Source organism: Medicago truncatula, chromosome 4 (assembly GCF_003473485.1).
Source record: "Medicago truncatula cultivar Jemalong A17 chromosome 4, MtrunA17r5.0-ANR, whole genome shotgun sequence".
Classification (NCBI taxonomy): Eukaryota; Viridiplantae; Streptophyta; class Magnoliopsida; order Fabales; family Fabaceae; genus Medicago; species Medicago truncatula.
In genome coordinates, this window is record NC_053045.1 from 49,430,370 (window position 1) to 49,571,110 (window position 140,741).

Consider the following 140,741-nt stretch of genomic DNA (forward strand, 5'->3'; position numbering starts at 1 on the left):
AGGCATTTGTACTTTGTCGTTTATGCTATTAACATGGATGTTGTGAGCCTGTTCACAGATTCATCCTTTTTGTTTTTAGCGAATTTGCATTATTTCGATGTACTCTATCAATTTGAATGAATGAATATCTTTTATTTTATCAAAAAAAATGAATAAAAGATTATTGAATCATTTTCTTATATTTATCGGTTTGATTTGAATTAAATTTCGTAAAAAAGTATTCTTTTCGGTCTTATTTATAAGAGACGTTTGTATCAACAAAAATTGATGTGCCTGGTTCAAAATTAAATCAAATACATAGACTTTTGTTGACTAAAAGATATCTTATAAATAGGACTGAATGAAGTATTTTTTTTTTTTTTTTTGTATAAAAGGACCGAATGAAGTATTTTAAAAGCCGAACCAAACAAATCCCATTCTCCATGCACCATGCTTGTGAGCTATGAAGCCCACATAGTACAAGTGCGGATACGATACAAATACAAGGATACACTATTTTAAAATTTAGGATACAGTTAAATATGTTAACAAAATCCTTATAATAAAACTAGGGAAATGCTTTTTCTCGCGGGTAGGGTTGGGAATAGGCCAGGCCAGGCTTTGATAGGCCTGAGCCTGGCCTACGAAAATTTTTGCAGGCCTGAGCCTGGCCTATGGCCTTTCATAGGCCTATTTTTTTAACCTGACCTATTTAAAAGTCTAGCCTGGCCTGAAAGCCTATTTACAGGCCTACTTACTATTAAAGTCATTAAACATTTCATTTTATCTACTTTTAAATAGGCTTAATAGGCCTCAAATCCTATTTCAGTGTAAGACTTGTCTATCACTACTATAAGGCCTTAAAAGCCTATTTAACTATAAAGCTTTAAAGCATATTTAAAAAGTCCACTATGAAGTCTAACATGCATACACAGGCCGGCCTATTAGGCTTCATAGGCTTTTTTGATAGCCTAAGCCTGACCTATTTACTTAAATAGACTTTTTAAAAAGCCTAAGCCTAACCTTTTTAATAAACAGGCCAGGCCAGGCCAGACTTAAACAGGCCAGGCCATAGGCCCCTGTAGGCCGGCCTGGCCTATTCCCAACCCTACTCGCGGGAGAATATCAAGCGAATAGAGCACGACAATAGCTGATTAGTTTTGATTGGAGGTTTATTTCTTAATTTCCTTTTATTTTCCCAACAAACACCTCCTTGTATTCCGTCAAACATCAAATTGTGATTGATTAGTTTTGGTTCGGGAAGCTTTCACTATATTTTATTTCACACTATATAGCATCGCTCATAAAACTAATTTGCATGTGACATACTTTGAAAGAAATGTTCATTGACACTCTTCATTAAATATAATTATAAAAATCACAATTAAAGAAAAAGTCATAATCTCCTTACATTCATCCAAAATTCAATATGTAAAGTATATTCTTAGAGCATTTCAACCAAATTCAACAAAATTCTTATAACAGATACACATGTTTAAATTGAATCATATATATTTCAAGTAAATTCTTATAAAATTGTCTTATTTTTTTACCCTTCATTTTTTATAGGATATATAAAGTATCTTATAACCATCATTATGTATATATAAAGTATCCTATAAACAAAATATCTTATAAGATATTTTTAAAAAAATTAAAAAAGTTAATTATGATACTTCATAGGTACATATCTACATAATATCGATATCGAATACACATCTGATACATGCACGTCTCCATCGTTGGAGTATCAGGACTTCATAACCTATCTGTAAAGTGAAATTATTGTCACGTGGATATTGTGGTGATGTGTGCGTGTATTAGTGCCCAATTAGTTTCCATCACTTATATTTAAACACCTTTAAATTTTGATCAAATTTGCACATGTTAAGAAATTTAAAATTGTAAATTTGTCTTAAAACTTATGCATTTTATATAAAATATATAACTTAACAAATAATTTATATTTTTTAGTAACTTTTATTTGTTTTAACATGAACAATATACAATATTACACATTTAATTTTACACACTCATTCTTTTTATTTATTTATTTATTTATTTTTATTACACGAGCAATATATTAGCTTCGCGTATTGTGTTTAATAATATACCCCTCGTGTTCCATCACCCTATTATTTTAGTCCTCCATGATAGAATGATGATATCAGAAAATCGAAAACAAATCTCTTTGGTACTGCATTCTGGCGACAAAAAATATTTATAAGATACTCCCAAGTTTTCTTAGGGGAAGATATTCAGTTTTGTTTTAATATACTATTTTATTACTGTCGTTTTAAAAAATGTATATTTTGTTATATTAAATTTATCTAGCAGCGTGTCAAGATGCTCTGCTCATTGAAATTGTCCTCCGTTTGGCATAGAATCTCTCTTCTTAAGAGATAAATTTGGAACTTAATTTTGACTCTCTCTTTTTCTTTTTGCCTCGTTACATCGTAACACTACCAAAAAAAATTATCTAACGTGTGTCCTCGTATACTTAACTTAGTAGTTGACATTAACAATGTATAATAAAATTTATCTAGTGTAATATAATAATAATAAGCATACCTAGATGTGAACTATTAATACTAAATAAAGAAGCAATTGAATTCAATTTTTTTTTAACTCCGTCGATGACATATTGTTAAGAATAATCTGAGTTTGATTTTTAGTTGAAATAATTTTTGATCAAATTTTACTTTTCAACCGAACACTGGATTAACAAAGATATTTTTTGTGAGAAATGTTAACACTAAAAAAATTACTAATATAAGTATTTTGAAATCAACTCAATCAAACAACAAAAGCTCCAAAGCTAGAAGTTACTATCAAGTGAAGCTAAATTGGAAAGGAGTAGTATCAATTATCAAACTAGGAGATGGCAGGAACAGCAACATTGAGTCTTCCTATCATAGACCTCTCCTCACCTGATCGAATTTCCACAGCCAAATCCATCCATCAGGTTTTCTATACTGCTATTAATAATTAATTAGTTCAACACATCCATGCATATACTGTGTTTCAATATTGATAATAATAACTAAGAAAAATTTATAGGCATGCGTTGAGTATGGTTTTTTTTACCTTGTGAACCACGGTGTGGACGAGGATTTTATCAAACAAGCATTCGATCAGAGTGCAAACTTCTTCTCACTTCCAATTGAAGACAAAATTAAATTGAACCGCAAGGAGTATAGAGGTTATACTCCTCTCTATGCTGAGAAACTTGACCCTTCTTCACTATCCAAAGGTAATTGGAGACACTTATTTGAGTTGTCGGACACCGGACACATGTACAAGGGGTGTCTAAGGTGTATTGAAACAAAGCAAAAACAAATAATTTTTTTTAGGACATTTATCTAAATTCCAGAGGTGTTTGTGCTTTAGTGTCTAAATTTGTTGAATTTTCTGAAAGATAGAAAATTTTAATTTGATAACTTGTATTGTATTATAAGCAGGTGATCCAAAAGAGAGCTATTACATTGGCCCTTTAACAGATACCACAAGTGTTCGTCTGAATCAATGGCCTTCTAATGGTATGAATTTCCTTTGGGTTGTGCACATTCTTCATTAGGAATAATGAAAATTAATTTTGTGTTCTGGTTTTATTTTTTTACATGAGATTAATTACTTGAGGTGTTTTTTCTTTCTTTCCGGCAATGACACTTCAGAATTACTCCCAAATTGGAGACCCACAATGGAATCCTTATTTTGGAAAATACTGTAAGTTTTATCAACTTTCAAATAATGTACTTTTCTGCATGTTACTAAGGCCCTGTCTACTCATAGTATATGTTTGACTATACCAAGAACTTTGCTCTTTTTTTTTCCTCTTTGCGAGTGTATTGCTTGTGTCAGTTTGAGCATTCAAATTTACATTCTTTTCTTTTTTCTATTGTTAAAAAACAGTTTTGAATTTAAATATTCTTCTCATGTTCCACAGGTCAGCTGGCAAAGAGTTGTTGTCTTTAATCGCCCTGTCTTTGAATCTTGATGAAAATTATTTTGAGAAGATCAGTGCCTTAAATAAACCAGAAGCTTTTCTTCGCCTTTTGCGCTATCCAGGTTTATTAGTATTTATTTTATTTTCTGAACCTTCTTAATTAAGCACATAGCCTAATCGGTAATACCAATTTTGTTTGCCTTTTACTGTTGATAACGTGTTTGTAAATTACATTAGGTGAATTGGGACCTAATGAAGAGATATGTGGTGCCTCTGCTCATTCAGATTATGGCATGATCACTCTCCTATTAACCAACGGTGTTCCAGGACTGCAGGTTCTCATATTGAACCTTAACTCCTGTTTAAAGTTAGTATTCACATAATTTTGTTTTGAAGACGCGTATTATTCACATTATTAATGACTTAAGAATTTATATTTAAAGATCTGCAAGGAGAAGTTGAAGCAGCCTCAGGTATGGGAGGATGTTTCTCATGTAGAAGGGTAAGTTCATGTAGAAGAACTTTGTAAATAATATGTTACCACCACGTTTAAGTCTATATGCTTTTCCTTTCCCTTCTAGTGTTAGGTGTTTTATGTTTGAATATGCAGGGCCATAATTGTGAACATTGGGGACATGATGGAGAGATGGACAAATTGTTTATACCGGTAAATTCCATCATCTAGCAACTTATAATACATTTCTTTTATCAACTGTTTATATCATATCATTCTTAGTTTCTGCTATTACTCTTGCAGGTCAACACTTCACAGGGTGATGCCAACAGGAAAAGAACGCTACTCTGTAACTATTACTAACCACTTCTTTCTAGCCATGACATTACACATTTCGCTTCTTTGTTTTCATTTTGTTGGCATGTTTTCATATACTTTTCCAGCGAAATATGAGTGGTAATTTTGTACTTTTGCAGGTGGCATTCTTCATGGATCCACCCTCAGATTGTGTTGTGGAATGCTTTGAAAGTTGCTGCAGTGAATCATCTCCCCCCAGGTATAGAAAAGTTTTATCGAATTTTATTTTAGTTCAATTTTGACTGTGTTAAAAGCAAAATGGACTTGATATATTTTCAAAATCCTGTGTCTCTCAACAAACAAAATCTTTCACTTCTTTTGTGAAACGTTAAAAGTTCATAATCTATTCGTTTTTTAGTACACATTCGATTTCCAAATTCCGTAGCCTATGTGAATTTGGGGATTAGTTGCACTGACTTCTGCTAGCTTAACAATGCCAGCATGTAACAAGAAATGAACATTCGCGTGCCAAAAACATGCTTCTAATAGTTGATATGTGCAGTCTCGTTGTTTGACCACTTCGGCATCTCACACTGGTTGTACAACTCGCCAACTTAGACTCACATTGATCACATAGGCTACGAGCAATTGGTATTTGTGTGACTAAAATAACACAAAAAGATCAAAAGTGTAATTAAACCTTGTTATAAAGCGAGGGGCCCTTTCCTTATATAAGAAACGTTAACTAATGACATGGCATTTTCTTTTGCTTTTGCCCAAAAACAAAAAAAACTGATGACATGGGAAGATGCCATAGGGACATAGATAACCTTAAAAGTTACTTTTATTGCAATCTGAGTCTCCAATAGCCCCGAAGACGAAAAGCTGAAGCAAAAACATTGTTTTATTTTATTTTGGTCAAGTAACCTAGTGGCTAGAATTCACCTTTTTCAAGGTAAATAAGTGGGGTGTCCAGGTTCGAACCCCGGCCCCTGCATATAATAATGCATGTCCCTGCCAACTGAGCTATGCTCACGGGGACATTTTATTAGCATTGTTGGAGAACTTTTTTTTTTTTTTTTGACAAATCATTGTTGGAGAACTTAGTTAGCAAGGAATGACCAGCATTCGGTATCAAAAGTTAATCTTTAAGAAAAGTTGGGGGCAACAATCTTTAGTTAAATTTAGAAAAGTTCATCTTTATCTTTGTTTTTTGGCACAATAAATCTTAAACTTTACGTAGGCTACAAATAAATCTTAGTATTTTTAGTTTGTACACTTAAGAGGTTATAAGCTTTTGCAATGTTCTCTTGCAGATTCCCTCCAATACGTAGTGGGGACTACTTGAATCAGCGGTTCAAGCTCACATATGATTCAGAAAGAGAGCTCAAGTGCTCCTTCCAGTCAAAGAGCTGAAGTTTGTGCAAACATTCATTTGGTTTCAACCAAATTTAAATACATGTTGCATTTTAATAAAGTTTTCAAAATCTGGTCTATGACTATTGGTTGTTGTCATATCATATCAAGAATTTATTATGATATTGTTGTTGTTTTTATAATAGTTGGACCCGATGGATAAATAGCTTATTTAAGTACTTATGCATTAAGTGTTTATTTCTAAAGAGTTTACATCACATATGCTTAAACTTAATAAATTATGTGTGTTTGGATTATATGTGGAAAGATACTCATACAAAGTTAAAGTGTGTCGATGTATTTGATGTTAAATTCATACCTAAAAACACAAACTCGGACGAGTATATGAGTTAACATTCTGAGTTTGAAAACAATCATCTGAATCTTAAATCTCTTTATTGTCATAAGTCGTAACAAACATAATACAAGTGTCCTAGTACACCAAAAAATGTTACATTGTTTAAGAATTAAGATGAAATGCAGTTTATAAGCAATAGTCATCGACTAACTATTGAGATGCCTCTTCTTCAAAAAACTATTGAGATGCCTTTTACAATTGACAAAATTGTAAGTGCTTCTACATTAGACTCAAAGTGGACAATACATTGGAAATGTGATGCCGTGGACTTGGGTCAGATCATTGGCGCGTCACTAAACTTAGGGGGGACTGAGTTGAAAGTATAATTTAGTGAAGAAAAGTAAATTTTTAAATGCACAACATATACAAGATATTTAAGAAATTATAAGATATATTCAAAATTAATATATGTTTTAAATTATAAAATATTTCAAGAACATAAGAAAGTTGAGTACCTTAAGGTTTGCCAGAGAATGATAAAACTAAAGCGATTTTCAAATAGCAGAGAAAAATAATATGAAACAATGAGAATGCAAATATAGGAAGATGAAATCACGACTAATGAATCGTTTGTTAGTGATTGTTAGCGGTTCCTCACTTTCTGATTTGCTGTTAAGGATAGAGAAATTAAGCTCATAAACTTAAGGTCCATTATATTGAATCTAACAAAAGGGTCATTATACAATATCATATGAAGTTCACAAAAAATAAATATATATCAAAAAGTATAATTGCATATTAGCGTTTTTTTTTTTTAAAAGCTCGGGGGACCGTGGCCTATGTTGGTCCCCCTTCTAGCTTCATCCCTAGCATCATGTGGAGGTTGAACTTATGTCACTCTCTGGTAGAATCGTTAGCTCCTTAACTCTATGTCTTTGACCGGATGCCACATATTATTCTAAATACAGCAAAAAGTTGCATATTATTTGAGAATCGAGACTAAATATAGTTTACAAATAGTGCTCCTCTATCGCTGAGACGTCTTTTATAAATGACGAAGCCTTAACATACAATATTGCTCTTGAGGTTGGAACTTGGAACAATAACATAGTAAGTAGTAGTGGGAGGTGGGGAGTCACAATCGAATATCTCGAGATTTGCCTCTATATTTCTATATTTATATCAATGAGTCAACAAAATTAAACCTCCATAGTTAAAGATTTACTATCAACAGAAGCTGAACTGGAATTAGTATCAGATAAGGGAAAGAAATGGCCATGACGGCAAAATTGAGTCTTCCTATCATAGACCTCTCCTCACCTGATCGTCTATCCACAGCCAATTCCATCCGTCAGGTTTTTCTCTACTAATTGTTTATACTATTACTAGTATTAATTAGTTCAACACTAGAGAACTCTCGATGCAAATATTAATAATAATTAAAATTTATAGGCATGCGTTGAGTATGGTTTCTTTTACCTTGTGAACCATGGTGTGAATGAGGATTTTATGAAGCAAGTGTTTGAGCACAGTGCAAAGTTCTTCTCACTTCCTCTCCAACACAAAATGAACTTGATCCTAGTCCACTTTCCAAAGGTATATTCTTATTTTTAGATATTTATTTTAGTTCATAAATTATAGACGTTAAATTAATATTCATAACCATTTTCTAAATACATGACCAATTTTTCTTATAACATTAGAGATTTATATGTTTGGATACTCCACTTCTATTATTATAGAGAAATGATATTTGTACAACTATTATGTGACAACTTTTGGAAAATTTTATCTCTTATACTCACATGAGATTTCTATTCTCTCTCTTCCTTTTTCTCTCTCCATTGTTTTTGACCAATAAGAAGAGAGAAAAACAAAGTTGTCACCAAAATTATCATCAATTAGATATACAAATATCACTATTCATTATTATACTAGTAGTTTTTAAGAGCAAGATCTAATAATATCCAAATTATACTATCCTCTGCTCTTTTTGGACACATCTGCACCTCTATTTTTATCTCTGCGGTTCTTGTGGAGAGGATTGACCAATTGATATTGCTTTCTACCTAATTATTTGTCTTTTTTGATGAAAGAGAGCTCAGTATTTTGTATTTTTCCACTTTATTATTATTATTATACTTGAAATTCTCCAAAATGCAAAAATAAAAGTTAAGTTGATAACGTTTCTTTGTTTGAGAGTTTGGAAAGAATGGGAAAGAACGATTTTGGAGGGTTAAAAATATAGAGAAAAATGGTAAAATCTTTTATATTTTTTAAACGAGTAATTTTTTAAAGAATGATAGATTAATGTTTATGATTAATATATTTTTAATTTTAAGAATATTATAACTTCGTAGATTAAATTTGAAGAATTCATGTAAATCATCTTTCAATACAATTTTTTGGTTCCCCAAATTATGAGACTTTTGTCCTATGAAGAAAAATGAACCCCAAAAGTCTTTCCCTCTTAATGTCATCTATTTCTTCCACTTTCTCTTTCCTTTATATCCAAACTCCTCCCCCCTTCCTCTCTAAACTCGAAAACCAAGCCTTAGGAAAATAGACGCATTATAGACAATAATATTGTTTTAAAAATATTATTATATTTACTATGTATTTAAATGAAAGTGTTTGTTAAATAGAGATGATCAATCTCATAATTGATTCCATCTTGAGAGACTATAATGACCCAAGATAGGTCCAAGAGAATATAATAGCCAAGCTAAATAAAGATTATGATGAGTTAATTGCATATATTTTAGAGATTAGTCATCATGTTCTAGAAGAATCTAGAGATATCATTTGTGATGAGTCATTAGAATGTCAATGCTATAAATAGTGGGTTGGTCATTGTAATCCTTATCAAATGAATGAATGAAAAAAATATTTCATTTGTTTCAAAATGAGTGTCATTTTAGCTAACAAAAATTGTTTCAAAATAAATCTCACTTTCAGTTTTCAATACAATAATAACTTTTTCTTTTCAATTGTACTCTTCAATTAATATTATATACACTACTCCCAAAATATTATTTATTCTTCAATAAAAAACAAACAAATAGTTGATTAGGATAATTTGGTGAAATAACATTTCTATTTCTTTTAATTAATACATTTTTTAATATGTGTGTAAAAACCTTAAACGATATTCATTTTAAAATGGAAGGAGTAGTTTGTTAGAATAATATAGTCGTATTTTTTAGTCCCTTTTAAAAATAATTTTCCTCCATTAATGAACAACCTCAAAACTTGTTCATAGCAAAGACTCAACCACAAAGCTAAAGTTGTTGTGTAAACTATCTACAAAAGTGATATAGAGCGAGACTTGTATTATTCTAACAAACTCAGAGTCTTGAATTTGTCACTAATTTCACACAAAAAAAACTGTTTAATTTTCTAAAAGATATAAATCCTTTGATCAGTCCTTCTAATTAAGCAGATGATCCAAAAGAGAGCTACTAGGTACATTGGTCCTTTAACAGATAAAACTAGTGTTCGTCTGAATCAATGGCCTTGTGATGGTATACATTTTCTTTGTCCTCATTTTTTCTTTTCATGCAATGACACTCTAGAATTACTGCCAAATTGGATACCCACAATGGAATCTTTTATTTTGGAAAATACTGTAAGGTTTATTACCCTTCAAATTAATGTCTTGTTAATTATCTGCCTCAGGTCAGCTGGCAAAGAGTTGCTTTCTCTAATTGCCTTGTCTTTGAGTCTAAGATGAAAATCACTTTGAGAAGATAGGTGCCTTAAGCATACCAAAAGTTTTTCTTCGCCTTTTGCACTATCCAGGTTTATTAATTAGCATTTTATTTTTTTTAAAATGGTACACAAAACTTAAATGACTATTATTTTGAGACGGAGAGAGAGTATATTAATCTAAAGTTTTTTCTGCCGTACTTTATTAGTAGAGTCAAGTTTTTTTACCATTTTTTTTTTTTAAAGAAAACCAACTAATATAATCTATGTAACCTTTTATAATGTGAATTATATCAGGTGAATTGGGATCTCGTGAAGAGAAATATGGTGCCTCTCCTCATACAGATTATGGCATGATCACTCTCCTATTGACCAACGGTGTTCCAGGACTGCAGGTTCTCATCTTCTCTTTAGTATTACTTTTTGTTCTAGAGCTCCTCATATATATCATATCATATGAGAAAGGAAATGGAGTTTCTTCTTCTATGGCCCTGTATTAGGATTCACTAATTCAGACTACATAGGAGAATTGGATTTGAAACAAAGGAAATAGTAAAAATAAACATAAAAGAACACAATTTCAGGATTAGATACTCGTGTGCCGTATTTTCTTGCACCCTGATTTTGTAAGGGTTGAGTCTAACTCGACACAAATTTTAAATTGGTACGAAAGTGAAGGGTTGAATTAAGTTCAAACCAAATTCTAAGACTCACCTAGGTTATAAATCTCATGGCTTAACCTTTCCTTACAATTTTGGAGTGAATCTTCTCCCCCAAGGTAGAGTAAAAGTATTATCCAATTAGTTTGTTTAACTAGTCGACTAAAATAATAAGAGTCTAACATGTGTCTAAGCACACACAAAAAATATACACGGAGCTCAACTTTGAGAGCGTTAAGAGAATAATATACGGAAAATGCTATTTCTCTAAAAAAATAGCATCAAAAATTATTCAAGACACACAGTTGATAAGTTTTAATTGCATGATTTATTTGTTCATTTCATATGTTATTTTTCTAAAGATATAGCATTGCTCATAATATACTAGCAAGTAGCAATACTTTTTTTTTTAGAGAAGCAAGTAGCAATACTTGTATGGTCACAAATACAAATGTTTTGAATTTAGTCACACTCATAAAACCATGAAAAGTAAAGATAAAATAATTGACTTTTATTAGTATTGTTGATATTTCCTCTTCTACTTTTATTTATTAGCGAGTGTGCATAAATCCAAAACATTTTTTTTCTGTGGCCTGGGTATAGAAGTGTTGCTCTTGATAGTTTTATCTTTATCTTTATTGAAAGTTACTTATAAATAAATCTTATTTACATGAAAATATTTTGTCAAATGTTTTATGCAGGTTCCCTTCTATACGTAGTGGGGACTACTTGAATGAAGGGTATAAACTTATATACGGTTCTGAAAGAGATCTTAACTAATGCTTCATTCAGTCAAAGAAATTAGCTACACTTCCCTGGGCACAAAATTATCATGTTTTAGATAAGTTTTAGAGTGTGTTTGGATGGGGGATTGTTTTGAGAGAAAATAATGTTTTTGAGGGAATTCAACCACTTTAAGGTGAATTCTATTGTTTAAATTCACCTCAAAATAATTGAATTCCTTCAAAACATTACATTCCCTCAAAATATTCCTCCATCCAAACACACTCTTAAGATATTTGCAATATATATTTTATCTGTCGACGTTAAGTTTTGTGAAATTATTTGCAAGATCTTATGAAAACGGCTTACGTTTTCTATTTTCAGTTTCAAAAAATATGTTCATTTTAATTTGCTAACATGATCGAAGATCGATGCGAGTCTCTTGAGTTGAATCGTTGTAAACGATGAGAAATGAAATGTTGCTTAGAATGTATTTCAGAAAATAATATATAAACTATTCTTTTAACATTTTCATTGTTCCATGAAATATAGATAATTGTTCACTTTGAGAGTCTCTTATTCCCTTGTTAACAAATATTCAGATATCAAGATCAAGTAAAACTGTAAAAACTTGAATATACAGTAACTAAAAGCTATGTAAACCACAAGTTAATCTATAAGAAAAGGTGGGGATATTAATCTTTGGTCCTTTACTTTGGACTAAACAACATGAGTTTAAAATAACAACAATAACCAAGTCTAATTTTATTAAATGGAATCAGCTACATTGATCGAATAGGTCATAATGTTATATCATAAATTATATATTTGGATCAAACTCGTTAATCTGAGTTTAGAAATTAAAAAAAAAAAACATTTTTATCCCGTAAAGACATCTGAGACATGTAAAAGATTACGATGATATTTGATGTGTTTGGATTATTGTTTTAAATCACAATATCTATTTTCTTCTCATTTGGTGTTTTTGAGTTTAAGCATTAATTAAGCTCTCTATATATATTATATATATTTCTTATTCTTATTGAAAGCTACGTATAAATCTTATTTTTACACATCAGATGTTGCAAGCTTTTGTCAATATTTTCTGCAGATTCCCCTCAAATACATAGTGGGGACTACTTGAATGAACGGTTCAAGCTCACATATGATTCTGAGAGGAATCTTAAATGCTGCATGTAGTAAAAAAAAACTAAAGTTTGTACGTCCCTATGTATATGGCTAATTCTTGTTTGTGTAACACAGATACGTCGATCTATGGATAAACAATTTACTTTGGATAAACAATTTAATATTATGAAATATAAGTGTTTATTTATAAGGAGGTTCGACTTCACTTGGTTTACTTTACTTTATTTATTATTATTCATTTACGAAAGAAATAAGCATAATAATAAATAAGGGTGTAAAATTAAACTTTCAATTAAAATTAGAGGTAATAACGAGTCATTGACATTGCCGAGTATAAGCTCTTATTCTCTTTTCTTTACTTTATTTATTTATAATATAGGTGCAATCAGTGGCGTTGCCGGGACCCAGGGTCAGGAGGTTCAAAATTTTAAACTTTAATTTATAATAAATATAATAATATATATCTAAAAAATTACATTGTATTCAATTTACAATGTACTCAAAAAACTTCATCCATTCTTTACAAATGTCCCTTACGCGGTGCCATCTTCTGAAATCGTTGAATAATCAACTCATCATCAATTTTGTCCGCCACATCTCTCTCAATATAAGTCACGAGACAATCATTCATCCAATCATCTCCCATTCGATTACGCAATCTAGACTTCACAATCTTCATAGCAGAAAAGGCTCGTTCAACGGTTGATGTGGCAACGGGCAAAATCATTGCTAACTTCAAAAGTCCATAGACTAAAGGATAATCAATATGTTTTTTGAGTGCAACCATTTTTTTTTTGAAAGATCACTTATTCCTTTCAAAGATGCAAATTCAACACTCCTACGCATATCAAAGATGTAAGTGTCAAGTTGACTATCAAGCAACACCAATGAAGTTGGAGAAAATTCAATTGGATAAAACTTTGCAAATTCAATCAACTTTGCTTTGTCAAATTTAGAGAACGAGTTGTTTGGGCACATACTCTCCATACAAATGAGCAACCGACTATTTGTCTCATTAAAACGATCATTAAGTTCTTGAAGTTGCATGTCCACAACCGTATAAAATAATTCAATGCGGTAATGATTCCCTATTGTGATAGATTCAGCGTTACCTCCACGTATTGACTTTCCACGGAAGAATATATCATCCATGCTTGGAATGTTAATGTCATGCTTATTGCCAAATAAAATTACCTCCTCCAATAAAGGTTCCCATCCATCATCTCTTAGAGCTTGTAATCGCTCCTTTGTGATGCTAATTAGGTTCATAGCATTGACGATGTCTTGATCTTTCCTTTGCAATGCTTGTGACAATTCATTTGAAAAACCTAAGACCTTTTTCATTAAATGCAATGTGAGTGCAAAATCAAAAGTATTCATGAGAATTAAAAGACCTTTTGCTTCACCTCTTCCATCTTTAATTGATACATCATCTCTCAACATTTCAAGAACATCAGTTATAGAACTATACATCAATATCAAGTTCACCAAACACAATAACAAACTTTAAGATTCAATGAGTATGAAATAAAAAACAACATTCTTTCACATTTTCATCTAGTGCTACCACTCCTTTCTTACCATCCATCCCCATTAGAGTAAAACAATGTCACACAGAAGCTCACTCACTATTATAATGAAACATGATAAATTAGTAGGATTCAAACAAAGTAGAATAACATGATTCAAACAAATTAGTAGGATTCATATTAGTTTCTTGGTTTAAAAATCAAAACAGAAGCTCATTCACCATGATTCAAACAAAGCAACATGGAAATGAAACACACAAGTTGAACAAATAGAATAACATGATAAATTAGTAGGATTCATATGTTTTTTTGCATTTTGAACAAATTGAACAGATACTAAAAAATCTGAAGCGAACCATTTACAACAAAAAAACCATGAGTGTTAAATTGCCACTTTAAAACAATTCTCCAATCAATTTCACAACACAGACATATCATTAGGACCCTCAATTGCATATTCAATCAACCAATTTATCACAATTGAAGTCATCTAAAAAAAAAATCCAAATTTCAAAACCCTAAACCAAAGATTTTTAATTGATTACCTTGGTGGTAGATTCAATGTCTTTGAAAGCTTTTGAATGTCCCTTTGCGGTTGCACGACGGCGGAGGACGGCAAAATAAGGTGGAGACGGTGGTGATTTATTGCAACTGATTTTTGAGATGGAGAGAGAACTAAAACGTGATTGTAGATGGTAGTTGAAAGGTCGCGAGAGTGAAGATAGAATGGGTTGGGTGGTGGCGCGGTGGAGTTTGGTGGTGGTTCTGCCGCCGGTGTGGTGGAAGTGGAGGAAGAAGGGTTTTCTAAGTTAAGAGAAGATAGTTTAGAGAGAAGTTAAAATGTGTAAATGAGTGAGTGATGGTGGTTTGGGTCAGCTGGTGCAAAGAAAAAATATGAGGAGGTTCAAAGTGCTAAAAACATAGGGATATATGTGAAAAAATTTAATTTTGAGGGTTGGCAAGTGCATCCCCTCAGCACTATGTGCCTCCGCCACTGGGTGCAATAGTTGAAGATTGCAAAAGACTAACATCAAGTATCATTACTTTAAATTTTTTAAATATTTACCGTGTTGCGAATCAAGCGGCTCATTTCTTAGCTAAATTGGTTATTATGTCTCTTGTGAATTTGTTTGTGTTGATGAAACCCCTCCTTATATTTATGTTATTGTGTCTTTTAAATTTATCGTCATATTTCATTAAATAAATGTAGTCATTTTAAAAAATAAATCATCCCAAAATTTGGTAGCTTAACCGCACAAAATGTTAGAAGAGGTGTATCACATGAACTTTCCAGAAGGTCAGTTGTTTGACCAGCTACCATAGAAAATAAATAAATTTAAAACAAAAAAAAAAATCGCATAGTCATTATTCGATTGTATGTATTTAGATATATTTAACATTTACTCCATCCGTTTCTTTTTAAGTGTCATTTTAAGGTTAATTTTTTGTTCTTATTTAACTGCATTTTGGTATTTTAATGGTACGATTTGTCAATTACTCATATTTTTTTCTTTGTTTGGTTACTCTTATCTTTTTTAATAAAATTAATTAATGTTATATATTTGAAAAACTAAAGTTTTTTTTTTTAAACTAAGTTTTTTTTTTAAAACAAAATTTGTTTCTTGTTATCTTCAGATTTAAACAAATGTAAAGAGATAAATATTGTACACGTACCATTGTTGCTCTTTTCTGTATGCTCTACTAAGTTATCTTCATCCAGTGTGGATCTAGCATTGGTTAAAGCCATAGTTGAAGCCTTAATTTTGATTAAATAAGTTTGAGGACAGATAATTTTTTTCTTAGCTTTTTATTAATGTGAAGTTGGAATAATTTTTATATTGACTTAAATTAATTAAAGAGTTGTGCACAATATTTCGAAAATTGACAATTGTTTGTTATGAGAAGGAGTGTGTAAAAAAAATTGTTGGAGAAAAAGATAGTAAGTAACAAATGTTTGTTACGATCTAAAAAAAAAATGTTTGTTATGAAAAAATATAACATATTAAATTTATTAGAAAGATAAAGTGTGTGCCAAAATATATAAATATATTGGTGGATTAAATTGAGGGTATAATAGGAAGAAAATGTGCAAAAATACACTTTGCTATTTTTCGTGGAAATTTTTTAAAATGACACTTAAAAAGGAATCGAGGGAGTTGTATTTTTATATAAATTTGAAAAAATGCATCACTATAGTAAATAACATTCGCAAACTCAGAGTCAACAATAAGTACTTCATTGGACACATCTTAAATATATTCGGTACCACTGATTTCATGGATAGCTTTGCTCTTTTATTTTTATTTTTATTCATAAACACATTGAACTTTGGTTGGATATTGATACTCCGTGACAAAATTCATTCAAAATTTAACCTTTTTTTTTTTTTTTTGGTCAGGCAAAATTTAACTTTATTTTAAAATAATTAAAACAGAAAATATGACATGACATTAAATAATTAAATGATAGATATGTATCTAATTAAACTCAAAGTACTATTGTGTTCAATTCTTTTTTAACAATGGATGGCTTTGCTTTTAAATCTTCTTAGTAGGGCTTTGAAAATAAATACTGTAATTGGAGAAATGGTGGTAAAAACGACCTTTGGAGTGGGATAACTAATAATAAGGTGGATAAGCATTCACAATCCTCTTTTGTACCAAAAAAGATAGAGATGCTATTTTGCACAAGAATATACTCAACCTTCAGGTTTGGAAGTATATACCCACGTGAATTATCCCTGCTAAATATGTTCCTAATTTCAGAATTAAGTTTAGACCATCATTTGGGATGCCTTATCAACCAAGGCTTTAGTTTTTCACTAGGCTACTCTTGGTGTTTAGGAAATGATATTTAGTGTGTGTTTTTTTTTTTTAATGGATAAAACAGATTTCTAATGAACGAGAAAGAAGAAATAGAAGAATAAAGAGAAAGTTGTTAAATAATTTTTACAATTAATAAATTCCCAAGACAAATGTTTAATCCAAAAATATCCATATATATATATATATATATATCTACATTTTTTCATTGCAATTCTGAATATTATCTTTCTCACTTTCGAAGAAAAGTAGTACGTAATTGTTTCATCAAGTTGATGATGATAAGTACTGTATCGAAAGCAACCCAATCACTTGCATGAAGAAAAAAAAGCAACCCAATCACTATACTCAACTTCTAATCCTCCGCCACGTCAACAATCAGAAACAAATCTACGGTCAAAAAGAAACGATCACGTATCATAAAAAAAACACCGCGTAGCATCTTATCTTTACCTCTCTTTATCCACGACAAGATAGATAAATGGATAGTGTTGTGTTGTTGGTCTTTCTCTCTTTCTCTTTCTCTCTGCAGCAAAACCCGAGGGAGACCAAACCAAACATAATAATAAACTCAAATAAACCAAAAAAAACAAAAACCTTAAAACCTTCAATTTCATTTCATGTCTCGGATCCTGTGATTCGGATCTTCAAAACCCGATAATTCACCTCTCTCCTTCGATCCGGTTCAGAAATCATGACCCGTCGTTGTTCTCATTGCAGCCACAATGGGCACAACTCAAGAACCTGTCCAAATCGTGGTGTGAAGCTGTTTGGAGTAAGATTAACCGATGGGATCCGGAAAAGTGCTAGTATGGGTAATCTTAGCCACTATAGCGGGTCCGGGTCTGGACTTTTGAATACCGGGTCAAATACTCCTGGTTCACCTGGTGAAAACCCTGATCATGGTGCTGATGGCTATGGTTCTGAGGATTTTGTTCCTGGTTCTTCTTCTACTTCCCGTGAAAGAAAAAAGGGTTTGTTTCTTAAAACCTTTTTCTTTTTAACTCTTTTGCTTGCATGTGAATTTTTGGAATTTAATTTTGTTCTGTTTTTTTTTTTTGAGCTAGATGAATTCAACTATATTGGATTAATTATGTGATCTTGTTTTGGATTGGTTTGTATTTACGATTATGACAAAAAAATATTTATATTTTTGATTTTTGGTTGGTGTAATTGTAGGAGTAACTAGACAAGAAAGGTACTGATACGTGTTAACTTTATTAGTGATTGTCTCTTTTGAGAGAATTATTGGAATGTTTCATGAATTTTGTATCTGAATTTTGGTCTAAGAAATGGATAGATACAAGTCTTAGGCCATGTGGTTCAAAAACAATGTTTCTCATGTGCTTCAAAATTACTCATATTTACTTATTTAGTGTCTATTGGGTTGGTGTCTGTTTAACTTGGATGTGTTGTGTATTCTAGTCTCTAATTATGGGGGATGTGGTCCATTAATATGCATATATTACACTGTTTCAGCTATCTAAACTAGGCTTTATATTTTACATTAAAAAAAAAAATAAACGCGTTGAAAAAAGTCTATGATGATAGATTAAATACCAGGCTGTGGCAGGTGTTTAACAAACCTTGTCTAGCTTGTTTCACCCCTAATGATCTGCAAGCAATAGCAGAATATGCTCTTTCTAGCTATATAGTTCGGCTCTAATGAGCTTTCACTTAAAGACGAATAATTCAGGAGAACCTGAGTTCGAATCATGACTAAAACAATCTTTGGCCAAGCTTTATTTTCGTCTAGGTCGAACTCTGGATTACCAGAGGCCCTTTCCCCTAGGAAGTAGGAACCGAAGGGTCAAGACAGAGAAAAAAATGGTCTTTTTGATGATGATTTCTTAAGTTTTATCAGATTACACACAACCCTGAATAGGGTCACATTTCTTAAACGACAACATGGCTAGCTTATTTCCTCCCCTAAATCTAATACTATGTGCAAGGTTTGGCTTCCGATCCATCCCAAGAGTGAGTAGGGCCTAGATCAAACTTTAGATAGACCTTTTTGCTTCAAATGAGATTTGTGGCTATTTTTGCCAGCATTTAAAGCTTTATTTTTTAAACATTCAAATAGTCAATGTTAGGTATAATTTTTTGGGGGCCTAAAGCCTTTGACTCATTTAACTAGGTTTCAGACCAGTACTGTTTAGCTGAATTTGAATTTTATCTATTTGAAGTTCATATTACAGTCAGCTTCAACGGGGATCACGGAAAATTCTTGTGTTGTTTTTGTCAGCTTTTGATTTTTAATATATTTTTTTCAGGCACTCCATGGACTGAGGAGGAACATAGAATGTTTTTACTTGGATTGAACAAGCTGGGCAAAGGTGATTGGCGTGGAATTGCCAGGAACTATGTTATATCAAGGACACCTACTCAAGTGGCCAGTCACGCTCAAAAATATTTCATCAGGCAAAGCAATGTGTCTAGGCGAAAGAGACGGTCCAGCCTGTTTGATATTGTTGCAGATGATGTTTGTCCCCTTATTTCCAAATTCTATTTGCATAAAATGTGTTTCCTTTACATTATGTTGCATATAATGAAATTGATGCCACATAACCTGTTCATTACCATTTGATAAGATTATCCAAATGTGTTTCTTTCTTTAACGATATTGTTTGACCTTTTATGGATACTTTGAAAATTAAGTCAGTGAGTCTCATGTACACGACACTGTTTTCCATTTGGGAAAATTGTCCATTTCCTGGACATTTTGGATGTTGATGACCTCTCTGTGTATTAATAATGTTCGGGTTAGATATTTATAGAACCATGGCTCTAGGGTATTTAGCAATGTTTTAATAGCCGGACTGAACCAACCAACCGGTTGTGCTGAGAGGGAACCAACTAGTTCCCTGGTTGGTTTGAATCCAATTATATAGCTGGCTGGTTGAACCGCAGTTCAACTGTGGCTGGTTCAACCGTTTTTTTTTTAATACTTTTTCTTAAAAAACTTTTTTTATTTGTCATTTAGTTCATTGAACCATGACCTGTATTTCTCACCAATTTGATGTCGGTACTGATTTTTAAAATATTGGTATTTAGTTTGGAGGAAAAACATTGCATTTTCTGATGTGGTTCTCTTTTGAAATTTATATAAGCATTATGTAACCTCACTTTTCCTTTTCCTTCTGAACCTTCTAATTTTTCTGGATTTCTTGTATTTTTGTTTTGATTTTGCAGGCACCTGATACTTCAATGGTACCGCAAGACTTCTTGTCAGCTAATCAACTACAAACTGAAACAGAAGGCAATAACCCTTTGCCTGCTCCTCCTCCGCTCGATGAAGAATGTGAATCGATGGATTCTACAAACTCAAACGATGGAGAGTCTGCCTCTGCCCCATTAAAGCCCGACAGCAATGCACAAGCGTCGGCTTACCCAGTAGTATATCCGGCATATTATTCTCCATTCTTCCCTTTTCCTCTTCCCTATTGGTCTGGATACAGTCCTGAGCCGGCTCCTAAGAAAGAAACACATGAAGTGGTGAAGCCAACCCCAGTACATTCCAAGAGCCCAATCAATGTCGATGAACTCGTTGGCATGTCAAAACTGAGTTTAGGTGAAACTATTGGTGATGCTGGCCCCTCGACTCTGTCTCGTAAACTACTCGAAGAAGGTCCGTCTAGACAGTCTGCTTTTCATACAACTCCAGCTTGTGGGACTGTTCTGTGAGCATTATTATCATGATGTGGTCTTGTGTAATTCATCAAATATACTTGGTTTGGGATAACCTTAATAATTTTTTACTTGCCCTTCCAGAATGGTTAACCTAGTTTGTTTGTTTGTTCGCTTGTAGGCAGTAGCATCTAGTATTTACTTGGGTTTAATTAAAACTTGATGTTTGTTTAGTAGTTTTCAACTTTGCATTTCTCAGGGTTATGTGAAGCTTGATTGTGCAGTTTGACAATCTACCAAGTTGTGCTTCCAATTTGAGTGTTGTCAAAAAGTTAGGACTATTACTTTTCCTACCCTATCATTTTCTCACATTCTCACATGTCCTATTTTTCTTTTCTTTCAAAAATACTCCTTGTTCGGATTATATAATCTGAAAATAACTATCAATCTATATGTGTTGCCCAGTATTTAAAAGAAAGAGAGGTGTGTATTATTTCATTGACATAATTATAAATGACAAAAACATAAAATAAATATAATTATAAACAAAATTAATGGAACAAAGATGATACAAATTTTTATTTTATTATAAGTTAAATTATAAGGTTTGTTTCCTTTTTAGGGTGAAAGAGATCTTGGTGGTCAACCTTACACCCAAGCAGACCAACCTCGCATCCAGATAGGCCGCACTTCTTTGCAGTGTGGCACCATCCCCATTGATCATTCCTACAATCATTGGATTTTCAAAGTAGCCTTTTGTATGAAAGACCAATGAAGGAAAAACATTGTTGTAGAAGAATGGAGGTGGTGTTAAAGAGTATTTATAAGGGAAATTTGTGAATAATGAGTAGCATAGAGTGTAGCGATTCTTAATTATGGGTCAAAAAACGTGTTCAAAGAGTTTTACTGGCCATTAAAGCCCGTAAAATCCTTTGAAAAACATGTTCCATGAGTTACTCTTGCTGAGCAAGTAACCGTCCAACACTTTGAGTTGATTCAGACTCTACAATCCAAAATGTTTCAGATTATAGAATCTGAAATGCTTCAATAATGAGTTAAAACGAGTGAAACTTCGTACTTTGTAGGGTGAGGGATATTTCGAGTTATACAATCCGAAAACCTTATGCACATATTTCTATGTGGTCCACATTGCACCAACAGTTTTTGTGATCCATGACGGCCTAAGACTTCTATAAATTAGTCTGCCTGTTTTCTAGATTTTAGAATCTGAAAATAAGGCGTCGAGAAGATTGTAGTGTTGAAAATAAAATCACATAAAAGATGAAGATATGCATACACAAATGAGAATATGAAACTTATATTCTCGATAAGTGTTTTAATCATGGAGGAGGAAGAAAGAGACAAGACCGTTCCTAGAGTTTTACAGACCTTAGGCATAATATGAAAAAGGCCCCCTTATATGATATATCATAAATTTTTTTAGTTCATTGTTGTGATTTTATGTCTTCATTTTAATTTTTTCCCGCTTTTTACCAACAAAAAAGAACAAAAAAAAAAAAGATGAGTAGGCCATATCATCCTAAATGCGTCTCATATCGGTTTCATGATCGTGAACATGTCTCGCATGATTTTCCATTATCAAATTCAATTTTGTAATCATTTTAATAATTCAAGAAAGTTGACATTACTATTATGATATAATTTAATTTTTTGGAACCTTTGAAAAAGACCATTAAGATTAATTTCTCTAATAGGCAGATTTTCAACTAAAATATAATTTGTTTAGTTATAAAATTGTCTCAATTTCTTGGATAATAAATATTACCAATATTTTTAATATTAGTGAGACACATTATTAGGTAAAAAGGTCCCAAAAAATATCACCAATTTCTTCGAGAATAATTGTTTTGGCAGATTATTAAGAAGAAAAAAAAACATTAAAGGGAGGGTGTATATATAATTTTTTTATATACAGGGGTGTATATAGTAAATAACGAAAAAAAAGGGCCTAAAACTTGAACAAGCTTCAGTCCAGCCTTTCATCATTACAATGTTTGGGCCTTTCAGTGAATATTTCTATACACATCCCGCAAAAACCAAATATTTCTATATACACCCCCACCTTAAAAAAAAATTAGGGCCCCTACCGGCATGGGCCCTAGGCCGTCACACCCCTGGCCTAAGCCTAGGGCCAGCCTTGAGAGATAGCATGTTTGATCATCCAATAAAGTGGAGAGCATCGCTATCAATTTGAAACCTATATTTCAAACGTAGAAGGATAACTATTACAATATTTACTAATTACTCCCTTCACAAAAAACATAATCTGGTAAGTAAAAGTTTTTTGGAATTGAATAAGTTATCAGAAAACTTAAGTTTTATTGAATTTTTTTTAAAGAATCCGGTTAAATTGTAGATTTCTTCAAAGCTCCAAGGACAAAAACATATCACAAATATAAACATTTAGATATTAGGTTCATGTCAATTAATTAAATATTTATTTAGTTATCTAATTAGAAATCTAAATAGTCTATGTACCCAAAAAAAATATAAATAGTTTTATTACGTAATTTTACGCTAATCAATTACGACTTCTGATTAATACAAATATTATAAGGGTTAAATATATTTTTAATCCTTACATTTTGCGCCCCTTTGAAGAATAGTCCCTACATTTTATTAAATATTTCTAAAATCCTCATATTTTATCTCCCTTATCAAAATTAGTCACTGTTGTTAATTCTCTAACGAAATGCTGATATGACAGTTAATGGATTCAAAAATGTAAGGACTATTCTTCAAAGTCAAGCAAAATGCAGGACCAAAAAAAATATATTTAACCCTAATGCAGGATGTAAAATATTTCGAGATAAAAAATATTCCAAAAGAGTAATATATGATAACCTAATATATATTATCTTTTTATTTGATTATTTCTTAAAATAGACCTTAAATACAAAATATGTGTGTATCAATTTTAATTTCAAATAGAAATTAAATTGTAGTATGTCAATATGGATATTTGAAAATTATGTCGAATCAAAAAAATTAATTACGTTCACATCACCCAAACAAGACATATTTTCAATACAATCTTTATCACATTCAAATAATTACCATAAATATTTCTTTCTTTCTTTTGAGAGTACGTTCAAATAATTAGCATAAATATTTATTTCTTTCCTCTGAGAGAAAGAAATATTTCTTTCTTTCTTTTGAGAGCACATTCAAATAATTAGCATAAATATTTCTTTCTTTCTTTTGAGAGCACATTCAAATCATTAGCATAAATATTTAGTTATTTCTAAATATAAGTGTTTTATTTTTTTGACAAATTCTAATATAAGTGTATTTTTTTAAGGAATCTAATATAAGTGTTATTATCATCATAAATATAATTCTAATAAATCCTTATCTTAATATTATGGTTTTCAAATCACAAACAAATGTGATATCAAACATTTTTTTGAGATGTTATCAAACATATATAGCCAATATATATTCAGGAAGATCCGTGTGTATCCTAATATTATTGTGCGTCGGATATGAGTTTAACTCAATTGATATTGATAATGCATAACATATGCGAGATCAAGGTTCAAGCTACGGCCACAAAAAAAAGTTTTTTTGGTAAATTAGAGATCATAAATATGTATAAAGTCATCTTATATCCAATTAGAAATTTAAATAGTCAGCTTTATTATTTAATTTGATCACTAATCAATTAAAATTTTGATTGATTAATTAATAGTAAACACAATTACGATAAAGATTTTAACTTATTTAATGATAAAGGATGTGAGCTTAACTCAGTTGATATTGATAAATGACCTATCCGAAACAAACTTAAAATTTAAAGGACCTATCTGAAACTTTAGAAACTTAAATGATCTATCTGAAATAAACATAAAACTTAAAGGACTCGGGAAGGTATTTGATCTATAATTAAATAATTTGGTTTAATTTTCTATTAAATAATTATTTGTCAAATTTTACTTACGTTTTTTTTGTGGAACTTGAGATTTCTAAAATTCATTTCACTTGAACCGAATAGTTAACACAAGAAAAATCAATAAAATTCAAGTTAATTGAAGACCAAACTTACACGGTAACAAATCAAAGTTTGAATATTACCACTTAGAAATGAATGGATCAACTTAATGTTTGATTAAGACATCTGAGATGAAGGACATTCAAGAAGAAGAAATAAAATTTAAAAGGGCAAAAAATGAAAAGAGTAGATGAGGCCACGAGGGTAGATATTTTAAGCTTCTAGATGATTGCTCAGCTAATTCTCGTTGGAACAGTAATTAATAACTACGATAACATAAAAAGAAAAGTTAAATTTCATCAAAATAAATAAATAAAGAAAAACAGCATGGTCCGTTTGGATATTGTAATGTAAAAACAAAATTCAAAGATCGACTTTGAAAGTCGCATCTATCTATCCACTTTTATTTTTTCAACATAATCTCAATCATTTTTATACTCCTATTTGTTTTCCCCAAAAAGAAAAACACTATATAAAGCGAGTACATTAGTCGCAAATTTCTGGCGTCATTACATTTGTCTACTCGTGCAAAGAATAAGCAAATCTCGTAGTTCTCATTACTTCTTATTCTCAAACACCACTTTTCTTTCTTCTTTCTTTCTTCTTATTCAAAACAGAATAGAACTGTTACGTTTTGAAGAACAATGGAAGGTGAAGATCACTTAGCTTTCGAAAGGAACAAAGCTGAATTCGATGTGGACGCAATGAAAATCGTTTGGGCAGGTTCCGCTCATGCTCTTGAAGTTTCTGATCGAATGTCTCGCCTCGTTGCCAGTGATCCGGTTTTTTTTCTTCCTCAACTCTTCAATTTCGTCCTTCTCTTAGCTTCTTGTGTCTTCATATTTTTAACAATAACAATTCTTATTCATTCATTTTACGGATCCTAGAGCTTCTGATTTATTTTATTACATTTTTATTTTTATTTGTGAAAGTATTTAATTTAATTCATATACACTGTGTCGGTATTAAGATCATTTTAATCATAATTCATAACTACTTCTAAATTCACATTTGATTCATCGTTACACTTATAACCGACAGTGTATCAAAATTGAATAAACAACTTATTTGTAGCTTATAGCGCAAACACTTATCATGATTGTAGAATCTTACATAATCTATTTCCATAGCAATTGTTTTTGCGTATGCTATAAGTTGTTTTCATAAGCTTTCTGGAAGAACTTATGAAAATAAGATGATAAAAGCTTATGAAAAGTGTTATAAGCTGTATTTGTAAGTTCTCACAAAACTTAAGCCATTAGATACACTCAAATAAGTTAATCCAAACAGGCCCTTAGAATGAAATTGGCATTGCTCTGCTGCTGTGATGTGTTAATGATAGTAAAATTGATTGAAACAGGCACTTATCATACTAAAACTGATTGATGTGTTAATGTTTACTGTATAACTTGTTCCTAGCTTCATGTACTTGCTCTTTTGTGCGAGTTTGTAATACAGTGGTGATTTTTTAATTTTAATAAGTGTCTGAAATTTTTGATTGTCATGTGTAGGCATTTAGAAAGGATCATAGACCCATGCTTGGTAGGAAAGAGTTATTTAAGAGCACTTTGAAGAAAGCAGCTTATGCATGGAAAAGGATTATTGAGCTTCGTCTTACTGGTAGGTTCTATTCTTTCTCTAGTTTGCATTTGGTATCTTGTTTGTTTCTTCAATGAGTGGTCGCCTAATGATGTTTTTCAACGATATTTATCATACAGAGGAGGAAGCTTCTATGCTTAGATCCTTTGTGGATGAGCCTGCTTTTACCGATCTTCATTGGGTACAACTCAATTTCTTTTCCTGCTGGCATTCCTATATTTAAGATCATACTTATTTGTAAAGAGATATCTCATATCGATCTAGTGTGTAAATTCTTTTTCAGGGAATGTTTATTCCTGCTATCAAAGGACAAGGAACCGAGGAACAGCAGCAAAAGTGGCTGCCTTTGGCACAAAGGATGCAAATAATTGGTTGCTATGCCCAAACCGAACTTGGTCATGGATCTAATGTTCAAGGGCTAGAAACAACGGCAACATTTGATCCCAAAACAGACGAGTTTGTCATTCATAGCCCCACATTGACTTCCAGCAAAGTGAGTAAAATCGGAGATGGCTTATGACAGCCTCTTTACTTGTCTTTTGAGACGCATTTTCATGATGTGAAGACCTAGAATCTTAATCTTAAGATGTTGATGTTTCATTCATAAGCACATTCGGGGGGAAGCAGCTTGCGCTTGCACCCCCTTTTCCACTATTTATTGTGTATACTTGTTTTAAATAGTATTTGATGAACATCATATTTTTATTCATTTTAAAGAACATTTAATGTCACTCTTTTGATGTTGATTTAAACAGTGGTGGCCTGGTGGATTGGGTAAAGTGTCAACACATGCTGTTGTTTATGCCCGACTAATTACTGATGGTCGAGATCATGGAGTGCATGGTAATTACATACCTTAATCATCCAAATTTGTGTTTTAATATTCAGATTTCAATTAGTTAACAATCTGTCCAATTGGATCATTGGAAGGCTTCATTGTCCAGCTGCGGAGTCTCGATGATCACTTACCTCTTCCTGGCATAACTGTTGGCGATATTGGAATGAAATTTGGAAATGGAGCATATAACACTATGGACAATGGGGTTCTGAGGTTTGAACATGTACGGATTCCAAGGGATCAAATGTTAATGAGGTTAGTTTTTCTTACTCATATATACCTCTCTTCCCTCTACTGGAGCAAACCTATAATCGTAGTTGGGGGTTTCAGGGTATTTGATTCATACATGATCTGCATTGACTGTCTAGTTCCTTTCATTCATAAAAAATAATAACAACATTGGATTTTAAATAAGGGGAAGTGGATTGGTAAAGGTCATTTGTCTTAATAATTCAGGTAAACTCAAAGAGGTTTATCTATGACAATTTGACAAGATAAGCATATCATAAACTGACTTTGTTTTAACGCATTTTAAATTGTCATTGTGCTTATCCGTTCGTGTCAATATATACAGAGTATGACAGTTTTTCTTTAATCCTACCAGGGTTTCACAGGTTACTAGGGAAGGAAAATATGTACAATCCAATGTTCCGAGACAATTAGTTTACGGTACTATGGTATATGTGAGACAAACAATTGTCTCTGATGCGTCGACTGCTATGTCGAGAGCTGTTTGCATTGCTGCAAGATACAGTGCTGTTCGAAGACAGTTTGGGGGAAATAATGGAAGTCTTGAATCACAGGTGATTTGTACAGGCCCTTTGTTGATACACATTATTAGTGCTGCTGGACAGTCTTATTTTATCAAAACAGATGCTCCTGGGTTTTTCTTTAAATTAAAAAGAATGTAAAATGCAATAAAAAGGTGATTAAGCTTATATATTGGAGAAAATCTTTTCTTTTTCCTTTTTAAATTTTGATGATTTTTTGAAATAATTAAGGTGATTATTTATAATAAAAAAACTGAACCAAAATGAATTTTAGTACAGAAATTTAATCTATGCAATATATGTTGTTTGTAATGTGAAGGTGGACATATTTCATACTCTTCTTTGACATGAAACTTATGTTATTGAGTTGTGTATCTAAATATATTTACCTATCAAACTAACAATTTGTGTGTTTGGGTTTGCAACATTGTCTGCGTAAAAGTTTAAGAGCAATGAGATGCTAGGTCGATACATGTTTTTTCTTACCATTGATTTTTTTTCAGCTATATCTTTTTTATCTATTCTATATTTTATGCCTCAGTCTCTGCTCTATATTTTTTTATCTCTTTCAGGTGATAGATTATAAAACACAACAAGCTAGGCTCTTCCCTTTGCTAGCCTCTGCTTATGCTTTCAGATTTGTTGGGGAGTGGTTGAAATGGCTTTACACGGATGTGATGAAAAGATTGCAAGCCAATGATTTTTCAACATTGCCCGAGGCCCATGCATGCACTGCTGGGTTGAAGTCCTTGACCACCTCAGCAACTTCTGTACGTGATTACTGATTCTAATGTCCATTTCTCCACCTCTTAATTTTTGTTGCTAAATTAAGTGATTATTTAGCTCCATTTTATAGAATGTAAAATATGGTTTACTTTTGTTCATTGGGGGAATTATATCGCTGTATATCTTTTTAGCATTTCCTCCCTTAAGCTCCTCTTTACATGTTGAACTTCATTTTCCGACTTTTGTTTAACTGCTTGGGTTTTGTTTTGTTGTTTGAAATATGCTGATAGTGGTGTGAGGGTGTTGATGGCTGTGAGATCAAGCATCAGGGATAAAACTACTAAATGAATTTGTGTGTGGTTTTTTACTATGGTTCTTCATGCATGTTAATTCTGTATCTCGTTTATTGTCAGGGATAAGTTAAATTTTTAAAGCCAAATGCAAAGCATTTGTGGTCAATGTATTTTGCTCACTCAATTATAAATCAGAGTTATCTTACGTTTCATGCATTAGAATCTTACTTTTTCTACATGCATTACATTAAAATCCATTAGCATTCATTCATCTCATCTGTTTGTATGTTGGATTTCAGACTTTATTGGTAGTATTCTCCTCATATAATGGTCTGAGTGTCTCTAATGTTATCATTGTACTTATTTTTATTACCATTTAAAAGTCCTAATACATGGTGTTCCCTTCACAAGATATTTAAATTCTTTGAAGTTCAAATTAAGTTAAATTCCCTTTATTTTTCAGGATGGAATTGAAGAATGCCGCAAACTATGTGGTGGACATGGTTACCTTTGTAGCAGTGGTCTCCCCGAGTTATTTGCAGTCTATGTTCCTACCTGCACATATGAAGGAGACAACATTGTGCTGCTGTTACAGGTTTATATATCTTGAATATACTACCCCTGTCTCTAAATATATGACTCTCTTGAGTTTTTTCTTTGTCCCTTTTTATTAGATCCCTTTCAAATGTTCTAGTGTATTAATTATTTCTTCACCAATATACCCTTAATTGTGTTACATCTTTTGCTATGCTCCGTAATAAATATCTGTATGCAAACATTAACTGATTCTCTCTCCTAGAGGGTAAACTTGTTAAAACAATACAAATTATCAATAAGTTTAATACAACAACCACCTTTCTTAATTTCCGTAATTTACTCAAGGGGGTCTTATAATTAGAGACGGAGGTTGTACTTTATTGCATCCCATTGTGCGTTATTTCTTGTTTGCAGTATAGCTGCTTGCTTGTTTTGGAGTAAGATCTTTTTTTTTTTTTTTTTTTTTTTATATATTGAATTCCGATAAAATTACTTGCTGATTTTGTTTGTAGTTTACGAGTTCAGGGCTGTTTATAGTATTTATAATGGAAGGAAGTTCCAAATGGATAGAAATAAGTAAAATAATCATCATTAGTTATTCTTGCCTACTCTTATGTGACTGTATCTTCACTCTTCATGCTTTAAACAATTATTCCCATGTAATCTTTCTAGGTTTCTGTGTTTCGTATGCCCTGGTGCAGTTGGATTTGTGAGATTTATTGTATAACTACCGCAAATCAGATGTATTTTTAATTGAGAGTGGTGTAGAGTTGTTTGATAACTTCCAGAAAATTCCTTGTAGGTTGCAAGGCATCTCATGAAGGTTATTTCTCGGTTGGGATCTGGAAAAAAGCCTGTTGGTACAACAGCTTATATGGGACGAGTGGAACAACTGTTGGAAGCCCGGTCTGATGTTCAGAAAGGTACACATATTTGATTGAGAATATAAAAATTCTGACTTGAATCTAACTATTTTCAGTCTATTGAGATAGTATTGCTAACTATACCTCTCTCATTTTGGAGTTATAATTTGTTAGAATATATTAAATGTTATGGTAGCGTATGTATATATATGGTAGAATCGTTAAGGAGCATGTTAGGAACTAATTTGGGATTGTGTGTCTGTTTAATTAGAATCATAACAGGTTAACAATTACTAACACCAATATAGTACATTTGAGACCATGTGTAGACTGTCCAGACTCTATCTTATCCCTAATCATATTCTTAGAATTTGTAAGTTGATTATAGTCCATTTGATTGCTTGCAGCGGAGGATTGGTTGAATCCTAATACAGTGCTGAGAGCATTTGAAGCTAGGGCTGCTAGGATGTCGGTTGCCTGTGCTAAAAATCTTACCAAGTTTTCCAATCCTGAAGAGGGTAAATGATTCCAGCCCTGCTCTATGTCACAGGCTATTTCCTCGTTTCTCTTATACCCTTTGGTAGTTGCGGGGATATAAAACTCTCGAGTGCATATTTCTATGTTGCAACTAATGCAGCATGATCAGATATGATAATTGTAAATGCTAACAATTTTATGATCGCAGGTTTCCAAGAACTCTTAGCTGATCTAGTTGATGCAGCCCGCGCTCATTGCCAGTTGATCGTTGTTTCCAAGTGAGATTCTTCCTATTTATACACGATGTCTATAGTTTATCTGTAGTGTGGTGAATTCTCCTTTGGATGAAGAGACTTTTACCGAAAGGATCTCAAACAATACCCTGATCAATTGTTTGTTTAAGAATTCTCTATGTGATGCTTGGATGGATATTCAACATTTATGTCACCAACCTTGTGCTTTTTTTTTTTCCTTCCTTTTTCAGATTTATAGAGAAGTTGCAGCAAGATATACCTGGAAAGGGAGTGAAACGGCAATTAGAAATTCTGTGTAACATTTATGCTTTGTTTCATCTTCATAAGCATTTGGGTGATTTTCTTTCAACTGGCTGCATCACTCCCAAACAGGGTTCACTTGCCAATGACCAGCTCAGGTCCTTGTATTCACAGGTTTGTCCTAAATGAACTGCAACTCACTGGCCGCATCTAGTGTAGGATTTTACCATATGAAACTTACTGATAATATTTTTGTATAGGTTCGCCCTAATGCAATTGCGCTTGTTGATGCATTTAACTACACCGATCACTACCTCAGTTCAGTTCTTGGTCGATATGATGGAAATGTGTATCCAAAGCTATATGAGGAGGCATGGAAGGATCCATTGAATGATTCAGTTGTGCCAGATGGCTTTCAAGAGTATATTCGACCAATGTTAAAGCAGCAACTTCGTAATGCTAGACTTTAAATAAATTTATAATTGGACCGTCGACCTGGAGGAAGTTATGTACGAGAAGTTATGTACACTTTCAATAAAGAAGAGTAATGAAGTTTTATGGAAGGGAAAATAAAATTATTTTTATTACATACAGGTAGAAGTTCCCAAGCAAGTTCGTTTGCTTGATAGCTCTGGTTGACTACTCACGGCAAGAGCTTGCAATTTGGTGCATGTCGAGCATCTTATATCACAGTATTCTTTAGTGGAGGATAATTTCATAGGCAAAAGCCAAAGATGACTTTCGATTATATAGAGTTGTCTTATGCAGGACTTATTTAATGTTGCTTTTTTATCTTCTTACTCTTCTCTTATCCTACCCTAAATGCTAGAATGTATTGCAAAAATTTACGTGTATTCCTTGTCATTTGGTTTAGTGAAATCTGAAGAGTTATAATAATTGGAAATATTGAATCAACTCGTTTATATTAGTCATTAGCTCTCTTTTTGAAGAAGTATCGGACAATAACTTACTAATCGATGGATAGATGATATGGGTTTTTTTTTTTTTTTTTTGAAGTAATGATATAGGGTATTTAAATAACGCATAAATGATGCAGCCAAAAAAAAAAGGCATAAATGGTCCTTTAAATCAGCTGTCCTTTAAATTTAAATTTGAGGTTTCTAATAGATTTGTCATCTAAGTTATTTTAGTCAAAAATAAGTCCTTTAAGTTTGTAAACGTTTTCAATTTGGTCTTTATGTTAACCAAACATTACAAAAACGATTAAGTGTCAAAAGGATTAAATCAAAAATGTTTACAAACTTAAAAGACTTATGTGTGACTAAAATGACTTAAATGACTAATCTGTTAAAAACCTCAATCTTAAATAATTTTTGTGTTGACAAAAATAACTTAAAAGACTAATTTGTTAGAAACCTCAAACTTAAAGGACCCAATGTAATTTAAGAGAACCTAAATAAAAAGGGTAACTTTTATAGAAAAACATGTTTGGACCTATTTACAATTAAGTCTTTGCAAACTGAAAATAAAAATTCATTACTTCTAATTTCTTTTTTTCAGGAGTAGAATTATTATGAAAGTAATGTTTATGATAGTTATGAATCTTTATGATAGGGAGTTTATTATAGCCATCCACTCCACGTTTGGTTTGAGCAAAACTGAAAAAATGAATGTTCTATATTAATTTTTGGAACTAAAGGAAAGGAATGTTCTAAGTTCTAAGAGTGAGTAATAGTATAGTAGAAGAATATGAGATGCAAATGATGTGGGTTATGGTCACAGAGAAACCTGCTTCACCCATTATTATATTCAAGTGGCTTACAACATCAATTTATAATAATGTAAAATTGGGTGCTACATCGTTTGATATTGTAATGTATGTTTGATATCTCTAAATTTTCATAGTTTGATAGTGCATGCTTGGTATTATCGTAAATTCGTCAAAATCATTTTAATTTATTTTTCCAAACTCAACATAATTTTAGCGTATCTATTGATAGCAAATATTTAGTTACTTATACAAAGAGGTCAAAAAATTTACATTTATTTTTATTGCGGAAGTGTGTGAAAATATTACTTTTTGCATAAGAAGACACTCCCTGAAAAGGACGTCACGGCGGCCAAAATTTTGTGGTGCACATTAATAATTTAATTATGCCCACCTACTTATACATATATTTTTTTTTGAAGGGTCCTACTTATATTTTTATTATGTATTAGTATTATATACATATATATTGTACATCTTTTTGGGAATGTTATATTATTTTATATATTTTATACATACTAAAATATCTTGGCTTGTAAAACCAAGCAAAACATGTGAAATTGAAAACATACACGATACAGATTACAGAGTGTAATAATGCTAGAGGTCATTTTTTATTTTGTTCTATTCTCAACTTTCAGTCATGATTAATTAAGGATAAATCCATATACAGATGCGGACATAGTGACACCTAATCTTTCACGTAATGATCAATTATGGTATGATGATGATACAAAAAGAGGAGCCACTTGTGGTATAATTGAGGGCCACCTATGATTGATTAAAAAATGCCACTAACTAATCACCTTGTTTATTATTGAGCATGAAATGACGTACTGCCAAGAAATGAATGAAAAGAAAAGAGACCATAGAGATATATTAACAAATAGAAGTTAAAAATAATTGATAGTACGGTACTTACAGTTATGGATTTAATAATACAATGTGACTTGATTAGTTTTTGACAAAAAGTCATAACTTGGTTTGAAATTATAGCCATATAAAACAAAAATCAGTATATGCTAACACGGTTGATCAATACATAATCAAATCTTTTAAATATATGATAAACGATTAATAGACATAAAATTTGTTATTGTGTTATAAAGATCATTTAACCGTCCTCATAAGCTTAACTCAGTTGGTAGAGACAATGCATAATATATGCAAGGTTCAAGGTTCAAACTCCGACCACAAAAAAAATAAAGATCAATAGGTCAAGGTATATTCTAAAATTTTCAATTTCAAAAGAAACTTGAAACTTACTACTATTACCAACAAAGTTGAAAGATGGTGCATCATAAATATATCACATCTCTAACTTCCGAGTAGTGATAATACCCTACATTCGAACAAAGAAACAAAATTAGATGCCTTTGTTTTATATAGATACTTGAAAGAAAAAAACAATTTATTCATATGGTCATTATTCATGGAGCCAAAACCTAAAGAGGAAGAGAGAGAGGAATATTATGGCAAGTGCAAACAAAGCAACTATTTCTCTTTTAAGTTGGACCCATATCTTTAATATGAGAAAGAATTATAAGTAGCTCACACCTCAACCTACCTCTATTTCAAAGCTTACTCACCACATTTTCTCTAAACTCGCTTTCTCTTCCCCAATGGACAGGGAAGACTCTGTCCTTATACACAATAGTCTTTGTCCTCAACCAACCACTTCCTTGTCTTCCTACATTATTGCCTCAACCTCTTCTAATTCATCCTCCTCCTTAGAAGAAGAAGAAGAAGAAGAAGAAGCTACTAACACTAAATGCAAAGAAAAGAAAAAGAAGAAAGTGGGAATGGTGAATAAAGTGAATGATAGGAAGAATAATCCAACGTATAGAGGAGTAAGAATGCGTCAATGGGGCAAATGGGTATCAGAGATTAGAGAGCCAAGAAAAAAATCAAGAATTTGGCTCGGAACTTTTCCAACTCCTGATATGGCTGCTAGAGCTCATGATGTGGCTGCTCTTACTATCAAAGGCTCTTCGGCTTACCTCAATTTTCCCGAATTAGCTGCCGTGCTGCCACGTGCAGCTAGTGCCTCTCCTAAAGACATCCAAGTTGCGGCTGCTAAAGCAGCCGCAACTGTTTATAACCATGCAATCACCGATCAGATTGAGTTAGAAGCTGAAGCCGAGCCGAGCCAAGCTGTTTCTTCTTCGTCGTCGTCTTCTTCTTCTTCTTCTTCGAGTCACAATGAAGGATCATCATTGAAGGGTGAGGATGACATGTTTTTGAACCTACCTGATCTCACACTTGATTTAAGACATAGTGGTGATGATGGGTTTTATTATTCCTCATCAGCTTGGCTTGTAAATGGAGCTCAACATATCGACTCGAGTTTTCGGCTTGAAGACCCTATTCTATGGGACTCTTATCAAGTCACATAATTTATCATACATCCAACTTCCCTTTGTATGCTTATGTTGGTCTTCAATACTACTTTTTCTTTTGTTCCTTTCTCTTTTGGGTTTTTTTTTTTTCTACTTGCTAGAATGTTGAAGTTCTACACTATGCTTGTGGTTTGAAAACACAAAAGCATGTGGGTGATTTCGTGGTGGAAACTCGCGATGAGGCTGAAGTTACAAATTGGAGCTTCTGATTTTTCGTGATGAAAAGTGCATTGGAGCGTGAGCATGAATTGACCATCAAGATATTCCAAATAATATGATCCGTGGAAGAATGACATAGTTCATGGAGTGCCACTTCACTTCAAACAAGTTTTATGTCAAATCAAAATATTTCTACGTGCACATACAAAGACTAACCTATTGAGAAATCGTTCAACACTAAAAATCTCTTTCAATGGAGATTGGTCTATTCGCAAACATAGTAATCGAAACATAGACCTCACATTTAAAGAAATCGAGCTCATTTCACTCATATTATCTCGTGGTACATCAACTAAAGATTTAATTATTGTAATTTGTAAATATTAGATCCTCTTTCTGCTCCAAATTGTGTTTTCTCTCTCTTTCAAATAAGGTAATAAATTTGCTCGTATATGTTTCACTTCCTCACATTTGCTTGTATATGTACGGGGAAGTGTTGAATAAAATTCAGCTGGTTTTATAATTAGTGTGTGTGTGGAGTAAAATTAAGCTAGGATTCATTTTAATAAGTATTATTCACGTGGAAATGCAGTTTTTATTTATTTATAACTCCTGACTTTTGAGAATGATATAGTTTTGTTTTTGAATTTTTGTTACGTTGAGATTATACTAATTAAGCCCCATAATAAAGTAGTTTTGATTGCTACCTTTTGTCCCTTAAATTTAATGACATAATTAATTTAGTTGGCAGTTCTTTTAAACTTAATGCGTAGTAGTAGTATTATATTATATATTATTGTGTTGTTTATAATGAATTTCACCTGCTTTTATGATTAATCTTTAAAAACACTTACCTAAAACTGCAAGGAGAAGGACATTATGGGTGGGACGACATAAAAATCACTTAACTTTGTACCAAAAAAAAAAATCACTTAACCTTGAATTTAACCTTTTGAGAAGTGTTAAGGAATATTATCTTTTTGAACATTTTCTCTAACAGTGAGTTTTTTATTGGATGAAATTCACGAGTCTCTCACTAGTGTCTTTGGAGGGAGGTAAATGTAAATACCTTTATAAGTGCTCTTTGAGCTCGAAGGTCTTCCCTATCTTGGATTGGGACACCATCCCTTCATCCTAAAAATTTTGTAACAAAAAAATAATTCATGAGTCTGCAGCTTTATGTATAACCCATTTTTAATATATAAGACTCACATTGATTTCACACATAAGTCTGCATCTTTAACCTTTTATATATCATGTGTGCATGTAACATTTGTTTGTATAGATCAAGGTGATGCACCCATAAGCAAATAGTTACCGGTTAAATTATGCCTCATGTGAATATATTGTAAAAAGTTTCATATTAGTTGAGACATTATCAATCCACAACAAAATCATGGAGCATGTGAACTTTGAAAATAAACATAGATATATGGTGGGTTCAGTATGGATTTGGTTCGGGGTTGGTTCTTAGGTCGAGTGCATAAGGTGGTATGAATGGCAAGTCAACTTTACTTTAGAACGACCTATGGGTGGGGGAAGTGCTCTTGAAGAGTTATAGTAGCAATGACTTTTTCAGATCTCATTTCAACATGGATTCATGATTGGTGACATATGGGTCATTGGGTAGGGGTGATTGGGTTTGGGACCTTAGGTGGACAAGACTGATATTTGTTTGGGAGGAGGGTTCGGTGGCCAGTTTGGTCTTGCTGCTTAACGAGATCTTGATTTTCCAGGGTGAGGATATTTGGAGGTATAAGCAAGCATGATGCAAGTGGGTCCTTTACAATATGTTTGGGGTACCAACTCTTTAAGACGTATCCTAGGGGCGGTGATGGCTCGAAAAAGGAAGTCCAGACCATGGCTAAAGTGTGGAAGAGTTAGGGCCCTTCTAAAGTAATTGTCTTTGTTGAAGCAAAAATCTTTTTGATGAATGTTTTAATGATAACAAACTTTGTGGAATAAATGACAAGTTTTATGAATGTTGATCTACTGATGTTTGCACTTGAGTTTTTGTTAAAAGAACAGGAATCACATAAGTGGATAAGCTAGAAGCCACCCACATTGATAAGTGCATTATATCTACTCAACAATGAAAGAATGAGTATATCATCAGTTGAAACAACAAAAACATATTTCCATGAAGATTCATAGCTAAAGAATCATGATGGAAGAACGTGAATCATGATGGAAGAACTTACATCACAAGTTACACAAGAGTGTGCTTGAAGTTATGTGACAAAACTCACATTGAGTTTTATGTTATATGATAAAAGGAAATATGCATACAAGCTAGGAAGATTCTCAGAACCTCCTCAAAGTATCACACTTCCAAAACATCTGAAGATAAGAAGTTCTGAGTTCAGAATGTTCATATGAACAGAGATCAGAATGTTCATATGAATGAAGTTCATAATAATCATGAACATTAACCTTGAATATATCCAGAAATAATAAAGGATTACTTCATGGATAAACAAGAATATTTAAAGTCATCGGTTGCATGCAATGATGAACTAGATGGAAAGAAATATTCTCTTGGACTTCAAAGAAAGAATCATCTTGTTTGTCAATAAATGATCTCTCATTTATATGTTTCAAGTAGTTCTTGAAGGAAATAAATAAACAACCTTCATAAGGTTCAAAGTGTTGAAGAACATCAGAATGTTCAGTACAAAGTACAACCGTTAAAAAAGAAGGAGTTCAGAAGGTTGTTTAGAAGGTTGATTAGAGCAAACTCATAAATCAATGTCCACACCAAGAACATGCAAGAACAGATATGACATGAACATATCATATGCAGAAAAGGATTTTGACTTTGGATCAAGAAATCATTAAAGGCATCTATGGTGATTAAAGGATTAATGGACTTTGATAGTTCTTGGTATTTGTGTGTTCTTGAGTGATTAACTAAGAAACAAACAAAGTATAAAGCAAACCAAGAATCATGTGATCAAAGAACATTAAGGTCTATGAACTCAGTCAGAGTTCAGAAGGTTAGCCAGAGTTCAGAAGGTTCGAAGATAGTTCAGAAGGTTGTTCTTAAGTTTTATCAAGAACAAGCCCATAAATATATGAACATTATCAAGAGAAGTCAAGGCTCACATGACATAAATAAAAGTTCAGAAGAATACTATGGCTTTATATCAATCAAGGATTAAAGACATTTATTTGGATAAAAGTCAAAAGCATATTCATTGTACATTAAAGACTTATGAACAATTGAATTACAAATATTAGGAATATTCCTATAAGAATATCATCTTAAATGTTATACATGATGCACTTCATTTATGTTTTACTATTAGGATTTAATTACATCAAATGGATGTCTTACAAATCATCCTAAGTAAAACAAATGAACATTTTGAGTTCAGAATGTTCGTTTCCAGCACATGCTTTAAATCTGACAGACAAGTAAATTTGGTGAAAAGCAAAAGCAAAAAGAAAGCGTCTTATTCAATTAGAATTAGACATATATGAGAGCAGGTACTGTACAAAGATCAGCAAATCCCCTACAGAATGGGCATGAAGATTCAAATCCACTTTCCTCTCTCCTGCACACATTCCAAGGTAAATCTGGAAAGACATTGTCCAACAACATTCTGAAGTCTCCTGAGTTCAGAAAGTTCGATCCTGCTCCATGCTTTTTCTGACATGAACAGTACAGTGGTTGGAAAGTAAAAAGCAAATCTAAAAGCAAGATCAAGTCTTATTCAACAGGAATTCGACACATAAGGGAGTTGGTACTGTACAAAGCAAACCAAATCCCCTAAAGCATGGGCTTGAAGTGACAGTTCCACTTTATCAATTCTGCACTAGTTTCAAGACAGATTTCAAAGAAAATCTGACCCAGGAACATTCTGAAGTACGTCCAAGAATAATCTTCATAGTACAACCCAGAAATTCATGTGATATTCATATGATGAAACCCAGAAACACATATGGACTTCATCCACATGAACCCAGGAACAATATCATGATGAACACAACAACATTTTGAAGTATTCTCAAGAAAACAACAACATTCTGATGTTCGGAATGTTTACCTAAAATTTCAAGTAAAAGTCAGTGGGGCCAGGACACATGGCAAATCACCAATGGTTACACTCCAACGGCTATAAGAGCCCAAGAACTCTATAAATAGAAGTGAAAGGCTCAGCATTACTTGCACCATTGCAAAGCAACAAGAAAAACAACAAGAACATTGTTGTGAAGCTTTAGCAAAAAAATTGATCATCACAAAGATTCCAAGAAGTATTTTCAAGTGTAAATTAATTCTTTCTTATCTTGTTAAAGATAAGTTCTCCTTCCATTCTTCTCTGAATTGATCATCACTGAGATCTCAAAATGTCTCTTGTAGTGTAAATCAATTCTTTCTTATCTTGTTAAAGATAAGTTCTCTTCCTTTCTTCTCTTGTCTGATTTCAATCATTCAAGTTCCAAACATCTTACAAAGTCTCATCTAGCTTTAGGGTTGCTAAAGGTTTAGTTTGAGCAGAAGGTGTAAAAGTCTAAGTGGGTAACTTAGCAAGAAGAAAAGAAAGTTTCATCTAACTTTAGGGGTACTAAAGTGTTAGTTTGAGCAAAGATTGTAAAAGTCTAAGTGGGTAACTTAGCAAGAAGGTGCAAGCCTGCTGAGGCTTAGAGAATACAGGTTGTGTAACTGTTCAGGTGAACAAAGATTGTAAGGTGCAAGATTTGAGAGGTTATCTTTAGCATCATAGTGGAAACTCTCAAGATTGTGAGAAGTGGACTAACCACATTGGGTGAACCACTATAAATTTATGTGTGTTCTTCTTCTCTTCCCTATACTCTTTACTTACTGCAAACACAACACACACAAACACATTTACTTTATTAAACTGTTTTTGCACTCAGACATCAGAACGTTCTGAAGTTAGAATACTAACTTAACTATTCCAAGTAAACAACTTGAGAATCAATTTTAAGTTACAAGTTTATTTTTAAAGGGTCATAATTCAAGTCCCCCTTTCTTGTAACTATTTTATCTACTTCAGTCTTCTCTTGACGATACTTCAAGATAGGGTCCCCACCCGTGCCAAAATTGGTTCAGACTCAGGGTTTTGTGTGATGGTACAGAAATTACATGGATGTTATGTAGGGCCCCGGTGGAGTATTCCAGTCATCTCTTTGTGACTTGCGAGTTTTCAAGCATGGTATAATATTTTTAAGTGGCAAGGGCGGGTGCTAGTCATGCTTCCCGATTTGGAAGGTTTTTTAAGGCTCTAGGGGAATATGAAAGGCCTTCGTTGGAATATTGGTGGTGGGAAAAATATTTGATTATGGAAGGATGTGTGGCTTCTCTCGAGGGTAATCCCTGATGGTCATGTTAATTGATCGTCGGACCAATTTCTGTCTTATATTCTTGTGAATTATTTGAATCAAATCGTGGATATTTTCGCCTGGCATCTCCTTATTTCGGGGAGTATAATCATTTTTGTCCTTTATACACTAATGGTTTGTTCACAACGAGGTTTGCCTGCGAGTTCATTATTCATGAGAATCAACTCTCAATGGACACATGTTTGGAAATGGAGAGTTCTTGTTGTAACGCCCTAGTCGTTAATTTATTTATTTTGGATTTATTTAGAGTCTTTTATGTGATTTTAAATAATATTTGTGATTTATGTGGTGTGCATTATTTTATTATATAGTTTATTTTAATAATAATTAGAATAAGTGGGAAATTAATATTATTTTGGAATTTGGGGAGTTAATTAGGATTTAATAAGAATTAAGAGAGTATCAACTTTTGGGAGAAAAGGGAGAGAAAAGCAAGTAGAGCCAAGAACTGATTTTGCTGTGCATTTCTTTCTGCAAATCTAAGGTAAGGGTGAGGTTTACTTCAATTGTATTGATTCTGAATTCTGATTTTGAGTTTAACAGGTTTTGGTAGAACTTGGGAATTCTAGGTTTATGTTGAATTGGTGGGTTTGAGTGCAGAGATTGCTGTTTTGATGTTAGAATTAGGTTCTGGTTGCATACAACACTTAGTTTAGCATCTGTAAACTGATTTGGGGAGTGGAATTGAGAAAATTGGGATTCTGGGTAAAAACCTGCATTCTGGTCGTGCTGACATTCATCGCTCGCCTAGGCGAGTGGACTTTCCCGCCTCGCGCGGGAGCAATGTTCATAGCTCGCCCCGCGAGCAAGCCAACTCGCCATGTCGAGTACCCGTGAGAAAAACATGATTTTTGAATTGTTGTTATAAGTTGTAATATGGGTAGTTTTAAGTACCTAGATGATTTTAGAGAGGTCTGGGACAATTTTCAGATTAAAATGATGAATAGGGAACTTAAAAATGAAGATTTAGTGAGAAAAATGTCAAAACTCCCGAGAGCACCCCTTTTCCAGTTCGCCTCGTACTCGCCACCGCGAGTAACCTTTTCGCTTGAGCTCGCCATGGCGAGCAGAGGCACTCGCGAGGCGAGTTTCCCAGTTTCAGAGCTGTTTGTGTTTAATTGTTTATTGTTGATTGGTATTGGTGTTTAAGCATGATTATGATAAATTGTGCATTTTTCTGGAATGATTGGATTGTTTATGATGACCTGTTGATCTCTGTGATGTATGTTACATTAATTAAATCATACATGGAGTTTTGTTTAGCGGAGTTGTAAGTCATATGTACATATATGCATTTTCTAGTTATATGTAGATATACACAAGTGGAGTTAGTTGCATAAGCACAAAAGCGGGAGGGCTCTGGCCCTGAAACGCCTTATCGTTCAAAGCGGTGGAACACTTTGTTGTTCAAAGCGGTGTTTAGCGGTGAGGACTTATGTCCTGAAAAAGAATGCTTTAACCATTCGATTAGCGGTGAGGGCTTCGGCCCTGAATATGGTACCACATGCATTGTAGAGGAGTCTTAGCGGAGTTGTGGAGTATTGCATGCGTCGATGTTGTTGGTTTTAATTGTCATTTGTTGTTGATGTTGATAATGATAATATTTATATATGTTGATGAATTATTATTATGATAGGGTGTTAGATTCAATTGATGCATTCATTATCTATATTTATTGTTGTGAATCTCACCCCTTCTGCTTGAAAATGTTGCCCTTCCTATGGGTAACTTGCAGGTGATCCTGAGTAGTAGGTGGTGGCTCAAAGTGTCTAGGGCTCTGATACGTGGGATAGGATTTTAATGTTACCTTCATTCCTATGTATCAATTTTTGAATATTGCTGATGTAGCCCTATGGTTGTTGAATTTATGTTGATAAGGCTTTTATGCCAAGATTTAATTATAGAGATTTAAACAGTTGTTGTTGTTGTTTTGATACAAATTTTCCGCTGCAAAATTAATGATGATTTTGAAAGATGTTTATTAAATAGATTTTATATTCTATTTAAGAAATTTTGAAAATGTAGTGTGACATGCTCGTTTGGGAATTACTCTGATGCATGTTTATTTATTATTAAATTGATTTTGGATAACGATGTGTTACACTTGTGGCCTATGAGTTCATGTGATACATTTTAATCATCCTCTGTCGGGTTGTGTTAATCTCTTATAGAAGGATTATGTTGGTGTTTACTTTAGTTGTTGTATAAGTTTGTAGTTCAGTGTAATGGCCTCTTTTTTTTTTTTTTTTGTCAGGTAGTCTAGTGCCTAGAATTCATTTTTTTACAATAATTTAAATGTAGTTAATTTCAATGATTTTAATATATATATATATATATATATATATATATATATATATATATATTAATAATTATTTAGTTTTCTCACCAATCTTACACCAAATTTAAGAGAACAATACATTATTACCCAAAAATATCAAATCTCATCTTTATTCATTAAATTAACTAATTAAAAATATTCAATGGAGTTGGTGTTCTTGATATTTTTCGGTGGATTAACTGAAATTTTTCAAAGTCATACTAAAGGTGTATGGTGTCAACCCATCATTACCGATGTAATAATAACACGTTTTTGAGTTTATTATAAGAAATTGAAAGATTACAAAAACATAAATAAAACTGCAAGAAATTTTACAATAGTCGAAACATTGCGACAGCCGACATGCATATTAAATATAGAGTAATTAGACGTAATAACATAAAATTATTTTTAATATAAAAAACATAATTATTTTTAACTTTCAACTTGATCTTTCCTCTTACAAGCAGTGACATGTTTCCAAATAACACGTCGGTTTTCTAGGAGAGATACATTCATCATATGCACAATCATCCTTAGTCACACAAGGGAGAAAACCTGTATGTCAAATAAGAATAGTTGAAAGTTACTAGAAAGAAAGGGATGGAAAATTTTATATATAATAATTGAAATGTGTGTGTGAAAAATGACTTACTATGACTGGTTACAACTAGAATTAGGGAAACCAAGATCATCAAAGCATAAACAATTTTTAGATTTCCTGCCATATTTTATCTCTTTAGTTTGTATGTGACAAACAAATAGTTATTTTATCACTTTATAGTTAGAAAACCTCATCATTTGTTAATTCAATTTAATTGCTTTTAGAACTTACAGAGTTGCCAAAAACCATTCATGATATAATCAACATTATTATAAAAATGTCTTTTGAGTCTATTAAATGTTTCATGTTTATTATTCAAAAAAAATAAATTGTCATGTTTATCTCTAAAGCTCACTCAATTGATCCCTTTACTGTAGTAAAAATGTCGATTAAATGTTTTCATGATGATTAGAGGTTATTAACTTTTTAATAAATGATGATTAGAGGTTATTAACTTTTTAATAAACTTTCTATATTTTTTTTTTATTTTTCATTTAGCCTTTCAGGATAGACATGGGGAAAAATCCCAATGAGAAACAAAAGTGTGAAATGATTGAGAAAATTGTAGAAATAATTGACCGAAGAAGCAAAAAAAAATACTTATTTACTATTACCTCCGGTCTTTATTATATGAAGAAAAAAATCAAATAACTTTAAAACCAAGACTATCATTGGTTGTTGTAGTTTTTTTTTAATGAGATTTTACAAATACATCCTCGTAAAATTTTGAGAAATATTAAATATACGCGTTAATATTATAAAGAATATCATTAAATGGGGGCTAAAAAGGTATTTTAAATAATAAATATACCTTTTTCTTATAAATAGGGTCAAAATAATTTTTGAAAATTTTCTTATAATAAGGATGGGAGGAAGTATAAATTAAGAGTTTTATAGGATGTTATGGTAATTTTTATATTTTCGGAGCTAATTTGTGCGTACCAACAACCACCAACAAATAGAATGTTTAAACATGAGAACTTGAGAAATAAGATTCCAACGTGTTCAATCAAGGAATGAGTTAATGTATGTAATGTCCAGTTGCTCGCATATGTCGTAGAAATTAAAAGCATTGACATCATCAACGAATACCCGAACATAGAACTCTCTTGTGTGTTTTTACTGTCGAAAAGACTTCTTGCAATACAATGAACTTGAAGTTCAAGATTTTGTAAAAGGACTAATGTGCATGAAAAGTAAAAGACTTCAAAGTAAATGTGCTGGGAAATTTAAAATGCAGAAATGTAAATGCTCAAGGAAATCAAATTGCATAAAAAGCAAGTGAGCAAGGAAATTAAAGTGCAGAAAAAGTATATAACTTTAAAATTAAATAAAGAAAAGAAAAAAATGGCACACTTGATCGTAGAGTCAATAGACGATCATTTTTTTTTGTTAGATATTATTTATAAATGCGTCAAACAAATTTTATTATAATGGCTCAAGACCTCTATTTTTAGAAAATGTTTGGACAAGACAAACACATACTATGACATCTTCTAATATTTCAATTTTGTACAAAAACAGTATAATGTCAAACATAATTTTCCACAAAGATATATATATAGTCAATCCAAAAAAAAAAAAGTGGAGGAGATAGAAAAACATTAAAAGACTCTAAATCAAAACTAAATATGAAAAGGATAGAACAACAAAATTTAGTGTTTGTTTGGTACTGCATTTGCAAAACTAATACGGCAAAAAATCACGTTAACGTATAAGCTAGTATGTAGAGCTTATGAAAATCCCGGTAAAAATGCAACGAACGTGTGCAAACATGGTTTTGTGTGTTAAAGACGGGAAGTCAAACTCACACTTAATTGCTCCTATCAAAATTGGACTTTTTTATTGTAGATAGACAAAAATAATAAATTATCGTTGAAACTCACACACAAGTAGATGGGTCGGGGTTTGAACCTTACTCGTAATATCTGGCCTTTCAATTTCAACATTTTACCAGATAAGATAAGATTTATGGACAATTTAAACTTTTTTTAAGGACACATAAATGAGTTTTTCACCAAATATATTTTTGACTGAATATTTTTCACAAATAGTACTAGGTAAAAATAATGGAGTCCCAACTCCCAAGGCACGTATTTCATTCAATAGTTTGGGTATAACCTCTTATAGCAAGAAAAGTAGAAAAAAATTCCCAGCTAAAAGTCAGTGATACATTCAAATCAATGTTACTAATATCGCTTTCGAGTTATGTCATTGTCATTGAGAAGCACAACATGACACAAATTTAGGCTTGGGTATTTGTTGAAATTACATAACAACAGTATTTCATGGAGATGGGCACGTTAACTGTTTAGCAATATTCACAGGAAAAAACTCTTATGAAGGTAAGAATGCAAAGTATTATTTTAAAATGGGGTGTCAATTATTGGTTTCATGTTTAGAGTTTGATATATATTGTCCCCAACTTCAATATTGAGGCGTCATGTCATGGAAAATGTTTTAAAAGGATCATTTTACAGCCCATAAAGAATAAGCAAGAATTTTGCCAACAAAAGTAGAAACATGTTATGTCTCATTAAGTTGATTGCTACTCCAATGGAAGCATCCAAGGCTTGTTTAAAGAAAAATGATACTTCAGTCTTTTTCATTGTCTCAATCAATTAAAACCAAAATTTATTACTCCGTCACACAAAAGTCATTGTATAGAAATTAAGAACTAAATATCATGGAAGTACATTTCATATTTCATATGGTAGATGCAGAAACATTTTATTTATGTAGATAAAGTGACAATCATCGCATAAAACTCACATCGATATAGGTGAGGTCTTAGCCTTCGAACTCTTGAGTTTGAATATAAACGAATGTGTCCAACCTTATAATATTGATATTGTCAATTAAATTAAGTTTTACAAACAAATGTAGAGGTATTTGAATTTGATATGCTAGGAAGTAGGTTCAAGCCTATAATTTTCCAGTTCTCCACGTTTAATATTGAGATTCTCTCCACTATATTATTTAAAAGAAAAAAAATGTAACAAATCTAGAAAAGAGAATATCAATTTCACAAAATTAACCCCATTAAGTATTGTTTGATTCTCAATCTCATTATCATAAATTTAAAGTGAAAAATTGACAATTATTCTTGGACAATTCTTTTTAGTAAATTTAACAATTATTATGGAAAATAGATAATATTTTGTACTACCTTGCAAATACAATCTTCTTGTGAATACTCTTCCATTCAAGCTAATTGGAAATAAGCATTTAACTAAGATTATCTTCTCATTTAAATTTTTAGAAGTATTTATGTTAAGAGTTTGAAATTGAATAGATAAAAGTGGACTTAAGCATTTTGAGGTGATTCACCTCATGGCCTTGTGTTCTAATCATTGTTGCTATCATTCAGGTGTCTATAAAGTGAAGTCACTAATGATAGATATTAAAAGAGGTGACGATATTATGGGGTGCACACCGAGTTATAACAAATAAAAGAGTTAAATATGTTTTATCTAACTTATTGTTTTAGTCTCTTTAAAAAAAAATCTTTTACTTTTAGTCCTTTAAAAAATTTTCATTTTCATTTTTAGTCTCTTCTTTAAAGTAAACTAATATATAAAATTCATATTTTTGAATAAAAATTTTCAGAAAAGTTTATAATATTATAAGATTCTCTCCAAAAAAAAATCGAATTTTTTAACAAAACATAAGTTAAATATGAATTTTTATATTTCTCCAACAAAAAATTTGAATTTTATGATATGGACTATGGAGGCACGGAATAAATACGTATTTCTTTTAAGGAATTAAATATGAAAAACTAATTTTGAGCTTTTTTTTTTTTTTTTTTTTTTTGCAGAGTTCCGTATTATTCCGACTAAGCCTCAATTTATTTTGATTTTTCGAATAAAACGCGTAAAATCGCGATTTTTTCCCAAGTGCACACCGGAAAAGTGACCTAGAAGTTGATTTTTTTTTATTGATTTTTCCACGCATATTAAGACATAAAAACAACATCTCCCACAAAAACTTAGAATTTTCCAACAAGGGACGGATTGAAAATAAATTTTTAATGCGCCAAAAACTCAATGAACCAAAACATCGACCTAGAAATTGAAGTTTGAGCTGGTTTTTTACAGACACCTTTATAAAAATACATATAGTGGATCCGTAAAATTTTGTAGCATTTCAAATAAGCTTCGATTTATTTTGATTTTTTCGACCGAAACGCACAAAATCATAATTGATGCTCTGCCAGGAACTGCACTTAAGTGAAGCTGAGCCAATTGCAGATGGCTCGACGGTAGTTAACTACGGCCGGAAAAATGCAACGGTACCGTTGAAGGTAAAAACGTATTTGTCATGTGTTTTTAAGAAAAGTTGAATGTGAGAAAAGCAATTTTCTAAAAGTTGTACCTCACATGGCCCAACAAACGGACCATGGACCTTTGATATGGACTTGTGGGAAAGTAAAGAGATGAGATTTTTTTTTCCCATCCTCCACCTTTCTTACGCACCCTCCATAAAATTCAGAATACATCCTCAAATTTTCATATTATATAATTCTGAATGAGGTTTTATTTGTGAAAAAATGTTTTTTTTTCACCGATTTGGATTCTAAAATCCGGATAAAAAAAAGTATTTCATATTGCATAATTCAACACCTTTCTATACACCATACTTCGAATTGTTTGTTTTTTCGTATTATAAAATCTGAACACCCCTACACATCCTCTCGACCAAATAAATCATGGGAAAAATAGGTTATGCTTATATAGTCTGAATTGTATCAACGTAAAAATTGAACCTATTTATGACAATGATAGTTAATTTAAGAACTATTCTAACCCACTACTCCAGTATTTTTCTTGTGTTTCAAGTCCTAGAAGCGCACATTTCTAGATTAACAAAAAAATTTGGTTTTTGCGCGACGGTGTTTGGACACAGTCCGCACAAATGTGGGTATCAATTTTTGATATCTAAACTCATTTTTTTTATGAATGTATCCAAACACATCCCATTTTTAGTTAAAATTAGTTTGAGTGAAAATCAATTCTACAAAGTCAATCATATCGAAACCAATTTTTCTTACTGCACAACCAAACACACGTGAAAACCGGCATGGTTAAATTGTCAAATTAGGCCTTGGGGCTAAGCTAGCTACTGCAAGTAGCTGCACAGTGGAGATGAATTTCATATGTTCAAAATTATTTTCCTTCTACTAAGAAAGTTCATTTCTTTGTATTTATTTATACCCGTAAAACTTTTGTTTATACTCTTCAAATCAGTTTATGCAGTTTTATGTGAAATAGAAATGTGTCTGCGAGTCTTGAGAAAACCAAAAACATTTTTATTACATGCAGTGATCTATTAGAATTTCTTTTATTTGCAGTGATCTGATCTATCATTAAGATTGTTAAATGGAAAATTCATCCCATAAATGATTTATTTATTTTTATCTTAATTCTTAAATTCTTGGAGGAAAAAAAGTGTTTTATGTAGAATTTGGTCAGGGTAAGTAAAATCTATTTTAGAATGAGCTGAGATCCTCTACATTTTTCAAAAGAAATAGAAGTGTCTATTACTATAATTTTAATGTATAAATATCTAATTAATGTTACAAGTTCACTAAATATATGTATTTATATCATTTATTTATTTTTCCAAAACTATAATAATGGACACCTCTTTTCTTTTGAAAAATGGATATGATCTCTACTTATTTTAATATATTCAAACTCAAATCCTTCAAAACACTTCCTTCTTAATAACAAGGACATCTTATTAGATTTATTTTAGTAACCTCATTGGTTAAGTAAGGTGAGCACCAAACAAAATAGTGAATCAATGAAGCAAACAATATATACCATTCATAAATTATAAAAATTAGGTGACCAAAATCTTATCCTCATCCCAAAGTACAATATCATGAATGAAAATAATGATGGACTACTATATCAGAGTTTCCTTCCATTTTCCTTAAAAGGAATAGAAAATCTCCTCACATACCAAATAGATTTTCTTTTGACTCAAAATTCCATCAACCTTTTATTTTTCAACCAGTAACTTTTCCATTATACTCGAACACATAGAATAATTAAAATCACAAAAATTATATACATTTTTACATGTTCAGTTTTGTTGTTGCGCTCCCATAAAGAATCAATTTTTATTTATTTTGAACAGTGAAAAAAAACTATCAATTTAAAAAAATTGCACATATAAAACTGCATTTAAGTTTTTAAATAGTTTAGTTGCTATAAATTCATTGTTTGAGATCTTCGTGAGTTTAACTCAATTGATAAGGACAATACATAATATATGCAAGGTTCGAAGTTCGAACCCCAATGTATTTATCAGCTGAGTTATACTCACAGAAATACAATCAATTCAATTTTAAAATGTAATGTAACATAAAAATTAATAATATCATCTTAATTTAAACAAAATGCACTTGAATGAAATTATTTAGTTTAAATTGATTGTTGAAATATCATTTCTCTTTGTTTAAATCATACAAGCCTAAATCCATTGTGATGGATTTTTACAGTTTTGTGCAAAGGTTGTAATATTTACACTAAAAATCTTTCTTTTAATCATATTTAAAAAAAAAAAAAAAAAAAACTTGACACATAATAATCACCGTTTGTCTAGCTTTATCATGAAAGTTTTGGGTTTTAATTTTAAGAAAAAGGAGTCTTGGGCATTTTTTTGGCTTTTCTAATTGAAATAAAAAAAATTGTCCCCACCAATCCATAAAAAGAGGGAACCTTATTACTCGCCACGCTACCCTAACAACAATTCTTCCACCTCCCCATAAAAGGGCGCCATTTCCTCATTTTCTCTCCTCTCTCTATTTTCAAACATTCTCATTTCTAAACTCTCTCTCACTCTCTTCTCTTCTCAAAACCCTAGCTAATCACCTCCACAATGCTCCCTCACTCCTACACCCTAGATTCCGTCACTAAATCCCAAGAACTCGTCTCCACCATCCAATCCGCCACCTCACCTTCCCAAATAACCACCCTCTGCACCTCCATCGAAACCTTCCTACACACTCACTCACCCGATCAATCCCGTCACTTCTTCTCCCTCGCTTTCCCAGCCCTAATCTGCAACCTCTTCGGCTTCGAAAACCCACGCGCCGCCTCACCTTCATCCAACGGTTGGATCAACATCCCCGAGCTTCACAAACCCCTCTTCTCTCTCCTCTCCCCCACCGGAACCCTCGCCACCGCCATCACCGCCGTCGACCGTCTCTCCCTCGTTAAATATCTTTTCCCCTCCGAACGTCTTCCTCACTGGTCTCGCTCCCTTTCGGATAAACACAATCTCTCCGATCTTCTTCCATCAGTCTTCCCATCTTCATCTTCCTCTTCACAAATTCAACTCAATGTTTTTCAATACTTCTTTTTCTGGTTCGCTTATTACCCCGTCTCCAAGGGTAATTCCGTCAATCCAACAAATTCCGATCAATCTTCCGTTAAAATCACCACCGCTGCGAAATCTAGGTTAGAAAATTGGACTTCTTCGATTCCATTTGTCTCCGCCACAAAACCCCCCGTGTCAAACGATAGACCTAACTATGATTTCTACACGCTTCTTCTCTATGCGTATCTTCGTGCAAATGTTCCTACATGCGATTTAGCCTCTCATCAACCTTACCGGAGCTCTATTCTTCACTACGGTTCGGGCCACGATGCAAACTTTGCGGCTCGAGCCGAGTTTGTGGTGAACACACTGATTCATTTTTGGCTTGTTGACAATGATTTCTCACCGTTTCCGGTGAGTGTATGTAAAACAATGGGTGTATCGTTTCCGTTCGGGGAAATTCCACCGGCTGCGGGGTTAGGGGAAGTTGTGAAGCTGTTTGTTAGGTATTTGGGTTTGAGCACTTTAGCAGCGTCTTGTGAGAATGGAGATTTTGGTTATAGTTACAATTCTAGTCCTAGATGGAGAAGTTTAGAGGTTTCGAAGAATAAGGATTTAGGTTATGGCTGTTGGAATCAGTGTTTGCAGAGGCCTTTGTATAGGTTTTTGCTGAGGACATTGTTGTTTTGTCCGATGGCAGCTTCAGTTAAGAATGTTTCTCAGGTGTTTTATGTTTGGATTAGTTATTTGGAGCCTTGGAGTATTAAGGGTGATGAGTTTTCAGAGCTTGATGCAATGAACGGTGAAAAAATGGAAAATGCTGTGTCTGAAATTGGAAGTGGTGGTGGTGGTGCATATTCGCCGCGTTGGGTGGATTATGTTCTATCTAATTATCTGTATTATACTTCACTGGTTATGCATTTTATTGGATTTGCTCACAGGTTTCTTCATAGTGATGTTGAAACTGTAGTTCAGATGGTGCTCAAGGTATGATTCATATTAACCCTGTTCTTGTTTTGTTCCTTGTATTCACAGTTTCCGCTTTACTGCTCTATGGTTGTTAATTGACTGTGACGCGATGTTTCTACTTAAGATGATATATGTGGATAGTGAAGAGTAACTGCATAGAATAATTTTTGTTCTCACTAGTTTGTGTATGGATTGAGTAAGATGGTGAAACTTTGATTGCAAAAACAACATCGGCATGTTGTAACTTAGAAGTATTAAAAATGTGGCTATTAGATGGTTATGGATGTTGAAGTCTGTTTAATTTCTGTACATGTTGCTATAATCGAGGCATATGTTAAGGGAATTCATCCTTGAAGGAAAAAGTATTTTACCATGATTTAACTAATCATTGTTTCTAGAGCGCCAATTCTCTTTCACCGAATGTTTGAATATTCACCTTTTTATCTCTGAAATTTGTATTTAATCATCCAATATTGTCTGAACTCACTTGCACCTGCAGCCTGATGCTACATTAACATATAATTTGCCCTATTAGAAGAAAAATGGACAATTTTAGTTCAATAGTTGTTCACTTGTACTATCCATTAATTGCTTAAATGTTGAAAAGAGCATTTATAATCCACTGTGTGTCAACACAAAATTGCCGCAAAAATAAGTCTAAAATATGATGGATATCAATAGCATGATCTCTGTAGAGTTGAGTTACTCAATTTTTTGACGGCTTTACTATAGTGTTTTTTAATGTTTTAAACAAATTTAAATATCACATCCAGCTAGGAAAAGGTTTGCATTGATGTTCATGTTAGACCTGTCTGTATACTAATGGTTAGAAATTTTACAAGATAACATACTCTCCATAACGATCCTCATTTAATTATCCTGTCATGTATAAACAATGTTTCTGTGTTTGTAAACTTGAGGTTTGGTGCACTTCTACAATGATAACAGCCTCCTGAGGTTTAGCTGAAAGGAATTTTCACATTCTAACCTTCTTATCCAGGTGTTGGACACTTTGACATCATCCAAAGAGCTCATTGACCTTTTGAAGAATGTAGATGCCCTTTTCCATTCTAAACAGGCTGGCTCAGGCAAACCAATGTTGAATAACTTGTACAGATTTGTTCCAATCATCCGTGAACAGTTGCAGGTGGTTTGAATTTCTCATACATTTTAAAGATTTTTCTATTACATTATCTGTTAATCTAATGGTTAATTTTTGCCCCTTAATATAACTTTTCACCCTAAATGTTGATCCTATACCTACTATCAGTTACCTGCTTTTTTCTTCTTTTGTTGGTTATATGTTTTGGCGTATCCTGTCTTGATTCTTTGCACTCCATTATTAATTTTGATTCATCGCTGGTTTAGACATGGTATTGAAAGCCTGTTCACTTTAGCATTATTTAAAGGGAAAATTTTCCTTTTTCTTTTAAAAACAAATCACTACTACAAGATTTTAGGTAGTTTGTTCAAGCTTTCGAAAGAAAAAAGTTGGAATTTGAAAGAAAAAAAGAAGAGAGAAACAGATATTTAATTTTTTTACCTGTCAAGTAACCTAATGGTTAGAAATTCACCTCTTAAACGTGAATAAGTGGGGTGTTCAGGGTTCGAACCTTGACCCCGCATATTATAATGCATTGTCCCTGTCAACTGAGCTAAAGCTCATGGGAATTATTCTAATAAGCTGCTTTGAGTAGTTTCCAATGATAAACTGTAATTTTAATTACCTTTAAATGCAAGAAAAGTTTTACTAAAAATTGCAAGTTTTTAACAAATTGAAAAATAGTTTCTATCGTATGTAAAATCCCTAAAAAGGAAATCACATATACAACTTGGCTTAAATGCTTCTGTGGGTAAGTAACAGGTACTATACATGACATAAACTCCGTATATTTACTGATATATACTGGCTGTTTCAGGACTGGGAGGATGGTTTATGTGAGACTGATGTTGATGGCTCATTCTTGCATGATAATTGGAACAAAGATTTGCGTCTGTTTGCTGATGGGGAGGATGGTGGACAACAGCTCCTTCAGGTCTTACATTACTGATTTGTGTTTCAAACTAAATTAAACTAAATTGTTTGTTTATTGATTTATACGGGGCTTGAGACCAACTATGTAAAGGCCGATGACTGAGCACCATCTCTGTCACTCTTGTGTTGTGTTTGAGTGTTTCTAGTTTGATAATAATTATATATCTGGTATAGGTTGTTATCTTCTCATCCATTTTTTTTTCTGCAGTTATTTATACTGCGTGCTGAAGCCGAGTTACAAGCTGCATCTGGTGATAATGTTACACCAAGCCTTCAATGCATAGATTCATTGAAGTCAAAATTAGGGTGTTTATTTGATGGGCAGACTATAAAGCCATCGTCAACCTCCCCAGAACCAATGCAGCATCAACAATCCCGTGATGAGATATTCAACCCTAGAAGGGTTGGCAATTGTGTGCGTGTGGATGTTAAATACAAAGGTGATTGGATGAAGCGTCCCATATCCAGCGATGAGATTGCATGGCTTGCAAAAGTGCTTGTTTGGTTGTCTGATTGGTTGAATGAGAATCTTGGATTAAATCAAACAGAGCACACTCTTGGATTAAATCAAACAGAGACCAGTAAGTCAAGCTCTACTTGTTCCTATGTGGAAGTGTCCACTGATGTTGCCGATATATGTGGACCTTCGGAGACCCTGAAGGCTTTTCTCTGTACAATCTGTTCTTGGTTTCTCTTCTTGGGTGCTGCTTTTGTGGGTTTCATGCGGAAATATGGTTTGAGGGTGAATCTAAGGATACTTGCCTCTAAGAAGGTTGTATTGTTTTTTGTTTTATATGCTGTTTTCCTCTTACTGAGGAAATTTGTTCGATCAATCCTTAGCATGTAGGAAGTATACATCAAATATATACTTAGTATATAAAGAAATGTAGAAAGTACAGCGAATTTTGTTACTTCGAAGTTATTGAGTAAATTTTACAACTGGTTTTGCAGCTCTGTCAAAAAAAAAAAAAACTGGTTTTGCTTAGTTGGCTGTAGTGAAAAATAACTAGCTGCATCTGTTCCACGCATGCTTGCTTATTTGGAATTGGAACTGGAATGTGCATAAAACTTACTTGGAATGTGCATAAAACTTACTTGGAATGTGCTACTAATTAAGTTTGAGATACTCGTTTTAGAGGAATTTTGCTTAACCTTAAAATTTAAATTATTCGGGCATACGCACATAGAAAAAGGTAAAAAAGAAAGAATCAAATTTTTTATTATTATTGAAATAATTAAATTATATAGATGTGTGTACGCGTTCTTGAATGACTTATATATTTGTATTGCTCTAAAACCAACTTAGATTTGTATTTGTTTTTTTTGGTTACAAGGCTAAAAAAAGAAAAGAAAAGGACAAACAACAAAAGCCTTAAGAAAAGCGTTCCTAGCTCATCCGACTATGGCAAAGGGAGGAGGCCCTCTTGGGGGGTGAAGTGAATAGCTAAATCCACATCATTCGAAGCACCAAGCTTGGCCAAGAAATCAGCGCACTGGTTTCCTTCTCTTACGGTATGATGGAGAGAGAAGTTTCTTAAGCTGAGAAGATCTTTTATGTTCTGAATGAGCACGGCATAGACATGGAAATGATTTAAATCTTCTTGAATCAGGTTGATAGTCAGCATCGAATACGAATAGCAAGCCACTCCCTCGAAATTCAGATTAATAGCAATGATGATGCCTTGATGAAGAGCTGAAAGGTCAGCGAAGAGAATGTCATTGGAGTGACTGATAAACCCCAAAAAAGCTGAAATAAAACTGTCGGAATGATCGGTTAGATTTGTATTTGTGATAAGACAAGATTTTTTATTTTTTTTAACAAGCTAAAATGGAATTATATAACCACAAACATAGCAATCTCAAAAGCACAAGATTTGCCTAAGAGACCACTAAAAAATATAAAGTGTAGCAGTATGGCAACAGAAAAACAAGAAGCATAAGACAAGAATTTCTTTTGAAATTTAAATAGGTTTCATTGAATTTTGTAGTTCTGCATAGTTTTGAATGAAATTTTGTAAAAATATTAAAAATATTATAAGAATCTCTATTAAAAAAATAATTCTTTTTAATAAAATATGAATTAAATAAATATGAGCTTTTAGTACTAAGAGTATAAAAATTAATATTTAATTTATGTTTCGTTAAAAAAAAATTAATGATTCTTATAATATTATAAACATTCATGCAAAATAATTTATTTTAGCAAGTTACAATTTTATATAAGAAAATTTTCCATAAAAAAAAAAAAAATTAGTCAACAAACAAGTGAGATCGATAAGACAAATTCAACAATCAAGCAGAATAAACGAAGTTTACATGCCATTAAAAATAGCAAAAGCAATTTGCTTGTCAACCTTAGCACTTGAGTGCTAAAATTCACTAGTTCATGGGAAAGATACTTGGTGACGTTTATTTGAAAAAGATTCAAGCTCTGAGAATCTAATTATGTTATTCATGTCTTGTTTCCTACAAAGTTCATCAGTTAAATCTTTAAGTCAAAACTTTTACTATTCTCGTCATTTTTAATTTCAAGCCAATTTATGTTTTTGTCGACTATTTTAACGCAATTTACCTTATGAGTTTTTACTTTCCAATTTCCATTTTAAAAAGTCCTTATTTCTTGAGTTTAGTCCCAAACAAATAGTGATCGGTTTTGGCTCACTTTACCATTAAACAAGTGTTGGTGTTCAATTTAGGTTTTGGCACTCATAAATGAACTTCATCAATATATACAAGTTTATTAACAATACTCTTTAATATTCGGTTAAAATCAGTCCACGTAGTCCATTTAATACAACAAAGGCTTTCCTAACTCCCAAGCATTTGTGATTTCCACAGCTAACGGGTTGTTGTGTTTCCCTTCTCATGAAGGGTAGATGCGTGGACTCACCTAATTTAATAATACTTTTTCACACTCATTTAAAAGCTTGTGTGCCACCACAATATCAGTCTTACGTACTCTCAACAACACAAAAAACCTCCCTCATTGTTATGGCACCCAGAAAAGATGGACCTACAAAGGAAACAATGAATAGAGGAGCATGGACCCAAGAGGAAGATCAAAAGCTAGCACAATGCATCCAAATTCATGGTGCCAAGAAATGGAAAACTGTTGCAAACAATTCAGGTGATAAGACAAAAGTTATTCTTTTATTACTACTCAAAAGTCACAAGTGAAAAATTTACAAGTTTAGAAAAGAAAGGGGAAAAAAGTTGTTACTTGAAACCAAAGTAAGTGCTGCAATTTTGTTTGCAGGTTTGAATAGGTGTGGAAAGAGTTGCAGGCTAAGATGGTTGAACTATCTTAGACCCAATATCAAGAGAGGGAACATTTCAGATGAAGAAGAGGATTTGATTATTAGGCTTCACAAACTTCTTGGAAACAGGTTTGTTATATTATATGAAGCACCGACACAGTCACACAACAGACGCTAATACATACATTGGACACACACTGAGATGTACGCATACATTGATCAGACACACTTTTAATCTGAAGTGTCTGTGATAATACTCGTATATCATATATACAAAATTGTACTTTTGAAGACAAATAATGTTAATGTATGAGTTAACTTTTATTAGCATTTGTGGTGATGGAGTTTTTTGGGTATGTGAAGGTGGTCTTTGATAGCGGGAAGACTTCCAGGGCGAACAGACAATGAAATTAAGAACTATTGGAATTCTCATTTGTGCAAAAAAGCCAGTCACATAGAGGAAAAACCAGAAACTTCCACTGCACAAGAAACTATAGCCCAAGACAATGTTGTTGGGGATAATGCTATGTTAGAGAATAAAGATTCAATTAGTGGAAGTCTTGATTCAGATGTTATCTTTAATGTGAATGAATTCTTAGACTTTCCCACTGAAGAACCATATGTGTTTGATTGGGTGAATAAATTCTTGGAAATTGAAACAAACAACTGATTGAGTATTGTTGTAGATGAGTAGCTCCAGTCCAGTGAAGTATAATGTTATGTTGAGAGAGAAAGAGTTTTTCTAATTCTAAGTGCATTTTTGGATTCATAGTGATTTAGTCGTAATGTATCATTGTGATTTCGACAAAAAATTTACTTTACAGCTTCAACAAAATCATATTGGATTGTGATATCGGAAAATTGGAAGAAGAAAAAAGACTAAAGTTTTCTTTTCACAAACCTTTCAAGTTTTGATTGTATCAATAGCTGGTAAAAAAAAAATTACCACTTAATAGTTGATCAATAACTAAATAATTCATAATTATTGGCAGCTAAATAATTCATAATTATTGGCAGCTAAATGTTGATACATATCATGATGCACATTAAAAGCACATGTGTGAACCATTGGTTTAAATTATACTTGTTCACTCATGTTTAAAACATAGAACGAGCATTACTATTTATCTAGAGAGTTTCCATCAAGAATTTATCAAGAAAAGGCCTCAACCAATTAAATTTGTTATTTGGCAGAAATCGAAGAAGGTAATTGTGTGTAATTAATGAAAGGTGTTAGCAAATACTTTATGTGGCATTAATTACTTGTTACTGAATAATAGATGAAATTACTATTCGATGTCAGTATGTTAAATTTAAGAATTACTGTAAATGGTAAGTTGGCAGTAGTACTTGAAGTAGAGACAGTTTTTCGTTCAATGAGGGAAGGAAAGGTTATTTATTGGTGTATGGCCAATTTAATACTAAAATTGTAAGGGTTCTGCAATATGATCATTAAAATCAACCAAGTTCAAAATCTCAAACAGAATTTTTTTTAGATCACATTAATCATTGAGTTGCTAGTTAGTCTTTAAAATTTGCTGAAGGAACTAATGTGATTAATAATTTTATGTTTTAAAAATCATTTGAAATTTTAGTTGATTTCAGAAGTTAAATTATATGATCCATTCAATTTCAGAACTTAGTTTGCCATTTACTCTATTTAATGGCTAAGGAAAAATTTCAGAAACCATCAACCTCCTTATAAAAATAAAAATATGAGAAAAACAACAAAAAATGTATGGTAGCAAGACAATGTCAGTGATCATAAATTAAGATTCAATTCTAACCGATCTTGCCGCATAGAGTTGTCAGTTCAGTGAAGAAAATACTAAAATAGAAGTAGTGAAACTGATAGAAAGCAACAGAGCTTTTTCACAATGGTAGCCCCACAAATTTTTTCCCAATGATAATTATAATACATTAAACTCTTTATCCAGATAAAGTAACAACAAACAAAGCAAGATACTTCCCTCTATGGTTTTATGAGAGAGACTATGCAGAGTTCAAGGATTTAAGACTTTGAAAGAGGGAAAAAAAACTATTACACATTTAAAAATAACAGCAATTGAACTATTTATTTACAAACCTGTTAACCAGAATACCTAGCTTAGGATCAACCATCTAGCTTTTTGGTTACTTGTCAAGTATTCATGTAATTAATAAAGTAATCAATCAAATTTCTATTGTATGAAGCAAATCATTGAGTGAAAGACTGCAAGAGTCTTGCATGGTTCCCGTCTATATTTGCGGAGTTCAAATCTGGTTTAGCTTGTTCAACCATATTGAATGAAGAATCATGTGAAACAGATCATATCTTATTGGTTTTGGGTTCCAAAGGAAATGCTTCTGTACCATCTTCACATTATTTTGCATTGCAACATATTTTCTCATAGGGATTGACAACAAAATATCCTTCAATCTAGGAATATCCTTCTCGGCCACCACCACAGAAAAAGCGCTCCAGTCCAGAACTTCACTAAGTGGAAGGACAAAATTATCTGCAATGATGACAGGAACACATTCGTAGTATATGGCTTCAACTATCCTAGGGCTATTAACTTCAAACCCCATTGGACATAAACAATATTTACTTGATTTCATGTGTTGAATATAAGTCATCTTTTTAGAGACCCTCAAAGGTAAGCGCTTGTAGATTTTCATGTCTTCATATTTTTCACCGCCCCAATACTTAAGAAGAGTGGGACGCACTCTACCGTGCATGCTTCCAGCAAAGAAAGCAAGGATTGGACGTAGTGATGCTCTATTCCCACCGAGATATCTAAGAGGTCTTCTTGGTGCCCTTATGGTAGTTTCTGGAAGGGAAACATCTCTTCCTTCAATGAAGATTCTTTCAGACAGATCAGCATTACATAGAGCTTTTAAGGTGTTTCTGGCTAGTTCTTCATGTTCAGTCACTGTGTAAGGACCCTGCAAATCGGAGTTTCAAACAAGAGGCATATAAGAAAGAGATGTTTTTGAAAATTTCAAGAAAAGCACAGGTTCGCTGAAGCGTTTTTCATTGTTCAGTAATCATAAAAAAAAGTGTCATAGAGAGCCCGCAATATGTCATATAAATGGAAGTTGTTGAATACTTTGATATGGCCTTGGATTATTTCATATTTCAAGGTAATAGACGGCTATCAAATGTTTAAGGGAAGCTGGAATTACGAAAGGGAATTAATCAGTTGCAGAAGGAGAACTGTGAAATATATCAGGAGATTAAGCAAGAATGTTTTTTCTTTGCGGAGATGAGAGCTTTGTGACACTAGGTTATCCTATTATTATAAATCATCATCATCTATTATATGGGTGAACCTTTATGGGTCGAAGCCATTTGAAATTTATTTTTACTAAATAAATTCATTTTAATTTTTCCAACTAATAAACAAAAGATAAGGAAATGTAAGAATTAAAAATATTAACACTCAAACAATTGTCAAATTTGGCGAAATCAAATTATGAGAGGAATCCAAAGGAAAAAAGACACCTACCCAATCATGGCAAGCAACAAGGAAATGATCTGACCCATGTGTGCGATTCCAAAATGGATACTTTGCAGCAATCTTGTTTACATAGTCCCTAAGAAAGATTGATAATGGTTTCAAATCATGTGACCCAGGCACATAAAGTGTGACCTCCATTTGGCGTGCACTGTATGGAAGATAAAATAAGTGGGCTCTCTCGGGATCCTTGGTGACAAATTGCTTATTTTCCTGCATTAACTTCATAAACCATCCTTCAGAAGCATAGATTCCCTTAAGGGAAGGGTTGTGAAAAATAGGCCTTGATCCATCACGATATATATAAACTTTAAGTACTGTTTCCATCAATTCATAGCTCCTGAAATCAAGGGACAGTATTTATTTCAATATGGTCACAGATGCTATTAACATACCAAAGTTGTAGAACATTCCAAAGACATAATCAACAATATTCAGCAGATTGAAGACAACAAGTTACAGAATCAACTCCCCAAGTCTCCAAACTTCATCTCCTTAAAAACTTGGTGGAGATGATTACAGAAAAGCAATGAAGTAACTAGACTTGACAATTTACATCCGCTTTACAAGACACTAAGGCTTTGTTTGCGAGTTGGGTTTGGAGGGGAGGGGAGGGGAGGGGAGGGAAAGGCTTGTGGAGAGGTAAACCCTTGTTTGGGAGTTTTAAAAAAACAGGGAAAAGTTTTGGGGGGTTTTGAAGGACTTCATTTGTCCAATTTTTAAGTTCCCCCAAATTGGGGGTTTTGGGGGTTAAACATACAAATTGACAATTTTGTCCTCATAATAATTCAAATTCCAATTATAATTTACATGATAAATTACAAAGTATAACACAATGTATTGATTTTAAGAGAAAAAATGGTAAAATAGTAAAATTATCACATAAGCCCTCCATCTCCTTTCTTTGTTGGTTTCTTTAACTCCCAAACAAGGGGAAGGCTTTCCCTCCTTTCTCCCTTCCCCTCCTAACCTTTCCTTCCCCTCCCCTCAAAACTCGCAAACAAAGCCTAAGATTCTAGACATGGTCAAAACTAAAAACTACGATACATACCAGGTAAAAAGACGTTGACCATCCTCATTAATATTAGTGCCTAAAAACAGATATTAAACTTCCTATTTAAAGGATGTACCATCACTAGTAATAGTTGTAACTTGTAATTTATAATAAAAGTTAGGTAGGATGAGTGGTCCTTTGACAAGGTAGTAAGACCAAGTAGTCTAAAGTTAAAGCCTTCTTGCCTCAGTCTTCATATTATGCGATGAATGTATGCTTTCTAGACTTCAGTTTTCCAAGTTCAAAAAGCTTATATGTGAAAGAGTGTTACTATATCGAAACTACTCATTAGAACTGTGATTGAATAATTTAATTAATGTGGATTGATAGACATCTCCGGTTTCAGAATGGTAAAAGTTGTGTTTACAAAACAGTATTTGTTCAAGCATGTGCAATATAGATTGGGCTATATAGTTTTATCTTTTATTATGTTTTAATTTCATAATTAGGCTTTATTTAGGATTATCAATTGTTATTTGTTGTTTAAGATTCTATCCTATTTTAAATTATCTTATTCTTAGCCTTGGCGCAAAGGTAAAGTTGTTGACACATGATTGAAATGTCACGGGTTCAAGTTCTGGAAACAACCTCTTGTGTAAAACAGTTCAAGTTCGAACTTCTATAGAAAACAAGTAAAAACATATCCACGCTTAAATAATGTCGTGGATAAAGCTAACAATGCACATTTTAGCTTAATCAAGGGTCAATACACATACACCCTTACCTGTTATTTTATAGGAATCATTTTCCCTTTTCTTTGACACTCAAAAAAAAAATTCAGACAAATCAGTAACCATCACTTGCAATCATGGTTCATGACATTATCGAGTAACAAAACCATTAATAAGTATGCACAATTTAAAAGAAGAAATGAGAATACCTTTTAAAAACAGAAACGTTCCTGAATAAAGGAGCGTAAAGATCAGGATCTTCATTCACTGAAGTAACATGATCGATCTCTTTCCTTGCATACACAAGGGCCTCAGTAGGTGTAATCAACCTAATGTCCGTCTGCAATATACATATCCAGCAAAATATTGGTAACGTCCATCTTCATCATATACTTAAAAAAAAAAAAACAAGAATGAACTAAGTCTAAAATCCAATCAACTTCTACCTGCTTACCAGAAGGAACACGCCCACGAGGGAATGAAGTTGTAACTGTTGTACTTGTATTAGCAAGATTTCTGTCCTTCTTTCGTCGTGCTTCGGTGTTTATGCTATCTGCCTCAACCGATACCGATTGAACAAAATTGTTAGATAACTTGGGAGAAACAGCGGAATTTGGAAGAGTGAGGTGAACGTTTTGAAGTATTGTCTCTTTAATAAACTCATTCGACTGTATAGTACTATTGGAGGATTTGTATGAATCAGCAGCTCCAGGAGGAAAATGAAAGTGTTTGTTTGGTGAAATTACAGAAGTATGAACAATCATCTGAAACACGAATCCAGATGCAGTAAAAATTGATACAAGAAGAAACAATCTTCTCCAATCAATCTTGTGTCGAAAACAACGCCACGATAACTCCCTCATTAGAATAATCACTGTTAGGTGAAACACCTTCTTCATTTCAAAATTGAATCATAGCAGAATAAATTGGAACCTGGCTCGGACGATGGATCTGATCTGAGTGCGGGAAAAGTAGTGTGTAACTGATTGCAGAGACAGCGAGGTTGACGGGAACGGTTAAAGCGGGTTGATGTTCTGTTCTCAATCCCGTAGGCATGAGAAAGAAGGAACAAGTACAACCCCCAACTCTTCGATACATCCAAAGTCAACTTTTTCCACCTTTTCTCGTTTACACTTTTATTTATGGTTTGTTTAAGACTGCATTAATAAAAAGATGGCTTAAATGCAATTTTACACCCCCCCCCTATTTTGATTGAATCTGAATTTTACCCCCCCTATTTTAAAATTTGGAATTTTACCCCTCCTATTTTATGTTTTTCAGGATTTTGCCCCCTCCCTCTATTTTATCCACATAATTAATTATTTGTATTAAATGTTTTTTAATGAAAAAATAAAAATAAAACCAAAAAAATACTAAAAAAAATGAATAAAAAATACTAGAAAAAAATGCATTAAACTAGTATGATCTCTAAAAATAAAATAAAAAATTAGTATGAAAATACATGAAAATAGCAAATATTTAGAGGTGCAAACTAGTTTTTTCATGTATTCTTAATTGAATTTTTTCTTGTAATTACAAATTTTTTCTATTTTTTAGTTTTTTTTTTTTTTTTGTGTTTTCTTGTTTTCCTTATATTTTTTTACCAAATTAATATTTTCTAATCGTTTCTTTATTTTTCTAGTATTTTTTGGTTCTTTATTTTAAAATAGGGGGTAAAATTCTAAAAAACGTAAAATAGAGGGGGTAAAATTTCGAGTTTTAAAATAAATGGGGCAAAATTCCGATTCAATCAAAATTGAGGGGGTAAAATTCTGAATTTTAAAATAGGGGGGGTAAAATTCAGATTCAATCAAAATAGGGGGGGTAAAATTGCATTTAAGCCTAAAAAGATAAACATTTTAGGTTCATCATTAATTATAAATTTGACTTTTTTAGATTGATTCAATTAATTATGTATCTGGTTCAAAAATCACATGCATCATTAATTGAATGAATTTAAAAAATAAAATTTCTTTATAATTAAAAAAGAAGGGCATAACTCTTTTCTCTTTGGGTTGCCTCCTTAAAATCAATATTTTATTACAATATTATTTCAAAATTTAAACTAAATTACGACAATGATAATATATGAAGTGTCTAATCTTAAATATATCATGGACATAGAAATAAAGCACATTAGAAAATAAAATCATAATAATTCACACACCAATAAGTATGATACATGAGATCGTATATTTTAAATCGGACCAGGATTCCCTACAATCACGCTATCAAGTTAATCTCAGTCATTTGATTGCATTAATGGTTGAGATCTAATTTTTCACTCAAAACATAAAAAGAGGTAGTGATACCCCACTATTCATCTCTGATGGTTCCTATCACCCATATTATTTTACTCATTACGAATTTCATTTTTTTTTTTCTATTTACTAGTTCAGTCTCATACTCTCGTGATACTGGTTCACTGGAAAAAATTGTGAAAGCTGGAAAATAAATTAAGAGTTTAAAACTTTTGTTTGTTGAGAAGTGATTATGGTTGTGCTAGCTGAGAATGTTGGAATCAAAGTTGATTCTTCCGGTGAGAATTTGAACAACAATGGTGTGATCACATCAACAAGAAGACGGTGTTTCAAATGGTAATCATAGCTTCAATTCAAAACTCATCAATGGGTCATATGCATGGTTATGGGGTTTAGAATCAGCACTTGGTTGTATGGTGAAAATGGGGATGAGAGTTTCAACCATGGTATGAGGGATTTGGAAGAGTTGAAAGCATGTCAAAGTTGAATACCATGGTTGAGGATTTTGTGCGTACAAATGTTATTTTTATCTATCACAATCAGAATCACAACCTTCGGAAAATGAAGGCAAGAACGCATAAGAATCAAAAACTACCATATGTGTTGTGGAATCACAACCTTCAGACAACGATATCGAACGCGTTCGAGATTGAGGTTAACTTGGTGAGAGGAAAAGGAATGGTGAGATTCTAATATCATGTGCTCTGTGTTTTTAGTGAAAAAATTGGAAAAACTAAATCTCAACCGTTATCCAAATCTGATGACTGAGATTAACTTGACAGCATGACTGCAGGATTTAATTGACTGCTGAGAATCCTGGTCCATTTGAAATCATAAACATGTCACTCAAATTAAACCCAAATAACCACGAGTTTTTTAAAAAATCTTTTATTTCTTTTATTTCTCTCTCTTTTGGTTCCCCCTTATAAGTTAATAACTCACCGAGTTTGTCAATCCATGAGATGTCAATTTATACAGAAGGAATGGAGTGCTCTAGCCTCTACGGCCTACATACACAAAGTGTGACAGTATCCAACAAAGTTTTTGACATCTCTTCGCAATCTATTTGTTCAATGTCGAATGCTTGCAGCGTCAAAATGTGTGGTATATCATCTTTAATCAAACGACAATGCGTGATAATTCAAAGATCTTAATTATCAATTATGAAGTATCCTATTTTACAATTGAGAGCGAAGTTTGTCATCCTTCCCCACCCAAGTTTATGACGCCAAAGTAATTAGAAGTTATTGGAAGACGAAATCATATCCTGCACACAAGTAATTAACAAAGCTTTAACGAGTGTATGAATCCAAGCTCAAGTAGCTTGACTCGCATCATAAAGTTGTAATTTGTTATAAGTTATAAATTGTTACCCTAACTTAGTCATGAGTGTATGTGATTTTTAACGCGGAAACTGACAAATACTTAACTTTTCTAACGAACTGGGGTGCACGTTCGACTGCACATGTAACAGGTTACCCGTCGACAACAACTTCTGATCATGCATATTAAATACAATATCAATGTAAATTTTAAACAGATCAATGTTGCACTTCTTTTAGCGTGTATGTTTGAGATTCTTAAGGTCACTTTATTTTAACTAACTATCGACCTAGATAAACGTCTTTTTGTTGCATAAGAAGAAACCATGAAGTTGCTTCACGCTCTTCATTGTATCAATGTTCTGAATTCTGACACATTGGCATTTTAAGTGGATTGTAAGATAGATCTATAGTATGTGTGTTTTCTCGACGGGGAATGACAAAAAAAATAGCTTCGTAGATTCTCAACGGATATAGTTTTGAGATGCGGTAATGGCATAGCAGACGTGAAACCAAATATAACAATAGTTAATAATAATCAAGAGACAGTCTCTTTATAATTAGGTGTTATTATTGAAGTTTGTCATGCTTTATTATCACTACTAGAGAGTCTTGATCTATCTCGAATATCACGATAGATATGTCATTACCACGGTGATCATAGGTCACCTTGATTCTAAAAACTACAAAGTGTAGCTTACAAGAAAATGAAATTGTTCATGGATCATCGTAATCCCTACATACCCATCTTCATACTAAACAACGTTTATTACTTGTTTGGAACCATGATACATTTGCTCCAAACTCACGTCTACCAAATAGCTTCTACATTCTCACACCCAAAGCATCTCGAAACGTGATAATTAAGCGATAAACGTGCATTCAAACACATACTCAGATCGGTAAATACTACTCCCTCCGGTCTAAAATGTAAGCAAATTTTCACTTTTTAGATTCACTAAATAGATGATGTATGTGGTCTATAATGTAGACTACATACATGATTTATTGAATGAACCTAAAAAGTGAAAAATTGCTTACATTTGAGACCGAAGGGAGTAAATAGTAATGAATGGGGGTAGAGAATTAAAAATCCATGAAACAAACCTTCACCAATAAAAACCCAAAAAACAAATCGACCATGTCAAAATGCATGATCGCCACCGCATGAAATTTTATGAGTAGGATAACCAATAGCACTTAGCCATATCATCTACCATGTACCCAATAGAAACAAGCCACATGAGAACGAAACACGTGTTCTGAACAACAAAGACGCACACAAAGCGGTGAAGAAACAAAGAAAAGAACACAAAACCCCCGAACATAAATCCATGATCTTTCTCTGAATCAAACCTTCTCTCGTTATTCTTAACCAGATCTACAAAGCTTTGTTGCGTCACTCTAGAACTTGGCCATGGCTGCGCCATTTTTCTCAACGCCTTTTCAGCCTTATGTTTATCAGGTATTTCCACCGATTAACCTAGATTCTGTAAAAGCTTAGATGAGTTTGAAAATGCTGAATTATTATGTTTGTTTCTTTAATTACTTGTTCGCTAGGATCACATTTTGTGAAATTGGAGTGTTGTAGAAGATTGATTTATGTGTATTGAGATTATGAGAAATTGCTCTTTAGTTAGTTTCATAAGCTGGATTTTATTGTATGATCAACATGGTTTTGTTTGAGTTTACGATCATGATGATTATTGCATGGAGTTTATATATTTTATCTGGAATGTGCAAAATGAAAAATTGTCTAAATTGGATTTTTTAAAGAGCCATGCTATTTAATGCAACAAATTTTCTCACGAACACATACTGGCTAATAGAATTGGGGTTTTGGCCGAAATCACAGCAGGACGCGCATTAACAGTAGGACACATTACTACTCATATTGTCGTGATGTGTTTTGTCGTGACAGTAAGCGTTTCCATCTTTTTAACTGGCTTAGTTTTGTGGGATGTTAAAATTGAGAAGTGACGTGTTTCATTTTTGCGCGCATACTGGTCTGAGTAAGAGCTGCCCTTCTTAGTACGAGGGGATACGAAAAAGTGTAGAGCTCATCATAATGCTCTAATTAAAGAAAAAAGAAATTTTCTTGGTATTTCGATTCATATCTTTGATCGTGATACTAAAAATATTATCTGATTTTGAGCATTTCCTATTGACGGTGTCTCAATACCATCCCCGAACTTATATTATGGATGGAAAATGCTGATCATTACGAAGACCTAAAAACAAGAAATACGTGAAGGCTTTAGAGACTCCATTTAATGCATATATTGGCCGTGATTTCCGCAAAAGAGAGACACGTTTGGAAAATAATTTTAGTGCATGTTTCCATTGAACCACTTTCTATGATAACCGTTCCTTGTTATTTATTACTCCCTCCGTCCCGCAATACTTGACCTATTTGGAAAAAAAATTTGTCCCGCAATAATTGACCTTCTCAAATTTTTAAGCTTAATTTGACAAGTTTACCCCTTATAGTTACTTTTTGTGGTCTCTATGTAAAAGTTTGTAGTGAAACAAAGAAAGTAATCATTACTTAAAAAAGTGAAGGTTTAAAAATAATAATGACAATTCAGTAAAAATATCATTCTCTTTCATCTTTACACTTTTCTTAATCTGTGTGAAATGGCCAAGTAGGTCAAGTATTGCAGGATGGAGGGAGTATTATTTTTTAAAATGGACATGTTTTCATTCATATTTCGTTTTTCAACTGTTTCGTAAGATTTAGCAGTTTTCATTAGGGATAGAATTCTGTAATAAAAAGAAAAATTACTGAAATACTGACATTCCACATAATATCTGTCACAATCTCATGGTGAACTTTTTCATGTAATGCTGTTCAGAGCCAGCAAGATGCAATTATTCCTTTTCAGATTTTAGGGGGTGAATCTCAGGTGGTTCAGGTATACGTGACTATCCAAGCTTGAGTCCTAAATGACAATCTTTTCTTGTTTCTTTTTATCAACAATTATGTAACATTGTGTGTCACTTGGTTCCTGCAATACAGATAATGTTGAAGCCACATGAAAAAATCATCGCAAAGCCTGGTAAGCTGTTGCGTACCTTTATTCACTGGTCTTTAGAATTTTTCCATGGATGATCTTTCTTTGCAGACTTTAGATTAAAGCTTTATACTGTCATTTTGAATCGTAAATATAGGCCGCATGCTTGAATATGGTATTCATAGTTCATACAAACATGATTCTATTTATAATATTGCTTGTAATAGAGGCTCGGGTCTATTTTTCACCTTGATGTCTGTCTGCTCAACATGGCCTATACTGGTCATGACACTTGGGCATCATTTGGGGATGAAATAACAAATTTATTTGGTTTGCATGTATTTAATTATCTTTTTTGGTCTAGATATAGTGTTCTTATTTGCTCAAAACCTTTCAAGGTTTGAATTATTTCCTTGATAGACAATGTTTCAATGATAATTCCTAGTTCTTAAACTCTTTTATTACTTGCGGCACCTGCCAATCCACAAGCTTGCGAGTAAGTCTGTTTGTGATTTTCTTAAATCCTCCTTAATTATTAAATGAACAAGTGTCATCAAGTATGAGTTAGCCTGAGCCCAACTAATGTTAATTGCATGTGGAGATATGCAGATTTTTTTTTTTTTTTTTGCACTTTGCTAATAGTTCTCATTGTAATATCTTTGTTACATATGTTATATGAAAACACATGCTCCAAGTATTACATAACTTACAGTTGGAATTGTGGAGAACAGCTATCCATATTTTTAATTGAGACTGTACCCTATGGCAATTGTAGGTTCCATGTGCTTTATGTCTGGATCAGTTGAAATGGAAAATGCTTACCTTCCAGAAAATGAAGTTGGCATATGGCAGTGGTTGTTTGGCAAAACTGTAACGAACATTGTTGTTCGCAATTCTGGACCAAGTGATGGATTTGTTGGAATTGCTGCACCTTATTTTGCGAGAATTCTTCCAGTTTGTACTTACATACCTCTCTAAATTGTTCAAATAATGGATCGTTACTCCTCTTATTTTAAATTAATTTTCAAAATTCATCATTTATAAACATATATCTGTATCTATCTGACTGAAATATTTTCATATGTGACTGTGTTTGCTACTTATATGAATACAGATTGATTTGGCAACATTTAATGGAGAGATTCTATGTCAGGTATATCTAATTTGTTTTCAAGTGTTGTTCAAATTGATTTCAAATACTAAAATTCAATTTCTATGGGTTTACTGGTTGGTATTATTATTTTTAATTTAAGTATCAGAATACAAACATAACTTCATTTTGAATTTTTTGTAGCCCGATGCATTTTTGTGCTCGGTCAATGATGTGAAGGTCAGCAACACAGTTGATCAGAGGGGACGTAATGTTGTTGCTGGTGCTGAGGTGAGATATTTGGGATAATTGAGAGTTTAAAAGTTTCCTATAGTGAATTCAGATGTGACAATCAGTGTAGACTGCAATGTCTACAGTGAATTATTGTTTGTACCAAAATGTATTATGGACTTGGAAAATGTTCTTAGGATGCATCACTTTTCCACATACCGGTGTAATTTATACACAATTTCCTCTTCATAAATCATTAACAAAAACACTTTGCTTTTAGTTAGTATAGCTATAGCATATGATCTACCACCACATACAGCGCATGTTTTTTTAGCACTTTATCATAATTATATTTCCTCCAAGATAATATGTTTTCTATTGAAAATAAATATGGTAGAAGTTAAAGTATTATTGTCATGTGTGTATATTACTTCTCTAAGACCATGTTTGCATTATAGGTATTCTTGAGGCAGAAGCTATCTGGCCAAGGGCTTGCATTCATACTAGGGGGTGGATCTGGTATATTATCTTGACTTGTATACATACTTATAGCATTACTGTTTTTTATTTTTTGGTTTCCATTGCTACTTTTTCGTCCTTTCCAGTCCATCTTCCAATTTTAAACTGTCATTTTGATTAAGGTCTGCCTCTGGAGTATTTCCTGTTTTCTTTATTACTGGACTCCTGTAGTATTTCTCATTGGAGTGCTCTATTGGATTCTCTTCTTTTTTAGTTGTACAGAAAATTCTTGAGGTCGGTGAAGTTCTAGCTGTTGATGTTTCTTGCATTGTTGCTGTGACGAGTACAGTTGATATCCAAATAAAATATAATGGTCCTGCAAGAAGGACAATGTTTGGAGTAAGTAGCTTCTATTTCTGAAGTATTTTTATGTTCTGCAGTAAATACTGTTCTCATGAATTATTCTTTCTTGTGTGGCTCATGAAATGTGCTTGGTTGTCGCTGTAGAAACTTGAAATTCTTGTGTGAATGTCATAATAGTATGTCAAAATTTACATTTATATTTTTGTAATGGTTGGTGAAGACTTTACAAGCGGGCAATGTTAGCAGGAAATCTCCCCCTTCCTCAATAATTGTAGGATTTGATTCCAAATCTTTATGCTCATTGCTAAAAACTTTACAAGCTGGCAATGTCAGCAGGAAATTATGTTATTAATTAAGCGTATGTGTTGGAGAAAGTCAAGAGTTTACATTACTAAGCCTACTGGGGATTTTGATATTTTAAAGCGAGGAATTAAAGTTTAGTTCATGAAGATTTTGCTTGGTTTTCTTTGCCTAGTGTTAGTAACTAAACTTGAAGATTTGAGGAATTAAAGCTTAGTGACTAACCCGAGGCAAAGAAACCCCAACAAAGGCGAAAGTTGAAGTGCAAAAAGGAAACGAAACTAAAAGCTGCCTGCACCAACTGCTATAGAGAAGATTTGTTAAGACAGAAGGTAAGGGTTAAATAGAGATGCTAGTTAGTTAGAATTTATTCTGTTGGACGATATAAGGATATGTTAAGCATAGGATTCAAACAGAGTAGATGAATGCAGACATGTTTAGGTTGTAGTTTGGGATGGGAAAGCACCACTCAAGTTCAAGAGAAATTTTTCCTGCACAACTATAAGTGATATAAAGGTTTTTGGGACAGTAAAGGGGCTGTAAAAAAATCAAACACAATGCTGCTGAGATTGGAGGTATATTACAATGGATGAGACACACGACAAGATATGATTAGGAATGGAAGTATAAGAAAGAAAGTTAGATAAAACCTACTGTTGAAAAAATGTTAGTCTCATCTGAGGTGATTTGGACATGTGGAGAAGACTTTTAGGAAATTCTAATAACGAGGGCAACTTAGACGAAAAAATTGTCTAATAGATATAGGTAGAGGAATAAAATTACAGGTGAAACTATTAGGAAGGATTTTGATTTAAATGGACTGTTATTAGAAATCATTAGTGTCATTTAATCAAAGTAAGCAAACTTTTTTGTTGTTATACATATAACGGGTATGATTCAGTGCAAAAAAAACTTGGTGATGATGCAACCAACTTTGGTAAACTGCATATTACTATTTTATGTACGGGATCCACCATGCTGCCTTTGATCTCAAATTCTTAATGTAGCTTTCAAAATCCATCTTAACTTTCCTAAGAGTGTTATACAATATGATTTTGACGTGATCTCAAAATTACAGGGCGACAATGCAGTAACAGCTGTTCTAACTGGACCAGGCATTGTGTTCATACAAAGCTTACCTTTTCCCCGTTTCTCTCAGCGAATTGCTAGGTAATCATTATGCTAGTAACAAAGTGTAATCACAACATCAACTGAATACTGTCATGGATTATTCAATGATTTTACAATAGGATGATTTTCTGTCTGATTTTCAGGGCGGTGACATCTCCAAACATGAGGGAAAATCCAAAGTTTTTCATACAGATTGCCCTTTTCTTTTTCCTGGCATATGTGGTCATTGTATCTTCGTTAATATTGACAGATGTATGATTGTCACTTTATTCTCCGTTGCAGTCTTACTTTTCTCCTGAGTATTATAGGTAGGTGGTGCCTTGGATTCCCCTCTGTCAATATCGGGATTTCTTTTTGGCAGATAATATTTGCCATTTTTTTATAAATCTAAATTATACTTTACTATGGTTATCACCAATATAGAATTTATTTTATTTCATTAGTAGCCCGGTCGTATTGAATGTCTTTGCCGTTCTAATTGTTAGATTATTTTCAGCTTTCCATTGAATTTAATGTTTCATCGTTAAAAATGTTCGTAATTTTTATAACCGTTGCTAAACTAATTATATCTAATTTAAAACTTATACAAATGAGGAGCTATGATTTATTGACATTATAAAACGTTTTATGTCTTATCATAAAAAATATAAATAAAGTTGGTTTTTTTTAAATTACCTTTGAAGAATGGTGGATAATTTACCCACCAACCAATAAAAATGAGCAATTTGTTGGTGGGATCAAGATAGTTCATGGATACCACTTAAAAATGTGCTTATGTGGCTAATATGTATTGGTTGGGGTAAATTACCCACCATTCTTCCATGGGTACCCTAGCTGTCACCAATAAAATTTTATGTGATAGTGCATTGAAATCAATTTCTTATTCAATGTCTAAAATCGTTCCTAGTTTTTTTTGGTTACAAAAGTAAATAGAAATTATAATACAATATTAAAATTTAGCTCATAAATAACCTCCAATATGATTGGATTGGTTGTATGTAATGGGGCGAAGTCAAATAAAATGAAAAAAAAATAGTGAGAAATGAAACTAAATTTCATTCAAATGAAGTCTTGAAAATGATCTTTCATTGCGTCGATAAGATACTTTATCTTTTCATTTATCTTTGTTGATTTTTTTGGTATGAACCAGATCTCTTGTGCCCTAAATATACTATTTCTTTGAACTAAGTATGATTGTAATGAATGTAAAGCTCTCCCTTAAAAAATATTATTTATCTTCTTTGGTTTTTAAAATATCAAAAAATGTGGTACCACTCTATTTCATTCGATTTCATACAAACCACCAATAAAATTTCCAGTTTAATTTTTTGAACAAGAGTATTGACATTAAACTTTAGATAATTAAAATGCCTTAAACATACATACAACAATTTTTTTTTTTTTGGTACAAACATACAACAAAATATAATAATGCAATAATAATAATTTTGATTTTTAATATTAACTAGAGTGCAAAGTGCAGACAAACAATAACATGTTTTTTTTTCCTTCCAGAGGACAAACACTAACATGTTAGTATGTCCTCTTTCCCTACAAAAAAATGTTAGTATATATATCCTATTTTTTCAATAAAGACGTAGTTGATCTTTATCATGATAAACAGTTTTTTTCATAAACAAAAATAATTGATTAAGTAAGTAATCCTTATAAATATTCAAAAAATAAATTAATACCTACAAAAAAATCGCACTTTTTTTATCTTTCGGTTACAGTAAAAGGGAATTATTAGTATATTTTTTTTGGTAGAAAGAATTGATTATCAGTATTTTTAATCTCTAAAAATGCTGTTTTTTAAAGAAAAAAAAATCTCTAAAAATGCTAAAGAAAAACATTAGTTGGTTTAAAAAAACAATCCAAAAGGGGAGGAAGTATGGAAAACTGTTGAACAATTCACGGAAAGACATGTGTTAACGAGTTACGGTTAGTTAAACTTATCAAAGCAAAGCAACATTGCACTGTTCTCTTCTCGTGAGTCCCCCCAAATCCCATAACATAATTCAATTCACACAAACCATTCTCTCTTTTTTGCTCCCATCTTTCTACTCTTATCCTCTCTCATCCTAACTTTCCCAACCCTAACATAACAAACTCTTCAATTCAATTCAATTCTCCATAACCGCTCTTCGATCCTTTTCACCGTTTTTCAATAATCAATTCCAATTTTCCTCTGCTACATCGCTACAAGAAGAAGATGACGAAGATGATGAAGATGTTCGCGATTCTCCTTTGAAGTCTCCATCGCTGCCGATCAGGAAGGTTCACTCCGAATCAGAACAACCGTTCACAAGCTCGTCGTTTAGGGTTTGATTACGATTTAATTACCGAAGGAACAATCACATCTTGTTGTTCTTCTTCTTCGGTTCGATTCAATCTCAAACCCTAATTACTCTTCATATGGCTTCTCCAAGTTTCTGATTTGTATTCGCTGGATTTGGATTCGCCTTATTCTCACGCTAAACAGTTCCCAAGGAAGGTTTTTTGGTCCGTTCGTGATTCAGAGTTTTGTAACGAAGAGGAAGCTTCAGTCAAGAATTAATCAAGTGAATCTCATTGGCTTGATCGGTTCGATTTGTGTTCGATCCTAACCTTAGTATAATCTGCAAGTTTAGGGAAGAGAAAAAAGAGGAAAAAAATAGCTTGAATTTATTGTACTGTTTTTGATTTTTTGAGTTTCAATATCAGGGTTTTCTATTAGTTATTATTTTTATAATTTCAGAGGCCCTTTGTGTTTTGTTATTGCTTTGGTAAATTAATCATCTTTTATAGATTGAAAGAGATATATACCATGGCGGTGTATTATAAATTTAAAAGTGCAAGAGATTATGATTCAATTTCCATGGATGGTCCTTTCATCTCTGTTGGTACTTTGAAAGAAAAAATATTTGAATCAAAGCATTTAGGGAGAGGTACTGATTTTGATCTCGTCGTCACCAATGCCCAAACCAATGAAGGTTGGTTCTGATTGTTTTTTAATTCAACTTATTTTGAACTAGTGATTTTCGGGCGATTATATGAGTGAGTGTGTGAGTTTCAGGTTTCAATTTGGTGCTTAATTTTAAATTTTAAAAATAAACCATTTGGATAATACTTAGCTTTCATGTAGCCGACCCCACACAGTAGGAAAAGGCTTGGTTATCGTTGCCGTTGATAATCTTTTAACTTTGAGTCGTTGATAATCCTTAACTTTGACGAGGGGCTTCCAGGATAAACTTTACAGTATTATCCTGTACCTCTCAAAAGTACAAATTTTTACCAATTTTATTTGAACATTAACTGAGACAGGTTGGATTTGAATGTCACTTTTCACAGCCTCAGATAAAACTGAATAATGTAAAAAAAAAAAACTAACAATTAAAAGGTCTATAGTAAGATGTAGTTGAGCTGCAATCTAGTTTTAGCAATTAAAAGTGCTCTACTTTGCTGCGGGGTTTTTCTTCAGTTGTTCATATATTAGGCTTCGTAAATAGCACATTTTCAGTTTTTACAGTTGATCTGTCTCTTGGAATTTCAGAATATCTTGATGAAGAAATGTTGATCCCTAAAAATACCTCAGTGTTAATTCGTCGGGTTCCAGGACGACCACGTTTACCAATTGTTACCGAACAAGAGTACTATCTCAAACCTTTAATCTCGTAATTACTATTATTGGATCTTTCACCATGCATTTGTCCATATAATTTTGTTAAAAGGGGAACTCATAATATATCACTTTCTGTTTATGTTCTCCATGTATATTGGCACATCCAGAAACTACATTGTTCATTTGTGTTTGTGAGATACATTATGTGTTCTTGAGTCGCGGCTGTATTTTGTTTTTTGCAGACAAAAGGTGGAAAATAAGGTGGTGGACACTGAACCTGCTAACAGTAGCTTACCAGCTGATGATATGTCTGCCATGAAATATGTAAGTCTCTTTTTCTTGTCATTTTGTTTTCTTAGAAATAGTCCAGCTGCATTCTTTAGGGATTTGAGCACTTTGATCCTTCAACAGGTTGAAGATTCAGATTGGGATGAATTTGGCAATGATTTGTATTCAATACCCGATCAACTTCCAGTTCAATCAATCAATATGATTCAAGAGGCTCCTCCAACAAGCACAGTTGATGAAGAAAGTAAGATTAAGGCATTGATTGATACTCCAGCGTTGGATTGGCAACAGTGAGTAAATTATTCTCCTTTCTTTGATGTGTTGTTTCGTACATATAATCAGCATAGGATGGAGTTGTAAGTATAATCATTAGATCTATGGAACCAAATATATACTATTTCTTTCCCTCCTACAAGAATGAGTAGTACCCTCTCTTATTCTTTTCAAGAGGAAATGAAGATTCCTCGTCTCTGAAAGATCTGTATTGGAATAGTTGATCAATGTTTTTCCTACCAAAGTTAAGCTATGTTTGGATATCTAATGATTGGTGAAATGGAACTTATGGACGGAATCAAAGAGATGGGATGGGATAAAATGACTATATTATAATATCCCATACATCCAAAATTGGGTGATAAGAGGATTTAGACAGAATGAACTCCAATCATAGCCTAAGGAATCATTATCCTTCAGAACATTTCATTCCACATGCCTAAAAGGGCTTTATTTTGGTAAAAACACTTGTATTATTGGATTTCTAATGTTCTATGTTGATTCCATTTTTTTGCATGCAGTCAAGGTTCAGACTTTGGTGCTGGTAGAGGTTTTGGAAGGGGCATGGGTGGACGGATGGGTGGTGGACGTGGTTTCGGTGATTCTCTTTCATTCATTATTCGATAATTTTTTTTTATTGATTTGCTTCGTTGAATGTTAATGAACTAATGGCTAATGTTTATTTACTTCCTGAGCAGGGTTGGAGCGGAAAACACCTCCACAAGGCTATGTATGTCACAGATGCAAGGTGCCTGGTATGTTAAAATTTCTAAATTTTATAATTCCCTGTCTACAAAATGCCGGATACCAATGTCAGTTCGTGCAGCTTACTTTTTCTTCTCACTTTTGTTTAGGACATTTCATTCAGCACTGCCCCACAAATGGTGATCCAAATTATGACGTCAAGAGAGTCAAGCAACCTACTGGTATTCCTAGATCTATGCTGATGGTAAATCCACAAGGTTCCTATGCTTTGCCAAATGGTTCGGTAGCTGTTTTGAAGCCAAATGAGTGAGTATATCTTGATTCTTCTCGTCCATTCTGTTATATGTAGACATGAAGTTGAGTTTCATGTTTTCTTTTAAAACAGGGCTGCTTTTGAGAAAGAAATGGAAGGGATGCCATCTACTACCCGATCTGTCGGGGATCTGCCACCTGAGCTCCACTGCCCCTTGTGCAGTAATGTTATGAAAGATGCTGTGTTGACAAGCAAGTGCTGTTTTAAAAGTTTCTGTGACAAATGTATGTATTTATGCTTATGTAGTGGTTATTCTAGTTTTCAGAATTTGAATATCATACTAATATTCTTCGTAGTCCCTCTTCCTCATTGAGAAGGCACTAAATATTTAAGATGTTGTAATGCTATTTTTGGTCCTGATCTATTGTATATAATGTAATCTTACACTGAAGTTATGTTGTATAATTCTGAAAATTCTTTTCAGGTATTAGGGACTATATTATTTCCAAGTCAATGTGCGTATGTGGTGCAATGAATGTTCTTGCAGATGATCTTTTACCTAATAAGACATTAAGAGATACCATCAATCGCATACTGGAGTCAGGCAATAGCAGTACTGAAAATGCTGGGAGCACTTATCAAGTTCAAGGTTATTGAAACTGTTATGATTTTACTTTTCCTTGGACCATCACTGGCCATCAATTGTCACATTTACATTTTTTTTTCTTTTCATTTTTCAGATATGGAGTCTGCTCGCTGTCCACAACCTAAGATTCCATCTCCAACGTCATCTGCTGCCTCTAAGGGAGGACTAAAGATTTCACCTGTTTATGACGGAACAACAAATATACAGGATACAGCTGTTGAAACAAAGGTCGTTTCTGCTCCACCGCAGACATCGGAACATGTTAAGATACCTAGAGCCGGTGATGTATCTGAAGCTACTCATGAATCTAAGAGTGTGAAGGAACCAGTGTCTCAAGGGAGTGCCCAGGTTGTTGAGGAAGAAGTGCAGCAAAAGTTGGTTCCTACTGAAGCAGGTAATGTAGATTGTTACTGTGTCATCCTAATATATATATATATATATATATATATATATATATATATATTTTGTGGTGGTGGTTGTTATGTGTGTGCTTCTTGAATATGATTTGGTGGAAAATGGATGATAGTAAGACACTATTTCTTGAACCACCAAAAATCCATTTTGTTTGTTGATTTTCTGTTCGGGTATTCTCATTTGATTTTTTTGATTTTGCAGGAAAGAAAAAGAAAAAGAAGAAAGTCCGTATGCCTACAAATGGTAAATCTACTGTTTTGTCTCTGACATTTATCTTAGTATTTACAAAATATAATAATGGATCTGGTTTTGTATAATGCTGCATTCAGTGGAACAGGGAAATACAAATGTTTTTACCTTGGTAGCAATTGTAAATAATTCTTAATTATCATGCAGATTTTCAGTGGAAACCCCCACATGATCTTGGGGCTGAGAACTATATGATGCAAATGGGCCCACCTCCCGGCTATAATCCATACTGGAATGGCATGCAACCTTGCATGGATGGATTTATGGCACCGTATGCTGGTCCAATGCATATGATGGATTATGGTCATGGCCCCTACGACATGCCATTTCCAAATGGCATGCCTCATGACCCGTTTGCAAATGGAATGCCTCACGACCCATTTGGCATGCAAGGTTACATGATGCCTCCTATTCCGCCTCCGCCTCATAGGTATGCAATTTATGTTTGTCAAATTTAAGCACTTATCTGCTAGCACCTCTCTCACACACACATCATACATCGCACACACAAATTCTAGGATATTATACCTTCTTCATGCTGAGAGATGGACTTGAGGGTTGCAGTGAATACCAATAGTGAATGTGGTGGCTTGTTTGTCTGACTATATGCTAATAATAATACATTGTTCTAAAAAATGTCACATTGTAATATAATAATTATGACCGTGTTCAGGGATCTTGCTGAGTTCAGTATGGGGATGAACGTTCCACCCCCAGCTATGAGTAGAGAGGAGTTTGAAGCTCGTAAAGCCGATGCGAGGAGGAAGCGTGAAAATGAGCGGCGGGTTGAAAGGTACAAATGGAACTTGAATGGTTATGTCATGTTTTGATATGCTTGATTGAGAAATTTGCTAATTTTAATTCAGAAGTCAGACATTTTGTACCATTGTTGGATGGCAACATATTAGACATTATCATTTGGGTTTGATATCCTTGTTACATTTTGTATGAAGTTTTGACCTCCTGCATATGTTTAGTATCTCATGGTGTGTTACATTAACATTTCAGTAAATTTTGTTTCATGACAGAGGGGATTGGAATTTTATCTGGAATTTTATTATTCAAGAGATAGTTTATTATCATCCTTTCCCCCTCTTGATGAGGATTCTTGTTTAATAATTGCAAATCACTGCTCTACATGTGCTAAATTCTTCCTTAGCTTTACCACCTAGTGAAATGTGTTGCTAAGTTTATTAATTGTCAAAGTTAAGATGTTGTGAATGGTTGACCAAGGTTCTCATGGTTCTTTTGTTGCGTAGTTGTATTTAGTGCAGGGGACTGAACTATGTTTTATTTCTTTCCTCATTGTTTTTGATTAGTTTATTTCCTAATGAAACAGGGATTTCTCCAAGGATCGAGATTTTGGTAGGGAAGTGAGCAGTGTTGGGGATGTTTCTTCAATAAAATCAAAAACTGTATGTACTTTTTATTGTCTTAATTTTCATCCCTCTCTCTTTGGACTTTTATGCGCCTGTGACTTTTTGTGGTTTTTCTACCTAAAGTTTGCCCAGAATCCTCCAGCATGCAGAAGAACATTGATTGCATTAGATAATACTAGTAATTATTTTTGTTCCTTTAATTATATAGCAGTATTTGGCAATTATTTCATGTGGCTCCATTCATTGATAAAAAGATTTGTTTATCAAGCGATTCTCTGGTTGAGGGAAGGATGCCCATTTGTCTTGCCATTATTTTATGGTCCACAGCAACAAATGGTTTAATGAGGGTTAAAGGAAAACGATGAAAATTAAATAGCTACATCGCCACATATGGTTCAGTGCTGTTACTAAATCTCCACTGCTCCAGTGTCGGAAGGACATGCTTTAAAAAATTAAATCTTCGCAGTTTGAAGTGTTGTCTTTGGATTCTAATTGGGTGCACTAACAAGTTTTTGTTGATTCTTTCAAGATCATGGTTAATTTATTTTGCATTTGGTTTTCCAGATGGTAAATTAATGTTTTCTTGTGAGGGTGGATAGTTTGACTTCAAAAAATTTGTCTAGCCTGTGTGTAATCAAATTTATTTTGTGAATGATGTCAGTGGGAAATTTGACTGAGATTTTCATTTCATTCAAATGGCAGCTAAAGTATCCTGTGGCTTTTATTTTCAAGCAACTTCTAGCTGTATTAGCAGCAAGCCTGGGGTACCTTAATGCCCCCACAAATTTTTCTTCTAGATCTATGCATCATTTTTTTCACATCATAAATCCCACATGCGACGCCTAACTAATGGTCCATATATTATTATTTAGAATAACAATTTTCCTTTTATTAAAAATAAGAAACTGAATTAAATCATAAATACTGCGAAAAGGCATGTGTGATTCAGTAGGTTTGGAAAAAAGTTGTGATTCTTCAGCCTTGCATATTTCGTTTACTATGGTGAATTTTTTCATTAAACAAACAATTGAACTTATCCAGCAAAAAAAAAAAAAAACAAATCTGATGCGTTTAACGATGGTAATGTTGGTCTCCTTCTGATATTTGTATGCCCTTTAATATTAAAAGCGTTTGGATGAAACGACATAATCTTTTTGTAAGCTTGAAAATAATATAAATTTTAAGAAATACCATTATCTAAGTTGAAAAATTAGCAAAATTTAAAAACTACCGTAACATAGTGTACATTTTTGAAATCTCGACATGTACATTTAATTATACTTCAAAAAAATACACATGCATTTAGATTTAAATTTTAGGGTAGGAACAAAAATAATATTCATCTTGCCTTTAGATTTGGTCATTATCAATCATTGTAATCAGGTCTTGTGATTTCACGTATGTGGTGTTGATGCTATAGTATTCTTTTTTCTTTTTTACCGAATTTTATAGTTATTTTTTATGAAGTTATTTATTATTACTGGGGGTGTTAAAAATAATAACTAATTATGTGGGTCAAATAATTAGCTTTTATTATGGGCTTATGGGTCTAACAGTTGGGCTTTACGACTTTGTTGCAGAAACCAATTCCACCGTCTTCAGCAAGCGATTATCATCAAAACCGTCACCGTTCAGAACGGCCATCGCCAGATTCATCCCACCGTGAAGTTGAACCACCGCGTCCAACCAAAAGAAAATCAGATCACTCTGAACGCGAACGCGAAGACAGAGATCGAGACTACGACTACCATGACCGTCACCAGGATCGCGACTACGAGCACGACCGTCACCAGCACCGCCGTCATCACCACCGAACAGAAGCGTCGTCCAAGAAATCAACAGATCCAGTCACCAAATCCACATCTAGGAAGTCATCGGAACCAGATATCAAATCCAAGTCCAGAAAATCATCTGAACCAGTGACTAAATCCTTATCTTTATCAAAGACAGCACAAACTACATCGGCGGAAGCAGCGGCCGCCGCAGCTGCAGATCGGAAGCAGAAGGCGAGTGTCTTCTCACGGATAAGCTTTCCTTCTGAGGAAGAAGCTGCTGCTGCTGCTAAAAAGAGAAAGTTGAGCGCTAGTTCTACAACTGAAGCATCCACCGCCGCTACCGCCAGTGTCTCTGCGAAAGCTCCTTCCACTACGCATCTGTCTAACGGAGGGAGGAAGAGCAAAGCTGTTATGGATGATTATGAATCTAGCGATGACGACGAGGATGACGAGAGGCATTTTAAACGGAGGCCGTCAAGGTATGAGCCGTCTCCACCGCCGCCGGTGGATGATTGGGTGGAGGAAGGAAGACACTCTAGAGGAACAAGAGATCGGAAGCATAGATAGATGAAGAATTTGGCATTTTGGAAGAGCTGTGTTGTTGCAGTGCTCGTTACGCTATGGAGTCATCACCAGCAAAAATCTTTACCTCTATCGATCCATTTCGATGCTTAAAATAAACTTTGTTGGGATGATTTTTACAGTGTAACTTTTTTGTGACTCTACTATTATTAAGTTTCAATAATTTCGTCCATGTACAATTATTATGTATGTCTTATTCAAATCTTATTAAATGAATCAGTTGCTTTGTTTTTTCATTCAAATTTCGTTTCTTTTCCTTTTCTTCTGCATTTTCTTTCCTGTTATTTCTGTATTTGCTTTGTTATGTTTGATTTAAGTGTCTTTTTCCCTTTGATTGAGATTGACAAGATATCAGTAAAAATATCCATTTATTAGTGGAAATGTTACCAAGATTGAACTTCATAAAATTTAGGAAATGGTTCATTTATTTACGAGGTAGAGGTAAATTCATTTTAGAAATAAATGAATTTTTTGTCAAGTAATCTAATCTCTTAAGTTGAATAAGTTGAAAATTTGAAGACCCTGCATACCTTAAGATGAATAAGCTGCATACCACAAGACACATTTTTTGTTGATGGAGTAGTAAAATAATTTTTGTGAAATACACTTATTTTTGTTATAATTATAATTATTTTACAGACCTTTTCAATTTCTTATTGAATAAGTATGAATAATCCATTTTAAATAATCTGATAAAAACAATATTAATTATATCTAAGTATATAATTAGAAAACAAAAGCTAATTATATCTTGAGTTTTTAAAACCATTATTTTGAAATAAAAATAAAAATACTAAAATTTCTACATATCATGTCTAGACTTTAGCATGTGAATAAATTTGGTGATGACACATTGTATGATTCTTCGTGACTAAACCTTATGTGCTTATCCCCTACAATCCACAGATTATGTCTAGACTTTGACATTAAAAATAGATCACGAAATTTGTTGGAATATATCTGCATACTTTTCATCTTTCAAGTAGAAATAGATAAAAATAACCAATTTGCTATTATGTATAATATATAGTTCGTTCAGTTGCGATCATAATTCCTCTTCCACGCATAGATGATTAGATAGATCGTAGATATAGTAGATGTGATCATGTGATAAACTATGAAAGTTGTGAAAAAATAGAATACTTGATAAAATTTATTCAGCACTTATTCATGTGATCCCTATGTATGGCTTATATTAAACAAGATAACAGAAATTGTTCAACCGCTCTCAAACTTGAAGGCCATCCATAACTTCCTGAATAGTAACAAATCGTCCATTTTCTATGGAAAGTTGTGCTGCAACTCCAATAGCAACAGATATTAATCCATCTTGAAGATCTACAGCAGGAACCTTTTCACCTTTACCTCTAATAGCACCCAAGAAGTTAAGATGTTCCAGATAGCTAGACCCATGGTGTAACCCATCATATCTGTAAAGCCCAAAAATCCAAATCAGTAAGAATTTTCATCAACTTTAATTTGATTTCACCATCTCAAAGCTTAGTTGATCAATGAATAAACCATCTATTTAGTCCCTAACCTATCACTTTCCTATTTAGTCCCTAAACTATATAAATAGAATAAGTAGCTCCTGAAGTGTAAGAAATTCGCCAATTTAGTCCCAAACATCTTAATAGCAGGGACTAAGTTGACGGATTTTATATACTATAAGTACTATTTAGTCTATTAGATAGTTTAAGAGCTAAATTAGAGAGAGGATGATAAATTAGGGACTAAATGGATTGTTTATTCATTAATTAATTGATAAAATATTTAACAGAAACAGAAGGTACCACCCACTTTATCCGGGGATCTTCAGCTTTCACACTCTGGACACCATCTCGTCCTGCCTCACGCGTTCCCAACCTCACAACACTCTCAGGAACGAAAGCCTCACCCTGTTAAAAATATGCTTAAATTTAGATCCATAGCATGGTAACCATCTTGGCACATGAGTAAAAGAAGCACACTCGATTAATACAGATTGCATCTTGCATGTTTAGTGTAGTTTTGTATCATGCACATTAATCATTGGAAAGTATGGTTTATCAACCTAACCATCTTCAGGTAGTTGACACAAGAAATGCAATTGAAGATTATAAGTACTTTGAATGGCTGAGAGGGTAGAATTTTACCTTTCCAATATCACCAACAACAGATATTTCTTGCTCATTTTTACTCCCTTCAGCAAACATACAAAGGTCAAGCATACCTCGAGAACCGTTGTCAAATTCAACTATAACATATGCATTGTCAATAATATCTGGCACCTGCCCAAAGTAAATTAGTCAATCGCAATAATAATGCAAAACAACATTACTTAGAGAAGAAATTCCATGCCAATTCAGATAAGAAATTCCTCATTATACATTTGTAAGAGTATCAGTTTTGAAACAAGCTCAGTGCACATTCCCTTTGCTAGATTAAGTATATTACAGTATAAAAAGATTATAATCAGTATTAATCAAGGAATATCTCACACACTATCACAAAGAGTTATAAGTGAAGCTTGGTCTCAATGTAACTACAAGCCCCACATCTAGTTTACCTTTCCATCATATATTTCATCCTTGTGATTAACATCAATAGCTCCAGAAGCCATCACACGAACAGGATTTGCACCAACAAAGAGCCTCATGAGATCAAAAAAGTGACAACACTTCTCTACCAGAGTTCCCCCTGAGTTAACGTTGAACCGATTCCAATTGTTCACCTATGACCAAATATCTTTATTTCAGCTTATTCAATACTAGAATCAAAACATGTAATGTAACCTTGTTTGGTACTAAATCTAACCTTAACCAAGAAAGGAAACCGATGCTCCCGAATTGATACCATCCTAACATGTCCGAGGCTTCCTCCGTTCACTATTTCTATCAGTTTTGCAACAGGAGGCATGTATCTATATTCCAGTCCAACCTGCACCAGTATATCTGGTCTCTTTCGAGCAGCGCGAACAACCTTATCCAAAAACATTAATAAATTAGACCACAACCAAATAAATACTTATCAGAAGAACCAGCAGCACAAACCTGATGAAGTATTCTAATTATATATATTTTGTTTCAAAAACAATATACATTATAAGTCAGTACACTGAGAGACCGGTTTGTGCCATCACCATTGCCATGAGTCCAGACAATATGTATATAAGTCAGTACAAAGAGATGACAGGCTGTTCAGACAATGATAAGACAGAGATTTTTAAATTGCGGTCACGAAGCGGTTGTGAGGTCATCAAAAACCTTGGTGTCGCAGACCTTTGTTTAAAACCCTCATAAGACATCCAAACGGAAAAAGGAAAAAAAAATGTCATCTTTTTCAGCATACTTTACTTGTTTATGGAATTCTAAAGCTAAGATCAAAATTGCATTGCATAAGTATGGTTGTTGATATTCCAATTCTAGATGGAAAACCGGGGCATAAACAAGAAGGTATAAGAAATTACAAAACCTTTTTCCATGAAGACCACTCGTTCCCAGAAGCAGAAAACAATTCTAAGGAAGACAAGACAAGACAAGACAAAGTGACAAACCTCTTTGCAATGAGAGACGGTTGTGCAGAGTGGCTTTTCTACCAATACATGATGTGGTTTGGAATGATTGATTATATCCATAAGAATGCTGTAATGTGTCATGTTAGGAGTAGATACGACCAAAACATCACACAGTCCACTGTCCAACAACTCCTTGTGACCTGAGAAAACCTTCAAATTGCATATAGATAGATTAGGTTCATTCTTTCTTTGAGAAGCAGAAAGAAAGAGCATAAAGATAATTTCAACTCATTGTTAGCCAGAATTTGTTCCATAAAATCAATTTTTTGAGAAATAATTTGGAAAGTATAACAAATTCATTGATGGTTAAATTTTTTTTCAATTCATTTCAACTCAAAAAAACAGTGTCTATCCAAATTCAACTCGTTACAAGCACGTAAAAAGAAAGAGCATAATGGTTTGATTTGATACCTTAAGAGGCCAAGAAAAAGAGTGTGCTAAATTGATGGCGAGTTGTTGAGAGGGAAGGTGAGGGTCTGCGATGGCAACAACAGCAACATTTTCGTTGCAAAGATGGTGTAAATTAATAAGATGTTCTCTTCCCATCATTCCAACTCCTATTATTCCATACTTTACTACTACTGTTGCAGTGGCCATGGATTTTGAATTTGATTTTGATTCTTCTATTAATTCACTCACTCACTCTTTAAGCTTCAACTTCATAGGTTTTGGTTTCTCAAATAATATCCGAATGAATTTCACTTCATACTCTGTTTGTTCGGTATCAGACAACATCCACGTCTGCAAACATCATAGTTACTCGATTTTTTTCTACTTAATACTCCTATGCGGTATAAATTGGAGGAATTTGTGTTTAAGATTGACATTAAAAAAAATTATTTATTTAATATTTATTGTAATGCTTTTCTTTTTTGTGTTAACCATTTCCTTCTCCCACCATTTGGTTTTCCAAAAAAATAAAATAATTGGTGATCCGAAATTCGGTTTGAAGGCAGGTATTGACCCATCAAAAAAAATTCTATTGAGAAATTTAACTTACGTCATCCTTAACGATTAATCATTTATATTGAAAACTATGTATTCAATCAAATAACTTCACATAGTCAAATGAAAATTTTGTTAGGTGATGTCAATCAAATGACATCATCTAAAGCGTATAAAATTCAGTCCTAAAATATACTAGTCCTTAATTTTAAAATTTTCAGAACTGAAAAGTCACTCGATGACGTTACAAACGTATATTTTTTGAAAAATCTTGTTTTTTAGTATTATTTTCATTTTAACATTTATATTTTTAAAACAATTATTTAAAAATGTTTTCCAATGAAAATTAGTCACTCAGCTGCGGTGAAACTTCATATTAATATTACTGTAATCCAAAAAAGAACAGTTATTTAAAGATATGTAGAAAAATAGAGAGTAAAATTTAATTCACTTATGTGTTGTCAACACAATTTTATGACTTGTCAATTTATTATGTAATTTCCTCTCAAGAATTTTATTATGTAATTTGACATATCAATTAAAATTATCTCGAAAATTTAATGCTAAGAAAAATTTCAGACATAAGAAATTTATTGAATCCCATGGGACAGTCTACTTGTCACCTAAATAAGTTTCATGTGCCAACTATTGTGTCAAAATCATGCGTCGTACAGAATAACACATTCATGGCTACCATTTCAGAAACTTGCTTCCTTTGTTACTATAAGTTTAGGGAGCTTTACTCCAATATCTTAAAAACCAATATTGTCCGGATTTACTATCTAGATGGGTAAAACACGATTTGTTCATGTTTACCAATCCGAATGTGAGAAAAAATAGTGTTTTTTATTTCCGTTCAGATTAGTAAATCCAGAGGAGTGTGGTTTTTCAAAAAGAACCCATCTCTCGAAAACTTAAACCAGCCTCCAAACTCAAACACTTCAATCATGAACAACTGTCTCAACTCAAGAACACATCTCTCAAATACTTCAGCTCCTCTCCCAAGGACCTTGATGAAATATTCAAACACACTGCTGTTGCTCCCAAATAAATTTCTGATTTGGGATTCAATAAACTTACTTTTCCTAAAATGTGTGGAGTGAGGAAGACGATGAAATACTAACTAAAACTAAAATTAGGGATTTTGGGGAACCTAATTGCATTTCGAAATGCATTTGTCCCATTCCAAAAGATGCACACATGCTCCAAAGTGCATTTGAGTACATCTCCTTTAGATTTAAACAGCTTGATCAATGTTTCACCGACATCCATCTATAGTGTATTAACCCATGTTAGCTGCTTAATTAAAAGGGAACCTTAGGACATGCATAAGCAATTAAGCATAACTACTGAGCAGTAGAAACTGCAGATCTATCCCTTTATTAGCATATTAGTGGCTAACAAAAACTTCATAACATTGTTTCACAGTAGTTGCTATGACCATGATACAAATTGCAAGGTTTGCAAATGGTTTTGTAAACTGCAGTAAGCGCAAATGGATTTGTAAACTGCAGTAAGCATGTTGAAATAGTCTGAAGGTTAAAGATTGGTTGGTGTTTTTGCAGCAAGAAACAAGCAATCTGATGTGTGTTTGCTAATAAATTTCAAACAAAAAGCTCTGTTCTTACCTCATTTATAATTAAACATCAATATCATCAACAAGGTTATCATTCTAATGAGCAATTTGGTGCTATAATAAGGGCACATATTGACATGCCAGCTAAAAGATGCAGTAAATCACAAACCGCCGAAGGCAGCAAAGTGTCGTTGCTTCAATGATTAATTTGACATGAAAAAAGAAAACTGGCAAACAAAGGAACGACAAACAATTACAGCCATGATTTACACAGAACAACCCAGCAAAAAAGTCCCCTTAGGAAAAATTGGCTTTCTTTGCAAATATTAAACAATTAAGAGACCCCCTACATAGAGCATCCTTGCCCCTTCATCAACAAAGGTAGAAATTAAGGTGATTGTATTTGTAATTCTTTAGTACGATTTTTAGACAAACGACAAAGTTGTGCTAAAATTTAACACGACTCTGCAAATACAAACTAGTATGTGGACAGAAAAACAGTAGTGGAGTATCATTATGTTTGAGGTATCATATCTTCATAACAGAACTTTCTAAAACTCATTCTCTCATGTTACCATGAAAGACATGATCGAAGGTTATTTATTTGATGCAAGTTTGAGTCCAGCAAATTATTCTAAAAATTCTTTACAAAGAACCAGAAAATGATTAAAGTGAAAGTGATCGTGATGGGGACCTGCTCTGTTTGGTTTCTTACTTTCTCCTATTTTCTCAACCCATCAATTAAAAAAAAATATTAAAGGAAAAAGAACAAATTGAAAAACCTGCAGAAACAAACAAACCACCATAACCACAAAAACAAAGAACCGTCTCTAACCAAATGGGCAATTCAGAGTACAAAACGCATTATTAGGTCACAAAAATGGAAGGTATAAAGTGAGGGTGCTAAACCAAACAATAAAATAGAGTGTATCAATGGAAGCAAGGGTGAACAAAAAAAGTAAGAGCTACAGGTCTACAACAGGTTAAGACCACACTAAATAAAACACAGCTAACATGACCTCTACGAAAAATGAAGAAACTTCGGCCCACCGCTACCGGCGACAACAATCGGGAACAAGATCGCCGGTGGCTGAGGCTCGAACTAACTTGCAGTAGATCTGCTTGAGAGTGGAGTAGCGTTGGGGATACAACTTCAATATGTGAGTTTGATGGATGATCGGGAGTGGCGAATACATGGGCTGACAACATACCAGCCCTGCTTTAACTCCTTCAACCGGTGAATTGTGTGGGCTGGTGGTACCTTAAAAGCTCCACTGCTAAGTGGCCTAATACAAAATTGGGCAATTAACATTATGAAAGACTTAGTGGATTATTATGTGGGATCAAAAGCATATTGACACCTATAATTATGAAGGCTCTCAGAAACATTATAAGAGAGCCACCCTCGCCCTAAAGGGTTCTTTAAAATACTGTGGAGCTGTATAGTGATTGTTCTATAAGGTGTAAGCTGTCTCAAATAAAGCTGATGTTTATACAAATCTTCAGTTAATTATTAGATATTAATTATAAGGTTATCCAACAGTCAAATATACTCTATCACCATTCCCCACCCCAAAGTCCAAGAGCTAGTATTGCTTGCTCTCTACTTTCATTTCCTTCATATTTTATGTTATCCTCCAATATCACCTTGAAGTGCTAAACATACCACGGCAGGAGTTGATAACCCATGAAAACTAGATCCTACTAAATTTATCATCACTGTTCCTATTAATATGCCACACAGATAAAACAGCAACGATACTGATAAAAATTTAGTTACTAGATTTATTAAACTAAAATTGTTACTAATTTCTTACAAAACATCCATAAATCTTTCAGCAACATAGGTTAACTTTATATGAAGTCCGGCAAAAACCCATTACTGCAAAGGATTCATCGTATACTTGAAAAATAACAACACATCTCTAAGTTCCTATCCCCTGACTGATATACAAGACGTCAGTATCATCACAGAACAAGACCGGATGGTCATAATTTATTTTTTTCAAATCAAGTAAGTAAAATGAAAAATAAATAAATATCATGTGTTTGTTAAAGATTCCTATACCAGTAAAAGGAGTACAGTGCAGAACATTGAACTCCGTAAGTAAAAATATGGAAAGACAATGGCAAGTATGTATACAGAGTTCAGAATCGGGTGAACAACCACTAAGAAGATTTGGAATGTCAGTGCATTTACAACAATTGATCAAATCATGGATCTATCAAAGCCTCTAACCTAATCAAGCATTTCCCCCAAACATAGCCAAATGACAAACCCAAATCTAGTAAATCGAAGTCTTCTCACCTCATCACTATCATCACCACTACCACCATCATCTCCCTATATCAAAACCTTGTTCCTGAAATAGCATCAATACACGTTAATTAAACTTTCTTGAAATATCCAACACTCAAACATTCGGATCAACTAAAAATCTATGAATCACACAGACGCCAAACACACACTAACTCTGACACGTCAACACTGATATTAATTAAGAAAATGACATAATTGAATATAATCACATGAGTCGGGGTGTCCGACACAAACACGTCTTGCGTCTGACACAGACACGACTTCGATCAGAAGTGTCAATGCTGATGAGCTCAAAATAAATTAAAAAACACACAATTTCAACTGAATTTAACGGTTTAATTGATTTGAAGAATTGAAAAAAGAAAGGGCACACCTACGTCTGTTTGGTGTAGGAAGAAGAAGAAGGAACGCGCTTATTCCGAAACATCATGTAACCGACGGGTAAAACAACTCCGATCATCATTACGGCGGCTCCGATAAGGTATCTGAGTGGACTTGGAGGTTCCACCTCTAAAAAGCTTCTAATCTGCATCGCAAATCGGACTTCGTTAGATCAAACTTCGCAAGAAAAACAATAGAAATGTAGATATTCAAAGCAGATCTACACTCACAGGCATGGCGAGAAACGTTTCGTAGTGATTCTTGTGTCGTTCGCTTCACTCTTTTCAGTTATGGAAGCTTCTCTCTGTATTTGATGGGAAAATGGATTAAATTGAATCTGATTTTTAGCATTTTCTATTAGTTTTTTTAAAAGATTAAAATGGATTAAATTTGTATTTGATGGTAACACAAATAAGCTAACTTATAACTTTTTGGATTAACTTATAAACTTGTTTATGTAGAATGAAATATCAAATGTGTTTGGTAAAAAGTTTTTCTCGTTAGTTTATAGCATTTTTTGAGAAACTAATTCAAATAGCTTTTGAGCTTTTAGCTTTTTATATTTTCTTTCAATTTTAACCTTTTATTTATTTTTTATATTAAAAAAACTACCCACTTTCTCAACTGCCCACGTTCTATTTTAAACTACCCAGTTGACATGGCTTTTTAATTTTTCTTGTTAATTTTTTTTAAACCTTGCTCTTAATTTATATAATGAATAATTTTATATAACATTTACAATAAATAGTGAAGAAGTTTAGTTAAATAAAATTTATAAAAATAAAGTTTTGTTAAATAAAAAAATGTCAATTGAATTCATAAATAAATACATTTATCATTTGGGAGATGAAAATATTTTGAAATAAATTTAAACATTTAAAAACAAATACATTAAGTAATAAAAATTGTATATATGATTTATAAAAATAAAAATAAAATGTCCTTTTACGTCATTTTATATTTATCAGTCACTTCAACGACTAATTTTACCAAACATTTTTTATTTTAATAAGCTAACTTTTCAGCTATCAGTCATCACCTATAAATTAGGCTTTCAACTAGCTTATAGTTTCTTTTTATCAAACACACCCTTAGTTAAAATAATTCATAGCGTTGACAATATATGAAGGCAAGTAGTATATTGAAAAATTGGTGTGGTGATATTAACAATGAATTTTAACGATAAAGGTTAATTATTTTGATTAATGTAGTGCATAATTAATAGTTATTTTGAAATTTTGATAGCTACTCGTTATACATTTAATAACCATTTTACACTCATTTTTTTTTTTTTTTAGGGATACACTCATGTTATTTAGGCAAACTTTTGTTTAATTCCAGTAAAAAATATGGAGATTCTCACATATAAATTGAAGATTCTTTAATTTTAAACCTTCGAAACATATGACTGTGCAAATAAAATGATGTGGCACACTTAGTGTACATTAAATAACGAGGTAGCAACGCTGACTTGATTTTTTTATTTCTTTTTCAAAAAAAAAATATTCCATTTGGATTTATTTTCTAAAGACATAAAGAATTAAAAATGTTAAAGAAATGTATTGTTTTGATGTGTTTAAAAATTTAAAGAAATTGGAGTTTTTAGCATTATTTTTTAGAGTTTAATCGTGGTTGGTTGACAGTTCGAAAGAGTTTTGCACACACAATCGATCAAAATATTATGAATTGCCACGTTTGACCCACATAAATTACAATTATTAATTGATATGACAATTCAGAATGTTTTGATTGGTTGTGTGTGCAAAACTGTTTTAGAAAGGCAAATCATTGTATTTACACAATCATTGTACTTACGCACTCATTTTTGTTTTAACCATGCAAAACTGTTACACACTCATCATGCCAAATCATTGTATTTACACAATCATATTCTCAAGTGTGCAAAACTAAATAATCTTTAAATTAGATGGGAAAATCTAAAAGAAATAAAAAAAATATAGTAGGGTAAATCAAAATCCGTCCAAATGGCAGGGGTATAACCCTGTAAACCTTTACCATTACAAAAAAAAAAAAAAAAAACAATTGACGACTGGGTATGTGTTTGGTTCTACGATGAAAAAATTGATTTTTGACAAAAACTTGATGGACAAAATAGCAAGTCTACTATATCGTCGTCAAACAGTGATATTTATAAAAGTTCGTATTCGTAGGATTGCATTATTTCAACCGACTACTACGATGATGGTTAAGGTTAGCGTAACTTATTCGTAGGTTAACCCATATACAATTCAAACAATATGCAAAGTGGTAAATTACACAGGAAACGATTAGGGTTCAAAATTAACGGATGGATTGACCGCCAACACAGAATAGAGATCCACATACCAACAACCTCTCTGAACGAATCAACCAGCGCAAAAGCTCTCACGAGCATACATTTAGAGAAAAGTTACATAGTCTGGGAGGGAAAATAAGCCAATATCAGAGTGGACGCAAGCATGGCGCCCTGATACATGCATATCTCGACAAATTTGAAGCATTAGAGAATCAAAGAGCTCGTGAACACCAAACACAATCGGCTTCACCTGAAATCAGACGCGTATGAACTTGTATCAAGGGCGAATCTAACATATTATTCACTAAACAGACACTTCCGAGTTAACAAAAGCATAGTAAATTGACCCTTTCGGGTTAACAAAGTTGAACGATGACAAAAAGAGGTCACTTATAGTTAGATCATTATTTATCTCAATTTTACAACTACGATCTTAATTGAAAAAATAAATATTGATTAAATATATTATTTTTATGTCATTTTATACTTATAAGCTAATTCAATCACTAACTTTATGGTGGTGTATTGAATTATGATTTTAAATAACAATTTTTATTTAAAAAAGTCTTGAGAAATTTAAAAGACTTTGTATAATTTTAATGACTCTCATGATTTTAAAAGACGGTTAGGATTTACAATTTGCATTTGAATGGATTTACATCATAAAATTTTAAAGGATGCAAAATGATTTTATGAGATTTCATAAGATTTTGTGAATTTTATGAAGTCATTGAAAATAAATGATTATAACAAACTATATATTATAATATTTTCAACGCATCCTTTATTTATTTTATGAGAGAGATAGAGAAAGGAGAGAAGGGGGAGAGACAAAAGAGAACAAGAGGAGAGAGGGTAATTTTTTTAAAGAAAAAACAAGTTAAGAAATCTCATGTTTACATGAAATATTTTTTTCATGTTAAAATTTCACTAGAAAATCCCACAAAATATATCAATCCAATTTATTAAACAATTATTCAAAATTTGAATGACTCTAAATACCACGAGACTTTTTTTAAGTTAAGAAAATTCTTAACTGAATACCACAAGACTTTTTTAAAATGACAAAATGTCTTGACTGAGTACTACAAAACTTTTTTTAAATTACATAGAATCTTACTCGAATATCACAATATTTTTTCATAACAAAGAAATATTTTACAATCTTTTAAAATCTCTTAAAAACTAATCCAATACACCTCTCTTACTAAACACTATTAATTTAATCAACTAACTTATTCATCAATGTGTTACAAGCTCATTCGCCAAGTAAGCTTATTTATTTTTCAGCAAACACAGCCTAAGGTTGTGTTTGATTCTATGGAAAAATAGAAAGAGGGAAAGAAAATGAGGGGATGGATACACTTTCTACAGTTTGGCACCACTAAAAAGAGGAGAGAAAAAAATGTTTTGACCAGGACCGACAGCCAAAAGCTTTCCATGCTAGATTGGAAGGAAAGGTGAAGAAGAGACCAATTTTTTTTTTTAAATAACAAAAATAACCCTCTAAATCAACATAAATAATATTATATAGGCTTTAATATGTGTTTCATCCCTGCAATCAGGGGTCATTTAAAAATTGGTCCCTCTAATCGTTAATCCTGGCAAATTGCCCCTGCAAAAGTTAATCATTTAAAATTTCGTCCCTCATCACAGTTAATCATTGCCACGTCACTAATTTGATGACATGGCACTCGTGATTGATTCATATGCACGTGAAATGACCATTTTACCCCTAAGATCATCTTCAACCAAAACACTCTTTCATCTTTCTCCTCCTACCATTCCCAATCAAAAACCCTTCAACAGTTTGCTTTCATGGCAGAGGAAGAAGATTCAATGGAACACAAATCCAGATTTGGATGATAAGTTTAATCCAAATTTTCCAATTTCAGAAACATAGTTTTTACAGCATTAACATATACAGGTAAGGTTTTACATAAACATTATACAAGTAATATCTCCTTCATCCTTAAAGCTCTTGAATCTACCCAGAAACATGATGTTGTTAAAACTCTACCGATAAACATGATGTTGCTATTCCTTTCCCATCCACCACACTCAACATTATTCCTTCATCCATCAAACAAAAGAACCATCGACTATAAGCATAGGTGAATTTATCACCTCCACCTCTTCCTCCACCGCTTGTGCTGTCGTTGCTCAGTGGAATTAAAACCTTCAACCATTTTTCACTACACCAACAAACACACAAAAAAGTTAAAAACTCCACTGCTTGAAGAAAGATGGAAGGGGCATTGCAGCTGAAACCCCAACAAATCAAACCTGAAGAGCGCCGGAGATGACGACGACGGTGGTAGTAACGTCGCCGACAGAATTTGTGCCGACCCCAACCCAACCCAGAATTCGCAGAATTTTTTTTACCCTAACCCCAACCCAGAATTCGAATTCCAATTTGTGCAAATTTGTGGATTTGCGAATTTGATAGAAATCTGGATTTCTGAGAGTGAAAGAGAAAGATCAAATGAGGTTTGTTGAGAAAGAGAGAAGAAGACGTTGAACAAATCTGTAGGAGAGAAGAAGAAGAAGAAGAAGGGCATTTTGGTCATTTCGCATGCTTATGGGCCAATTATTAGTAATTACGTGACGTGGCAGTGATTAAGTGAGAAGAGGGACGAAATTTTAAATGATTAACTTTTGCAGGGGCAATTTGCCAGGATTAGCGAATACAGAAATCAATTTTTAAATGACCCCTAATTGCAGGGATGAAACACATATTAAAGCCTATTATATATGATAAATAGTATACCTATTAACCTTTATATGACATCTCTACAGTTAAATATTCATTCTCATTTATATATTAACATATCAATTTTTATTTATTAATATGTAAATATAACATATTTATTAAATAAATAATAAATATATAACTCTTTTTATCATAAAGATATTTATGTCATTTGTTAAATATATATCTTTCTTTCTTTTCACATTTTCACTTATTCCAAATAACCCAAAAATCATATTACTTTCTCTTTACTTTTATTCATTGATCCGTTCTTTCCTTTTACTTTCTTTCCTCTCACTAAGCCATGTGGATATGCAAGTACGAGGAAAAGAATGCACCTTCCTAATCTCGACACCTGTTTTCTATATTTCCTCTCTGTTGCAAGACGCCAAAACACAATAAATGAATAAAACACCGAATATTTTTCATTTTCATATTATTATTCCAAAACCAAAACAAAAATAAATATAAAATAACAATTCCACTTGGAAACTTCACAACACACTCTGTGACTGTGTCATTTCATTTCTACTTTTCTCTCACTGTTACTCACCTTTCCCTTTTCTCGCCGGAACCCTAATTCCGTTCGCCGGAACTCAAATTCACCGGTAATTTCATAATCTCCGGCGAAGTTTCACTAACTCTTTCGTATTATATTATTATTTGATTCGTTGATTTTACACTGACAGTGAATGAGTTGTTGATGATGCAGTTGATGATTGAAGAATAGGTGTGAGATCAAAAGGAGCTGGATTTCGTCGCCATATGGATGGAGGTAGCGTCTCTACACTTTATTATTATGGTACTTTTCATCTCCAACTTCGTTTTTGTTTTGGAGATATAGGGTTCAAGTAGACACTGACACTGACACGTCTAAACCGGTAAAAATTTGAAAAATATGATTTAATTTAATGTAATCACATGTGTCGGTGTTGTGTTGCACATCGACACATGTTAGACACTGAACTCGCCTTCCATCAAAAGTGTAGTACAGTGGTTCTCATTCACTATATAGTGTAATACAATTCCATTTCTGATACTGTGTTTAAAGGTATACCGATTTACAATCTGGGCTTTATTCTCAAATGATGGATTAAAAGCTTGATTTCATTCCGTTTTGGACAATTCCGTTCCATCCTTCTCAAGATACATACATACATGCACAACCTATACTCTAAAATTTGAAATAACTCCAACAAACAATGATGTGCAAATAATGATGGGGTGTTTCTGACCTTTTGAGCATTGCAAATTTCTTTATGGCATGATATTTTGAGACTATTATGTTCTTTCTTTGTGGTGTCAGTCACTCCATATTCTGTTATGCCCTTAGTGCTTTTGGGGTGGCTACACATTCTGCGCGATCTGACTGTCAGTGTGTATATTTGGTGGATGTAGTATGCAACTCTTTTAGCTTCTGTTTTTTGTTTGTATCTTTGTGTTCCGCTATTTATGAATATGAATGTTTATATCCGGTTTGGCCACATTATTCTAGCTGTTTCTTGTAGTCTGATTGACTAATGTTTTTTAGGGATACACCCATGGATTATGATGACAATGATTTTCAAAGCCAGAATCTTCATTTAGCCGGTGAAGGGAGTAACAAATTTCCTCCAGTATTAAGGCAATACCCCAAGTTTGATTTTGATGAAAGCCTTCAGGGTCATTTAAGGTTTGATAGTTTGGTTGATACTGAAGTTTTCCTTGGCATTGAAAGCAACGAAGATAATCAGTGGATTGACGCATACTCCCGGGTAAGTAGTGGCACAGAGTTCAATTCAACTGCAGCTGAAACTTGCTCTACGTCAAGGCATAATAATGTTTGGTCTGAGGCGACTTCCTCGGAATCTGTTGAAATGTTATTAAAATCTGTTGGGCAGGAGGACATTATCCCCAAAGAAGCTATTGTTATAGAAGAGTCAGATGCCTGTGATGAATTAGCCAAGCAAATGGATCCCAATCAAAAACCTGATGAGAAAATTGAGTTTAAAGATAACATTACTGATACACAGCCACCCAGTTGTATTCATGAAAGCTTGTCCAGATCAAAAGAGGATGTAGAAATGGAGCAGTCTCTGGCCGGAGTTTCCCAAGGCCGTGAAGGTGAATCATCCATAGATGGAAGTTTAAATAATATGAAACCACCTGATATGCATCGCAATATTGACTTGCCTGAGTCTGGGGGGATTCTCTTTGATACAAACCAAAGGAAAGTTGAAGTTCCAGCTGATGGTTCTGTACATGAAAAAACTAACGATAACTCATCTGCTTCCGTGGCGATGACTAATACGAATGAAGCTTCTACAGAAAATATCTCTACCTGTGAAGTCTTAAAAATTCAAAATGTGCAAAATCAAATAGTTGGCCTGGGTGACGACGACCAAAGTTCTTTACAAACACAAATTAGTAAGCAGGATTTGGAGTCTTCCGTGAACATCAAAGATTTTAATGCTGGCACTCAAACTTTAGATGTAAATACAGTTGAGGGTGAAGCAAATCATTCTGATAACCCACCTCGTTTAATCCATACGGAACAAGCTTTGGAAGGTGAGAGTGTAGTTGAAGGCCTTGCGACTGGGATAAATACTTTAGAGAAATCCTTGAACACCGTATCTAATGGTATTTCTAACCTGCAGAAAACAGAAAGAGGAAGTGAAGATGCATGTTTTAGAGATTTATCCCAGGGAAATGCAAATATAGATTCATTATTGGTTAAAGATCCTGCGGTGGATAACCAATCTACACCAAATACAAGCAACATGCCAATGATTGCAATAAACGATAATTCCAGTTCTGAGGGGAAAGATGCATGTTTTAGAGATTTATCCCAAGGAAATGCTAATAACGATGCTCTATTGATTAAAGGTCCTCTGACGGATGATCAATCTGCACTAAATACAAGTGGCATTCCAAAGATTGCCATACTAGATGATTCTAGTTCTGAGGTGCATAAAGTTGAGGTCAGTAATTCTGATTGTGGAACTTGTCCTAATTATCAGCCGAATACGGTGATGATTGAGAAGACATTTGGTGAGAGCAGTGTTTGTAAGGAGAAGGAGTTGGTAAACATTGGTAACCAGATGGATACAGAGGATTTGTTAGGTAAGTCAGAGGCATCTATGCTTGCTGTGGTGGACAAAAACACTTCTATAGCCAGTGAAGGAAATAGTGATAACAGAGCAAGTTTTTTCACTTTCAATACAATGGTTTCTACAGAGTCTCACATTTTGGGCGAGACCACTCAAGTATGTGAAAATAACAAATCTGACGAGCATAAAGATTTTTGTCAAGACATTTTTGTCATTGACCAAGGGCGTGAAAAGGCTCCTTTTGATTCGAGCACAATTCCTTGTGATGTTGATCAATTCCATCTTGCTGACAAGAGAGTTTGTTCATCATCTCTTGGTGCAGGTAGTGTTGAAACCTCCACAGTATCGGTCGATGTCACGCCGGTCAACAGTTCAGGTATATTACAAATTAGAAAATCAAGTTGGTCTAATAGAAGATCCAACTCGTTTTTTAGTTTATTTTCGACGTTTCTTTGCACCTTATTTTTCAGGTTCGAAATATATGCTAGAAAATATTAGTTCAACATCCTGCATGCTAGTAGATGGTATTTCTCGTCTTTGCAGAATTGTGTCCATTAGTGTAGTAGCTAGTTCATATATGCATCGGTATAGGAGTTTACTTACGCGAGTGTTATATGTGCTTAATAACCGTAGCAACGGAATATGCTGAATCTTCATATTGTGATATCAGGAGTTTATTTATGCGAGTATTATATGTGCTCAATAACCGTAGCAACAGAATATGCTGAATCTTCATATTGTGATATTACGCTGAGCTTCTTAAGGCTTGACCTCTAAATAAGTTATCTGTGTACTTCACTGAAAGTTTAAATGAATCATTTCATCAATTTCACTCAATAAGTCAAATAGATTTCTCTCTCTGGTTTATTATTTTCCTATAGTTTCCGTCACTTGCTCTCAATCTAACTGTCCACACTTGAAGTTACAGATCACCATGAGCTTGAAAGGATGAAGCATGTTGAGCCTGCTTCTGTTGATGAAAAGGAAGACTTTGAAGCCAAAGTAGATGAAGAAGCAGGTGATTCTTTTCCTGTTGGGTCTTCTGAACTGGAAGTTGATCCCTGTCCTGTTGCTGGAACTAAAAGTAAAAAAAATTCCGATAATCTGGATAATCTGCATATTACTGCTACTAAAAAGATTGGTGAACCTCAAGAAAGACAAAGTAGTGAGGTTGATCACGAGTGCACAAAAGATTCTAGTATGGCTACTGATCTATGTGAATCACTAGAGAAACAGGGTGATGAAGTTACTGTTTGTTTTATTAAGGATGATAAGGAGGCAGTTCAAGAGCATCATGACAAGCCATGCTCAAAATTATCCGGTAATCTTAAATATATTCTTGTCCATTCTTGCGATTTCTTTCCAATTCTATAGTTTTATGACGTTTTCGTAGATGTAATTAATTGTTAACGTATCTGCTTATTGATCGTGCTTTGCCCTTTTCTAGGAACAGATTGTTATCATGTAACCATTCTTGAATGTTATGTTAGAGCATATCGTTGCACATATTAAGCATGCCACCTTATTTATGGTCTCTGCATAGCGTACGTGATTGTGGTTGTTGCATCTTATTCCTGATCAATTGTCTACTTTTTTTAATCTGCCCTTGATTTTTCTTATCCAGTCATGTTTCTGCTGGCTGTGTCCATATAGCATTGAACTTCCGGTGGGAACTTTGGAACACGTTGTAATATTTACCAATTTGTCCTCCTGTTTTAGAATGACCCCATCTAATGTTGGTATAATTGTTGAAAATAGTTTCTTTGAACTATCTACTGAATTGTTTTTTATTGATTTTTTTAGAAGGTAAATTAGTCATAATTGTAATATACATCTCCTGTTCTTCTGTAACATTCATTCAACTTTTCCATACCTATTAGAAGATCAATTTTATAGGTGGTTTTTGTTTGCAAATGAAGGTTCCATATCGTCGTCTTCTCCCGATTTTCACAATGAGCTGCATGAGACTGGAGGCTGTCCTGCCAATCCTTCCTATGATAATCGTGGACCATCTGTTACATTTGGAAGCCCTCTTGAAACTAAAAAGGGTGGGAATAAAGTTAAGCCTACTGCTGATCTGAACCCTCCAGTTTTTGAGTTCATGAAGAAGGATGCAACAAACACACCATCTTCTAATCATGATCACAAGGGGAATGATGTATCTAAAGATGGGAGAAGCTTAGCTCCTGAGGTAGATCTAGTGGCAAATTCGTCTGAAAAAGACATTACAAATTTGACCCCAATAGGAGCAAATGCTGGTGAGAGGGTTCCCCTTCCTGTTATTGCAGCCAACAAGGAATCAGTGGTAATTCGTGTTGAAGTTCATAATAAAATTTTAAATGCACTCTTATATAAATGTCATTCTCTTATATTTATATTTCCTAAATTAGTTTCCCTCTTAACACGCAAGATGGCTTGAAAGTTTATAGTAAAATATAATCTGTAATGGCTTCTTGGGAGTTTATAACAAAATATAATCTGTAATTTTCCTTATGGAGTGATATAGTTGACTTATTTTATTCTTTTTTTCTCCTCTTATTATTGAAGGTTCTAGCAGAATCTCCACTGGCTTCTGAATTAGGTACTCCCAAACCCAGTGTATCTGGACATGTATCTCATGGAAGTCCACAAATACCTGATGGTGATTTAGCACGAAGTGTTTCTAAAGCTACACCTGAGCGCAAAACCAGGCGAGCACCTAATAAAACAGCCGGAAAGGAATCATCTAGAAAAGGAAGTAAAGAAAAAACTCCAGCAAGACGGTCAGAAAAAGGGGGTAGATCAACTAGTGTATCTCTGAGCCCATCATCTGGTTTACAGTTGATGCAATCCAACGAGGCACACCAGTATTATGGGAAAATTGATTCCATCAGTACAAAGCCATTTCCAGATTTGAACACTTCTGCTGCTTCTGCGTCTGTTTTGTTTCAACAGCCTTTTATGGATGTTCAGCAAGTACAACTGCGCGCACAAATATTTGTCTATGGAGCTTTGATGTGAGTTCGAATGTTTGCTATTTTTATTTATATTCATTTAATTGTTATGGATTCTACTTAGATGTGATGTGCAAGTGTGTTTATGAATCATGTTTTTTCGTCTATTCCCCTCCACACTTATATCCATATTATTAAAAATTGGACCGGACTGGTCGATTCGACTGGTTCTTAAAACCGGTGAGAACAATAAAAGGGCCAGCTGTGACAGTGTTTTCCCTCATTTTTTCTTTCTTTCCTTTTTTTAACTTTATTTGTTTCAAAATTTTAACCAATGACTAGTGATAAAAGCCATTATTATGGGTTTTTATTATTTTCCCTTTTACCTTTGATTTTCTTTATGTTATAAATTTAAAATGAAGCTTTCTTCTATAATAACCATTAATATTACTTACTATATAATATTGCAAATATATATATAACCAGTGCGATTTTAAATCTTTGTTTTTGTGATGCTTTGACTCCCTCATAGTTGATTAAAAAAATGGGAATTTTTTGCAGTTTTATTTGAATGCTCAGTTCAATTTGGTTCAGCCTTAGACATATTCTATGCCGTTCCCAACTTCTAATTACTGTTATCTGAAGCCAAAGCATTAATCATGTCTGTATCTTTGAGAAAGGATTTTGTTCAGGCAGCATGAATTGGCCTATACTCTCCAGTATGATAATCAACTGTGCTGATCATTTTTCTTATTGATGTTATTGCAGTCAAGGCGTAGTACCTGAGGAGGCCCATATGCTATCGGCTTTTGGTGGTCCAGGTTTTTGTCCCCTTCAAAATCATTATCTCTTTGCTTTCTTTCTTCTCTTGTTTCCAACAAAGTTTTACAGTGTGTTTGGTTGACGAGAAATAAGAAAGAGAGAAAGAGGGGAGAGAGAAGTTGGGGAGAGATAGCCAATCTCTCGTGTTTGGTTAAAAGAGAGATTAAGAAGAGAGACAGTATTAGGTGGGACCCATGCCTTTTTCATTTCTCTCTGCATGTGCGAAGAAAGGGAGTGGAGCTGCGATTTTTTTATTCGTTTCCATATTTCTCCCTGGTTTTGATCATATACAGCTACTATTTATTTATTATCAATTATGTTTTCAAGTTTTTTTGTTGTTGTAGTTGGTCGAGAAGGAAACCAAAAAGTAACTCTATCCTTCTCCCTATTTGAGCCCTCTTATTTTATATATAATAATAATAATAATAAAATTAAACTAATAAAATTCACCACTTAGCTTATGGATTTATTTATTCAACCAAAATAAAGTATTTTAAATAATTAAATTAAAAAAACTACATTATTTTTATATGAAGTTTAAATTCAAATAAAATAAATTTGTATATCCACTTTTTTGTGAGGATATTTTTAGTCATTTCAAAAATTAATCACACTTCTTTCTCCTCTATTTCTCTCTTGTACCAAACACTATCTGAAATCCACTCTATTTCTAATCAACTTCTCTCTTTCCATACTCTCTCTCACCTCATTCTCTCTTCTCATTTTCTTCTCACAACCAAACACACCCTTAAGCTCCTAAAAATTGTGTTTTCAGATGGTGGACGGAACTTTTGGGAGAAAGCCTGGTCTTCATGCTTGGAAAGGCAGCAGGGTCATAAACCTCATCCAATTAACTCAGAAACACCACTGCAATCACGATCCGGTATATTTATGATACACATGTATATACATATACACAACATGTTTAGATTTTCCTCTGCTTTCATTTTGTAACTATTGTGTAATGAGATCCTGCAGGTACTAGAAGCCCAGGTTTGGCAGTTAAGCAAAGTGAACAGCAAGGAAAGGGTATCTCTTCACCTCTTGGCCCAGCCAGTAGCAAGGGTACTCCAACCACTGTAAACCCTTTTATTCCTCTGTCATCTCCCCTTTGGAGTCTACCAACTCCCTCATGTGATTCCCTGCAATCTAGTGCCCTTGCAAGAGGTCCTGCTTTGGATTATTCACAGGCGCTCACTTCTTTGCATCCTAATCAAACTCCACCACTGCGAAACTTTCTTGGGCATAATACATCTCGGATATCCCAGCCCCCTCTTCGTGGACCATGGACTGCTTCTTCTACTCCTGCATTCGATAGCAGTTCCTATCCTTCTGCATCACCTGTCGCAGATACAGTTAAGTCCAGTTCAACAAAAGGAACTTCTGTACCTTCTTCTAGCATAAAAAATGTCCCACCTGGTCTACCGGCTTCTGATTTAGGTCTACAAAGTGTATTTCTGCCAACTACTCCTCTGTTTAATACAAACAATGCGGTGGTATCACATGCTCAACGTTCTTCTGATCCGAAGTCCAAAAAAAGGAAAAAGGTTACAACAGAGTCCGAGGATCTTGGTCAGAAGGCTATGCATTTGCAGTCCCATCTAGTATTATCAACTCCTTCTGTCAGCAGCCATATATCTACTGCTGTCGCCACTGCAACTTCTGCTGTTAATGTGCCAGTAACTACTGTTGAAAAATCAGTTGAGCCTTTATTTCTGCCATCTACTCCTCTGTTTAGTACAAACAATGCGATGGTATCACGTGCTCAACATTCTTCTGATCCAAAGTCCAAAAAAAGGAAAAAGGTTACAACAGAGTCTGAGGATCTTGGCCAGAAGGCCATTCATTTGCAGTCCCACCTAGTATTATCAACTCCTGTCATCAGCAGCCATATATCTACTGCTTTTGCCACCGAAACCCCTGTTCTGAATGTGCCAGTAACTGCTGTGGAAAAGTCAGTTCAGTCTGTATCTCCTCTATCTTTTGCTGATCGCCTCAAAAGTGGCTGGAATGTTGAGAAGAAGGTTATGTCAGACGAGTCTCTTACAAAAATTGAGGAGGCAAGGATAAATGCAGAGGAAGCTTCTGCTCTTTCTGCTGCTGCGGTGAATCATAGCATGGAGATATGGAAACAGTTGGACAAGCAAAAAAATTCTGGATTGGCATCAGATGTTGAGGCCAAATTAGCTTCTGCTGCAGTTGCAGTTGCTGCAGCAGCTGCTGTTGCAAAGGCAGCAGCTGCAGCTGCCAGTGTTGCGTCAAATGCTGCACTGCAAGCAAAACTGATGGCTGATGAAGCATTGATCTTTTCTGGTCATGAGAGTTCTTGCCAAATTTATCTTTCCGAGGGTATGGGTAACTTAGGAAAAGCAACCCCTGCTTCCATCTTGAAGGGTGCAAGTGGAGCCAATAGCTCTAGCTATATTATCGGTGCTGCAAAGGAGGCTTCAAGAAGGAGAGTTGAGGCTGCCTCATTTGCCAGAAAACGAGCTGAAAATATGGATGCTATTGTGAAGGCTGCTGAGCTGGCCGCAGAAGCTGTTTCACAAGCTGGAAAGATCGTTACTATGGGTGATCCTTTGCCGTTAAGCGACTTGGTAGAAGCTGGTCCAGAGGGTTGTTGGAATACCTTCCAAGAGTCTTCTCAGCAAGTTGGGCTATTGAAAGGCATGAGCAGAGGTCCGGTGAGTATTGGCAATGTTGGAGACAGACCAGAAACCTCTCAAATGTCTAACAGAGATATCTCATCTGAGGAAATGCGGAAGCAGATTGCCGTAGGTGAGGAGTCACCCTTTCACAAGGTGCATAATGAGATGTCACTGGACCATATGAGATCAATTGATGACATTTCATCTATTATCAGCATCAATGAAAATAGTTCAAACGGATCAAGGGGCCACAAGGTTTCTAATTTAGTCAATCCCATTGACGTGCTTCCCGAGTCTGGGACTGAAACACAGGCTTCTTTAACTGATGGCATTGAATTTGAAAATCGGGAGAAGAATAACATCAAAGAGGGCTCACCTGTAGAGGTTGTTTTAATGAACTCTTTCCTTTCTTTTAGTGATTTACTTAATGTAGTTAGATTGACGACTACAAATTTTATTGTTATTTGTTATCATAACAACTTTGTTGATGATTATGCCCTGGTTTTCATTAAGCATTCTTGGCTAATTACAGCAATCATGTGCATCAGGTTTTTAAAGATGGGAAGGAATTTAAAGCAGCATGGTTCACAGCCAATATATTAAGTTTGAAGGACGGCAAAGCATATGTATGCTACAATGCTCTTGTAGCCGATGAAGGTTGGTCAAGCTTATGCATACTTTTTTATTTATGAAAATGAAATACAGTATTAACTACTTGACCAATGAGACAAACTACATGGTTTCATTTTCTGATTTTTTCAATATCTGCAAGAGTCAATGGAGGGCTCATTGTGTGTAACTCAGGACGTGTAACTCAGGACTCCACTAGAATAGTTTTTTTTTTAATGGCAAATGTTAGTTGTTTTTGTTAGATTAATATTTACTCCCTTGTCTGGGTTTGAACCCAGTACCTCCAACTTCTTAACCCTTAGCACAAACCAGTTGAGCTAGCCCCCCTCCCCATCTAGAATAGAACATCTTAGTGTACAAAGCTAATAGATAAGGTCATATAACTCTTTTTGATATTTTTCTGAAGGTGGCTGTCATAGGTTTAATCAATAAATTTTTAATTGAGGAATTAAATTTAAATTAAGCATTTTGGATATGGAATTTTGGATATGGAATTCTAATGGTCATTTCAAACGAAGATCTTATGTAATTGTCCAATGCAGTGGGCACTCTTTCGTTGTGAATAAGAAAAAAAATCATTGTTTTCTAGGTGCAGGGCCTTTAAAGGAATGGGTTTCACTTGAAGGTGAGGGAGACAAGCCCCCTAGAATTCGTGCTGCTCGTTCTCTTACCAGTTTTCATAATGAAGGGACAAGGAAAAGACCAAGAGCAGATATGGTTGATTATTGGTCCATTGGGGATAGAGTTGATGCATGGATACAAGAAAGGTGTTTTTTTTTTTACTTTATACAAGAAATATAAATTTTTGTTTTGATGAATGACCGAGATAGAAACTGATGCTTATATATGAGTATTTGGTTATGTACTACTCTCTCCGGTCCCACATATAAGAGAAAGTTGGGTCAACAAAAGTTGATGTATATGGTCCAAATTTTGAACCAGATACATCAACTTAAGTTGACCCAACTTTCTCTTATACTCCCTCCGTCCCATTATAAGCGAGCCTTTTGTTCATTTCACATATATTGAGAAAAAGTGTTTAAGTGAAAGAGAGAGAAAAATGGTTTTGAGTGCCTTGTCAAATATTTTTTTTTGCAAATGGCTCACTTATTATGGGACGGAGGGAGTATATAGGACCGGCGGGAGTATGAAGTTTTGTTTGAAAAGGTATTTCCAGTGATACGTTCTACTGCAATTTAGGTTTTATTTCCTTCACTTTAATCCAACATATACAGGGAAGTGATTTAGTTCCAATTTGTTTCTTTTTTTTCCTTTCATATAAAGAAGTAACTAAATGTTTTAAAAAAAATTGCATTCAGTGCATTCTATAGAATATTTTGTTGCTATAGGTAAACTTTATGGGTCATTATTTAGAGTGAAGATGCCAATCAAGAAATTTACAATGGGGAATGAATTTTTATTGCAATGATGGATTCGTTATGCTCATAGCACCGCAACAGCTGTTCTTTCTGATACACATTACCCACCATTCTGTACATATTAGACCAATAAATAAGATCTTTAATTGCACATTCAGTTCCTTCAGGGCAAAGCACACCACACACTAAAAGTGTCCGTAGATTCGACTCATCATCCTAGTTATTAGCTTTTGTTTTACATAAACTTAAGAGCTGCAAAGCTTGGCCAATAATGGTCTTGCTGTTGTTTGGTTTTGAAGCATCGATTTTTTTCTTACTGCAATTTCGTTATCATAGCTTGGCCATTCAGTTGAAAGACCAATTGCGATTGGATGACTCGCATACTATGCATAAATTTGTATATTATATAATAGGGAACATAACAATGAGAGTTCTTACTTTTTTGGGTTTAGGCAGACTAGTTAGTAGCTGTTCATATCGAGTAAAACGTATCCACATTATAATTTTGATGATCCTATGTCTCAAATCAATTTTTTTCTTACCAAAGTTTCGTTATGCTGCCACACCTTTATCGTGTACTTCCTTTTATAATAGTGATATACCCCATCCATATATTATGTCTATATTTTTATGTAGCAGTAACCTCAAATTTAGTTATTTTTGTTATTAGTTGGCAGGAAGGAATTATTAAAGATAAGAAGAATAAGAAAGCTAAAACATTTACTGTTTACTTCCCAGGTATATAAGTTATCCAATACATTAATTTTAAATTGTGCTGTTTGGAAATTCATAATCTATTTGGTTTTCTGCAGCAAGTGGAGAAACATCAGTTTTTGATGCCTGGCTTCTCCGTCCATCCCTTATTTGGAATGATGGGAAATGGATTGAGTCTCCTAAGGTGGGAGCAAATAACAGTCCCACCAATGAGGTACTTTGTTTGTAAAACCTGATGTTTGAACTTGATGCATTGCCTGCCTTCTGTACTGAACTGTGCATTTTGAATGCAGGGTGATACACCACATGAAAAACGGCCTAAATTAGGTAATCCTGCACAAGAATTAGCAAAAGGAAAAGACAAGGCTTCTAAAGGTACTGATGCTGCAGAATCAGCTAATCCCACTGAACTGAGGTTAGTTAATTTGACTGAAGATGATAAAGTGTTCAATGTTGGTAAGAGCAATAAGAATGAAAAGAAACCAGATGTACACAGACTGGCGAGGTCTGGTCTTCAAAAAGAAGGACCAAGAGTGATTTTCGGAGTTCCTAAACCGGGGAAGAATACAAAATTTATGGAAGTAAGCAAGCATTATGTCGCGGATGGGACAAGTAGGATTAATGATGGAGGAAATGGTTCTGTTAAGTTTGCAAATTCTTCAATACCTAATGCTTCAGGATCACGTAGTTGGAAAGACAGTTCAATACATGATGCTAAGGAAAAACCCAGAGCTGACTTCAAGCCCACTTCTAAGCCTGGAAGGCCACAGAATGTTTTGGGTAGAGTGATTCCATCAAAACAAAAACCTTCGTCAAACTTTCATACCAATGATTTGACAAGTCGTAGAGAAAGGACCAAGGATACTTCAAGTCATTTCAACAGTGTATCTCAGCGTGAAAGTCAGATGGAAAGGGCATCCTATTCTGAAACCACGGGAGCAGGACCAACCTCGTATTCCTCACGGGCATCTTCAACTGAATCTTATCCCACTAAAAAGCCTCCCACAGCAAGAGTAAGTAAAGGAAAACCTGCACCTGCTGGTGGTAGGTTGGGTAAGGGTGAGGTGGAAAAGGCTTTGAATGGAAATCCGTTGAAATCAACATCTGAAGAAGTCCTTGAGCCTCGTCGATCCAATCGCAAGATCCAACCAACATCAAGAGTAAGAATCTGTTTGTCGTTAACTGAAATCAATTGTTCTAGGTTTTGCATCAGATTTTTTTTTTCTTTTCAAAATTATAAATCTGTTAAAGAATTCATGTTAGATAATTTAGCCATTTGTTTTGAGCCTGATGTTGTTGATTCTGGATCGTCAGTTATTGGAAGGAATACAGAGCTCTTTAATTATCACAAAGACTCCATCAGCTTCACATGAAAAAAGTCAGAAAAACCATAATCGTAATACTTCTAGGGGTAAGAATCTGTATTATAATAATTCTACTTTCAGCTGATCTCCTGCTTATGTAGCCAGGATTTTAACTTAATGATCGACTCCGACAGGTAATAACCATGACTGAAAGAAGGTTTTGCGACGGGCACCGTTTAGTTGAAAGACCAACTGCAATTGGATGACTCGCATACTCTGCATAAATTTGTATATTATATAATAGGGAACATAGCAATGGGAGTTCTTGCTTTTTTGGGTTTAGGCAGACTAGTTGGTAGCTGTTCACATCGAGTCAATCTTGTTCACAATATAATTTTGATGTTCCTGTCTCATCTTATGCACTGTAGACTGTATGTGAAATTTATCCATGCCAATATATCAAATGGTAACATAGTACTTCTTGAATATTAACTTGTACAACTGCTTTTGCTTCCATTTTTTTCCCTTGCCTCTCTTGCCTTCGCATTAAATCTAGGTTGGGAAAACTTCAAATAATAATTGCAGTCTCTTGCCTTCGCATTAAATCTAGGTTGGGAAAACTTCAAATAATAATTGCAGTGATAGTCATCCGCGCTATAAAAAAGAATTTTAGACACAACATGTGAAATAAAATTGGTCAAACTTAGAGAAAGGAGCATATGGGATTCTGGAGTTAGAAGAACCCTTTTATTTTCGTTTCTGATTTCAGGTCAGCTATGAGGAAGAGACAATTGATACATACCCATTGGTTTGCTTCCAAAAGAGTGAAAGAAAATGGCACAAATCCTAAAATTTGAAAGCGAAAAAGTTATTAGGAAATGGATTTGAATACTGTACGTGAATAATTCATCTTTTTAAAAATGAAGGTAAACATGTATCTTGGAAGGAAGCGATCTACTTGCTACGGTGTGTGATTGAGTGATATTGGATGGATAAAAGAGACTTGCACTTAGTTTTCAATGATTTGGATACGGTGTTTGATAAAGTGCTTAGAGATGTTCCCTAAAACGAAAGAGGTTAGGACTTCCTATATTTGAGCTATCAATGATATACATAAGGGGACTTTGGCTGGTATGAGAACGCAAAACTGTGCCATTTATGATTTTCATGTAACAATAAAATTGTTCTTAGGATCAACCTAAACCCTTACCTTTTTAGTATAAAACAAAGAAGAAATAAAAGGAGATACAAACTATCAAATTCAAGTTGAGTGGTTGAAATGAATAGAGCCTCAAGTGTTCTATGTAATATGAAAGTACTTATCAAGTTGAAGGGAAAAATTTATCAAACAACTGTAAGGAACCAGCACCTTTTTTTTTTTTTTTTTTACTATATGCATGCCTTTTTATTACTCAAATCAAGTTAACTCATTTCGTTATCAAGAAAATTCAATATACAACCGGGAGGAAAGTGAAAATCACTGCAAGGGACATGAGAGATGGATGCCCGAACATGTCGCCTAGTAAAAACAATCTGAAAAATTGTATGCTTTTAATGTTTCTACACTCATACTTTGATCTACCTATTTTATCATCGAGTGTATCATCAACAACTTGTTTACAATCAAGTTCACAACTGACACGTCCTAGACCATCTCTGATCATCCATTGCTGAGATTGATATAAGCCCACATGTAGCCTCATGTGACGCCAACCCGTTCAAGCCATAACAAAACGACCTTGGTCATCTCGCACACACGTACCAGTAACTGAGTTGCTTTGCCGATGAAATAGAGACCATCATCGCTGCACTTGAAGAAGCCTTGTGGAGAAGAGCTCCAGCTCGCTGTGAGCATGCTGTCATGAATTGAGGATTTTTTTTAGCCATATCTAGTATTTAAGTCGTCAGGTAATCCGTTACTCAACGGGAAACAACGTGGGAAAAACATTTTACCTATAGCTGAGCTCACAAATGAAAAAAAAAAAGAGAGCACATATCTATAAACATTTGCAAGGGCGTTGATGTCATCTACGTACCCCCCCCCCCCCCCTCTCTCTCTAAATTGAGCCATCACAACATATAACAAGATTTTCATCATGGCCAAGTTTAATAATGCCACCAACTTGAAAGGGACCAAAGTTGCTCTTGCATTTCTCAGCTTAATATGTTCTCTCATTTGGCTTTGGTAGCTCAAAACTTTCTTCATTTCCTCTGTTTATTTCGGCGTCTGTTCCTATTGTCAGATTTCTAAATGCGAGCTTAGGTGGCCGGATTCCATCTTCACTCAATTCATCTATAAATGGTTTCTCACAGACACAGGTGCTTGGATATTCATGAAACTCTCCTCGTCCAGCTTTCATCTCTCCTGGCTCTCCCATGAATCCTCTTTGGCACGCCTTCACCTTTCTCGAAAATGTATCCCAGTCCATTTCATGCCTTGCCATGAACAGTGCGCTAAGCTTCTTTGCATTTGGTCTAATGGTTCTCTTGTGACCCATATATCGCCTGTTACGTACAAGAAGAAATCAGTTTTTCCTTTATCAAACAAAATTTATATTAATTTTTCAAACAAGGAAGAATCAAATATTACCTTTGACCAGCAAGAATCCTGGCCATGTTACCATTGTTGTTAGCAACAAATACATTACTTTCATCACAAACAATGTAATCAACAGCAGCTAGGCGGGAAGAGAATGAAAGAAAAGGTTTCAATTCTTCCTCGGCAAGCATCTCCTTTGTATAGATGTTGGGGAAAAGATCTCTGAGAGGCTGCATGGTTTCATCCCCACCATATATTTCCCCCGATGCAACATACAGGTATGTGTCATTTGTATAACCAAGCGCTCGCAGCATCAAACCCACTTCATGAGGTGTAAGAGGACATTTCCCACGCTTTCGTTCTCCGTCAGGGCTCAAATCCTGTATTATTACACGAGGTAATGGCTCATTCACTTGATATAGGTAAAGAAATAACTATTTTTGGAGCTTGTTTCTTGTGTTTGTTAAGCTTTTGAAAAAATATAGAACTTTGAAAAAATAAATCAGATTCCAGATTATTTTGAAAAACTACTTTTTAATATCTTCTGAAAAAACTTTGAAATTATAACGTTTAAAATATAAACTACTTTTTATAATGAAATAACCTCTACTAATAAAATCAACACCTAAAATTATATTTTTACACAACTTCAAAAGTTCAAATGAATAGATCCTTGAACACTTCAGGATTACTGCCCCATGGGTGATAAAAGGAGAAACTATCATCTTGTCAGTGGAAATCATAGGATTGTAGTCTTACAGGCAATGTTGTCCACCTTTTTCTGATTTCACCAAGCTCTTGTCTTTCTTTTTCACCCCCACCAAAATAACAACCTGAAAATGCCAGCATGTCTGGCTCAAACCTGTGCCATATATCATTATAGATTATGAGAATTCAAACATTGGCCGAAACCTTACATATTGCTATTATAATGTTGTTGTAAAAAATTTGACATTGTTGAATTTTTCAAATAATTGCAATCAATTTCAGACAGCGATAAAGGAGTTATGAAAAAATGGGAACACAAATCAACCAGACACGCCAAAAGATATAAGGATGAGATCATATATGGACAACATGCATGTCATAAGGAAAGAGTCGATGATCAGCTCACACCACTTTGCCTTTGATGGAAGTTAAATTTAAATTTCATGCATGAGGTTTACTGAACACACCTCAAATGGACTGCTATATAACGGTTTGCCATCTTTCGCATCCTCATTACAATTCTTTGACCAAGTTGTCGTATTGGTTTTGTAAATCTCAAAGCATGATAATTAACACGGCAACGTAGTTTTTGTAGTTCGTCATCAAGGTCATTTGCAAGTCTATAGTCAAACTTTGTCAATTGTAGAACCTGTAAAATACCCAAAAATCTGTTACCACCACAATTGAATTCCAAAAGGAGTTATCAAAACTTGACATTAACCAGCTATTAGGCATTTTGTCATGACAGTCATTTACAGAATCAAAACGCCTTACCCGCCGTCTCAAGAGTATTGGCAAAACTTGATCAAGATAATATTCAGGATCTGATTTCCTCGGGACACGCATTGTATATGGGGGTTTATCCATTGACCGCATGACCTTATCTGGAACTCTTTTAACAATAGTAACATCTTTTGCAAGATAATTAATGAACCAGTTAACATCGAAAATATTGGCGAAGTCACTGTATTACAAAAAAGTATTTTTTTTATCAAATGAGCAGTTATAGACTAGTCTCAAATCAATGATTATGAGTAATGACTGTATAAAATGATATGCAACTTACCTGTCATCCTTCCAAAAAGAATTATGATCCAACTCAGGTACAACAAGTGTGGCATTAAGAATCCGTGCAACAACAACAGCATCAGTTATCTGAAGGCAAGAACATGATTGTCATTTCCATAGAAATAACATTACTATAAAGAGACAATTATTTTGAGACGGAGGGAGTATGTGATTTTATCAAATTATTATCAGTGTCGGCATGTCATGTCCGGTGTCCGTATCCATGCTTCATTGACAGCAACTAAAGAATATAACATGTGACTAGTTTTATCGATATCATCAGGAATTTGAAAAGAACCTAATCAATAGCCTCACATTCTTCAAAAACAACTGAACAGGGAACAAATGAGCTAAGAAAAAAAATCATTGATGTCCTTTTCTTGATTTCAACCAGTAGGAGAGCAACTGACTAAGACCTCCACATACATTAAACTTATCCATCCATGACGGTGTGAATTGAAAATCGCACCAGTGAGTGAGAACAAATGGCATATCATAAAACTTGTATCCTACTTACCCCAGTTCTTTGTTGGTTCAGTCCTCCGCTCGCCGCAATAAGCAAGTAGCCATTTGACATGCGCTCACGTATAGCAGCTACATTATCCAATTACCATAATGAGATAGAAAGTGACATGTGATGTAGAAAACTAAAATGATTGATCCCAATATTAACAAATTGTCTATGGGTAAATAAAACAAAGTATAAAATGGAACACTTAAATTTTCTCATAGCAATGAAATGGAAGGGGCCATGAAAGCCTCTTTCAACAGGGTCACACTAGTCCGGCTTTGAAGCAATATATATAACATAATTAGAAAGGAGCATTCATCAATCAAAATACAGTGATAGAAGAGAGCCACTGAATTCATCTTTTCTATTTTCATTTCCCGTTTTTGCTAACCACAAAAGTATCAATTTAACTTCCTTTCATATTTTGAATGATTTGTAATGAAAACGATGAAGACACACACTAAAAATCTCACAAGGTAAGTTTTCATACCACGTAACATGATAGTATTGATAAATCATCTAAATCATATGCAAGATGGAAATCACCAGAAAGATCACATCATAGCATCATGTTAAGGGGAGGTAATGAGTGGATAAAAATGTCTCTGCAGCCAACAAACCTCATGGCAGATTTGCATCGGTCTCTAGTTAACCTACTGATCATGTAATCTATCCTAAAGCAGTCAAGATATTATTATTATTATTATTTTTCTTTTTATAACTGAAGAGAGAAAAACCAGCACATAGCAACATGGAGGCTTACAAGGCTCCTTGAAATTAGTCTAAAATTACCATTAGGCATATAAAGCCTCATACATCAACAACTAACAAATCATCAAAAAATATGCTTTCAAAATTAATACTAAAAAATGACAATGACTCAAGTTTTGGTGCAATGAAAATCAGAACTGTACTAGACAAAAAAATCATACATACATGTCAAGGTACCATTTTTAGTTAGCAAACACAAAACAAAGCGTTAGTGAATTAACTTACGATAAAAATGACGTCCCCTTTCTTTGCATCCATAGTAGTATTTAGAATATTGTGATTCCCAAATATCAATCGGTGCATGATCATTTCCATCCTACCAAAAAATTCACATCAATTACACAACATGTTTGGATTGACTTATTTAAACTTATCTACTGACGACTGGGTCACGAGGGAGCCTAGAGAATCATCCACATTGGGCCCAAAGCAACCATACAAGTGAATTGTACACCAAATCTTTACCCAAAACCTTAAGACACTATGTTTATGGGTCTTCTCACTTATAAAGTGCTCAACCTCCACTTTTCCAAGCAACGTGGGACTTCTAACTCACATTTGCTACACAACACTGACATTAACACTTGCTTGCGAGATTGTTTCACAGAGCTTATGTAAACAGTTAATGACATATTCATAAGCTATTTTCAGCTTATTTCCATAAGTGCTCCATGATAGCTTTATATAGAAACAATTTAATTTATTTTTTCTTATGTTATATAAATAGCTTATACATAAGCACTTATATGACAAACATTTATTTTATTCCTATTGTAGACCACATTGGCAATACAAAAAGTAACATAATAAATGTAAAATAATAATGCATAAAAGGGAAAGGAACACTAACCAGTGTAGAGAAGAAGCTGCGGTGAACGAATCGTTGAGAGTACCATTCAAGATGAGAAACAACGTGACCCGTTAAAAGAGAAATGAGACCCAACCCGAAAAGCATGAACCCGCAAATGACTGACCATGGAATGGATCTCGAACAGATGGCATTTTTGGTGTTAGGGTGAGTGTGGTTCGTGGGTAACAACCACGACTTCACCACACCCATTTGGGTTTTTGTTACAAAACCAAACACAAAATCTTCATCAATTCAAAATCTAAAACCCCATTGGAGAATGGGGCATTGTATTGTAGTAAAGTTTTAGTCTTTAGACAAAAGAGGAATCTTGATTTAGGGTTTTTCAAAATTGTGTTATGAACAAATGGAGATTTTGGTATTTTTTTGGAGACAAGTTTCAATTTTGCTTCAAATTAAATTGTTTTGTTATTGCTTTCTAGTTTATAATAGGATCGGATTTGCGAATATATATAACAATGAAATGACGGTGTGGGGTAAGAAACACAATGTTGTTAATTGTGTTAATGAAAATGACAGAAAAATGAAATTAGGGCAATGGGCAATGAATGAAATCAATCACTGAATAACAAACCAAATCTTAATTCAGGTGACGATGACATTTGAGTAAAAAAAAAAGGTAAGGATGGATGACATAGATTTTTTTTTTTGGAGAGAAGATGGATGACATGGATCTTATATGTTTATTTTATTTTTTCCCCTAATACAATCTCATCTGTTTTTCTTTTTCCCTTATTACGTTGCTAAAATGCATTTTTGGATCATAACTTTTACAAATTGTTCATTTTAACCTCGAATTTTTAAAATACACTTTTAACTTTTCGACCACATCTTTTACAAAAGCGACGTCCTCTTTGATTTTGATCAGACCAACGTATATATGAACATGTATATTTTACTAATAATTAATTAAATTGCATTTTTGACCTTCAAACTTATACATCATGAGGCACTTCCATCTGACAAAAATTGCAGCAATGCTACTTAACGCCTAACACTACATGAAAGCTTTTTTGTCATTTTAATTTAGGTTGAAGTATCTTCATGAAAATTATAATTATCAGTCTTATCTTTCATTTGCAATTGATTTGACTCCATACAAACATATAATTCAAGATATGATCATAATGTCACACATAAGCCATGTTACATTTTTGCCAAATTTGAATAATGCACTAAACCAAAGAAAAGAAAGGAAAAACACTACATGCAATGTTTGGTTAACAAAGAAAATGAAAGCATAAACACTTTATTGAAATTTTAAAAAATAAACTAAATACCCGACTTGGAAAATTATTAAAAATACTTTTGAGAAGTCATCATGCTCGTTTGAAACCACGTCATATTTGCTCTCAACGTGCGTTTGCGAAGAAGCTATATATTGTGGCTTCTCCATTTTCACATCTAAAGTGCCTCAAAACACGATATTCCAGGTGCAAGCATGCATTCAAATACGCACATAGCCTATGTTTGATATCAAAATGTGATAATTATCCACCATAATTATGACATTTCCACGGTGATACTAAACATAAGACACCCCTTTTAAGAAAGTTGAGTTGTTCGGGTCTTGCTAAAGAAGTTAGGCCCATTTCAACCTAAGGCCCAATTACGCACACCCAAAAGTTTGGTTAATCTCATTGCAAAACACAAAACCCTAAACCCTACTTTGTGCTGTTCTCTCTCATTCATCCGATCCAATCTCATCAATGGCTTCCGCATGCAGCAGAATCGCTCAAAGAGCATCAATTTCATCTATCAAATCCGCAATTAAATCCAACATTCGTACCTCATCCATCCCCAAACCAGCCACCACCGCAACTTCTTCTCCGCTTCGCCGATCATTTGCATCCAGAATTGCGCCGGAGCTTGGATGCTTGCAGTCGATGTTGCCGCTTCACAGCGCCGTTGCGGCGGCGAGAATGACGTCACGTCTCAGCGTAACTTCTAGGAACTGTCAATCGCTTTCTCAGGGTACTCTCTGCTGCACCTCTCCCGGACTCTAATGTTTTCTTTTTCAAAATTATTCACACACTGTGAGTTGCTTTCTTGCTTCTTACGTTCAACTTTTCATCAAATTTTCCGCATTCAAAATCAACTTTTCAAGTTAACAAATAAATAAAAAATCAATTTTTTATTCTATTTGTCTGTTTAATTTAATTGCAATTTAATTGATATTATGCTTATTGATATTGCTGCATTATACCATGTTAAGTTATTGCGACGTTTGTCCTACTGGTGATGCTGTTATATCTTGTATGAAGTGTTGTTAGCAATTTTAGTAGTTACAGAAATGTAGTATAACTAATTTACAAAATAAATAAACAGAGAATTTAGACTTAATAAAACATGGTTGTAACGAAGATGCCGGAAGGTTATTGTATACACTTGGGTCCAACTTGGATAAAACTAAGGGCTTGTAGCATAAGTTTTTTTTTTTTTAATTTTTTTTTTTTTTTATCATACAAGTGTTTATGTAAAAACTATTTTGATAACAAAGGATAAAATAAAGTCAAATGGTTCTTATATAAGCTATAAGCTGCTCTAATAAGCCATTTTGGAGATCTTTTGATAATAAGCTGAAAATAGCTTATGCACATGTCATAAGCTCTCCCAAAGAGTCTCACAAACACTTATTATAGTAGATAAGCTCATAGACCCTAGATCCGTGTGGCCCTTAGTTTGTAGAATATTATCTTGTTTTTCAATTTTCAATTCGTTACCTTTCACCTGTATACTTTGCAAAGCCATTGGAAACTCTATTGATTGATAGCATAATCTCAATACATTGAGTCTTCCAGAGCCTCCTTTGGTCTTGTTGTCTCTTCGGGTTTCTAGGCACGTGTAGGTTGGTTTTGTGGGGGAAAAAATAAAATTATTTGGCGGCTGTGAGTACAAAGTGAAAGACTAACTGGAAAATTTGGTTCCTGCAGGCACATAGTTAATTGGGAGTATGCGGAACCAGCCAATTAAGGCCTTCTTCTTCGTTATCAAGTATGAACAAATTAGTGTTCTTTCAAGTTTTAATATTTAATTTAGTAATCTATTCAGAAATATTAGAAATAGAGCTTCCTTTTCTGTTACCTGAAGAAAAAGTTCTTTTGGCGGATTCACCAGTTATTTGGAAATCTGTAGATTTTCCATAGGATAGCGGGTTCTCTATTCTTTTGTTTGAGAAATGAAAAGGGAGGAGAAACTTTAATTCTCTAAGGGAAATAAACAGATATGTGTATCCTGATGTTGTGAATAACTTTGAAATCAACAGAAAAAAGTAGAAAAAGTGGGCAGCACGGAATTTGCCCATTTCAAACCCTATAATGCAGTAATTGACCCAACAACTAACCCTAGATGCATTGTGAATTTTTGTTCGATATACTTTCTCTTTAGTGTTTCCCAAAAATGGCTCCAAGTAATTATCTACTTGTCACTATGTTTTGTTCATTGTTTGTGCATTTTCTCCATACAATTTGTTCTGCATAAGTAATCTGTCATGATGGTGAGCCGAAATATTCACAAATTTTCTTAAAATAGCCATATTATTACATAAAGCTTTTGCTTATGAGTTCAATTGGTTACATCTACTTCTTAAACTCTACCTAATGTAAACAAATGGGGGACGATGTAAAATAGTTGAGCTTATAAACACTCAAGTTTGTTCTCTGTTGGATTAAAATTTTGATACTTGATATAATTTATTGCATGGTTAAATTTGACAGAAAAAACACCTTTTGTCAGAACTTGAGTGCATGGTATAGAATTTTCTCCGAAGGTTTTCCTGTTGGATATATTCTGAAAAACAAAACAAAAGCTTTGAAGTGGTATGTAGGGAAATTAAAACTAGGAGTGTTGATTTACAACAACATACCGGACTCTTGAAATTCAACGAAGTTCTTAGAAATTATAATATATTAAATGATCCCTCTTTACCAAGTAAGAACAATATGATAACATAACTGTTACTTTCACCAGATACAATCGATGGGACGTGAGACATGCATGCTGTTCATAAGGTGGGATATTTTGTTTTTACCTTCTGAAGACCTGTTCGAGAAATCCTAACAACCGTTTCATAATTTGTACTCAAACATGTGTTTAGCCATAACATATGTTTCTCTTAAGCAAATTGTATGACTGTCATATCAATGTAGCTTATACTCATAGAAACTACTGTAGTTTTCCATGTATGATGGCATCGCTGCGACTGAATTGTGTAGGAACTTGTCTAGATTTTTTGTTCTTCAGTCTCTGGTTCTTTGCTTAATTTAGGTTTTCTACGGAAGCATGTTACTAATTGAGCCTTTGTTTTATTTGTTCTAGAGCTTGGTCTATCAGTTCCAAGGTGACTTGCTAGAAGAAAGATTGAAGAAAGCCTTTTAAGTTTGTATGCTGGATTTGTGGTTGTTTGTTACATTGGTGCCCAGAAAGTGGTTATACGTGCTGTAATTTTTTCAGGCTTAGAAAATGATTTGTTCTGTTAAATAAAAAAAATATTCTACCTAATTGATATATTTATTCATACGGATAAATAGAATTATGTTACCGTCTACAAACGTGTGTTACTATTAAACTGATTCCTCTAGTTCTTACAAGTTCATCAAGAAATCATGAATAGTTAAAACTTAACACTTTGTACCCTTAAAATAAAATTCGAGAGGCACTCGCTTTGCTAAGAGTGTCATAAGGATGTATGTTAGAAAACTCAAAAGTGATAATTTTATAAGGGTTTAATTACACTTTTGGTCCTTGCATTTTGATCAACTCATGAAATTGGTCATACCTCTTTTAAATCGAACAAAATCGTCCAAACTATATGTTTTTTTTTGCAGTTTTAGTCCTATCTCCATATTTCCAACTTCAAAAACGCACAGAAATGACAGTTTTAGTCCAACCACCTATGCTCAACCATGAAATAAACAAGGAATAAATCATGTGGGTACAAGGAATTTGTTTACTTCATGGTTGAGCATAGTACTCCCTCCGTGCCAAATTGTATGACGTTTTGGGCATTTCACACATATTAAGAAATGCAATTAATATTGTGTGGAAAAGAGATATTATGAGTTGTTTTACAAAATTGTCCTTAATAAATAATATGAGAAAAATAAATGAAAGAATTGAAATAAGAGAGAGTAATAAATAGTTAAAGTTATAATAGGAAAAGTAACATTAAAGTTGCATTGGTATTGTAAAGCGACATACAATTTGGGACGGAGGGAGTATAGTTTAAGAACGATTTTGTTGGATTTAAAAGAGGTAGGACCAATTTCGTGAGTTGGTCAAAATGGTAGGACCAAAAGTGTAATTAAGCCTAATTTTATATAAAGCATTTAACTTTTAAAAATTGATTGTATCACTTTTTAAATGAATATTTTAGGACTAAATAAGCTTTTTGTTCCTATAAATATAACAAATTTATATTTTAGTCCCTGCAAAATTAAAATTAGATGTTTTCATCCTCACAAATTTTTTTGTTTTAGTTTTGGTCCTTAATGGATATTAATTTTAACATCCTTTTAATATTTTTCATACATAATATGAATATATAAATGTTGAACATAATAAACGGACATAACATGGATACATCTTGATCATAAAAGAGTTATAATCTTGACATTTATATGAACATAAATTAGCCATTAAGGACCAAAAATCAAAATAAAAAAAAAAACTGTAAGGATGAAAACATTCAATTTTATTTATAGGGATTAAAATCAAAATTCGCTATATTCATAAGAACGAAAAACTTATTTAACCCAATATTTTATATTGAGTCCTTAACACATGCTCTAAAGACGCATATTAACATTTGTCTTTCTTTTATTAGGTTTAAGTTATTTAAGTTATTTTTTTATTTTTTGTGTGAATTGGATATCACATGCTCGTAAATGCAAAGACTATTTTTGAGATGAGTAATGATATTTGAACAACCATTTGATGACAATTTTTGTGACAATCTACTTTTTCTCTCTTTTAATTGGTCAAAAACAATAGAGAGAGAGAAAAAAAAAATGAAGAAAGAGAATAAAAACATAATGTGAGTATGAGAGATAAAGTTGTACAAAAGTTGTCATAAAATGGATGTACAAATATCATTTCTCTTTTGAGATAGATAAGACCACAATGAGTAGGATTATGTCCTATCTTTCATTTTTAGCAAATCAAACGCACTATATATATGAACAATGCATGAAGAGGCGAAAACTTATTTACATATCAATTCAAAGTATTGTATGATCACTTTTAGTTTCATAAATTTGTTTAATCAAAAAGAATGCGTATCTTAATTTTTTGTTTTGTTTTGAAGAAGCTAAACTAACCCATCTAACTTGACATCGGAGGGAATCCTCCTCAAGAGAATTTAAAAAATTTGGATCACATATTGACCAAAACATCTTGATTGTTAAATTTTTACCGAGTAAATAGGTAATTACCCCCTGAAATTGTAAGTTTCGTCAATTACCACCCTGAAATTAAGGCTTAAATGCTCTTTTGGTCCCTTAACTATTTAATTGGTATCGCTTTGGTCCCTTAACTAAAAAAAAGATTGTTTGAGGATTTTAAGTTTTTTTTTAGTCTCGTTTTGGTCCCTTCTGTTAAGTTTCCGTTAGTTTTAATAAAAAACGTTAAGTGTGGATACGTGTCACCTTGTCATTGGTTCTGAGTTTTTTTTTTTTTACAAAAAAAATAATATTTTTTTTATAAAAAAAAATTCTTTTTAAATATATATTTTATTTTTTTATAAAAAATTCCCATAACCAATGACAAGGTGACACGTGTTAACTCTGGACACGTGTCACATTGTCATTGGCTTTGGGATTTTTTTTGTAAAAAAAAAAACTCAAAGCCAATGACAAGGTGACACGTGTCCAAGAGTTAACTTTTTTTTAAAACCCGAACGGAAACCTAACAGAAGGGACCAAAACGAGACTAAAAAAAAAACTTAAAATCCTCAAACAATCTTTTTTTTAGTTAAGGGATCAAAGCGATACCAATTAAATAGTTAAGGGACCAAAATCATATTTAAGCCTGAAATTAACTAAACTTCAATTACCCCATGAAATTGCACAACGTTAATCAATTTACCCCCTCTATCAACTTTTCTGTTAGTCAACATAAAGTTTTGCAAATACCCCCCTGAAATTTTTCACTTATGTGCAAAATGTCCCCCAAACTTAAAATTTACATATATTTTTTCTTATCCTCGACAAATGTGGAAGGGGAGATGAAGAAATATCAAAACTACTATAATTCATCCATGAATTTATATGCATACCCAGAAATCAATAAAAATAGTTCTGTTTTTTTTCTTTATGAATAAATTCAAAGTTTAGTCAATGCAAGTTGTAATCTCTTCAAGTTTACTTTTATTATCATGTAAATGTAATAATCATGAAAGCGGTTTGGTTTACATATTCTTCTTTGCATGACTGACACTTATATATCCTTGTGCATGTTATTTCAAGCTAAAAAAAAAAAAACATAACTATTTTTATTGATTTTTTGGACATATTTTATCCATTCTTTTTAATAATATATCTTATCAAAAAAAGTAATTGATCATATCAAACTTTGAACTCATTTGTTGATGTTATTTAGTTTCAAATAAAATAATTTTTTGTTTTGAAATTAATTGTTCATAACTCAATTATTTAGAAATAAAAAACAAAATAGCAATTCCCACTTCAACATAAACCATACAAATCTTACAAAAGTGAAAATTCTAAGGTCCATCTGTAGAGTATATTCTAAGTTGTCTTTAATATCTTTTAAGTTGAGGTTAAGAAAATAAATATATAAATTTTTAAGTTCGGATGGCATTTTGCACATAAGTGCAAAACTTCAAGGGGTATTTGCAAAACGTCATGTTGACTAACAGAAGAATTTGACAGAGGGGGTAAATTGATTAACGTTGTGCAATTTAAGAGGGTAATTGACGAAACTTACAATTTCAGGGGGATAATTGTCTATTTACTCAATTTTTACTAAAGTAAATGATTTCATTAAAAGAAAATTTAGATCACATATTGACCAAAAAAATCGTTAAGTTTATTGCAAAAGTAAAAAAAAAAAAAAAAAAAGGGGATAGACAATCTTTCTCTATTTTTAATAACAAAATATAGATTTAGATATTGTAAAAAACAATTTTTCAAGGACAAAATCTAGATTTAGATATTGTAAAAAACAATTTTACGGTTAACTAAACCCACTATTTTTATACATCTGGTAAGAAAATAATTTGAGTCAAAACATGGTTTTTGGTAAGGGAATGGAACAGGTATCTGAGATTTTGAATAGAGACATAAAAAAGTTAAAGATTTTCCTTAAAACGGTGAGAAGACTGGTAGGATTAGAAACATGACCGGCAGTTCACTTCTTTTAACTTTGTTTTCGTACACACGTCATGGTCAATAGTAGTTACCATTTCCAATACCATGCATATACATATAATTAATATTAAGAATTTTATTTATTTAGTCTTCATCTTTTGTTGAAGCCAATTTGAAAATGATGATGATACCATAGAGGGAATTGAAATTTGAGGTATAAAGGAAGCATAAGAGAATGAAGAGAGGATAGGTTTAAAAAAGATATCCATCCTCTTTTGTTAATTTATTTTGGAAGAAGAAAAAAAAAAAAAAGGTGAAAATGGTGGGGATGATGAATTCAAGAATGATGGAAGATGTGGTTGTAATTGGCGGGTTGATTGGTGTACAATTTGTTTATGCTGGAAATGCTATGCTCTTGAAGTATCTTATGTCTTTAGGTCTCCAATCTTTTACCATTGTCATTTACACTTCTTTTGCTACATTTCTTCTTCTCCTACCCTTTGTCTTGTATTTTGAAAGGTATTTTCTCTCTTCTTTTTGTTAGTTTCTATTGTTGTTATTTTGAGATGGGGTTATGGAGGATTTTTGAACTTTGATGATGATGATTATTTTTATTTGGGTATGTTTCTATTGCAGGAGTAAATGGCCTAAGAAGTTCACTTTCAAGTTGATTGTTCAATTTTTGCTCCTTGCTTTTGGAGGGTAAGGAAATCTTGTTACTATTATACATTTTTAGTGTTTAGCCATTGAATTGTGTTTGCGAATGTTTGGATTGATATGAATTCCACGAAATAGAACAATCTACTCTTTTGAGTTTCAATAAAATGACGATGTTACTCTGATTTCGATTTTCAACTTCAATGTTTTAAAATATCAAATTTTAATCTTGTTAATGAATTGATATTAAGAAAAATGAGGGTTTAGAAAATGTTTTTGAATTTGTTGGATTGAGTTCATCCATGCATCCCTGCAAATGTTGAAGAATACAAGAGACTAATTTTAGAGAATTTTTGGGGGTGAATCCATTATCATAGATTTTAGGGAAATATTTGATTCCTAGGATCTCTCTCAAGATAATCCAATCATATATTCTTGGTTTGGTTAGGTACTAAAATTATCCTTAAACACCATGTTTTGTGCTAATTAATCCTCCTATTAAGAGCAAGGCTTACCTTATCCTTTTCTTTTTAGACAGAAAATGCTTTCTTTTTGCCTTTTATAATGAACGGTGGGTAATATTTTAAGGAATTTGAGAGTGAAAAAACATACCGTACTTATGTAGAACACTACAAGTACTAGACATGTTCTAATAAAAAATAAGAGAAATCAAATCTAGGTTTAACTGCTTATTCACTCCACATTCTTTAACTACCTTAACTTCATCCATGTGAGATGTATATACATTGGTAATATGTTGACAATTCTAAATCATTGATGATCCTGTACAATTTCTACATGTTTGCTTACTAATACTGAAATTCGTCGAAAGAATGACGGTTAAATACTAGCTTTCGGATTTCTATATTTTGATCATTGGTATGAATGAACTTATGCAGTGTAACTCTGTTCCAATCTTTATTCCTGAAAGGAATCAATCTAACATCAGCAGCAATGGGAACAGCCATGCCAAACCTTGCCCCAGGATTTATCTTCATCATCGCGTGGCTTTTTCGGTAATAATCTATTTTCTCATAGGCTTCAAGAGTTCACAATTTTTCTTTAACACCAAGAAATAAAGGGTTGGTGCACATAATAATCTATATAAATTTGAATGGTACAAAAAAATAGATGTAAGATTTGATTTGTATAAAGTATCATATTATAAATAGCATTTTCAAATGTTAATGAAAGCATATATGCAAATGCAGGTTGGAAAAAGTGGACTTAAGTTGCACATATAGTAGAGTAAAAATTATGGGCACATTGCTTTGTGTCTTAGGGGCTTTCACAATGAGCTTAATGCAAAGTATCTCAACTCCTCTACCAATTGAAGAGTTAACAGTTGAATTAACAACTCCATCACCACCATTTGTAATGTTTGACAGAAACAAGATAATTGGTTGCCTCTATCTCTTAGTTTCAATCCTTGTTCTGTCAGGCACCGTTGTTCTACAGGTATTTTTTTTGGTCTACAAACAAGTTACATTAAAATTTGAGTAAATAGTTATTTCAGTTGTTCAATGTGTGGAACATTGTCATAATAGTCCTTGAATATAGAATTAGAAAAACATAAATAAATGGGTATGTCATTAGTTAGTATAATTCTCGAACATGTTTTTCGTTAGTTTATTTGATACATAAGATTACTAACAAAAGACAAATTTATAGATTTTTTTTTTTTTTTTTTTTTTGTAATTTCAATGTATTTAGGGGTTAGTAATAACGTCTCACAAATTAGGAGATAAAAATGACTGTTTACTCATTAATTTTTACTATTTCTAAAAAAAGTTGTGTTTCATGTAGGCTTTTACACTAGGAGAATTTCCTGCACCAATGTCTGTGTGTGCAATAACATCAATTTTTGGAGGATTCATCACTTCAGCTGCTCAATTAATTGAATTTCATGAAATCAAAACTGGTTGGCCACTAGTTAGTGTTGGTGACATGATTGGCTATTCTATTCTGGTAATTTTAAATATTCTTTTTTGAGGGAAATTTTAAATATTCTTCTATTTTAGTACTATTGAATATACATTTCAACTAATATTACTTTATTTCGTTAGACACAACCTTTGTTGGTCAAAGAATATTTGTTTATGACCTTCAAAACAAACAAATGTATATTCCAACAAAGGTCATAAACAAGTACTCTCAGAGCAAGATGGACTAAAGTTTGAATCACAATTAAGAGAGGTGTCCACATTTATTGTATGTTTGGATGATGAGTTGATACTCAAATGGCTCAAAGATGTCAAAATAAACGTCCCACATTGAAAAAATAGCATTAAAGTGAAGATATAAATAAAGAATTGTGTGTCAATTCTTTGATAAATTGTTTAAGTAGTAGTTGAATTATAAAACAGCGTCGGTATCAATTGAGGATATATTTACTTCCCAATTGTTAGGGGCATTGTGTTTTCAAATTCATCTGCTACTTAATTTTTTTTTATTCCTTTGCTTTACTTCTGAATTTCTTTTATAACTTAATTTTGTTTGGTAAGTTAAAGTTTCCCTACATATAGATAAAATATTATTTTTACATCCCAATTGTTAGGGGCATTGTGTTTTCACTTTTCAATGATCTAGCTTTTTGAAGGGCTTCAATTTGAGATTAGATCTTTATGTATGCAATTGTATTATATTCTCAATGACACTAGTAATTGAATATTAAAGGCATGAATTCTAAATTCACAGTCAGGTGCAGTGACTGGAATATCCCTAAGCTTTAGTGGTTGGGCACTTGAGAAAAGAGGACCAGTGTTGGTATCCATGTTCAGCCCTGTTGGCACAGTTTGCTCAATCATTTTCTCTATTGTTACTCAAGGAGACAGTACCGTTAATATTGGAAGGTATTTTCATAAGATTCATAGGTTCTTTTTATTAATAGTATATTTTCCTAATTACTATAGTATTATTCATGATAATTACATTTTTGCATTACAGCATAGCGGGTATGTTCCTCATGTTCACAGGGCTCTACTTTGTGCTTTGGGCCAAAGGGAAAGAAGATGGCTTAGAGAGTGAGTTTGATGCAGAGAAGCCTCTCTTAAGTTGATTGGTTTCCAACTCTGTAAAAATATATAACTAGTGTGTAAATTATGAATGTTTTAGTAAATTAGTGTGTACTCCATCCGGTCCTATTTATAAGAGAAAATTGGATCAACAAAAGTTGATGTATTTAGTTAAAAATTAAGTCCAAATACATTAACTTTTGTTGACCTAATTTTCTCTTATAAATAGGATCAGATGAAGTAATTATTAACTATAGGATTTGAGAGATAGAGTAATGTATTATATAGGAGAAGTTTAATTAACTATTAACTTAAGGTTTTGGGATTATGTAATGTATTTATTTGTAAATGTCTAAATCTTAAGTTGATGCACATTCAGGTACAAAACAGGTGGAACTCAAGGAAAAGAATTTTGTTGCATAGCATAAATATTTTGAGGGAGAGAAGAAGGAAAAGTTGAGGGAGAGAATGTAACTCAAGGAAACGAATTATGAAGAAAAATAAGAGGAAGAAACAGTAATATTTTGTTCCCATGATAAAAAATTATCTGGAACAATTTTTTTTGGTCATATACTACATATTTTCCGATGGACTTTTTTAAAATAAAGAATAAAAATAAATAAATAATTGAACGAGTATTTTTTCGTTGTCTGTTTTTTCTTCTTCTTGACAAATCAAGCACACCTTCTTGTGCACCCTCCATCTCCAAGAAATTATGTATATCATATTTCAATGTTTTTTTTTTTTTGTTTGAATAAAGAATCATTGAAATCTCTTCTAACCAAATCTCATTGAATCAGCAGCGAGAATGGTGTTACTAGATATATCAGCTGCAATCCTTGCCTGTTGATAGTCATGTATACTTCGCTCGCTCTTTGAATGATTTCATCTTCAAGTAAGTCTTTATCTTCATAAATACTTAAGTTACGTGCAAACCAGATGTAGTAAACGAGACCTGCTATTTGAATTAGAACATCTTCACTGTTGTTTAGAATAGCGTGTGTTATCCAGTCTTGGAAATTTGAAATGGGTTGGTCCATAATCCTGAGATTAAGTTGTGAGCCAAACCAAATTCTAGTGATTTTGGGACATGTCATGAAAACGTGCTCCATAGACTCAATTTTTGAGTTACATCTTGAACAAAGAGGGTTGCAAAGGATGCCCCTTTTCCCCAATTCACTTCTCAAAGGTAGAGAGTTATTTAAAACTCTCCACAAAATCATTTTGTGTATGGGAATAGTGTGTATGGACCACAATTTTTTCCATAAATTAGTCTCAATGTTGCTATTAGAAGGCTCGGTAATAGTAGTAATTTTTCAGTTCTGTATAGCTTGATAACCACTGTGCACCGTATATTTGCCATCTTGATTAAAATGCCACATAATCTCATCATCATTGGCCAGATTAATAAGAGGGATACATTCTATTTGATCTTTGTCAATAGACAGGAAATGTGTATTGAGAATACTGTTATTCCAACTAGGCTCGTCCATGTTAGTTAAATCTTTAACCAAAACAACATCTGGATTCCCCAGATTGGGAGTGAAAATTCTGAAATTATGATGAGTGGGTATCCAGTTATCCTCCCATATTCTCACTTTTTGCCCATTTCCTATTTTCCAGCAACTCCCTTTCTGAATAACCCAAATAGAATGGAATATGCTCCTCCAAGCATAACTTGGGCTATAACCTAAATTAGCCTGGAGAATGTCTTGGTTAGGGAAATATTTAGCTTTGAAAACTCTGGAGATAAGGGATTTTTGATTAGTCTGAAATCTCTAGACTTGTTTGGCAAGCATGGCCATATTAAAATCTCTAAGAATTTTGAAGCCCATTCCACCCTTATGTCTGGGTTTAAAAAGATTTTCTCTTTTGGTCCAGTGAATCTTCTTTTTACTATCAGTGCCACCCCACCAAAATGCACAAACAACTTTCTCAATCTTCTCACACAAGCCTTTAGGAAGTAAGAAACAACTCATAACATATGTGGGAATTGCTTGGGCTACTGCTCTTATGAGAGTACCCCTTCCTTCAAAAGAAAGACTCTTTTCTTTCCAACCCTTTAGTTTTTTCCATATTCTGTCCATTATGAAGTGGAAATCATGCTCTTTTGATCTTCCAAAGTGAGTAGGCATGCCCAAATATTTATTGATGGAAGTGCTGATCTTAACAGGTAGATTGTCTTGAAATATTTTCTGTAGATCATTAGAGATGTTTGGGCTGAACGCCATCTCTGATTTATCCATATTAACTTTCTGTCCAGAAGCCTCTTGATAAATCTGAAGAATGTTCATAATAATACTAGCCTCCTCGGGTTTGGCCCTACAAAATATGATACTATCATCAACATAAAATAAATGAGATATAGCTGGGGCATTAGTGGCAATGGAGACACCATGAATTAAACCTTCATTTTGACATTTTGAGATTAAACCAGAAAGAACCTCAGCACATAATATAAAAATATAAGGGGAAAGGGGTCCCCTTGCCTTATCCCTCTTTGGGGGGAGAAAGGCTCAGTGGGTTGACCATTAATAAGAATAGAGAAAGTAACACACCTAATACAAAGCATAATAGTGTTAATAAGATTGATAGGAAAGCCCATGGCAGTCAATGTATCTTCAATAAAATTCCATTTAAGACTATCATAGGCTTTTGCAATATCAAGCTTTATACCAACATAACCATTATTATTAGTCCTGGTTTTTCTAATGTAGTGAAAAGTTTCAAAAACTATAAGGGAATTATCTGTAATTAATCTACCAGGAACAAAAGTGCTTTGAAAGTCATTGGTTATGTTGGGTAAAATATACTTAATTCTATTAGCTATAGTTTTTGTAATGATTTTAATAATAACATTACATAAAGTTATAAGTCTGAAATCAGAGGGAGTAGAAGGGGAATTGCTTTTAGGGATCAGACTAATAAAGGTGTGATTTATAGTTTTCATGTTGCCCTTATTATTAAGGATGTTTAGGATATAGTCCATAAGGTCTTCCCCTATGATATTCCAGTATTTTTGATAGAATAGGGCAGTTAAGCCATCAGGTCCTGGAGCAGAATTTGCCTTAAGGTTTCTGATGGCTTCTTGCACTTCTATAGCAGTAAACTCAACATTAAGGTGCTCATAATCAATAGGGGATACTCTATTATGGATCACATCGAAAATATCCTTATTATTATTAGGAGAGGAGGAAGTAAAGATATTTTAAAAAAATAGAATGGATATTGTGACTGTCCTGCCAAATGTTTCCATCTGAATCAGCAATCTTGTAGATGGAATTTTTCCTCCTTCTCTGACTAGCTTTATGAATGATAAAACCCTTATGAAACGATAACATTTTTTTTTTTTGCAAATTATTTTGTAATATTTAAATTATTAAAAACTAAATAAGTAATTAAAAAAATCTATAATTTAAAAAAAATTCATTGACACTTCTAAATAAATAGTTTCAATTTAAAAAAAATAACATTATGAGTAACTAAATAATCTATTGTATATGTTAGATAAGCTAAATGAATGTAAAATATATATATATATCCTATGTAGATGAAAAAACAAAAATTGCAAGAAAATTATACTTATTTGTTAAAACATTCAAATATTTTATTTATGTTTGATATCTATTTTGAAAGGAAAAAAACTAGAATGATTTAAGCCCTTCAAAATAGTTTTTATATTTTTTTATATCAAAGTAAAAGGGGCGAGCTCCAAACAGGAAAAAAAAAATTAACTACGACTATGAGAGTCGATCAACCTTTTATCTACCAATAAGGTATAAAAGACAAAGATGAGAACAAAATAAAAAATATGACTAGTCAAAGGTGAACTAAGGCCAAACTTCACAAATATAATCCTCTTTGACTCTCCGCTGGAAATATGTCGCACCTTACACCTTCACAAACGGTTAAGAAGACCTAGTGTTTAACTCGCCAATTCAAAACATGGACGGATTCCATTACTACCAACTTCTAGCATCTACTATTTTGGGGCTTATAAAAAATGGGTTCATTCACTTCGAATATTTTAAGCCCCCATGATACTGGAGTTGGAGATCAAATTGTTAAGGTCACTTAAATTGACAGCTCTATCTACATTGCTTCAAATGTATGTGATTCAGTAGAACATGAAGTAAGAAAAACCAATGAAGAACATGCCTTCGTGGTCATGAACCACGCCACCACAAGCAACATTGCCACCGCTATCAATAACTAAACCGTCACCATCCTTCTGTCTTTGCGATGAAACAAAACCACCATGAAAGAAAAGCACCTTCACCATTTTAATACTATCAACAATACTACTGGTTGACATTTATCTTTAATTATAAGTAGGTTAAAATATGGTTTTAGTCCCTGCAAATATGCCTCGTTTTGGTTTTAGTCCCTGGTAAAAAAAAATTTTGTTTTTGGTCCCTGCAAAATTTTTTGTTTTTGAAAATAGTCCCTCCATTTTCAAAAACAAAAAATTTTGCAGGGACCTTTTTTAAAAACAAAATATTTTGCAGGGATCAAAAACTACAAAATTGGTTCAGTTATAATGTGCCACGTATGCAAATCATCACAAAAGTGGAGTCAGGGACTATTTTCAAAAACAAAAAATTTTGCAGGGACCAAAAACAATTTTTTTTTTTACCAGGGACTAAAACCAAAACGATGCATATTTACAGGGACTAAAACCATATTTTAGCCTTATAAGTACTAACTTTATTTGAGAAACAAATAGAATAATATACTCTAGATATATTAGTATTAAGTGATTAACTTTCTTCCCATGAGCTCTACAAAAGAAATTAATAAACAATAATACTTGATATAACTTGCATTTGCTCAACATTATCTTCAACAAATAGAATAATATCATCATCAAAGGCTAAGTGAGATATTTTACAAAGACAAAATATATTTAATATTTTCTTTTTATAATTAAGAGCGAAAATAATAACAGATATTACCTCCGTCCCTAATTATAAGACCCTTTTGAGAATTATTTTTATCTCTTTTTATAAGACATTTTTGCTATTTCCAACTACATTAATTATTTCTTTACATACATGTCTTCATTTATTATACATCTTTTTCTTCAATCAGCAATAAATAACATGTTGAAAACATAAACCAACTATCTCTTAAAGGATAAAATTGTAAAAGCAATAGTAATTACAAACATATTTAATATAAATATCCATTATCTTAATTCCCGTTATTTTTTCAAAATGACTCTATAATTAGGGATAGTAGTAGAAAACATTTAATATGCGTAATTTTTAGTAGTGGAGTGCTTAATTTAGGACGGAGCTTCTTTTCTTTTATTTCCATTTGTATCGTAGGGCTTCCTATGTTACATGACTAGTCACAAAAGTTAGGCTAAGTATTGAAGACACAATTTCCTTGATCACTCTTGGAATCGGACACTACATGTGCTCTTCATAAAGCTACAAACTCTATCAAATTCAGTGTATGTTTTGGTTAACAAGGAGTTTGTTAGAATGACAAAATGCATCACTTTAATTTTGACAGAAACTACATTTTTTAATTGAGCTTTGCTATTTAAAGCGAATTCAATTTCACGAATTATAGGTGAATGAATTAACACCCTTGGATCTCTATTTTCCTCAATACATGAATGGTTGAATTATTTTATTTTTTATTTTTTTGTCTAATAATCTAGTGGGTAGAGCTCACACATTTAAATGTAGAGATGTTCGGGGTTTGAACCCCGACCCCTGCATAAATTATACAATATCTCTGTCAATTGAGCTAAGCTCACGGGACAAATGATTGGATTATTACATGGGTGTGTTAGTAAAAGTCAAACTTGCCACAATGCATGTCGTGATGCCATTGTGAGATCATTTTTTCGATATAAATAACATTTTCCTTTTGAATTTCTATATAACCACAATATTATTATAATTTTGTCAAACTTAAAGTAATTGTAAATATTTATTTAGTCTTGAAAGTATTTAAATATAATAACTCAAGAATTTTACAATGTAATTTTTCTTTTTCTTTTTGAAACTCGTTATCCGATCCAAGGACCGACTAATCTGAGGGGATTAGTCCCACCACCCACTTGTAGGGACCCCATTTAAAGTCAGAGCTAGCAAAGGCTAGCAAAGCTCTGTATGGATTTGCCCACCAAAATTGGCACCAGAGGAAATCAAACATGAGACCTTGAGAGGAGCAAACTCCAAGATCTCAAGCCAACCATTAGGCCAACCCCAAATGGGTTACAATGTAATTTTTCTAATGACCATGTGAGAAATAATCAGCTAATTAGTAGCAAAAACTAATTTCAAGTTAATTAATATAAGGGTCTTGTTAACAAGTGCCCTAAGGGCATTGTTTAAGGAACCCACAAAAAGAAATTATGTCTTGAAAATACAAATCAATCACTTGTTAAAGTCATAATCGTACAATTTTCAATGTAAAAGTTGCTACTTTTATATGCTTAAACAATGCCCTTATGGCACTTGTTAACATTTTCCTTAATATAATAATACTACATTTAGTTGATATTCGATACTCCATCCGATTACTATTATAAGTAAAAATCTATTTTTTAGATACATTGAATAATTAGTGTACGTAGTCTATAATAAAGACTAGATACATTAATCATTCAATGTATCTAAAAAGTGAACTTTTATTTATAACTGTGATCGGAGGGAGTAGTTCATGAAAAGTTTCTTCAAAGTCTAATTCAACTATCGATTGGATGAAATGTCAATGCTTATGACCCTATCTGGACTGGTTTTGAATTGACTTATTACCCATAAAAAATGCAAATTAAGATGCCAAGTTGCCAACCATATTGTATACTATGGTGTACAAGTGTAGCATATCTATGTTAATTACTGGTAGAAATAGGACATTAGCCACATATGCATTGGGTGCTAAATGCTGCCTAACTTTCACACACCAACTCGTCATGTACAAACCCACCAATTAATCATCAATTATTGGCTCACCGGTCTTGGAAAAATCAAGTGCATTTTGGTAGAATTGTTGAATTTATCTCATCTTCTAATTAATGCAAATTGACTCAACATTTTTTTTACTTTATCTATTGCATTTGCCGGCATTGATCAAGCAGTTATTTTTACTAGGACTAGGATTCGGTAACAATGCATAGGAAAAGGATTAATAAACACAATCATGATCGATTTTCAATTGCTTCTTCTTTTTATAATGGAAGACTATTATATTTCTAAGGAGTTAACTTTTTTGTTATATATTGTTGTTTTGTTTTTGCATTTTTGGGTTATGTGTTTGTAGCTAGAATCTTATTGCATAGGTTGTTTGCAATTCCACCAAACAAGGGGAGCAAAGGGAACGACCTGTCTTGTATTGTAGGCCATTCCTTAATCTTGATTCTTAACACATGACTTTCATATGTCACTGCTAGAAAAATGGAAACACCGTAAAAAATCAGAGAAAAAAATTGTCTCCAAGTGTCTAGTGGAGTATTTAATAATTAGCGATAAAGTTAGAGACAGTTTCTTTTTTCCGATTGTAACTGCGCGTTAAAACTATCGGAAAAAAGTTGTGTTGTTTGGTGTCATCATATCCAATTTGAGGAATTAATATTTACAATTGCGCGTTCGGATGTTACTGAATTTTCTCGCGAAAAAAATTGAACCAAAGGGTGGTCCCTAGTGATTCATCTTTCCTTAGGATGCAAAAGCATTAATGTCTCATTGTTGTCATTATGTCTGTCATAATATACTTGACTTGGAAGCCAAAAACAAGCATCTGATGATGAATGCAAGATTTAAAGGTAGCAGCTATGTTGAGTCTTTTTCTGGAGCTAACTAAGTCTCACAAACAGAAATTTTTCATGTTTCTAAGCATGTCTTGCATTCATTTCTTACCTAAAGTTAAGTCAAAGTAGTCCTCAAAATGGAAGAGCCATGTAATGCAAGTAAAGCACATTAGTGTCTACCCTTCTATTTTTCCATGTTACAGCAGCAGTAGTGTCTTTCCTGCCAGAAGGAAAATAAACAAAAGTGAAAAGATAAAGAAAAGTTTTACCACTTTATGCTTGTTGTTGGATCAGCATTTACTATTTGTTATTCAGTTTGCACTTTCTGTCACAAGGCGTGAATGATGTAAAGTACCGTTTTTGAAATTTGAATCACGGTTATAACCTCTACTTATTTTGTTTGACTAATTTGTTCACAACATTATGTCTATATTACTACTAGTTGCCTCTACTTATTTGGTACTTAATAGTTTGAAGAGCAATGCTAGCTACAGTTGCTCAAGCATTCTCTTTTGGGTACTTTCTCAACTATTGGGCCACGTGGCTTACTTTTTAAAAAATACTAAATCTGCTAACCTGCTCACTGGTTCTACCGGTTTAGAGCCCTTTAATTGAAAAAAAAATATATATATATATCGTTCTGCAATGGATTCAACACATCAAGTGGATTCTTCTTTGTCTTTCTCAAATACATCACCAGATCTGAAAAGTCACCGATCTCCTACTCAACACATACACCACACGACCTGTTGTGTTTCAATTAATGGAAACTCATTGTTCCTAGAAGAAATTGAAGAAAGAAAAATCATTATTACATGAAAGAATGACCAACAAATCTTCTTCTCCAAAACGTACACAGTACATCACACGACCTGATGCTTCTTAATTACATATGGGTTCCTTTATACTTTTTAATATTAAAAAAAATTGAGTTATTTGTCAAAAAAGGTCTCTCTCTGCGAGAAAATAACTCCACACACCCAACCTGGTTATGATATGTCCATATTGTAAAGGATCTTAGCCTTTCTGGTTCACTTTCCACTATTTGAGCTTGATGATAAAGACAGTTGAGAGGTTGAGGATTGAGTGGAGAAGAAAGTTTTTTTTTTTTTTTTTTAACGAAGTGGAGAAGAAAAATTAATTAAAAAGCTTTATATTGAAAATTATAATAAATATCATCCGGTTGTACGTTACAGAAGGTTTTCATTTAAATGATGTGGACCAATGGAAAAACAAGTACCCAAAAGAGAGTGCTTGAGCGACTGTAGCTAGCATTGCTCATAGTTTGAAATACCAGCGATGATCGACTTTGTTCTCTAAAATTATACTAATATTAAGCTCATGACCATCCTTATTCGTTTGAGTCTAACGGTGACTTGATCACCGACAATTAAACAAAAATAATATGAAACAAAAAAGATCGAGTTGAATGCAGAGTTAATGATATTTGCTTTTCATAAATTTTTGAAACTAATTATTTTTCTATAACATAGAAAAAGTTGTTGTTATATCTCCAAATGATTTTCAAGTAGGTCCACCCTAGACCACTTACCAAAATTGTCAACCATAGAATTTGTGGTATCAAAACCTTATTTTACACCTCAAAATACAATTGAGCAGCTTCATTGAAGTTCATACATAAGTTATCTATATGGCATTTTCCAAAATTGTTCTTAATCTATCTTTTCGCAGCACTTTCCTTCTTTAAGACGAAATTAATTTTGTTTTGTCATATACATGAAGGTCCGTGACCCATTTTCCACCACTCAAAATATTTTTCTCTGTAAATTTTGTTATAAAGAATTAAAGAATCATGTGATCTATTTATTTGAATTAGCCTTTAGGTTTGCTTAGTTAATTACTAACATTGCTTTAGTTAAAAGGCAATCTATATGTTTAAAATTAAAATGCATTCCTTTATGCTTTTGGCATATGCAAGGCACCAATTATATCTTGTCATGTACCGTTGCATACTTTGTTGAATGTTATCAGCTCATGAAGATCATTGAAACAAGTTGGTAGTGTTAAGAGACAAATTATAACCACAAATCAAATTTGTAGACTTTATTTTGTACCCCACATGGAGTAAGAATTTGTCCTACGAATGTTAAATTTGCGGTCTAATTTGGTCTTCATTTCTATAAATGTGACTTTTCTAGAGTTACATACATCTAAATTTTGATTTATACTGTTAAGAATTTTCCTCATGGAGACGGGAATTGGTCCTTCCAACGTTAAGTTTACGGTCTACTTTCTCATTGATTTGTTCAAAAGGGACTTTTTAAGATTCAAACACGAGAACTGTCAAAAAGTAAAGTACTCCATTGTCTCATAGTGTGAGTGTTGTAAAAAAATGGCTTATGAATGTCATTTAAATTTTTTAATATAATATTAATCTGTAATATATAGTTATATTCTTTAAACAATACTTTATATTGTCCTTTTTATAACAAAAAAAAAAAAAAAAAGACTAAATACTCACAATGCTCATGAAATGTATCCACTTACATGAGAAATAAGTGATTCTTTGTTTGTTTCTTATGATCAGGACCTAAAAAACAAACTATTTGTGTCATGGTCCCCCTGAAGTTTTTTAAGTTCATTTAAGAGAATAATAATCAATTTTTTTATGGTTCTAGATTTGTTATTTACTACTAGTAAACAATTTTTTGCATGAAAATAGTACAAGTTAAGAAAAGTATGTGTTAATAATAATTTCCCTGTTCAGCTCGTAAAAGTTGGTCGAGTTAATCACCATTCAACAGTTCGCTGTTTATTTCGTGCTCCAAAGTGGTCCATATATATGGTGATCTTTACTCTTTAGGGTGATTCTTGCTAGGAGTGGTTGGAAGAAGCAATAGGTTTAATACGAGGACAATTATAATTGTCAAGAGTACTTTGTTATTTGTTGATTTTCACTTGATTGGTTCGAGGGTAAGGCCACTAAAACTCTTGTTTTAAGCCTACCAACAAAAAAATATTTTTCATTAAAATTTATAAGTTAAAAGACCTCGTATGCAAATAAGAAAGGCCCGTATTTCAAAATTTTCTACGTGGTTTAGATTCAAGATATAAATGAGATAATAGCGCAAAGAAATGTCTTTGTTTGCCACACTCTACATGAGGGAAACCAATATGCGAACTTCACGGCCAATTTAGGTGCCTCTTTGGATATCGATTTCTTTCTTCACAATTCTCCTTCAGATGAATGTTGAGTCTCTTCAAGATTGATGCAAGTGAAACTTTCTTTTCTAGAGAGTAATTTTGGTTTTCCTTGTCCTTTTCTTTTTTGTTGTTTTTGTTTCTTAATTTAGCATTGTAACAAAAAAAAAACAAGAAATACCCATATCTAAAAATTTGCTTTAAGCTTCATTTATTTCTTAAGATTATTGGACTAACCCCGGATTTCATAATATCAATGTTTTTTTATTACAAAGAGAATCATTCTACATTAGTATCTAGATTTTCTCTACGGTATGACTTTTTATAAATGTTACTTGAACATAAATTTGGGGCAATAAAATTTTAAAAAAACAAAAATAAAATAGTTAATGTAATTTACGCACGTGGATAAAATAGTTGAAGAGGGGTTTTATGAATACTCTTTTTTTAACACTATCTCTCTCGAACAATCACTCTCTTGTTGATTGAAACTCATGTGAGTCTTTTTATATTTTAGAAATAGATCTCACATCAAATGATGAGACTCTCTTAAATTTCACTTAATAAAAGAGTGCGTGTAAAGAGAGTTCATAACATTTCTTCTTAGTTGAATGAGTGGTCAATGTATATCAAATAATTCATACCTGAAACTAATCAACCACAAATTTGAACATCATTTTTTTTATAGTGAAATAAGTTTTATTCAAATGTGAAACCAAAATCTTAGTGCTAACAAAATTAATTTCTTCCTCATATATATATAGAAGGTTAAGAATAATAAAATATATACAATCTTTAATTGCACCTACTTCGAGAGAATGTATTTGATGTTTGCTCGTATCAACTATAAATGGTCAAAATAAATTTGATGATATTTACAATTAACCTCTTTATTACTCAAAATAAGATACCAATGACTCTCAAGCATTTTAACAAACACATAGAGTACATACTCGAAACAAAATAAAAATAATGATGAAACACGGTCAAAGTAATTTAACATCATGGATACACGAGTGACCGGAAGAGAAAAATGTTATATGACATCAAACTTTACA

General features: G+C 33.2%; 16 protein-coding genes, 1 long non-coding RNA gene and 1 pseudogene across 30 annotated transcripts; 12 read left to right on the forward strand and 6 right to left on the reverse strand.

The window, feature by feature from the left end:
* Positions 1-2,767: 2,767 nt before the first annotated feature.
* LOC11440119 (2-oxoglutarate-Fe(II) type oxidoreductase hxnY) lies at positions 2,768-6,298 on the forward strand. Its single transcript, XM_003608631.4, has 11 exons — positions 2,768-2,944; positions 3,040-3,232; positions 3,441-3,518; positions 3,654-3,705; positions 3,926-4,047; positions 4,163-4,260; positions 4,369-4,427; positions 4,536-4,592; positions 4,683-4,728; positions 4,856-4,935; positions 5,993-6,298. Exons 1-11 carry the CDS (start codon positions 2,861-2,863, stop codon positions 6,090-6,092), a joined length of 969 nt encoding a protein of 322 aa, XP_003608679.1. The 5' UTR covers positions 2,768-2,860; the 3' UTR covers positions 6,093-6,298.
* A 1,076-nt stretch (positions 6,299-7,374) lies between these two features.
* On the forward strand, positions 7,375-11,661 carry LOC11407302 (2'-deoxymugineic-acid 2'-dioxygenase-like; annotated as a pseudogene).
* Positions 11,662-13,104: 1,443 nt separating this feature from the next.
* LOC112421418 (uncharacterized) lies at positions 13,105-14,271 on the reverse strand. Its single transcript, XM_039833018.1, has 2 exons — positions 14,036-14,271; positions 13,105-13,964 (listed from the first exon to the last, which is right to left on the reverse strand). The coding sequence occupies exons 1-2, from the start codon at positions 14,060-14,062 to the stop codon at positions 13,380-13,382; spliced, it is 612 nt and encodes a 203-aa protein (XP_039688952.1). The 5' UTR covers positions 14,063-14,271; the 3' UTR covers positions 13,105-13,379.
* Positions 14,272-17,476: 3,205 nt separating this feature from the next.
* On the forward strand, positions 17,477-20,976 carry LOC11413435 (transcription factor KUA1). The gene is made up of 3 exons (XM_003608635.4): positions 17,477-17,954; positions 19,254-19,462; positions 20,173-20,976. Exons 1-3 carry the CDS (start codon positions 17,675-17,677, stop codon positions 20,662-20,664), a joined length of 981 nt encoding a protein of 326 aa, XP_003608683.1. The 5' UTR covers positions 17,477-17,674; the 3' UTR covers positions 20,665-20,976.
* Positions 20,977-25,131: 4,155 nt separating this feature from the next.
* Positions 25,132-32,198, forward strand: LOC11407818 (peroxisomal acyl-coenzyme A oxidase 1). Its single transcript, NM_001417282.1, has 14 exons — positions 25,132-25,401; positions 26,131-26,239; positions 26,338-26,399; positions 26,502-26,711; positions 26,974-27,061; positions 27,149-27,311; positions 27,661-27,859; positions 28,399-28,596; positions 29,309-29,440; positions 30,185-30,305; positions 30,653-30,763; positions 30,931-31,000; positions 31,207-31,390; positions 31,477-32,198. The coding sequence occupies exons 1-14, from the start codon at positions 25,264-25,266 to the stop codon at positions 31,684-31,686; spliced, it is 1,995 nt and encodes a 664-aa protein (NP_001404211.1). The 5' UTR covers positions 25,132-25,263; the 3' UTR covers positions 31,687-32,198.
* A 2,161-nt stretch (positions 32,199-34,359) lies between these two features.
* On the forward strand, positions 34,360-36,109 carry LOC11413436 (ethylene-responsive transcription factor ERF039). The gene has a single exon (XM_003608637.4). It carries the CDS (start codon positions 34,568-34,570, stop codon positions 35,339-35,341), a length of 774 nt encoding a protein of 257 aa, XP_003608685.2. The 5' UTR covers positions 34,360-34,567; the 3' UTR covers positions 35,342-36,109.
* Positions 36,110-43,444: 7,335 nt separating this feature from the next.
* Positions 43,445-44,000, reverse strand: LOC11416491 (uncharacterized). Its single transcript, XR_003010830.2, has 2 exons — positions 43,843-44,000; positions 43,445-43,745 (listed from the first exon to the last, which is right to left on the reverse strand). It is a non-coding gene; the product is annotated as an uncharacterized lncRNA (long non-coding RNA).
* Positions 44,001-50,550: 6,550 nt separating this feature from the next.
* LOC11415479 (uncharacterized) lies at positions 50,551-55,077 on the forward strand. Its single transcript, XM_003608641.4, has 4 exons — positions 50,551-52,110; positions 53,093-53,239; positions 54,012-54,128; positions 54,336-55,077. Exons 1-4 carry the CDS (start codon positions 50,683-50,685, stop codon positions 54,972-54,974), a joined length of 2,331 nt encoding a protein of 776 aa, XP_003608689.1. The 5' UTR covers positions 50,551-50,682; the 3' UTR covers positions 54,975-55,077.
* Positions 55,078-56,994: 1,917 nt separating this feature from the next.
* On the forward strand, positions 56,995-58,284 carry LOC11410463 (transcription factor MYB114). The gene is made up of 3 exons (XM_039833007.1): positions 56,995-57,254; positions 57,384-57,513; positions 57,748-58,284. The coding sequence occupies exons 1-3, from the start codon at positions 57,119-57,121 to the stop codon at positions 58,052-58,054; spliced, it is 573 nt and encodes a 190-aa protein (XP_039688941.1). The 5' UTR covers positions 56,995-57,118; the 3' UTR covers positions 58,055-58,284.
* A 949-nt stretch (positions 58,285-59,233) lies between these two features.
* On the reverse strand, positions 59,234-63,737 carry LOC11406898 (probable glycosyltransferase At5g03795). Its single transcript, XM_003608643.4, has 4 exons — positions 63,056-63,737; positions 62,819-62,949; positions 60,876-61,224; positions 59,234-60,312 (listed from the first exon to the last, which is right to left on the reverse strand). The coding sequence occupies exons 1-4, from the start codon at positions 63,506-63,508 to the stop codon at positions 59,638-59,640; spliced, it is 1,608 nt and encodes a 535-aa protein (XP_003608691.1). The 5' UTR covers positions 63,509-63,737; the 3' UTR covers positions 59,234-59,637.
* A 3,667-nt stretch (positions 63,738-67,404) lies between these two features.
* LOC11408449 (uncharacterized) lies at positions 67,405-73,225 on the forward strand. The gene is made up of 10 exons (XM_003608644.4): positions 67,405-67,657; positions 69,048-69,107; positions 69,212-69,251; positions 69,982-70,160; positions 70,321-70,359; positions 70,501-70,587; positions 70,986-71,046; positions 71,261-71,385; positions 72,728-72,819; positions 72,924-73,225. The coding sequence occupies exons 1-10, from the start codon at positions 67,610-67,612 to the stop codon at positions 73,036-73,038; spliced, it is 846 nt and encodes a 281-aa protein (XP_003608692.1). The 5' UTR covers positions 67,405-67,609; the 3' UTR covers positions 73,039-73,225.
* Positions 73,226-74,708: 1,483 nt separating this feature from the next.
* Positions 74,709-83,187, forward strand: LOC11406899 (E3 ubiquitin ligase PQT3-like). Its single transcript, XM_003608645.4, has 15 exons — positions 74,709-75,752; positions 76,313-76,409; positions 76,624-76,705; positions 76,793-76,959; positions 77,464-77,540; positions 77,641-77,697; positions 77,797-77,953; positions 78,033-78,184; positions 78,385-78,549; positions 78,641-78,940; positions 79,162-79,203; positions 79,357-79,639; positions 79,883-80,002; positions 80,549-80,624; positions 82,169-83,187. The coding sequence occupies exons 1-15, from the start codon at positions 75,587-75,589 to the stop codon at positions 82,928-82,930; spliced, it is 2,703 nt and encodes a 900-aa protein (XP_003608693.2). The 5' UTR covers positions 74,709-75,586; the 3' UTR covers positions 82,931-83,187.
* Positions 83,188-84,034: 847 nt separating this feature from the next.
* Positions 84,035-87,267, reverse strand: LOC11410857 (inositol 2-dehydrogenase 2). The gene is made up of 7 exons (XM_003608646.4): positions 86,913-87,267; positions 86,481-86,651; positions 85,742-85,906; positions 85,494-85,658; positions 85,081-85,215; positions 84,746-84,843; positions 84,035-84,375 (listed from the first exon to the last, which is right to left on the reverse strand). Exons 1-7 carry the CDS (start codon positions 87,096-87,098, stop codon positions 84,174-84,176), a joined length of 1,122 nt encoding a protein of 373 aa, XP_003608694.1. The 5' UTR covers positions 87,099-87,267; the 3' UTR covers positions 84,035-84,173.
* Positions 87,268-91,037: 3,770 nt separating this feature from the next.
* LOC11409837 (uncharacterized) lies at positions 91,038-92,100 on the reverse strand. 4 transcript variants are annotated; one of them, XR_003011058.2, is made up of 3 exons: positions 91,954-92,100; positions 91,720-91,868; positions 91,038-91,385 (listed from the first exon to the last, which is right to left on the reverse strand). XR_003011058.2 is itself a non-coding variant. In XM_024781294.2 (2 exons), the coding sequence occupies exons 1-2, from the start codon at positions 91,872-91,874 to the stop codon at positions 91,367-91,369; spliced, it is 174 nt and encodes a 57-aa protein (XP_024637062.1). In that variant the 3' UTR covers positions 91,038-91,366. The 4 variants fall into 4 exon arrangements, 2 of the variants coding, with proteins under 2 accessions (XP_024637062.1, XP_024637063.1); XR_003011059.2 differs by having other exon boundaries at positions 91,716-91,868; XM_024781294.2 differs by lacking the exon at positions 91,954-92,100 and having other exon boundaries at positions 91,720-91,874.
* Positions 92,101-97,219: 5,119 nt separating this feature from the next.
* On the forward strand, positions 97,220-110,788 carry LOC11406362 (uncharacterized). 5 transcript variants are annotated; one of them, XM_024781203.1, is made up of 16 exons: positions 97,220-97,379; positions 97,484-97,573; positions 98,303-100,236; positions 100,783-101,181; positions 101,780-102,165; positions 102,408-102,856; positions 103,562-103,614; positions 104,391-104,498; positions 104,594-106,647; positions 106,812-106,920; positions 107,483-107,660; positions 108,943-109,010; positions 109,085-109,200; positions 109,280-110,146; positions 110,301-110,397; positions 110,485-110,788. In XM_024781203.1, exons 3-16 carry the CDS (start codon positions 98,313-98,315, stop codon positions 110,499-110,501), a joined length of 6,825 nt encoding a protein of 2,274 aa, XP_024636971.1. In that variant the 5' UTR covers positions 97,220-97,379; positions 97,484-97,573; positions 98,303-98,312; the 3' UTR covers positions 110,502-110,788. The 5 variants fall into 5 exon arrangements, with proteins under 5 accessions (XP_024636971.1, XP_024636970.1, XP_024636974.1 ...); XM_024781202.1 differs by having other exon boundaries at positions 97,484-97,546; XM_024781206.1 differs by having other exon boundaries at positions 97,484-97,546; positions 100,789-101,181.
* A 921-nt stretch (positions 110,789-111,709) lies between these two features.
* Positions 111,710-117,338, reverse strand: LOC11405540 (O-fucosyltransferase 29). Its single transcript, XM_024782899.2, has 10 exons — positions 116,738-117,338; positions 116,113-116,203; positions 115,123-115,199; positions 114,604-114,692; positions 114,312-114,501; positions 114,005-114,186; positions 113,589-113,691; positions 112,881-113,209; positions 112,418-112,795; positions 111,710-112,239 (listed from the first exon to the last, which is right to left on the reverse strand). The coding sequence occupies exons 1-9, from the start codon at positions 116,945-116,947 to the stop codon at positions 112,450-112,452; spliced, it is 1,617 nt and encodes a 538-aa protein (XP_024638667.1). The 5' UTR covers positions 116,948-117,338; the 3' UTR covers positions 111,710-112,239; positions 112,418-112,449.
* A 1,055-nt stretch (positions 117,339-118,393) lies between these two features.
* LOC11409966 (protein NONRESPONDING TO OXYLIPINS 2, mitochondrial) lies at positions 118,394-121,326 on the forward strand. 6 transcript variants are annotated; one of them, XR_003010916.2, is made up of 4 exons: positions 118,591-118,729; positions 119,689-119,749; positions 120,725-120,765; positions 121,073-121,326. XR_003010916.2 is itself a non-coding variant. In XM_013602160.3 (2 exons), exons 1-2 carry the CDS (start codon positions 118,465-118,467, stop codon positions 121,096-121,098), a joined length of 291 nt encoding a protein of 96 aa, XP_013457614.1. In that variant the 5' UTR covers positions 118,394-118,464; the 3' UTR covers positions 121,099-121,326. The 6 variants fall into 6 exon arrangements, 1 of the variants encoding a protein (XP_013457614.1); XR_003010918.2 differs by lacking the exon at positions 118,591-118,729 and adding an exon at positions 118,758-118,791; XR_003010919.2 differs by lacking the exon at positions 119,689-119,749 and having other exon boundaries at positions 118,482-118,729.
* Positions 121,327-125,200: 3,874 nt separating this feature from the next.
* Positions 125,201-129,346, forward strand: LOC11409967 (WAT1-related protein At5g47470). Of its 2 annotated transcripts, XM_039833697.1 has the most exons (8): positions 125,201-125,601; positions 125,719-125,784; positions 126,639-126,755; positions 126,951-127,197; positions 127,546-127,707; positions 128,437-128,591; positions 128,686-128,762; positions 129,133-129,346. In XM_039833697.1, the coding sequence occupies exons 1-8, from the start codon at positions 125,402-125,404 to the stop codon at positions 129,174-129,176; spliced, it is 1,068 nt and encodes a 355-aa protein (XP_039689631.1). In that variant the 5' UTR covers positions 125,201-125,401; the 3' UTR covers positions 129,177-129,346. The 2 variants fall into 2 exon arrangements, with proteins under 2 accessions (XP_039689631.1, XP_003608703.3); XM_003608655.4 differs by lacking the exon at positions 129,133-129,346 and having other exon boundaries at positions 125,204-125,601; positions 128,686-128,812.
* The last annotated feature ends 11,395 nt before the right edge of the window (positions 129,347-140,741 follow it).

Excerpts from the sequence above, each read along its gene's own strand:
- LOC11440119 (XM_003608631.4), top strand. The coding sequence starts at position 2,861 with ATGGCAGGAACAGCAACATTGAGTCTTCCTATCATAGACCTCTCCTCA. Across the intron at positions 3,519-3,653 it reads GAATCAATGGCCTTCTAATG|AATTACTCCCAAATTGGAGA; the intron begins GTATGAATTTCC and ends ATGACACTTCAG. Across the intron at positions 3,706-3,925 it reads TCCTTATTTTGGAAAATACT|GTCAGCTGGCAAAGAGTTGT; the intron begins GTAAGTTTTATC and ends CATGTTCCACAG.
- LOC112421418 (XM_039833018.1), bottom strand. The coding sequence starts at position 14,062 with ATGATGTATCAATTAAAGATGGAAGAG. Across the intron at positions 13,965-14,035 it reads ATCAATTAAAGATGGAAGAG|GTCTTAGGTTTTTCAAATGA; the intron begins GTGAAGCAAAAG and ends TTAATGAAAAAG.
- LOC11413435 (XM_003608635.4), top strand. The coding sequence starts at position 17,675 with ATGACCCGTCGTTGTTCTCATTGCAGCCACAATGGGCACAACTCAAGA. Across the intron at positions 17,955-19,253 it reads TTCCCGTGAAAGAAAAAAGG|GCACTCCATGGACTGAGGAG; the intron begins GTTTGTTTCTTA and ends TATTTTTTTCAG. Across the intron at positions 19,463-20,172 it reads TTGATATTGTTGCAGATGAT|GCACCTGATACTTCAATGGT; the intron begins GTTTGTCCCCTT and ends TTGATTTTGCAG.
- LOC11407818 (NM_001417282.1), top strand. The coding sequence starts at position 25,264 with ATGGAAGGTGAAGATCACTTAGCTTTCGAAAGGAACAAAGCTGAATTC. Across the intron at positions 25,402-26,130 it reads GCCTCGTTGCCAGTGATCCG|GCATTTAGAAAGGATCATAG; the intron begins GTTTTTTTTCTT and ends TGTCATGTGTAG. Across the intron at positions 26,712-26,973 it reads CCACATTGACTTCCAGCAAA|TGGTGGCCTGGTGGATTGGG; the intron begins GTGAGTAAAATC and ends TGATTTAAACAG.
- LOC11413436 (XM_003608637.4), top strand. The coding sequence starts at position 34,568 with ATGGACAGGGAAGACTCTGTCCTTATACACAATAGTCTTTGTCCTCAA.
- LOC11415479 (XM_003608641.4), top strand. The coding sequence starts at position 50,683 with ATGCTCCCTCACTCCTACACCCTAGATTCCGTCACTAAATCCCAAGAA. Across the intron at positions 52,111-53,092 it reads TAGTTCAGATGGTGCTCAAG|GTGTTGGACACTTTGACATC; the intron begins GTATGATTCATA and ends CTTCTTATCCAG. Across the intron at positions 54,129-54,335 it reads GTGGACAACAGCTCCTTCAG|TTATTTATACTGCGTGCTGA; the intron begins GTCTTACATTAC and ends TTTTTTCTGCAG.
- LOC11410463 (XM_039833007.1), top strand. The coding sequence starts at position 57,119 with ATGGCACCCAGAAAAGATGGACCTACAAAGGAAACAATGAATAGAGGA. Across the intron at positions 57,255-57,383 it reads AACTGTTGCAAACAATTCAG|GTTTGAATAGGTGTGGAAAG; the intron begins GTGATAAGACAA and ends TTTTGTTTGCAG. Across the intron at positions 57,514-57,747 it reads CACAAACTTCTTGGAAACAG|GTGGTCTTTGATAGCGGGAA; the intron begins GTTTGTTATATT and ends GGGTATGTGAAG.
- LOC11406898 (XM_003608643.4), bottom strand. The coding sequence starts at position 63,508 with ATGAAGAAGGTGTTTCACCTAACAGTGATTATTCTAATGAGGGAGTTA. Across the intron at positions 61,225-62,818 it reads AACGTTTCTGTTTTTAAAAG|GAGCTATGAATTGATGGAAA; the intron begins GTATTCTCATTT and ends CCTTGATTTCAG. Across the intron at positions 60,313-60,875 it reads TTGTTGCTTGCCATGATTGG|GGTCCTTACACAGTGACTGA; the intron begins GTAGGTGTCTTT and ends TCCGATTTGCAG.
- LOC11408449 (XM_003608644.4), top strand. The coding sequence starts at position 67,610 with ATGGCTGCGCCATTTTTCTCAACGCCTTTTCAGCCTTATGTTTATCAG. Across the intron at positions 67,658-69,047 it reads TTCAGCCTTATGTTTATCAG|AGCCAGCAAGATGCAATTAT; the intron begins GTATTTCCACCG and ends AATGCTGTTCAG. Across the intron at positions 69,252-69,981 it reads AAAAATCATCGCAAAGCCTG|GTTCCATGTGCTTTATGTCT; the intron begins GTAAGCTGTTGC and ends TGGCAATTGTAG.
- LOC11406899 (XM_003608645.4), top strand. The coding sequence starts at position 75,587 with ATGGCGGTGTATTATAAATTTAAAAGTGCAAGAGATTATGATTCAATT. Across the intron at positions 78,941-79,161 it reads GTTGGTTCCTACTGAAGCAG|GAAAGAAAAAGAAAAAGAAG; the intron begins GTAATGTAGATT and ends TTGATTTTGCAG. Across the intron at positions 80,625-82,168 it reads CTTCAATAAAATCAAAAACT|AAACCAATTCCACCGTCTTC; the intron begins GTATGTACTTTT and ends ACTTTGTTGCAG.
- LOC11410857 (XM_003608646.4), bottom strand. The coding sequence starts at position 87,098 with ATGGCCACTGCAACAGTAGTAGTAAAGTATGGAATAATAGGAGTTGGA. Across the intron at positions 84,844-85,080 it reads TTGTTGGTGATATTGGAAAG|GGTGAGGCTTTCGTTCCTGA; the intron begins GTAAAATTCTAC and ends TATTTTTAACAG. Across the intron at positions 84,376-84,745 it reads GCTGAAGATCCCCGGATAAA|ATATGATGGGTTACACCATG; the intron begins GTGGGTGGTACC and ends TGGGCTTTACAG.
- LOC11409837 (XM_024781294.2), bottom strand. The coding sequence starts at position 91,874 with ATGCAGATTAGAAGCTTTTTAGAGGTGGAACCTCCAAGTCCACTCAGA.
- LOC11406362 (XM_024781203.1), top strand. The coding sequence starts at position 98,313 with ATGGATTATGATGACAATGATTTTCAAAGCCAGAATCTTCATTTAGCC. Across the intron at positions 102,166-102,407 it reads CAGCCAACAAGGAATCAGTG|GTTCTAGCAGAATCTCCACT; the intron begins GTAATTCGTGTT and ends TTATTATTGAAG. Across the intron at positions 110,147-110,300 it reads AGATCCAACCAACATCAAGA|TTATTGGAAGGAATACAGAG; the intron begins GTAAGAATCTGT and ends CTGGATCGTCAG.
- LOC11405540 (XM_024782899.2), bottom strand. The coding sequence starts at position 116,947 with ATGGGTGTGGTGAAGTCGTGGTTGTTACCCACGAACCACACTCACCCT. Across the intron at positions 116,204-116,737 it reads GCAGCTTCTTCTCTACACTG|GATGGAAATGATCATGCACC; the intron begins GTTAGTGTTCCT and ends ATTTTTTGGTAG. Across the intron at positions 113,692-114,004 it reads TATATAGCAGTCCATTTGAG|GTTTGAGCCAGACATGCTGG; the intron begins GTGTGTTCAGTA and ends TATATGGCACAG.
- LOC11409966 (XM_013602160.3), top strand. The coding sequence starts at position 118,465 with ATGGCTTCCGCATGCAGCAGAATCGCTCAAAGAGCATCAATTTCATCT. Across the intron at positions 118,730-121,072 it reads CTGTCAATCGCTTTCTCAGG|AGCTTGGTCTATCAGTTCCA; the intron begins GTACTCTCTGCT and ends TATTTGTTCTAG.
- LOC11409967 (XM_039833697.1), top strand. The coding sequence starts at position 125,402 with ATGGTGGGGATGATGAATTCAAGAATGATGGAAGATGTGGTTGTAATT. Across the intron at positions 127,198-127,545 it reads CAGGCACCGTTGTTCTACAG|GCTTTTACACTAGGAGAATT; the intron begins GTATTTTTTTTG and ends TGTTTCATGTAG. Across the intron at positions 128,592-128,685 it reads AGTACCGTTAATATTGGAAG|CATAGCGGGTATGTTCCTCA; the intron begins GTATTTTCATAA and ends TTTGCATTACAG.